This window comes from Mustelus asterias, chromosome 13 (assembly GCF_964213995.1).
Source record: "Mustelus asterias chromosome 13, sMusAst1.hap1.1, whole genome shotgun sequence".
Classification (NCBI taxonomy): Eukaryota; Metazoa; Chordata; class Chondrichthyes; order Carcharhiniformes; family Triakidae; genus Mustelus; species Mustelus asterias.
Window position 1 is genome coordinate 108688104 of NC_135813.1, and position 144179 is coordinate 108832282.

The following is a 144179-nucleotide window of genomic DNA, read 5'->3' on the forward strand; positions in this document are numbered from 1 at the left end:
TTACTTTGAATTTCTTCATGGGATCTGGGCGTCACTGGCTTTGCCAACATTTATTGCCCATCCCTATCTGCCCTTGAGAAGGTGGTGGTAAGCTGTCTTCTTAAACCATTGTGATCCAAGTGGGCTAGGTGGGGAGGTTGAGGACAGTGACAGTGAAGGAATGCATTATAGTTCCAAGGCAGGATGGTGTGCAAATGGAGACAAACTTTATTTATTTACTAATTAGAGTCACAAGTAGGCTTACATTAACACTGCAATGAAGTTACTGAGAAAATCCCCTAGTCGCCACACTCCAACACCTTTTCGGGTACACTGAGGGAGAATTTAGCATGGCCAATGCACCTAACCAGAACATCTTTCAGACTGGGAGGAAACCGGAGCACCCGGAGGAAACCCATGCAGACACAGGGAGGACATGCAAACTCCACACAGACAGTGACCCAAGCCAGGAATTGAAAGTCTCTGGCGCTGTGAGGCAACACTGCTAACCTCTGTGCCACCATGCTGCCCTGTACTTGTAGGTGGTTGTATTAGTTCTTCTAAGTGGTAGTGTGTGTGGGTTTGGCGGGTTCTGTTGAAGAAACCTTGGAAATTTGCTGCAGTGCATCTTGAAGATGATACACACTGATGCCACTGTGCACCAAGAGGGAGGGAAGGTTTGAGATGGTGGTTCGGGTGCCAATCAAGCAGGCAGCTTTGTTCTTGATGGCATTGACCTTCATTAGTGTTGTTGGAGCTGAACCCAGGCAACTGGATAGTATTCCGTCACACTCCCAAGTTAAGCCTTGTAAATGGTGTAACTTTGTTGGGTCAGGAGGTGGGTTATTCAGAACAGAATTCCCAGGCTGACCTGTTCGTGTAGCCACAGTATTTATTTGGCTATTCCAGTCATGTTTCTAATCAACGGTAACCCCCCGGATGTTGTTGATGGTGAATTCACTGATGGCAACACTGTTGAATGTCAAGGGGAAGTGATTAGACATTCTTTGGAGATGGTCATTGGCTCACACTTACATTGTGTGTACGTTACTTGACGCTTATCAACCCAAACCTGAATGATTTATTAAAATCTATTCTTTCAAGAGTTATAGATGTCAAGGCCAGCATTTGTGTCCATCCCTAATTGCTCTTGCTCTTGAGTGACTTGCCACACCATTTCAATGATTTGCAGGTCTTGTTGCCTGCGGACACAGACTGCTCGGAGTGAAGGGAAGTAAGTTTTACTCCGACTGGAAAATGATTGGAAGCAGAATATCCCAGATCTTTGTGCTGGGCAGATAGAAGATTTGGAGACGGAGGGAATACAATCCCAACATTTGTCAATGACACAAAAGCAGGTGATTTGACAATTAATGAGGATGTGATCTGGATTAGCGGAACGGGCTGATTGGTGGCAGATATAACTTAATGTGGATAAGTGTGAGGCAATCACTTTGGGTGAGGAATTGGAGTATACCCTCAATAGAATCAGACTCTGAATGAAAAAAAAATACAAGCGTTCAAATATATAATTGACTAAAAGCATGTGTGCCAGTAGGTAAAGTCATAAATTAAACAAATAGAATTTTGAGTTTTAAGTAGAAGTACAAAGATAAAGCAGTAATGATAAATTTACACAAAGCATTGATTAGGCCACAGTTAGAGCCTTGTGTGCAGTTTTAGATAACTCACTATGGAAGAACATTAAAGCCATCAAGAATTAATTGATTGGATTCACCACAAGGATGCTACAAGTGAGAAATTAGAGAGTAATATTGAGGCATTGGCACTACATGGAGCTTTCCCCACTGGAATGGAGAAAGTCAAGAGAAGATTTTACAAACGTACTTTCACTGAGTGAATAAGGAAAATCTATTTCTTGAGAGTCACTTATGAGGGGCCATCAATTAAAATTGTCAGTCTGATTGGAAAGACTAGGTGAAAAGTTCAAAGGAAAATTGAATAAATATTTGATGCCAGGGAGAAGCAAGATTAACTTTAGCTGCCTGAGCATTGGCATTGATAAGATAGATTCAATGGTCACCTCTGAGCTGTGTAAACTTCTGCAGTTACTAAAGTTCCTGTACAGAGGGAGCAAAGTGAGATCCTATTTCAAATATTGTTCAATGTTGCTCGAAAAATGATGCAAAGTGGTTACTTGTTGGTGTGGCTTGATTTAATTGCGGACTATTTACTTTGCTATAGTAACTGAAGGTGTTCAATCTGAATTAGCATTTAATTGTGGACTGAATGTCTTTTTGATTTGATTTGATTTGATTTATTATTGTCACGTGTATTAGTATGCAGTGAAAAGTATTGTTTCTTGCACGCTGTACAGACAAAGCATACTGTTCATAGAGAAGGAAAGGAGAGAGTGCAGAATGTAGTGTTACAGGCATAGTCTTCACAGGCATAGTTCTTAAATACCCGGGCTTGTTTATTTGCACATCAAGTCCAGATCATTACAATGCTTAAACTGACTTGGATATTTCATGAAAAATTAATCCTCCTCGGTAATATATCCAAAAGTTTATTTTGTTTAACTACGGCTATTCACATTCATGCACAAAAGATTGAACATGTCCTTGTAGTGCTGGGACACAGAAAAAGGAGCATTGCCCCTTTAAATGACAATGCTTCTATCTTAGAACTACAGCTTTTGTCGTTGCTGGGCAACTGGGAAGTCTACCCCCTAGCAACTGCCATGCCAAACTAAGTCAGCGATTTGTCACCCAACACCACTTCTAAACAATGTGGCTTCAGGGTATATTCGGGAAATCAAAATATTAAGTTAAAAATTTGTTCTCTCTGAATGATATATATCCACATGCATCTATCATATCTGGAGCCATTTTACATGAAGCCAAGCATGACATCAGCACCTGGGGGATCAAATGTTGTTAGACTTCTTGATTGAATGGAAATGGCCACTGTTACTGCATTCAAAGCTTTCCAACAACAGATTAAAGAACTGTGCCTGAATGACTTTCCTTGTGGAGCTGGCAGTTGGGTAAGGATTGAACAATCTATCCAGTCAAAGGGTTCATTCTGAAAATCAAACCTAAAGATTGTCATATTCTCTGACAAAAAAACCCGATGAGGAACCTGAGAGCTGGATATCTGAAAGGAGTAGCCTGAAACTAAACTGTAGAAATGGATTTTCTTACAGCCAGTTCTTTCCACACAAGTTTTTCTTACGGCCAAAGTACGATTGGATTATTCTCATCACGTTGTTAATATGCCATTAACTAGTTTTATCTTTATCGCGATTAATGAAAATAAAGCATGTATATTTAAAATTGCGATACAAAATAATTTGTGATAATGACCGGTGTGAGTGTCACAAATAGGCTTACATTAACACTGCAATGAAGTTACTGTGAAAATCCCCTAGTTGCCACACTCCGGCGCCTGTTCGGGTACACTGAGGGAGAATTTAGCATGGCCAATGCACCTAACCAGCACGTCTTTCGGACTGTGGGAGGAAACCCACACAGACACAGGGAGAACATGCAAACTCCACACAGACAATGACTCAAACCGGGAGTCAAACCCGGGTCCCCGGCGCTGTGAGGCAGCAGCGGTCACCACTGTGCCACCGGATAGATGTACGAGATGCAGGGTTCGGACTCATGTTTCCGTGTGTGAATGGCCATGCCTAGATATTTTTGGAGGAAATCCGATTTTCCTCTGTATTCCTGACCAAGCCCCATTTTCCCAGGTCGGGAATGTCTAAACGCGCACCCCCCCTGCTGAAATCAGGTTTCTCCCACACATCATTTTCATCTTGATTTTGGAAGCCCATTAAAAGCCTGCCAGCTTTGTGAAGAAAATGGAAAGTCTGTTGAAGAGTCTGGAATATTCTGAATGTTGAATATAAAGTGTTTTCATACCTTTAAATGTCACTAATAGGTGCTGTATTTTAATGTGGATATGTTTATAATGAAGTAGTTCATCGTGGCAATCTGTCCTTTAAAGGTAAGTAAACCCTTTCATTGACCAGCCCTGTGTATTTGTTCACATACATTACAGTGCTTTTCCAATGGAGAAAGCACCAAAAATGTATCAACATGTCCTGGCAGCCTCTGCTCTCACATTTACTGCTGTGATTTAAATGGTTCTGGCTGATAAAAAAAAATCTGGTTTTGGCACTTAAAGAATCTAACCATCTGCTTCCCTACATTGATTGATAGTCACTCTGCTTTGAAATTGAGACAAGCACCTGTTCTTTCATCCCCAGAGAGTAATCTATGGCTTGGACAGCTATGGCCATTATGAATGCTTCACTGAGGTTCAAGTGCTAATTGGTTACGACACAGGAGGTTGTTCCATTCATCTGAGAATGAATGACAGTTTCAAGAAGTTGTAATAACAGATTGTGCCTTTGATATGGTTTCAGGTTTGTTGACACGAGCTAACACAATGACAAGTATTACAAAGATTATTTACATGTGGCAGAATGTACTTTTCCTCTCAATATCAATCATATGAAGGCTTTTATTAGATTGTGGAATGTTCTTTTGTTCCCCAAGAATTGTGAAATATTTTCCATTGCTATTACATGGAATCTGAGTGCATATACAGAGAATTGAGGTGGCATGTGGGAAGCTGAGGTGTTATAGAGGATAGGTGGGGGTATAGGGGTAACATGGGAAATCTGGTGAGGCATGTGCCACGGGAGCTGGGTAGAGGGTGATGGAGATGAGGGGTGAGGTTTCAGGGACCTTTAAATATGATTGGGTGTAGGGTAACCAAAGTGGGCCTTCTAACTGGCCCGAATCACTGCCTACACTACTAACACACTGGTTCACCGCTCTCACAAACCCAACCCCAGTGAAAAGGCACAGATGGCACATGAAGCCGTACATGGGTCGGGTATAGAGTTTGTGAGCTGCAAAAGTGGGCATGCTGGGTTTTCCTGAGGGAGATTTGGCTCCAAATCGACATTGGGATCACTGTTATAGCAGAAAAGGGAAAGCTACAAGAGAATTTAATCATACTGCTCGAGAAAATTATCTTTATTAATTCATTGTCTGAAAGATCAATCTAATTTTTAATACACGTAACTCAGTTCCAGATATTGCATCCTAAACATTCTTTGTAACAAAGGCCCAAAAGTCAACACAGAAAAGACCAAGTTACAAATGTTTGCTTGTTTTTAATTTATAGAACAGTTCAAGGCATCCAATAAAAGAGGCTAAAAGTTTCAAATTATCGAAATACCATGGCAAGGAACAAAAGGTAAAGGGGAAAGATGTAAATGAGGAAGAGCCTGAAATGTTGAAAGAATATCTCACGTGTGAGCAATCTCCATGGAAAACAGACAATAAAAGTCCTGAGATCCAGCACCTGAAGGAACTGGCAATCACTTCACCATCTCTCGTGAAAGAACATTTCCTCTGTTCCTCTTTAAAATCTCTAAGAATTGTTGATAAACAGGTAAGTTATCTTATTCAGTTACTCGATATTGTCATGGCCAAGTCCAGAGGATTAATATCCTGTCTTTTCCATCCTTGGGGTTGTCTATAACAGAGTTTTCATTTTAAAAATGTTGAGATTTTTCACTCCCATTTGTAAAGCTTTATGAAGAGATAAGCCAGCCAGATCTCGAATTAGTGAGTAAGGAGTCAGTTTTATTATTAAAAACTCACTCAGGCAGAAGTATAAGACTTACTAAAAAGGTAGCAGATCCCAAATCCCATCTCACACATGCTCCGTTTTGATCTTTTCAATTTCTCACCAATGATCTCTGACCAAGTTACAATATTAAATATCCCTTACCATAATTCCAGAATCTAGAACTGAGGGTACTCTGGGCGCTTCGAAACTGCCCACTCAGGAAAGGCTGCCAGGTAGTGGATAGGCAGCAGTTTCCTTTTCTCTCTCTTGGGAGCGCTACTCTAGTGAAATAGACGCAAGGTGGCCGTTGTTCCATCGGCGAGAGAGAGAATCACTCGGGCATTGGTGGGGTTTGGGTAACGGAGAACCAAACCTGAGATAAGCCCAGTGGAGTTAAAAAGGGGATCCCGCTACAATGGGCGGCACAGTAGCACAGTGGTTAGCACTGCTGCTTCACAGCTCCAGGGACCTGGGTTCGATTCCTGGCTCGGGTCACTGTCTGTGTGGAGTTTGCACATTCTCCTCGTGTCTGCGTGGGTTTCCTCCGGGTGCTCTGGTTTCCTCCCACAGTCCAAAGATGTGCAGGTTAGGTTGATTGGTCAGGTTAAAAATTGCCCCTTAGAGTCCTGAGATGCGTAGGTTAGAGGGATTAGCGGGTAAAATATGTGGGGATAGGGCCTGGGTGGGATTGTGGTCGGTGCAGACTCGATGGGCCGAATGGCCTCCTTCTGCACTGTAGGGTTTCTATGTTTCTATGTTAAATATGTAGGGATATGGGGGTAGGGTTTGGGTGGGATTGTGGTCGGCGCAGACTCGATGGGCCGAATGGCCTCTTTCTGTACTGTAGGGTTTCTATGATTTCTATGATTTCTATGATAATTTCATACACCTCTATCAAATCTCGCCTCATTCTTCTACGCTCCAGGGAATAAAGTCCTAACCTATTCAACCTTTCTCTGTAACTCAGTTTCTCAAGTCCCGGCAACATCCTTGTAAACCTTCTCTGCACTCTTTCAACCTTATTAATATCCTTCCTGTAATTAGGTGACCAAAACTGCACACAATACTCTAAATTCGGCCTCACCAATGTCTTATACAACCTCACCATAACATTCCAACTCTTATACTCAATACTTTGATTTATAAAGGCCAATGTACCAAAAGCACTCTTTACGGCCTTAACTACCTGTGACGCCACTTTTAGGGAATTATGTATCTGTATTCCCAGATCCCTCTGTTCTACTGCACTCTTCAGTGTCCTACCATTTACCTTGTATGTTCTACCTTCCAAAGTGCAATACCTCACACTTGTCTGCATTAAACTCCATCTGCCATTTTTCAGCCTATTTTTCTAGCTGGTCCAAATCCCTCTGCAAGCTTTGAAAACCTTCCTCACTGTCCACTACACCTCCAATCTTTGTTCATCAGCAAATTTGCTAATCCAATTTACCACATTATCATCCAGATCATTGATATAGATGACAAACAACAATGGACCCAGCACTGATCCCTGTGGCACACCACTAGTCATGATGTGGAGATGCCGGCGTTGGACTGGGGTAAACACAGTAAGAAGTTTAACAACACCATGTTAAAGTCCAACAGGTTTATTTGGTAGCAAAAGCCACACAAGCTTTCGGAGCTCGAAGCCCCTTCTTCAGGTGAGTGGGAATTCTGTTCACAAACAGAGCTTATAAAGACACAGACTCAATTTACATGAATAATGGTTGGAATGCGAATACTTACAACTAATCAAGTCTTTAAGAAACAAAACAATGTGAATGGAGAGAGCACCAAGACAGGCTAAAAAGATGTGTATTGTCTCCAGACAAGACAGCCAGTGAAACTCTGCAGGTCCACGCAACTGTGGGAGTTACAAATAGTGTGACATAAACCCAATATCCCGGTTGACCTCAACCGGGATATTGGGTTCATGTCACACTATTTGTAACCCCCACAGTTGCGTGGACCTGCAGAGTTTCACTGGCTGTCTTGTCTGGAGACAATACACATCTTTTTAGCCTGTCTTGGTGCTCTCTCCATTCACATTGTTTTGTTTCTTAAAGACTTGATTAGTTGTAAGTATTCGCATTCCAACCATTATTCATGTAAATTGAGTCTGTGTCTTTATAAGCTCTGTTTGTGAACAGAATTCCCACTCACCTGAAGAAGGGGCTTAGAGCTCCGAAAGCTTGTGTGGCTTTTGCTACCAAATAAACCTGTTGGACTTTAACCTGGTGTTGTTAAACTTCTTACTGTGCACACCACTAGTCACAGGCCTCCACTCAGAGAAGCAATCCTCCACTACCACTCTCTGGCTTCTTCCATTGAGCCAATGTCTAATCCAATTTACTACCTCTCCATGTATACCTAGCGACTGAACCTTCCTAACTAACCTCCCATGCGGGACCTTGTCAAAGGCCTTACTGAAGTCCATGTAGACAACATCCACTGCCTTCCTTTCATCCATTTTCCTGGTAACCTCCTCGAAAAACTCTAATAGATTGATTAAACATGACCTACCACGCACAAAGCCATGTTGACTCTCACTAATAAGTCCCTGTCTATCCAAATATTTGTGGATCCTATCTCTTAGTACACCTTCCAATAATTTACCTACTACTGACGTCAAACTTACCGGCCTATAATTTCCCGCATTACTTTTTAAGCCTTTTTTAAACAACGGAACAACATGAGCTATCCTCCAATCATCCGGCACCTCACCCGTGGATACCGACATTTTAAATATATCTGCCAGGGCCCCTGCAATTTCAACACTAGTCTCCTTCAAGGTCTGAGGGAATACCCTGTCCGGTCCTGGGGATTTATCTACTCTGATTTGCCTCAAGACAGCAAGCACCTCCTCCCCTTCAATCTGTATAGGTTCCATGACCTCCCTACTTGTTTGCCTTATTTCCATAGACTCCATGCCAGTTTCCTTAGTAAATACGGATGCAAAAAACCCATTTAATATCTCCCCCATTTCTTTTGGTTCCATACATAGCCGACCACTCTGATCTTCAAGAGGACCAATTTTATCCCTTACTATCCTTTTGCTCTTAATATACCTGTAGAAGCTCTTAGGATTATCCTTCACCTTGTCTGCCAAAGCAACCTCATGTCTTCTTTTAGCCCTCCTGATTTCTTTCTTAAGTAGTTTCTTGCACTTTTTATAGTCCCCAAGCATCTTATTTGCTCCCTGTTGCCTATACATGTCATACATCTCTCTCTTCTTTATCAGAGTTCCAATATCCCTTGAGAACCAAAGTTCCTTATTCTTATTCACTTTGTCTTTAATCCTGACAGGAACATACAAACTCTGCACTCTCAAAATTTCTCCTTTGAAGGCCTCCCACTTACCATTCACATCCTTGCCAGAGAACAGCCTGTCCCAATCCACGCTTTGTAGATCCTTTCTCATTTCTTCAAATTTGGCCTTTTTCCAGTTTAGAACCTCAACCCGAGGACCAGATCTATCTTTATCCATGATCAAGTTGAAACTAATGGCGTTATGATCACTGGAACCAAAGTGTTCCCCTACACACACTTCCGTCACTTGTCCTAACTCGTTTCCCAATAGGAGATCTAATATTGCATCCTCTCTAGTTGGTACCTCTATATATTGATTTTAGAAAATTTTCTTGAACGCATTTTACAAACTCGAACCCGTCTCGACCTTTAACAGTATGGGAGTCCCAATCTATATGTGGAAAATTAAAATCCCCTACTATCACAACTTTATGTTTTCTGCAGTTGTCTGCTATCTCTGCAGATTTGCTCCTCCAATTCTCGCTGACTATTGGGTGAACATATAGAACATAGAACATTACAGCGCAGAACAGGCCCTTCGGCCCACGATGTTGCACCGACCAGTTTAAAAAAAAAACTGTGACCCTCCAACCTAAACCAATTTCTTTTCGTCCATGAACCTATCTACGGATCTCTTAAACGCCCCCAAACTAGGCGCATTTACTACTGATGCTGGCAGGGCATTCCAATCCCTCACCACCCTCTGGGTAAAGAACCTACCCCTGACATCGGTTCTATAACTACCCCCCCTCAATTTAAAGCCATGCCCCCTCGTGCTGGATTTCTCCATCAGAGGAAAAAGGCTATCACTATCCACCCTATCTAAACCTCTAATCATCTTATATGTTTCAATAAGATCCCCTCTTAGCCGCCGCCTTTCCAGCGAAAACAATCCCAAATCCCTCAGCCTCTCCTCATAGGATCTCCCCTCCATACCAGGCAACATCCTGGTAAACCTCCTCTGCACCCTCTCCAAAGCCTCCACATCCTTCCTGTAATGTGGGGACCAGAACTGCACACAGTACTCCAAGTGCGGCCGCACCAGAGTTGTGTACAGTTGCAACATAACGCTACGACTCCTAAATTCAATCCCCCTACCAATAAACGCCAAGACACCATATGCCTTCTTAACAACCTTATCTACTTGATTCCCAACTTTCAGGGATCTATGCACACATACACCTAGATCCCTCTGCTCCTCCACACTATTCAAAGTCCTCCCGTTAGCCCTATACTCAACACATCTGTTATTCCTACCAAAGTGAATTACCTCACACTTCTCCGCATTAAACTCCATCCGCCACCTCTCGGCCCAACTTTGCAACCTGTCTAAGTCTTCCTGCAAACTACGACACCCTTCCTCACTGTCTACCACACCACCGACTTTGGTGTCATCAGCAAATTTGCTAATCCACCCAACTATACCCTCATCCAGATCATTAATAAATATTACAAACAGCAGTGGCCCCAAAACAGATCCCTGAGGTACACCACTTGTAACCGCACTCCATGATGAATATTTACTATCAACCACCACCCTCTGTTTCCTATCCGCTAGCCAATTCCTGATCCAATTTCCTAGATCACCCCCAATCCCATACATCTGCATTTTCTGCAGAAGCCTACCATGGTGAACCTTATCAAACGCCTTACTAAAATCCATATATACCACGTCCACTGCCTTGCCCCCATCCACCTCCTTGGTCACTTTCTCAAAAAACTCAATAAGGTTAGTAAGGCACGACCTACCTGCCACAAAACCATGCTGACTATCACCTATCAATTCATTACTCTCCAAATAACTATAAATCCTATCCCTTATAATTTTTTCCAACATCTTGCCGACAACAGAAGTGAGACTCACCGGTCTATAATTCCCGGGGAAGTCTCTGTTCCCCTTCTTAAACAATGGGACAACATTCGCTAACCTCCAATCTTCTGGTACTATACCAGAGGCCAACGACGACCTGAAGATCAGAGCCAGAGGCTCTGCAATCACTTCTCTTGCCTCCCAGAGAATCCTTGGATAAATCCCATCCGGACCAGGGGATTTATCTATTTTCAGACCCTCCAGAATATCCTGCACATCCTCCTTATCAACTGTAATACTGTCTATTCTACTCCCTTGCAACCCAGTGTCCTCCTCAGCTATATTCATGTCCCCTTGCGTGAACACCGAAGAGAAATATTGGTTCAATGCTTCACCAATCTCCTCCGGTTCCACACATAACTTCCCTCTGCCATCTATAACTGGCCCTAAACTTGCCCTAACCAACCTTCTGTTCTTGACATACCTATAGAACGCCTTAGGATTCTCTTTAACCCTATCCGCCAAAGTCTTCTCATGTCCCCTTTTAGCCCTTCTAAGCTCGCTCTTCAACTCCCTCTTAGCCAATCTAAAGCTTTCTAGTGCACTACCCGAGTGCTCACGTCTCATCCGAACATAAGCCTCCTTTTTCTTTTTAACCAACAAAGAAACTTTTTTGGTGCACCACGGTTCCCTAGCCCTACCAATTCCTCCTTGCCTGACAGGGACATACCTATCACAGACTCGCAGTAGCTGCTCCTTGAAAAAACTCCACATGTCGGACGTTCCCAGTCCCTGTAATCTCCTAGTCCAACCTATGTTTCCTAATTCTCTCCTAATAGCCTCATAATTACCCTTCCCCCAGCTAAAACCACTGGCCCGAGGTTCATGCCTATCCCTTTCCATCACTAAGGTGAACGTAACCGAATTGTGGTCACTATCACCAAAATGCACACCAACTTCCAAGTCTAGCACCTGGTCTGGCTCATTTCCCAGCACCAGATCCAATATAGCCTCACCTCTAGTTGGCCTGTCTACATACTGAGTCAAAAAACCTTCCTGCACGCTTTGAACAAAAACTGACCCCTCTAACGAGCTAGAGCTATAACAATTCCAGTCAATATTAGTCAAGTTAAAATCCCCCATAACAATTGCCCTATTACTTTCACTCCTAAGCAGGATTGACTCCGCAATCCTTTCCTCAACCTCTCTAGAACTTTTAGGAGGTCTATAAAAGACTCCCAACAGGGTGACCTCTCCTCTCCTATTTCTAATCTCCGCCCATACTACCTCAACAGATAAGTCCTCATCAAACCTCCTCTCTGACACTGTGATACAATCTCTGACCAATAATGCTACCCCTCCCCCTCTTCTACCTCCTTCCCTACTTCGACTAAAACATTTGAACCCCGGGACCTGCAGCATCCATTCCTGCCCCTGCTCTATCCATGTCTCTGAAATAGCCACAACATCGAAGTCCCAGGTACTGATCCACGCTGCAAGTTCACCCACTTTATTGCGAATACTCCTGGCATTGAAGTATACACATTTCAAACCCTGCTCCACCCCACCTCTGCAATGCCGTGCATTGCAGTCCCCATCCATGCATCCCTCACTTTCAGCCCCACTACTCAGGATCCCTCCCCCCCCCCGAATCAGTTTAAACCTCCCTGGTGGTTTGGGTGGTCTATAATACAACCCCATTAATGTGGTCATACCTTTCCTGTTTCTCAGCTCCACCCATATGGCCTCGGTAGACAAGCCCTCGAATCTGTCCTGCCTGAGCACTGCTGTAACATTTTCCCTGACTAGCAATGCCACCCCCTCCCGCCCACCCTTCATCCCTCTGCCTCTATCACGTCTGAAACATCGGAACCCTGGAACATTGAGCTGCCAGTCCTGTAGCCAAGTTTCACTAATGGCTATAATGTCATAATTCTATGTGTCAATCCACCCCTCAGCTCGTCTGCCTTCCCCACAGTATCCTGGCATTGAAATAGACACACCTCAGAAGATTATTGCCACCACGCACAACCCTTCTATTTGTGATTTTGCATGAACTATTAACATCATTTATTTTCACCCCCGCTGCACTATCTGCTCTGGCACTCTGGTTCCCATCCCCCTGCAAATCTAGTTTAAACCCTCCCCAATAACACTAGCAAACCTCCCTGCAAGTATATTGGTCCCCTTGTAGTTCAGGTGTAACCCGTCTCTCTTGTACAGGTCCCACCTGCCCCAGAAGAGGTCCCAATGATCTAGAAATCTGAAACCCTGCCCCCTACACCAGTTCCTCAGCCACGTGTTCATCCGCCCGAGCATCCTACTCTTGCCCTCACTGGCATGTGGCACAGGTAGCAATCCTGAGATTACTACCGTCGGGGTCCTGCTTTTTAACTTCCTACCAAGCTCTCTATACTCACTCTTCAGGACCTCCTCACTCTTCCTTCCTACGTCATTGGTACCAATGTGTACCATGACATCTGGCTGATTACCCTCCCACTTCAGAATGCTGTGCACGCGATCAGAGACATCCCTGACCCTGGCACCCGGGAGGCAACAAACCATCCGGGAGTCTCTGTCACGACCACAGAACCTCCTGTCTGTACCTCTGACTATCGAGTCCCCTATCACTACCGCTCTCCTCTTCTTCCACCCTCCCTTCTGTGCTGCAGAACCAGACTCAGTGCCAGAGATCCGGCTGCCGCAGCTTGCCCCAGGTAAGGCATCCCCCATAACAGTATCCAAATCGGTACACCTGTTGTGGAGGTGAATGGCTGCAGGGGAACCCTGCTGTGCCTGCCCTTTCCCTTTCCCTCGCTTGACGGTAACCCAATTACCTGTGCTCTGTGCCTTTGGCGTAACTGCCTCCCTGAAGCGATGATCTATAAACTCCTCATTCTCCCGACTAGCTTTCAAACTGCATGGTCATTATGCCCCCTGGCAGAGGAATTCTCTCACCTGTTGCTATCTCTATGGATCAATATTGGCTTTCAACAGGTCAGACCCTTTGTGGTGTCTGGTCCCTTTAAGTGGGTGATCTTCCAATCGAATCAGTTGACCTGGGAGTCCAATTGTGAACTAGGTGCAGATCACCCTCGTAAAGCATGCGGACTTTTGCCTGTTCGATCCAGGAGGCTAACTGGCAGCATCGAATCTTAATCACTCTGTAAAGAGTATGTTGTGTGAATAAACGTTTGTTGTTTGCACCTAACTGGCGGAGTCAAGTTATTACATTGGCGACGAGGGAAAAAAGCAGCAAGTGTGGTCCCGAGATTGTGAGTACAGAACTCTGTCGAGTTCAAAGTCAGCTTGCAAAGTTGAAGTGAGCTTTGGTGATGCCTTTATCGGTCAAATGGATCCTTTTGATGCCTCTGTTGAAGGCTGGGTACAGTACATTGAGCGGTTGAGATATTATTTCAAGGCAAATGGAATAGGAGGGGAAGAAGGAAATCTTATTCAGCAAGCGTGGGAGCCAGATCCTTAATCTATTCCTCCATCAAATTTCCAACCAATCTTCTCTTCTCCAAGGAAAACAAACCCAACTTACATATCGAACATAGAATCAGTGAATCATAGATTCATAAAAACAGTGCAAGAGGAGTCCATAAGGTCCATTGAGTACGCACCGATTTTCCAACAGAGCATCATACCAAGTCCCACTCCTGCAACCCCCTAACCTACACATCTTGGGACACTAAGGGGCAATTTAGCATGGCCAATCCATCTAACCTGCACATCTTTGGACTGTGAGAGGAAACCGGAGCACCCGGAGGAAACCCACGCAGACACGGGTGCAAACTCCACACAGACAGTCACTCAAGGCCGGAATTGAACCCAGGTCCTGGCACTGTGAGGCAGGAATGCTAACCATTGTGCCATCGTGCTGCCCATATCTCCAATGTTTCTCTATAACAGATGTTCCCCACGCCTGGAACAATTCTCATGAATCTTTTCGGCACCCTCCCTAATGTCTTCGCATCTTTCCTAAAGTGTGATTCCAGAACTGAATGCAATATTCCTGTTTGCATGTCTGACATGAGGATATCAGGTATTGGTGATGATACTGGTACAGTAGGTGTTGAGTAGACGCCACTTAACCAATAGCTGAAAGGTTAATTCAACACTAAATGACAGATGTTATTGCAAATATTAAAACTAAATCGAGATTCAAAAGCTCAGCATAGGAAACTGCCTCAAAGTTATTCCATTTAAAGGAAGCCAGCGGATTCCGACTGTTGTTGTGCAGTATTTTAAATAATTATATTGAGATGAAGAGACTTACTGCAGAATCCTTGATCTCATACAACAGAAACTTTTGATTTATTGTTATATCAGTATACAGTGAAAAGTATTGTTTCTTGTGCACTATCCAGACAAAACATACTGTTCATAGAGAAGGAAATGAGAGAGTGCAGAATGTAGTGTTACAGTCATAGCTAGAGAAAGATCAACTCAGGTAGGTAGGTCCATTCAAAAGCCTGATGGCAGCAGGGAAAAAGCTGTTTTTTGAGTTGGTTGGTCTGTGACCTCAGACTTTTGTATCTTTTTCCCGACGGATGAAGGTGGAAGAGAGAATGTCCAGGGTCCGTGGAGTCCTTGATTATGCTGGCTGCTTTGCTGAGGCAGTGGGAAGTGTGGCAGAGTCAATGGATGGGAAGCTGGTGTGCATGATGGATTGGGCTGCATTCACGACCTTTTGTAGGGACACTTTTGTAGGGACCCTTTCTTAACAAAATTATATTGAGATGAAGAGACTTACTGCAGAATCTTTGATCACATATAACAGAAACGTTTGCTTTATTATTGTCACATGTATTAGTATACAGTGAAAAGTATTGTTTCTTGCACGCGATACAGACAAAGCATACTGTTCACAGAGAAGGAAAGTAGAGGGTGCAGAATGTAATGTTACAGTCATCGCTAGGGTGTAGAGAAAGATCAACTTAATGCGAGATAGATCCATTCAAAAGTCTAACTGCAGCAGGGAAGAAGTTGTTCTTGAGTCGGTTGGTACGTGACCTCAGACTTTTGTATCTTTTTCCCAACGGAAGAAGGTGGAAGAGAGAATGTCCGGAGTGCGTGGAGTCCTTAATTATGCTGGCTGCTTTGCTGAGGCAGTGCGAAGTGTAGACAGAGTCAATGGATGGGAGGCTGGTTTATGTGATGGATTTGGCTACATTCACGACCTTTTTAGTTTCTTACGGTGTTGGGCAGAGCAGAAGCCACGCCAAGCTGTGATACAACCAGAAAGAATGCTTTCTATGGTGCATCTGTAAAAGTTGGTGAGAGTCGGAGCTGACATGCCAAATTTCTTAGTCTTCTTAGAAAATAGAGGCGTTGGTGGGTTTTCTTAATGAGAGTATCGGCATGGGGGACCAGGACAGGTTGTTGGTGATCTGGACACCTAAAAACGTGAAGTTTTTGACAATTTCTGCTTTGTCCCCATTGATGTAGACAGGGGCATGTTCTTCTCTGCACTTCCTGAAGTTGATGACTTTCTCCTTTGTTTTGCTGACATTGAGGGAGAGATTATAGTCGCCGCACCAGTTCACCAGATTCTCTATCTCATTCCTGTACTCTGTCTCATCATTGTTTGAGATCCGACCCACTATGGTGGTATCGTGCTGGAATTAAACTTGAATTGTTGTAGAATTCTTGCCTCTTGGTAATTATTGGATTTGTTATCTGGGAGTAGATCTCAGATCCCACCCGAGTTTGAGAATTTGAATTCAGGTCTAAAAATCTGGAAAGAAAATTTGGCACCAGTAAAAGTGACTGTGGAGGTGTTAGATTGTCATAAATGTCAAACCGCTTCAGTAACATCTTTCAGGGAAGGAAAATTGCTCTCCTGACTCAATCTGAGTCATGTATAACTACGACCCACATCAACATAGCTGACTCTTTACCTGCCCCCTGGTATAGTCTAGGAAGCCACTTGGATGTAACCAGGGATGGACAATAAATTAAAAACAAAATATTATAAATGCCAACAGTATGAAATAAAAACATAAAATACTGCAAATACTCGGCAGGTGAGGTAGTGTGGTTGGACAATGAACTACAGCTTTGGCGGTAGTGCCCATTCCTTGAGAATGAATTATAAATAATTAACTGGACCAGGCATATCGTAAAATCTCAGACTCCCTGAGCCATGTTTAATCATAGAAACATAGAAACTAGAAGCAGGAGGAGGCCATTCGGCCCTTCGAGCCTGCTCCGCCATTCATTTCGATCATGGCTGATCATCGAATTCAATATCCTGAACTCCCTTCCTCCCATATCCCTTGATCCCTTTAGCCCCAAGAGCTAATTCTACTTTATTCTTAAAATCAGACGTTTTGGCCTCAACTACATTTTGTGGGAGTGAATTCCACACATTCACCAGCCTCTGGGTGAAGAAATTTCTCCTCACCTCAGTTCTAAAAGCTTTACCCCTTATCCTCAAACTATGACCCCTAGTTCTGGACTCCCCCACCATCGGGAACATTCTTTCTGAATCTACCCTGTCTAACCCTTTTAGAATTGAGTATCCCAGCCAACCTTGTGAAGCTCCCGAGGATCGGATCGGGGTTGAGGGGAGGGGTGGTGTAATTTTAAAGTTCAGTAATCTTGTTCTGAACTGTGTAAAGTAAGATTTTACCTTGTGCCCGTTATACTTTATACTATCACTATGGGAGAAATGCTAAGTTGTATTCATGTGTGGTGTGGTATTGGAGAGGTTGATTCTATTGTTAAATAAATCAAGAGTTTTGAAACTTGAAAAAAAAAACCCTGTCAGAATTTTATAAGTTTCTATGAGATCCCCTCTCACTCTTCTAAACTCCATTGAATAGAATCCTAACTGACTCTCCTCATATGACAGACAAATCAATGGGGAATAATGGCTAAGATGGAGAATGTGATGCTTTCTGATCAATCAGATCATCAGAAGGTGGCACAAACAGAAATCAAGTGGCCCAAAGGGGAAACAAATTCACCATTTTCAAGAATAACAACATTGACTACACTGCAAAAGTAATTAATTGATTGGGAAACACTTTGGCGACAACCTGAAGACATGAAGGTCATGATATAAATTCAAGATCCTCTTGATTCTCCACAGCTTCTTTCAATCTGGTGGTGGGTGTTCGAATGTAACCAGTGATAACATTGGATCTGTTGTCGTGTGACCAATGGTAACATGTTATAAGGGTCAGCTGACCCAGTAAACTATGTAACCAATGATGTGGTGGTCAGCTGACCGGCTGACTCAGTATAAATAAGAAGCTGCTGGGGTTTGTGGGAGTTTGGAATGGCCCAGGGTGAGGCCTCAACTGTTGGAGTATTGAAGTTTCTTTATTAAACCTGTTTCTTTGATTTATAAGTTGGCATAAGTTTTATTTATTTTATTGCCTACAACTGAAGAGTTCCTTCTGGTGGATCAACAGTGGGTGGCAAGTTATTGCATCATATTGTGCTGAGTGTTGGATTGGATGTAATGGGTGCATGTCCCAAATGCATTGGGCCCAAGTAGAACCCGTCTTATTTAATCTACCTCCCATGGAACTCTTTCAATTTAGGTTGAATAGTCAAAGCAAGCTGACTTATAGCTTGGCAGATGCAGAAGTTGTTAGACTCTTAGATACAAGAATGCAAATAATTAAAGACATGACTACAAACATATGAACAAGGAGCAGGCCATTCAGCCCCTTAACCCTGTACACTGTTCTGTCATTTAATAAGATCATGGCTGATCTGATCATAACCTCAAATCTGCAATCTGCCACCCCCCCATTAACCTATCACCCCCATGGTTAGCAAAAACCTGTCCACCTCTGCCTTAAAAATATGCAAAGACTCTGCTTCCATGGCCTTTTCAGGAAGAAAGTTCCAAAGATTCACGACCCTCTGAGAAATAAACTTTTGCCTCATGTCTGTTTTAAATGGACGACCCCTTATTTTCAAACAGTGACTCCGAGATCTCAATTCTCCCACAAGAGGAAACTTCCTCCCGCACCCACAAGACCCCAGGCTGTCCAACCTTTCCTTATAAGACAACCCACCCATTCCATTAATATAGTGAACCTTCCCTGAATAGCTTCCAATGCGTTTACTTCCTCCCTTAAATAAGGTGATCAACACTTTATACAATTAATCCAGATGTGGTCTCACTAGAGCGCTGTAGAACTGAAACATAACCTCCCTACTTTTGTATTCAATTTTCCTCGCAATAAATGATAACGTTCTATTACATTTCCTAATCACTGGCTGTCCCTGCATGCTAGCCTTTTGCAAGCCATGCGCTAAGATAGACAGATCCCGTAAGCCTCCCCAATCTGGGACTGATAATCACAAATCGACATTTAATTATATCTTCTGTTTTTATTTCTCTCCCGTAGGTGTGTGAGGTTGATAAGGACATGTTGAAATTTCAGAACCTGGAGGAACTTATTCTAAGTGTCAATAGAATTCCCACATTAAACTCGGCCAACCTTCCCAGGAAGCTAAAGGTAAAAGAGAAGGAGGAGATTCTCAAATCTCCAGCAATGATGTGATCATGATTTTGTGTGATTGTTGTTTTCTTTTTCTATTATCAGCAATAGATTTTGGAACGATTGTGTTGCATCCTCTGTGGATGGAGACGTTTAACCGGCAGTAAGAGCCAAGTTTGAAATACAATTTTGTTTGCCCTGTTACAGGTTCTGGAGCTGTGTTCCAATGAGATTTCCTCTGTGAAAGAACTGTGTTGTAGGCCACCGCCAATGCTGCAGTACCTTGGGCTCTCACACAACAAGCTCTCGCACGACTCTGAGTACAACTATTTCTCAGAAGTGTTCTGGTAAATATCTTAACTCTGGCATTGCTCAATAGATCATAAAGGTATATTGGATATTACCATTAAAGGTAAAGTCACCCTAGTCCCGGGTGGCCAGAGGCTGCTTTCCCCTCGAGGGGGAGAGCTGACTGCTGGTGATTTAATCTGAGGATCGCCACAGCCCAGGCGAGAATGAGAAGGCGGGGCCTTCATGAATAACCTCTGCCGGTAACAGGAGTTGAACCCACGCTGCTGGTGCTACTCTGCATCACTAACCAGCTGTCCAGCTAACTGAGCTAAACCGAGTCTATTACCATCAGCATCATACACATGACAGGAAAAGCTGATAAGGGGACATCGAGTTCAGCTATCCATTCGATGGCCTCACCAGATGCTGGAGAACTGAAGTAGCTGCCACAACAGGTCTTGGTACGCAGGTTGATGTGAGGTGTTCTATGGTCTGAGATTCTGGGAGTTGATGAAAGTTTTAAAGTTTATTTATTAGTGTCACAAGTAGGTTCACATTAACATTGCAATGAAGGTACAGTGAAAATCCTCTGGTCGCCACACTCTGGCGCCTGTTTGGGTACACTGAGGGAGAATTTAGCATGGCCAATGCACCTAACCACGTCTTTCGAACTGTGGGAGGAAACCGGAGCACCCGGAGGAAACGCACGCAGACACGGGGAGAACGTGCAAACTCCACACAGACGGTGACCTCCAAGCCGGGAATCGAACCCAGGACTCTGGGGCAGCAGTGAGGCAGCAGTGCTAACCACTGTGCCATCGTGCCTCTACATGTGGGTTGAAATCTTCTGCACTTCAGTGATTTCTGGGCCCCAACCCTAATCATGTCAGCAACCTGTCCTCCAGAGCTATCTTACAGGAGGCATCCAATTAACAGGCCGCTTGTCCCAACTGGGGGCAGGAGGTGGCTTGAAAGGGTAGGGTGGCCAATCAGGTGCTGGCGTATGAGGGAGACTGGCAACGTTCTCTGTGGCGCAGCTACAGCACGCAGGGTATTATTGGTGTGGGGTGGATTTGAGCAGATCTCGGGGGTAAACTACACCACCTAGTTTGCTGGGTGTTTGATTCCTGTGCATGGTAGCACAGTGGTTAGCACTGCTGCCTCACAGCGCCAGAGTCCTGGGTTCGATTCCCGGCTTGGGTCACTGTCTGTGTGGAGTCTGCCCATTCTCTCCGTGTCTGCCTGGGTTTCTTCTGGGTGCTCTGGTTTCTTCCACACTCCAAAGATGCGCAGGTTAGGTGGATTGACCATGTTAAATTGTCCCTTAGTATCCACAGCTGTGTGGGTTGGGGTGGATTTGCAGAGTGAATGCATGGGGTTATGGGGATAAGGCAGGGGGCGGACCTGGGTAGGATGTTCTGTCCAAGAGTCAGTGCAGACCTGATGGGCCTGTAGAGATTCTATAGATTGCAGTAATAATCTGCTTTCAGTCTAGAGAAATGTGAGCCAAACAGCCTTGATTCATACAGTAACTTCCGTCTTACGCTGGATTTGTACATTTTTAGGGGGATAAAGTCAGAAAGTTTTAAAAAATTCATTCTTGGGATGTGGCCACTGCTATGATGGAGTGCCTGTGTTTTTTTTGAATGGGATGCGGGCATTGTTGGCTGAGCCAGCATTTATTGCCCATCCTTAGTTTCTTTTGAGAAGGTGGTGTGAGCTGATTCCTTGAACAGCTGCAGTACATGTGGTGTAGGTACAACCATAGTGCTAATAACTCTGAACCCTCGGCCTTCTTTCTCAAAGGTTTCCAATAAACCTTTTTATATAAGGTGTCAACCTGGAAACAACGACTGAGTGAGATTGACTCTAGACAGATATATATATATATTACTAGAGTTAATGATAACTGTCAAACCAGAAACCTTTATGTTAACACTAACTGCAGATTGCAATTGGCTATAAAACTTACATTCCTGATAGTTTCTGAATGGCGCAATTAGTATTGTAGAGAAGCTTCTAGAATTTCCTGTTGTCAGAGTGCAACCAGGCCAAGATCTATCTGAATCTGAACTGTGGGAAATAATTAATGAAAATAATTTGAAAACTCGCCTGTTAGAGTTTGTGGCAGATTGTTTAGTGTGTCCCCCTGGCCTACATGAACTTGCAACAACAAATTAAATTCAGAGGCTTTCTTGATGTTTCAGTAATGCTACTGTTTTGATCTTCTTTGTCTTTTGTAACATAGGCCCAATTTAATATCTCTGGATTTGAGTTTCAATGACTTTGTGAATCTGCGGGACATTGTCACCCGTCTTCATTTCCTGCCAAATCTGAAGAACCTTATTCTCCTGGGCAACCCACTGGCTCTCCTCCCCAATTACCGCGGTTTTATACTCGATAGTCTGCCAAAGCTTATTTCCCTGGATGATGTGTTGATATCTCCAGATGAAAGACATCATTTCAAGGGCATTTCTAAACACCACGGTAAGCATTTTAAGTACTTATCACCTGTTAATATTGAGAACTCCTTTGGCAGCTGACAGCCTGACTTACAGGGCCGCAGCGCAGGGCCCCGGCCAATGGAGGGAGCCCATACTGAGAGGTGGCTGGGGGAGCACCAATCAGAGCCTGGTAACCATAGAACCATAGAAAATTACAGCTCAGAAACTCTGAATTTGCCTGGTTTTTGGGAAGCAACACGACCAGAGGCCAGGGCTGGGAGTGAGAGGGCTGGCTGGCAACCAGACTGGCGAGGCAAGGCCACTGACTGAGGGCGAGGGCAGAGGCCAGGGCTGGCCAGATAAAGCAGCCAAGCAGCCGAGCCACTGGAGTGAGAGGTGAACACTGAGCAGTTTGGAGGTGCGAGGGCAAGGCAGGGCCTGGCGTGGTTTTCGGAGAGAAGTGGGGCAAATTGACCAGAGCAGGGCTGGGTGGAGAGGGCTGGGCGACTGGACCGGGGGGGATGGGGGGTGAGAGCAGAGGCAACAGAGCCAGCAGCAGCAGCCTGGCAGCCACCAGCAGACCCGTCAGCTTGAGTCGTCGAGGGGAGCGGCTGCAGGGCTCGGCACCCAGGCTGGGGCTGAAGAGGGCTGGGCAGTCAAGGGCGAAGCCCTCACTGGTGGGCAGGCTGACACATCACCAAGGGGTGGGGCGTCATGGGGGGGCCTCACAGAGGGGGAGCGTGAGGCCCCCAAATGTGAGAGTCTGTCTCTGCCTCGTAATATTTCACCAGCTGACCTGATGCCAATGTTTGTGCTGGGTCTGGGTCTTTGCTACGATGGACAGCCTCTCCTGCACGGCTTCTGGCAATTCAGACACTTCCCATTGCTGCACTTCAACTTTCCCTTTTCCCCCTGAGGATGACCCCCTAGGCTCAGGGTCCATGTCAGCTGAGATCTTTACGTGTTCCTGTCTTTAGTACCCACTCATACCTACTTATGGTGTGTTCCTCACCATGTACCACCCTGTGTAACTGAGGCACTGAACCAGCGGAGATGTGTGTATCTGCACTGATGGAGGGTTTGCAGGAGTTATGTGATGCTGCATTCTCAGAGTGCTCACCTTCCTCTGAAGAACACCTCGGTGGTATATTTGAAGCAGATAAATGAGTATGCACAATAATTCAAAGACAGAAACTCATCATTCATTGGAAAATGGTGATCTGATTGCAAACTTGCAGCGTAATGTCACCAGGTCTCTCTGACCTACCCCGTCTCTCCTTCACCAATGTCCAACACTAGTGTCACCCTGTCTGTCCCTGCTGACCTGTCGGGCTCCCTCCTCCAAAGTGGCCAGGATGGGAATGGTCACAGGTCCAACCCTGATCATTTGCCTCCCACTGAAGTTCTGGACCCTCCTTTCTGGTGAAAAATATGCAACAAATTACGTGTGTGAGGTGGAATAAGTGTTGAGGATGAATGGGAAACATTTCAGAAGGATGACTGTGAGGAACAGGTGCAAGTGGATATCACGCACCCTTAACTGCGAGGGTGTCCCAGTTGGATCACCGATTCATGGTGGTGTATAGTTTTGTCTACAGCAATGGTGTGAGGGGCCACGTGTGATACCCAATGAGAACAGTAACCAGTCCAGTCATAACACAGAATCATAGAATCCCTACAGTGCAGAAGGAGGCCATTTGACCCATCAAGCTGAAGACTATTTATTACAATAAAGAAAAGACACATAGACATGAACAGGACTATAATAATTTAAGACAGTTACGTACAAGACTACTAAACACACCCACACAGTTTAAGTAGGAATTACCCTTCTGATCCAAAGTAATTTACAAGATCTAAACTCTTTCATGACTTCCCTCTTCCCAAATAATGACCAATCCAATAGATCTATAAGTAAAGGTCAGCTTATAGTTATCACATTGTATACAATTGAGGAGCTATTTTGGGGAATGTCTCTTCTTGGTTCAGCAAAGATATGGGTTTTAACTACCTTCACAAAGGTTTTCTGCACTTTTGCTTCTGGTTTGCTAACAGCACTGGCTTACAGGCTGCTAGCTGGACTCTGCGCCTCAGGCCACTAGATGGACACTGTCTCCTGCAGGACAATGTAATTGTTTTGGGCTGGCTACAACTGCTAATCTCGTTACTGGGGTTCACATCCTTTGAAATCCTAGTGTGTTTTAACCTGTTGGCACATTCATGACAGCGGGCAATAGGTTGCAGATGAGTGTGAGTTTTTTAAAATTCATTCGTGGGACATGATTGTTGCGAGCTGGCCAGCCCTAGTTGCCCAAGGACAGTTAAGAGTCAACCACATTACTGTGGCTCTGGGGTCACATGTAGACCAGACTGGGTAAGGATGGCAGATTTCCTTCCCTAAAGGACAATAGTGAACCAAATGGGTTTTTCCAACAATTGACAATGGCTTTATGGTCATCAGTCGATTCCAGATTTTTTTTTAGATTCAAATTCCTCTATCTGCCGTGGTGGGATTCGAGCCCGGGTCCCCAGATCATAAGCTGAGTTTTTGGATCAGTAGTTGTGCGATATGACCACTCGGCCATCGCCGCCCCTGAGTGTGAAATGTTGGAATGAAATTTGAGGAGGATGCTGCAGAGAAAGGATAACGTGTGACAGAAGGTGTATCGGAAGGAGACTGCTAAGGGGATCACTCACTTTGCTGGGAATAATGAGGCTGTTAAACCTCATGGGTTTATGTGGTTGGGGTGTGGAATGGACTGCCTGCAGTGATAGTGGAGTCAGACACTTTAGGAACATTTAAGCGGTTATTGGATAGGCACATGGAGCACACCAGGATGATAGGGAGTGGGATAGCTTGATCTTGGTTTCAGATAAAGCTCGGCACAACATCGTGGGCCGAAGGGCCTGTTCTGTGCTGTACTGTTCTATGTTCTATGTTCTAAACCTTTCTGGCAATGAAACCAGGTCATGGAGACCTCCTACTCCTACTGCTCACAACCAGTGCTACTTCCAGGGAAACCTGATCCATAAGGCTGGCTAGCCTCGGGAAAGAGGACTTCTCTCCTGGTCCTGACTGCATCCATCATTCCCTCCAGGCACAAGTCTGGGAGCCCAGGGTATGGGTGGTGGCAGCTTTCTCATGTCTCACTTCCATTGTCTGTGTTTGCTGGTCCCCACAGCAAGAATTCCTGCAGCATTCATTGACACCTGTCAGAGTTCCTTTAAACAATGACAGATCCCGGGTGTGATCCAGCCCACATCCTCCTCCCCAATTGTTCAGGAGGGTAGCTGGAAGAGGGATGCTAATGCCATGGCTCAGTTAAAACCTGATGGAGAGGAAAACAGGTTCCAGCAGGAATTAAGTTGAGGGAATTCTACCAAATGTATCCGTATAGACGAGATCAGGCTCACATTAGCTCCACAACAGCAGGAGGTCATGTGATGCAGCGAGCAGAGTCTCCCTATTTCTGAGCCACCAGCTTTGGGTTCAAGTCTCACCCCAGGACTTGTTGGCCACGCAAGGTGTGTTTGTGGTGTGGCCAAGTTGTTTTATTGTCAGCCTGTAAGTCCTCCCGATGGCAGGTGGTAAGAACAGGAAGGATATCATAGTTGTGCGACATAGGTAGGAAAAGGGATGGGGATGTAAGGCAGAAATTCAGGGAGTTAGGGTGGAAGCTTAGGGTTAGAACAAACAAAGTTGCTATCTCTGGTTTGTTACCCGTGCCACGTGATAGTGAGGAGAGGAATAGGGAGAGAGAGCAGTTGAACACGTGGTTACAGGGATGGTGCAGGAGGGAGGGATTCAGATACCTGGACAATTGGGGCTCTTTCTGGGGTAGGTGGGACCTCTACAAACAGGATGGTCTGCACTTGAACCATAGGGGTACCAATATCTTGGGGGGGAAATTTGCTAATGCTCTTCGGGAGGGTTTAAACTAATTCAGCAGGGGGGTGGGTACCTGAATTGTAGCTCCGGTGTATTGGAGGTTGAGAGTAGTGAGGTCATGGATGAGGGTTCAGAGTCGCAGGAGTGTACTGGCAGGCAGGAAGGCGGGTTTGAAGTGTGTATACTTCAACGCCAGGAGCATCCGGAATAAGGTGGGTGAGCTTGCAGCGTGGGTTGGTACCTGGGATTTCGATGTTGTGGCCATCTCGGAGACATGGATAGAGCAGGGACAGGAATGGTTGTTGCAGGTTCCAGGGTTTAGATGTTTCAGTAAGTGCAGGGAAGGTGGTAAAAGAGGGGGAGGTGTGGCATTGTTAGTCACGGACAGTATTACGGTGGCAGACATTTGATGAGGACTCGTCTACTGAGGTAGTTTGGGCTGAGGTTAGAAACAGGAAAGGAGAGGTCACCCTGTTGGGAGTTTTTTATAGACCTCCGAAAAGTTCCAGAGATGTAGAGGAAAAGATTGCAAAGATGATTCTGGATAGGAGCGAAAGTAACGGGGTAGTTGTACTGGGGGACTTTAACTTTACAAATATTGACTGGAAAAGCTATAGTTCGAGTACTTTAGAGGGGTCGGTTTTTGTCCAATGTGTGCAGGAAGGCTTCCTGACGCAGTATGTAGATAGACCAACAAGAGGCGAGGCCATATTGGATTTGGTACTGGGTAATGAACCAGGCCAGGTGTTAGATTTGGAGGTAGGTGAGCACTTTGGTGACAGTGACCACAATTCGATTACGTTTACCTTAGCAATGGAAAAGGATAGGTATATACCAAAGGGCAAGAGTTATAGCTGGGGGAAAGGAAATTATGATGCGATTAGGCGAGATTTAGCTGGCATAGGTTGGGGAAGGAAACTGCAGGGGATGGGCACAATTGTAATGTGGAACTTGTTCAAGGAACAGCTACTACGCGTCCTTGATAAATATGTACCTGTCAGGCAGGGAGGAAGCAGTCGTGTGAGGGAACCGTGGTTTAGTAAGGAGGTTGAATCTCTTGTGAAGAGGAAGAAGGAGACTTATGTTAAGATGAGATGTGAAGGCTCAGTTAGGGCACTTGAGAGTTACAAGTTAGCCAGGAAGGACCTAAAGAAAGAGTTAAGAAGAGCCAGGAGGGGACATGAGAAGTCTTTGGCAGGTAGGATCAAGGAAAACCCTAAAGCTTTCGATAGGTATGTCAGCAGTAAAAGAATGACGAGGGTAAGATTAGGGCCAGTCAAGGACAGTAGTGGGAAGTTGTGCGTGGAGTCTGAAGAGATAGGAGAGGCACTAAATGAATATTTTTTGTCGGTATTCACACAGGGGAGGGACAGTGTTGTCGAGGGGAGTACAGAGAGGCAAGCTGTTGGACTGGATGGGATTGATGTTCATAAGGAGGAGGTGTTAGCAATTCTGGAATGGGTAAAAATAGATAAGTCCCCTGGGCCGGATGGGATTTATCCTAGGATTCTCTGGGAGGCTAGAGAGGAGATTGCAGAGCCTTTGGCTTTGATCTTTCTGTCGTCATTGTCTACAAGAACAGTGCCAGAAGACTGGAGGATAGCAAATGTTGTCTCCTTGTTCAAGAAGGGGAGTAGGGACAACCCTGGTAATTATAGACCGGTGAGCCTTACTTCTGTTGTGGGCAAAGTATTGGAAAGGATTATAAGAGATAGGATTTATAATCACCTGGAAAGGAATAATTTGATTAGGGATAGTCAGCACGGTTTTGTGAAGGGTAGGTCGTGCCTCACAAACCTTATTGAATTCTTTGGGAAGGTGACCAAAGAGGTGGATGAGGGTAAAGCGGTTGATGTGGTGTATATGGATTTCAGCAAAGCATTTGATAAGGTTCCCCATGGTAAACTTTTGCAGAAAATACGGACACATGGGATTGAGGGCGATTAAGTGGTTTGGATCAGGAATTGGCTAGCTGTAAGAAAACAGAGGGTGGTGGTTGATGGGAAATATTCATCCTGGAGTTCAGTTACTAGTGGTGTACCGCAAGGATCTGTTTTGGGGCCACTGCTGTTTGTCATTTTTATTAATGACCTGGATGAGGGCGTGGAAGAATGGATTAGTAAATTTGCAGATGACACTAAAGTCGGTGGAGTTGTAGACAGTGCGGAGGGAAGTGGCAGGTTACAGAGGGACATAGATAAGCTGCAGAGCTGGGCTGAGAGGTAGCAAATGGAGTTTAATGCGGAAAAGTGTGAGGTGATTCACTTTGGAAGGAGTAACAGGAATACAGAGTACTGGGCTAATGGTAAGATACTTGGTAGTGTGGATGAACAGAGGGATCTGGGTGTCCATGTGCATTGATCCCTGAAAGTTGCCACCCAGGTTGATACGGTAGTTAAGAAGGTGTACGGTGTATTAACATAAGAACATAAGAAATAGGAGCAGGAGTAGGCCATCTAGCCCCTCGAGCCTGCCCCGCCATTCAATAAGATCATGGCTGATCTGAAGTGGATCAGTTCCACTTACCCGCCTGATCCCCATAACCCCTAATTTCCTTACCGATCAGGAATCCATCTATCCGTGATTTAAACATATTCAACGAGGTAGCCTCCACCACTTCAGTGGGCAGAGAATTCCAGAGATTCACCACCCTCTGAGAGAAGAAGTTCCTCCTCAACTCTGTCCTAAACTGACCCCCCTTTATTTTGAGGCTGTGTCCTCTAGTTCTAGTTTCCTTTCTAAGTGGAAAGAATCTCTCCACCTCTGCCCTATCCAGCCCCTTCATTATCTTATAGGTCTCTATAAGATCCCCCCTCAGCCTTCTAAATTCCAACGAGTACAAACCCAATCTGCTCAGTCTCTCCTCATAATCAACACCCCTCATCTCTGGTATCAACCTGGTGAACCTTCTCTGCACTCGCTCCAAGGCCAATATATCCTTCCGCAAATAAGGGGACCAATACTGCACACAGTATTCCAGCTGCGGCCTCACCAATGCCCTGTACAGATGCAGCAAGACATCTCTGCTTTTATATTCTATCCCCCTTGCGATATAGGCCAACATCCCATTTGCCTTCATAGAACATAGAAGAACACAGAACAGTACGGCACAGAACAGGCCCTTCGGCCCGTGATGTTGTGCCGAGCTTTGTCTGAAACCCAGATCAAGCTATTTCCTCCCTATCATCCTGAAGTACTCCATGTGCCTATCCAATAGCTTCTTAAATGTTCCTAAAGTTTCTGACTCCACTATCCCTGCAGGCAGTCCATTCCACACCCCAACCACTCTCTGAGTAAAAAACCTACCTCGGACATCCTTCCTATATCTCCCACCATGAACCCTATAGTTATGCCCCCTAGTTACCGCTCCATTCACCCGAGGAAATAGTCTTTGAACGTTCACTCTATCTATCCCCCTCATCATCTTATAAACCTCTATCAAGTCTCCTCTCAACCTCCTCCGCTCCAAAGAGAAAAGCCCAAGTTCCCTCAACCTTTCCTCATAAGACCTACCCTCCAAACCAGGCAGCATCCTGGTAAATCTCCTTTGCACTCTTTCCAGTGTCTCCACATCCGTCTTGTAGTGAGGTCACCAGAACTGCACACAATATTCCAAATGTGGTCTCACCAAGGTCCTGTACAGTTGCAGCATAACCCCACGGCTCTTAAATTCAAACCCCCTGTTAATGAACGCCAACACACTATAGGCCTTCTTCACGGCTCTATCCACTTGAGTGGCAACCTTCAGAGATCTATGGATATGAACCCCAAGATCTCTCTGTTCCTCCACATTCTTCAGAACCCTACCTTTGATCCTGTAATCCACATTTAAATTTGTCCTACCAAAATGAATCACCTCGCCTTTGTCAGGGTTAAACTCCATTTGCCATTTTTCAGCCCAGCTCTGCATCCTATCTATATCTCTTTGCAGCCTACAACAGCCCTCCACCTCATCCACTACTCCACCAATCTTGGTGTCATCAGCAAATTTACTGATCCACCCTTCAGTCCCCTCCTCCAAGTCATTTATAAAAATTACAAATAGCAGAGGACCAAGCACTGATCCCTGTGGCACTCCGCTGGTAACTGGTTTCCAGTCCGAAAATTTTCCATCCACCACCACCCTCTGTCTTCTGTTAGATAGCCAGTTACCTATCTAATCGGCCAAACTTCCCTCTATCCCACACATCCTTACTTTCTTCATAGGCCGACCATGGGGGACTTTATCAAACGCCTTACTAAAATCCATGTATATGACATCAACTGCACTACCTTCATCTACACACTTAGTTACCTCCTCAAAAAATTCTATCAAATTTGTGAGGCAAGACTTGCCCTTCACAAATCCGTGCTGACTATCCCGGATTAAGCTGCATCTTTCTAAATGGTCGTAAATCCTATCTCTAAGGACCTTTTCCATCAACTTACCGACCACCAAAGTAAGACTAACTGGCCTATAATTACCAGGGTCATTTCTATTCCCTTTCTTAAACAGAGGAACCACATTCGCCACTCTCCAGTCCTCTGGCACCACCCCCGTGGACAGTGAGGACGCAAAGATCAATGCCAAAGGCTCTGCTATCTCATCCCTTGCCTCCCAAAGAATCCTAGGATATATTTCATCAGGCCCAGGGGACTTATCAACTTTCAGTTTACTCAGAATTGCTAGTACATCTTCCCTCCAAACATCTACTTCCTCCGGCCTATCAACCTGTGACACCATCTCTTCCTCAAAAACATGGCCCCTCTCCTTGGTGAACACCGAAGAAAAGTATTCGTTCATCACCTCTCCTATCTCTTCTGACTCCATGCACAAATTCCCACTGCCGTCCTTGACCGGCCCCAGCCTCACCCTGGTCATTCTTTTATTCCTCACATAAGAGTAAAAAGCCTTGGGGTTTTCCTTGATCCGACCCGCCAAGGACTTCTCATGCCCCCTCCTAGCTCTCCTAAGCCCCTTTTTCAGCTCATTTCTTGCTAACTTGTAACCCTCCATCGAGCCAACTGAACCTTGTTTTCTCAACCTAATTCTTGATTCTTGATCACCTGTTGCACCTGCAGACTGGGTTTTTGCGTCTCATGCACAAGGACCCCCAGGTCCCTTTGCACAGTAGCATGTTGCAATTTCTTTCCATTTAGATAATAATCCAATTTGCTATTATTTCTTCCAAAGTGAATATCCTCGCATTTGTTAACGTTATACTCCATCTGCCAGATCCTCGCCCACTCACTCAGCCTGTCCAAATCTCTCTGCAGACCTTCTACACCCTCCACACGATTCACTTTCCCACTTATCTTTGTGTCGTCTGCAAACTTTGTTACCTTACACTCAGTCCCCTCCTCCAGATCGTCTATATAAATGGTAAATAGTCGAGGCCCCAGTACCAATCCCTGCGGCACACCACTAGTTACCATCTGCCAACCAGAAAAGCACCCATTTATTCCGACTCTCTGCTTCCTGTCGGATAGCCAATCCCCAATCCACGCTAACACCCTACCCCTAGCTCCGTGTGACCCAATCTTCTTCAGTAACCTTTTGTGAGGCACCTTATCAAACGCCTTTTGGAAATCCAAAAACACCGCATCCACCGGTTCCCCTCTGTCAACCGCACCAGTCACATCTTCATAAAAATCCAACAAGTTCGTCAAGCACGACGTTCTCCTCATGAATCCATGCTGCGTCTGCTTAATCAAACCATTCTTATCCAGATGGCCTGCTATTTCTTCTTTAATGATGGATTCCAGCATTTTCCCAACTACAGACGTTAAGCTAACCGGCCTGTAGTTACCCGCCTTTTGTCTATTTCCTTTTTTAAACAGCGGCGTAACATTAGCCGTTTTCCAATCCGCCGGCACTACCCCAGAATCCAACGAATTTTGATAAATAACCACCAACGCATCTGCTATTACCTCTGACATTTCTTTCAGTTCCCTGGGATGCATTCCATCTGGGCCCGGGGACTTGTCCACCTTCAGTCCCGTTAGTCTACCAAGCACTGCCTCCCTGGTAACATTAATTGTATTGAGTACCTCTCCTCCTACCAACCCTCTATTGTTAATATTCGGTAAACTATTTGTGTCTTCCACCGTGAAGACCGACACAAAAAACTTATTTAAAGTTTCAGCCATTTCCTCATTTCCCACTATTAAATCCCCCCTCTCGTCCTCCAAGGGTCCAACATTCACTCTTGCCACTCTATTCCTTTTTATATATTTGTAAAAGCTTTTACTATCATTTGTTATTGGTAGCTTTTATTGGTAGAGGGATTGAGTTTCAGAGCCAGGAGGTCATGCTGCAACTGTACAAAACTCTGGTGCGGCCGCATTTGGAGTATTACGTACAGTTCTGGTCGCCGTATTATAGGAAAGATGTGAAAGTGTTGGAAAGGGTGCAGAGGAGATTTACCAGGATGTTGCCTGGTATGGTGGGAAAATCGTATGAGGAAAGGCTGAGGGGCTTGAGGTTGTTTTTGTTAGAGAGAAGAAGGTTAAGAGGTGACTTAATAGAGGCATACAAGATGATCAGAGCATTAGATAGGGTGGATAGTGAGAGCCTTTTTCCTCGGGTGGTGATGGCTAGCACGAGGGGACATAGCTTTAAATTGAGGGGTGAGAGATATAGGACAGATGTTAGAGGTAGGTTCTTTACTCAGAGAATAGTAAGGGCGTGGAATGCCTGCCTGCAGCAGTAGTGGACTCGTCAACATTAAGAGCATTCAAATGGTTATTGGATAAACATATGGATGATATTGGAATAGTGTAGATTAGAGGAGCTTTAGATTGGTTCCACTGGTCGGCGCAACATCGAGGGCCGAAGGGCCTGTACTGCGCTGTAATGTTCTATGTTCTATGTTCTATCCAGGTTGGCCAGAACTGCATCCCCATGTTAAAAGACTCAATGCAAAAGCACTCATTGTGGGCTCTGTGGCAAGCATCTTCCTCACTTTGCGGGACAGCTAGAGAGAGACTTGCAGAACCCTTTCCAGCATCTTCCCAGAGAGAGACTGAGAAAGGAGAAACACACTGTGCAACAAATCTGTGAAATCCTGTATAGCAGAGTTGGCCACATGAATATCAGGATGGTATACAACTTCAACAAATGTAAAGGCCGAAAGAAAAATATGAAAAAACAAAAACTGCTGGAAAGCATCTCGAAACATTTACTATTTTAAAGGCATTGAATAAGTGGAAGTTATTGTTCTTCCCATGTTCAATTAGCATATAAAAAAACAAAGACAAATTAACATTTTCAGCATAACATTTGAATCAATACAATTCAGGGGATGCAATGGCCTCGTGGTATTATCACTGGACTATTAGTCCAGAAGTTCAGCTAATGTAATGGGAGCCCCAGTTCAAATCGCGCCATGGCTGATGGTGGAATTTGAATTCAATTTTTTAAAAATCTGGAATTAAGAATCTACTGATGACCATGAAACCATTGTCGGAAAAACCCTATCTGGTTCACTAATGTCCTTTAGGGAAGGAAATCTGCCGTCCTTACCTGGTCTGGCCTACATGTGACTCCAGAGCCGCAGCAATGTGGTTGACTCTCAACTGCCCTCCAAGGGCAACTAGGGATGGGCAATAAATGCTGGCCAGCCAGCGATGCCCGTGTCGCACGAATGAATAAAAAAAAAATTGCATTCAAAATGTCAATTTACAGTTTTTTCCTGCAGATACTACAATTTGTAGCAATTACTGTTTTGATTTTAAGTAAACATTTGGGTTTTTTCACCCGAGTTTGTTTCAGTTTATTGTTCATGTAATAATGGCAAAATGAGTTCAATCTCTAAACTGAGGCAATACTTTCATCCCTTTATCCTCTTCACCTATTACATGTCTTGCTCCAGATTTCATTGTTCATGCCACCCAGGTAACAATAAAAATAGGAAAAGTTACTGGTATTCCCAACCCCATTGATCCTCTGGAGGAGATGCCGGAATTTCCGATCATCAAGTGCAGTTACTTTGTGACCTATGAGTTCCTTGAAAATCAAGAATTCCCCAGTGCATTGAATGAATCACCAGGAAAAGATAAACTGGTGAGTCAAACAATCTCTTTCAATTTTTCATCTGTTATTGGTGAATTCTGGATGAGGTGCATTGTGGAACAACTTGGTTACCAGCCGTTGTCAATATTAACAGCGAATGCAAGGATCTCACATAAAAGAGTGAGAACATGAAACTATGTTGAATACATTGCAGGAAGAACTGTTCACTTGGTCAGCTTCAGGATGCATTCAATTGTGTTTGGCAAAGTTCAACTAGTTGCAAGTACACTCCCATTAATTACTTGTTCTATGAATGCAACCATAGATAGATAGAAAGACTGTGCAATTGTATAGTGCCTTTTATAATCTTAGGATCAGGCAATGCATTTTACAGCCACTTCAGTGCTTTCCAAGTGTCATCACTTTTGAAGCAAGAGGTGGTAATGCTCCTATACATCTCTTGCCCTTGTTCTTCTAGATGGGAGAGGTTGCAGCTTTGGAAGGTACTGTCAAAGCAACCATGGGAAGTTTCTGCAGTGCATCTGATGGTGCACATTGCTGCCACCGAGCGCCAGTGGGGGAGGGAGTTAACGTTTAAAGTGGTGGATGGGGTGTCGGTCAATTGGGCTGCTTTGTCCTGAGTAGTGTTTAGCTTCTTGTGTGTTGTTGGAGTCCTGACTTACAACTTGTAGTTGAAGAAAGACTTTGGGGGAAATGTTACTTCAATCAAGTGTTGGGAAGACTGAAGCCATTGTCTTCAGTTCCCATCACAAATCCTTGCCACCAGTTCCCTTGCCATCAACTTCATCCCGCTCCCTGGCAATGTTCTGAAGTGGAATCAGGCTTTTTGCACCCTTGCTATCATCTTTAACCCCGAGATCGGTGTCCAAACAAACATCTGCACTATTACTAAGACTGCCTATTTCCAGCTTGTAGCACCTCCCAACATGGGTGGCACAGTGGTTAGCACTGTTGTCTCACAGAGCCAGGGACCTGGGTTCGATCCCCGGCTTGGGTCACTGTCTGTGTGGAATCTGCACGTTCTCCCCGTGTCTGCGTGGGTTTCCTCTGGGGGCTCCGGTTTCCTCCCACAGCCCGAAAGATGTGTGGGTTAGGATGATTGGCCATGCTGAATTGCCCTGCGTGTCAGGGAGATTAGCAGGGTAAATATGAGGGGTTACGGGAATAGAGCCTGGATGGGATTGTGGTCGGTGCAGACTCGATGGGCCGAATGGCCTCCTTCTGTATGATAGGGATTCTATGAACTTTTCATCTGCTGCTTTTGTTTCTTCTAAACTTGCTTATTTTAATGCACTCCTGACCCGTCTCCCCATCTTTACTTGCTATAAACTTGAGGCCATTCAAAATTCCACTGCCCAACTCACACCATGTCCCATCACCCATCTTTCCTGTGTTTGTTGATTTGCATAGTTCCCAGTTAATAAATACCTCAATTCTTATCCTATTATTCATTATCACTCTTCACCATCTTTATAATCTCCTGCAGCCCTACAATGCTCGAGATCTCTGCACTCGGCCAAGACTAGCCTCTTAACCCAATCCAGTGCTTCAACTTTGCTGGCTGTGCCTTCGGATCCTGAGTTGCTGAGCTCTGGAATTCCCTCCATGTCTCTCTTACCCTCTCTCCTCCATTCTCGCTGGCAGCGGCGCAGGGCGTGAATGGTTGGACAATTCCGGCTGAGATGTTAGTTTCAGTCACTGTTTAGAGCCAATCTCCTTGATCCAAGCTTTGGCTGGTCTAATATCTCCAATGTGGCTCAGTGTCAAACTCCATTCCATAATACATTTGTAAAGCACTTTGGGGCTTTTTATTATGTCAGCAATGTTGTTTAAATCAAAGTTGTTTTTGTCATGGAACACTTTTATGTCCAGTGAAGCAGGTGAAAGGTGCTTTGATTCTTTTTTTGGGAAGGACATTACTCTTATAGCCACTAAAATCTGTAGTGGGGCTTGTAAAAAGGGGAGAAGTTCGCATACGCATAAACGGAAAGGGGTGCCTCCTTCATTAAAATGTGTTTGTCAAATCTTTCTACATTTGTTTACAGCATATGACAAAATTTGGCTAATATTATCAAAGAACAAGAAACAAAAAACAGTACAGCACAGGAACAAACCCTTCGGCCCTCCAAGTCTGCACCGATCATTTTACCAAATAAACCAACCGCTTATATCCCTCTATTCCCCATTTGTTCATATACCTATCAAGATAAGACTTAAATGTGGCTAATGTAACTGTCCCAATCACCTGGCAATGCATTCCAAGCCCCCACTCCCTATGTAAAAAAAAATTCCCCCGCACATCTCCACTGAACCTTTCCCTCCTTATCAGGAACTTGTATCCATTCACATAATTTACGTGTAATACAATTGTATTAGATATTAGGTAGTTCCTCTTCAAGATTTGCAAACCACATGTTGATGGAGGCAGGAGCTTTTTAGACTCCAGCGTATGAAAAACCTCTGAGAATCCCAAGCGACCTCTGGAAGTCATTTACCTGCAATTTTAAAACATCTTGATTGAGGTTGCGGAAACAAAGTTAAACTCTCTTTAAAACTGTTACTAAATCATGGTTTAAAATTCTTTAATGAAGAATAGCTTTTGTTTTGTAATGCTAAAGGATTGAGATGTGTTTACTTTAATGCCAGGAGTATAGTGAATAAAGGGGATGAGCTCAGAGCGTGGATCGATGCCTGGAAGTGTGATGTGGTGGCCATTACGGAGACTTGGATGTCTCAGGGACAGGACTGGATACTACAGGTGCTGGGATTCAGATGTTTCAGGAAGGACAGGGAGGGAGACAAGAGAGGGGGTGGAGTGGCACTGCTGATCAGGGATAGTGTCACAGCTGTAGAGAAGGTGTATGCTGTGGAGGGATTGTCTACAGAGTCTCTATGGGTGGAAGTTCGGAGTGGGAAGGAGTCGATCACTTTGCTGGGAGTTTTCTATAGGCCGCCCAATAGTAACAGGGAGGTGGAGGAGCAGATAGGGAAACAGATCCTGGAGAGTTGCAATAATAGCAGAGTTGTTGTGATGGGAGACTTTAATTTCCCAAACATAGATTGGAATATCCCTAGGGTAAGGGGATTGGATGGGGAGGAGTTCGTTAGGTGTTTTCAGGCGCGTTCCTGACACAGCATGTGGACAAGCCTACAAGAGGAGAGGCTGTACTTGATCTGATACTGACCAATGAACCTGGACAGGTGTCAGATCTCTCAGTGGGAGAGCATCTTGGGGATAGCGATCATAACTCTATCTCCTTTATGCTTGCATTGGAAAAAGAGAGGATCAGGCAAGCTAGGAAAGCGTTTATATGGAGTAAGGGGAAATATGAAGACATAAGGCAGCAAATTAGAGGAGTAAATTGGAAGGAGGTATTCTCGGGGAAATGTACTGAAGAGAGGTGGCAGTTTTTCAAGGAATGTCTATCTAGGGTTCTACAGGACAACGTTCCGAGCAGACAGGGAGGTGTTGGTAGGTTAAAGGAACCGTGGTGCACGAAAGCTGTGTGGGACCGAGTCGAGAAGAAAAGGAAAGCGTACAAAAGGTTCAGAGAGGTTGGCGAAGATAGGGATCTAGAAGAGTATACGGCTTGTGGGAAGGGACTAAAGAAGGAAATTAGGAGAGCCAGAAGGAGTCACAAGAAGGCGTTGGCAGGTAGGATTAAGGAAAACCCTAAGACGTTCTATAAATATGTGAAGAGTAAAAGGATGAGACGTGAAGGAATAGGGCCCATAAAAGGTGAAGGTGGGAAAATCTGTACGGAACCAGTAGAAATGGCAGAGGTGCTTAATGAGTATTTTGCCTCGGTTTTCACAGAGGAGAAGGACCTGGGTGGATGTACTGCGGACTTGCAGTGGACTGAAAAGATTGAGTATGTGGACTTTAACAAAGAGGTTGTACTGGAATCTTTGAATGGCAGCAAGATAGATAAGTTGCCGGGTCCAGATGGGATGTACCCCAGGTTGCTGTGGGAGGCGAGGGAAGAGATTGCAGAGCCTCTGGCGATGATCTTTGCTTCATCGATGGAGACGGGAGAGGTGCCGGAGGATTGGAGGATTGCGGATGTGGTTCCTATTTTCAAGAAGGGGAATAGGGATAGCCCAGGAAATTACCGACCGGTGAGTCTAACCTCAGTGGTTGGTAAGCTGATGGAGAAGATCCTGAGGGACAAGATTTATGAGCATTTAGAGAGGTATGCTCAAGAATACTCAGCATGGCTTTGTCAAAGGCAGATCGTGCCTTACGAGCCTGGTGGAGTTCTTCGAAAATGTGACTAAACACATTGACGAAGGGAAGGCGGTAGATGTGGTTTGTATGGATTTTAGCAAGGCATTCGATAAGATCCCCCATGCAAGGCTTCTCGAAAAAGTGAGAGGGCATGGGATCCAAGGGGCTGCTGCCCTGTGGATCCAGAACTGGCTTGCCCAAAGGAGGCAGAGAGTGTGTATAGACGGGTCTTTTTCTAATTGGAGGTCGGTCACCAGTGGTGTGCTCCAGGGATCTGTTCTGGGACCCTTGCTGTTTGTCATTTTCATAAATGACCTGGATGAGGAAGTGGAGGGATGGGTTGGTAAGTTTGCTGATGACACGAAGGTTGGTGGGGTTGTGGATAGTCTGGAGGGATGTCAGAAGTTACAGAGGGACATAGATAGGATGCAAGACTGGGCGGACAAGTGGCAGATGAACTTCAACCCAGATAAATGCGTAGTGGTCCATTTTGGCAGGTCAAATGGGACGAAGGAGTACAATATAAAGGGAAAGACTCTTAGTACTGTAGAGAATCAGAGGGACCTTGGGGTCCGGGTCCATAGGACTCTGAAATCGGCCCCGCAGGTGGAGGAGGTGGTTAAGAAGGCGTATGGTGTGCTGGCCTTTATCAATCGAGGGATTGAGTTTAGGAGTCCGGGGATAATGATGCAGCTATATAAGACCCTCGTCAGACCCCACTTGGAGTACTGTGCTCAGTTCTGGTCGCCTCATTACAGGAAGGATGTGGAAAAGATTGAAATGGTGCAGAGGAGATTTACAAGGATGTTGCCTGGATTGAGTGGCATGCCTTATGAGGATAGGCTGAGGGAGCTCGGTCTTTTCTCCTTGGAGAGACGTAGAATGAGAGGAGACCTGATAGAGGTATATAAGATGTTGAGAGGCATAGATCGGGTGGACTCTCGGAGGCTTTTTCCCAGGGTGGAAATGGCTGCTATGAGAGGACACAGGTTTAAGGTGCTGGGGGGTAGGTACAGGGGAAATGTTCGGGGGAGGTTTTTCACTCAGAGGGTGGTGGGCGAGTGGAATCGGCTGCTGTCTGTGGTGGTGTTGGCAAACTCAATAGGGTCTTTTAAGAGACTCCTGGATGAGTACATGGGACTTAATAGGGTGGAGGGTTATAGCTAGGCCTAAAAGGTAGGGATATGTTTGGCACAACTTATGGGGCCGAAGGGCCTGTTTTGTGCTGTAGGTTTTCTATGTTTCTATGTTTCTAAATTGTTGAGTAATTTTAAAGAGAGTGTCTTAGTAAGTGTTACGACCTTTCCATAGGCGAGGTTCCCCCAAACTAGTTAACCTGGGTGAGAACATTCAAATTGCTGTGCCCAGGTGAGGACAGATGAACCGGCTCCTTTCCTGTAGTCAATCCCCTCTGCTGGACGCAACAAAATTCATCTAAAAAGGATCCCTTTCTTCGCAAATACCTTTTGCCAATCGCAATATTTATGTTTTAAAAGGAGCCACTTTAATCAGGGTTTCTTGATTCAAAGAAAGAGTGAGCTCATTAACTACTGGGCGGCACAGTGGTTAGCACTGCTGCCTCACGCTCCAGGGACACAGGCTTGATTCCCGGCTTGGGTCACTGTCTGTGTGGAGTCTGCACGTTCTCCCCATGTCTGCGAGGGTTTCCTCCGGGTGCTCCAGTTTCCTCCCACAGTCCAAATGATGTGCTGGTTAGGTGCATCGGCCATGCTAAATTCTTGCTCAATGTATCCAAACAGACGCCAGAGTGTGGCGACTCGGTGATTTTCACAGTAGCTTTGTTACAGTGTGAGTGTAAACCTACTTGTGACACGAATAAATAAACTTAAACTTAATAAATGCAAGAAAATGATAAAACACCAACACACATTTAAAATGAGAATTCAGTCCAAAGTAGGTAGTCAGAGGGGTAGATGGGTGAGCGTCGCGGCTGTTGTGATTTGTGATTCCAGCAGTGCTGACTTCAGCAGGCGAATAGTTAGTTTCCAGATTCCAGTGTTTATCCTCGTCATTGTATATTCCAGAGATGGTGGAATCCACAAATCCATCTGGGTCATTATGCACAAAATATTTCTTGTTGAGATGATACCCACCTTCCACTACCTCTCAGTGTCTCTACCAGAGGTGGCAATTAGTTTGTGTATTAATGAGAAGTACCCTTGTCTGCAAACAGAGGCCGCGATTCTCCCATCGCGACCTGCAATGTTTCTGGCAGGTTGCGGTGGCAGATACGCGTCGCCGGCCTTGTTCCGGGATTTGCGCATGCGCCGGGAATGCATGCGCATCTCCCAGAGCCGGCAAACAGTCGCCAGTCAGATCACGCTGGAAACCGGCGGGAAGACAGGTTAGTCATTTGAATCTTTTAAAATATGTTTTATATGTATTTTAAACTTAATTATCGGAAACGTTCAGGTCCCAATTGAATCTCCCACCCCGCCAGGAGGGTGGGGTTCAGACTAGCTCCCCATGTTCGGGGAACTAGCGCGAGACCCTGCCGGAACGAAGGGGGGGCAATCAGACTCCCCAGGGGGTCGGGTGGCGGGGGTGTGGTGCCCCCTGGGCATGGGCATCCTGGCAGTGCAGGCCTGTGCCCCTGGCAGTGCCCAAGGGGCAAAGTGCCCATGCCCAGGGGGCACCTTGGCACTGCCCACCGGGCATTGGGCAGTGCCAAGGGGGTGGGGTCTATTGTGGGTGGGGCTTAGGGGTGATCAGTAGGGGTGAGGGGTCCCGCTGCCACTCCGCAGACAGGATTGGTCTGGGATGGAAGGAGGGCAATGATTGGGGCGGGCTGGGTGGGGGGAGGTGGTGGTCTGCCGGGGGGGGCATCTGCCGGGCTGAGGGGGGCGGGGGGACCACCACTGCTGGGGGTGGTGGGCTGTACATTGGGGCGCTCCGGGGTGGGGGGTCAGGGCTTGGCCCGGGAATTGCTGTGGGACGATGATAGGGCCATGGGGGTGCTGGAGAGGCTGCACTGTGGGGGTCCTGGGCTGGCCAGTGATCAGGCTGACCAGCAAACAGGGAGACTGCCAGACTGGGGCCACTGCACATGCGCAGAGTTCCAGAACTGTCAGACTCTGGTGCGAATAGACTCCGCCCCCCTGGGTTTTTAATGAGATTCACGACTGGGACCTCTGCAGTTCTGCAGCTGTGCAGTGGGCCTTCGCGACACACGACAGCGCAGAGTCGCTGAGCAGAAACTGATAGCCAAGTTCCGCACACACGAGGACGGCCTCAACCGGGATGTTGGGTTCATGTCACACTATCTGCAATCCCCACAGCTTGCCTGGACCTGCAGAGTCTCACTAGCTGTCCTGTCTGGAGACAATACGCATCTCTTTAACCTGTCTTGATGCTCTCTCCACTCACATTGTTTGTATCTTAAAGACTTGATTCGCTGTAAGTATTCGCATTCCAAACATTATTCTGTAAATTGAGTTTGTGTCTTTATATGCCCTGTTTGTGAACAGAATTCCCACTCACCTGAAGAACATAGAACATAGAACATTACAGCGCAGTACAGGCCCTTCGGCCCTCGATGTTGCGCCGACCAGTGAAACCAATCTAAAGCCCCTCTAACCTACACTATTCCAATATCATCCATATGTTTATCCAATAACCATTTGAATGCTCTTAATGTTGACGAGTCCACTACTGCTGCAGGCAGGGCATTCCACGCCCTTACTACTCTCTGAGTAAAGAACCTACCTCTAACATCTGTCCTATATCTCTCACCCCTCAATTTAAAGCTATGTCCCCTCGTGCTAGCCATCACCATCCGAGGAAAAAGGCTCTCACTATCCACCCTATCTAATCCTCTGATCATCTTGTATGCCTCTATTAAGTCACCTCTTAACCTTCTTCTCTCTAACAAAAACAGCCTCAAGTCCCTCAGCCTTTCCTCATACGATTTTCCCACCATACCAGGCAACATCCTGGTAAATTTCCTCTGCACCCTTTCCAACACTTCCACATCTTTCCTACAATGCGGCGACCAGAACTGTACGCAATACTCCAAATGCGGCCGCACCAGAGTTTTGTACAGTTGCAGCATGACCTCCTGGCTCCGAAACTGAATCCCTCTACCAATAAAAGCTAATACACTGTACGCCTTCTTAACAACCCTATCAATCTGGGTGCCAACTTTCAGGGATCTATGCACATGGACACCCAGATCCCTCTGTTCATCCACACTACCAAGTATCTTACCATTAGCCCAGTACTCTGTATTCCTGTTACTCCTTCCAAAGTGAATCGCCTCACACTTTTCCGCATTAAACTCCATTTGCCACTTCTCAGCCCAGCTCTGCAGCTTATCTATGTCCCTCTGTAACCTGCCACTTCCCTCCGCACTGTCTACAACTCCACCGACTTTAGTGTCATCCGCAAATTTACTAATCCATCCTTCTACGCCCTCATCCAGGTCATTGATAAAAATGACAAACAGCAGTGGCCCCAAAACAGATCCTTGCGGTACACCACTAGTAACTGAACTCCAGGATGAATATTTCCCATCAACCACCACCCTCTGCTTTCTTACAGCTAGCCAATTCCTGATCCAAGAAGGGGCTTAAGGCTCCGAAAGCTTGTGGCTTTTGCTACCAAATATACCTCTGCAGTGCACAGAGTGGGGAGGTTCAGGTGAGAAGCTGAACTGAGAAAACAGTCGGGATCTAGAAATTTTCCCGCCAATTCAGCGCTTTTGGGAGAATCGTGGCCAGAGTGTGATTCCTTTGTCTCTTTCTCTCAGAGTATCACTCACCAGCAATTTAACCAGTGACTGAATTCATCCTTCGCCATCTTTGGCTGTATGTCCATAGGTCTTATTTAAAGTTCAATATTTCCGGACATAACTTGATGTTTTTCCTCAATTAGTATGATGTTAATATGTATCATTTTTAAAAAGCAGTCCTAAAGAATTATGACCCAGACTAAAAGAGTGTGAATAATAATTATATTATTGTGTAATTGATTTTTAAAATGGGTCTTGATGGTTAGTCTCTCCCTTTATTTTTTTATAAAATGTTTTCCACAGGTGGACACACAAAGTGAAAAATCCCTCAGTAGCATGCTATCGTCACCACAACCAACCTCTCCTGCTTCAGCCTTGGACATTCCACTCAGTGAAAATGATCAATGCTCGTATGGTAAAATTCATTCCGTTAAATTGCCATGTTTAAGTTCCTGAAATATTGAAATATAGGTTTTGTGGCCATCCTATTTTAACATTCTGCCTTGATGTTATTTGGGGATTACTATATATGAAAAGCCAAAAGAGTTGTGCATCACTTGTGTCCCTGTTGACACGTCGCTGTCACTTTCTCTGCTCGAAGGCTGCACAATGTGTTTACATTGAACTATTACATGAAACATTCAGCTCAGAAACAGGCCTTTGAGCCCAGCCAGCCCTATAGAACCTCCCACAGCTTTCCTTATCTAACTCTGTCAACCTAGCCCTATACTCCCTTTCCACTCACATACTTATCCTGCTTCACATTAAATGCAGCAATTTTGGGATGGTTATTGTAATGGCCTTATTATTCATAGCCCAGATATTAAACAATTTTTATGTGTATAAAAATAAAATTAATAATTCCACATGTCCCATCCACCAACCAGGGTCCAGCTTTGTATTTAAGAGAATACTCAAATATTCGATTCAATATGGTATAAATATCTGAAACTTTCGCAACTGCCATTCAATCTGTACTTATCTCATTGTTATCTCTTATCTCTTTGCTCATTGTTCCACTGGAGCAAGCAGAGAGGGAGTGATTTGTGGCAGGAGTGCTGGTGAGAGATTTATTTATTTATTTCGTCAGTTAGTGTGGTTTTATTGCCTTTATTTTTGGATTAGTATTTTTCTTAATTTTAAACTGAAAACCGGAAGTGGGCTGCTAAGGAGTCTGGGAAGGGTTTTTTAAGCGCGTGAAGTATAAAAGGAAGGCCACAGTATACAGCGAGCAGCGTCGGGAGCAGGCAGTCGAGTGAGTGGGAAGCAGAGTGAGAGCTATAAGGGCTTTGGCTCACAGGGCTTCGGGGGACAGGGCGAACAGGGGTGAGTTTTTTTCATTCTTATTTACTTTTCTCTGTGTACCTTGGTATAAAGGGGCAAATATGAGTGTGAAGCCAATGTGTTGTTCCCAGTGTCGGATGTGGGAGGTCCTGGAGGCACGTGGCCTCCCGGATATCCACATCTGTGAGGGGTGTGTCGAGCTGCGGTTCCTGAGGGACTGTGTTAAGGAGCTGGAACTGCAGCTCGAGGATCTTAGGCTGTTAAGGGAGAATGAGGAGGTGATAGACAAGAGCTATCATCAGGTGGTCACACCAGGGCCACGGGTGGAGGCCAAGTGGGTGACGGCCAGGAAGGGTAAAGCTCAGGTGGTTGAGAGCACCCCGGTGGGTGTGCCCCTACACAACAAGTACTCCTGCCTGAGTACTGCTGGGGGGGGGAACAGCCCGCCTGGGGGAAGCAGCAGTGGCCGTGTCTCCGGAGTGGAGTCCGGCCCTGTCACTCAGAGGGCTAAGGAAAAGAGGAGGAAGGCAGTGTTAATCAGGGACTCGACAGTAAGGGGGTCGGACAGGTGTTTTTGCGGTGGCAGGCGGGAGTCTCGGATGGTGGTCTGCTTCCCTGGGGCCGGGATCCAGGATGTCGCTGGTCGACTCCTGGAAATCGTGAGGGGGGAGGGAGAGGAGCCAGAGGTAGCGGTACATATTGGTACCGCTGATGTGGGAAGGAAGGGGGAAGGGGCCATGAAAAGAGAGTATAGGGAATTAGGGAGACAGCTGAGAAGGAGGAAAGCAAAGGTAGTAATCTCAGGATTGCTGCCTGTGCCACGGGAAGGTGGGGACAGGAATGGAGTGAGATGGAGGGTGAATGTGTGGCTGAGGGACTGGTGCAGGGGGCAGGGATTCAGGTTCCTGGACCATTGGGACCTCTTCAGGGGCAGGTGTGACCTGTACACACAAAATGGGTGGCACTTGAATCCCAGGGGGACCAATATCCTGGCGGGAAGGTTGGCTAAGGCTACTGGGGAGAGTTTAAACCAGATAGGTTGGGGGGAGGGGATCGAGACGAGGTGACTGGGAGCGAGGAAGTTAGCTCGCAAACAGAGAAGGGTTATAGACAGTGCAAGAGGGAGGATAGACGGAGGATACAGAAGGGGAGAGCTCAGACCAAAGGATTGAGATGTGTTTACTTTAATGCCAGGAGTATAGTGAATAAAGGGGATGAGCTCAGAGCGTGGATCGATGCCTGGAAGTGTGATGTGGTGGCCATTATGGAGACTTGGATGTCTCAGGGACAGGACTGGATACTACAGGTGCCGGGATTCAGATGTTTCAGGAAGGACAGGGAGGGAGGCAAGAGAGGGGGTGGAGTGGCACTGCTGATCAGGAATAGTGTCACAGCTGTAGAGAAGGTGGAAGCTGTGGAGGGATTGTCTACAGAGTCTCTGTGGGTGGAAGTTCGGAGTGGGGAGGGGTCGATCACTTTGCTGGGAGTTTTCTATAGGCCGCCCAATAGTAACAGGGAGTTGGAGGAGCAGATAGGGAAACAGATCCTGGAGAGTTGCAATAATAGCAGAGTTGTTGTGATGGGAGACTTTAATTTCCCAAACATAGATTGGAATATCCCTAGGGTAAGGGGATTGGATGGGGAGGAGTTCGTTAGGTGTGTTCAGGAGGGTTTCCTGACACAGCATGTGGACAAGCCTACAAGAGGAGAGGCTGTAAGAACATAGAACATAGAACAGTACAGCACAGAACAGGCCCTTCGGCCCACGATGTTGTGCCGAGCTTTATCTGAAACCAAGATCAAGCTATCCCACTCCCTATCATCCTGCTGTGCTCCATGTGCCTATCCAATAACCGCTTAAATGTTTCTAAAGTGTCTGACTCCACTATCACTGCAGGCAGTCCATTCCACACCCCAACCACTCTCTGCGTAAAGAACCTACCTCTGATATCCGTCCTGTATCTCCCACCACGAACCCTATAGTTATGCCCCCTTGTAATAGCTCCATCCACCCGAGGAAATAGTCTTTGAACGTTCACTCTATCTATCCCCTTCATCATTTTATACACCTCTATTAAGTCTCCCCTCAGCCTCCTCCGCTCCAGAGAGAATAGCCCTAGCTCCCTCAACCTTTCCTCATATGACCTACCCTCCAAACCAGGCAGCATCCTGGTAAATCTCCTCTGCACTCCTTCCAGCGCTTCCACATCCTTCCTATAGTGAGGTGACCAGAACTGCACACAATATTCCAAATGTGGTCTCACCAAGGTCCTGTACAGTTGCAGCATAACCCCACGGCTCTTAAACTCCAACCCCCTGTTAATAAAAGCTAACACGCTACAGGCCTTCTTCACAGCTCTATCCACTTGAGTGGCAACCTTTAGAGATCTGTGGATATGGACCCCAAGATCTCTCTGTTCCTCCACAGTCTTCAGAACCCTACCTTTGACCCTGTAATCCACATTTAAATTTGTCCTACCAAAATGAATCACCTCACATTTATCAGGGTTAAACTCCATTTGCCATTTTTCAGCCCAGCTTTGCATCCTATCTATGTCTCTTTGCAGCCTACAACAGCCCTCCACCTCATCCACTACTCCACCAATCTTGGTGTCATCAGCAAATTTACTGATCCACCCTTCAGCCCCCTCCTCTAAGTCATTAATAAAAATCACAAAGAGCAGAGGACCAAGCACTGATCCCTGCGGCACACCGCTAGCAACCTGCCTCCAATCCGAACATTTTCCATCGACCACCACCCTCTGTCTTCGGTCAGACAGCCAGTTGCCTATCCAATCGGCCAACTTTCCCTCTATCCCACACCTCCTCACTTTCATCATAAGCCGACCATGGGGGACCTTATCAAACGCCTTACTAAAATCCATGTATATGACATCAACTGCCCTACCTTCATCAACACACTTAGTTACCTCCTCAAAAAATTCTATCAAATTTGTGAGGCACGACTTGCCCTTCACGAATCCGTGCTGACTATCTCGGATTAATCCGCATCTTTCTAAATGGTCGTAAATCCCATCCCTAAGGACCCTTTCCATCAATTTACCAACCACCGAAGTAAGACTAACCGGTCTATAATTACCAGGGTCATTTCTATTCCCTTTCTTAAACAGAGGAACAACATTCGCCATTCTCCAGTCCTCTGGCACCATCCCCGTGGACAGCGAGGACCCAAAGATCAACGCCAAAGGCTCTGCAATCTCATCCCTTACCTCCCAAAGAATCCTAGGATACATTTCATCAGGCCCAGGGGACTTATCGACCTTCAGTTTATTCAAAACTGCCAGGACATCCTCCCTCCGAACATCTATTTCCTCCAGCCTATTAGCCTGTAACACCTTCTCTTCCTCAAAAACATGGCCCCTCTCCTTGGTGAACACTGAAGAAAAGTATTCATTCATCACCTCGCCTATCTCTACTGACTCCATACACAAGTTCCCACTACTGTCCTTGACCGGCCCTAACCTCACCCTGGTCATTCTTTTATTCCTCACATAAGAGTAAAAAGCCTTGGGGTTTTCCTTGATCCGACCCGCCAAGGACTTCTCATGTCCCCTCCTAGCTCTCCTAAGCCCCTTTTTCAGCTCATTCCTTGCTAACTTGTAACCCTCAATCGAGCCATCTGAATCTTGTTTCCTCATCCCGACATAAGCTTCCCTCTTCCTTTTCACAAGACATTCCACCTCTTTTGTGAACCATGGTTCCCTCACTCGGCCATTTCCTCCCTGCCTGACAGGAACATACCTATCAAGGACATCCAGTATTTGTTCCTTGAAAAAATTCCACTTTTCATTAGTTCCTTTCTCTGACAGTTTCTGTTCCCAACTTATGCCCCCTAATTCTTGCCTAATCGCATCATAATTACCCCTCCCCCAATTGTAAACCTTGCCCTGCCGTACGGCCCTATCCCTCTCCATTGCAATAACAAAAGACACCGAATTGTGGTCACTATCTCCAAATTGCTCTCCCACAACCAAATCTAACACTTGGCCCGGTTCATTTCCCAGTACCAAATCCAATGTGGCCTCACCTCTAGTCGGCCCATCCACATATTGTGTCAGGAAACCCTCCCGCACACACTGCACAAAAACTGCCCCATCCAAACTATTTGACCTACAAAGGTTCCAATCAATATTTGGAAAGTTAAAGTCCCCCATGCCAACTACCCTGTGACCCCCACACATATCCATAATCTGCTTAGCAATTTCTTCCTCCACATCTCTATTACTATTTGGGGGCCTATAGTAAACTCCTAGCAACGTGACCGCTCCTTTCCTATTTCTAACTTCAGCCCATATTACCTCAGTGTGCAGATCCCCCACGAAGTGCCTTTCCGCAGCCGTTAAACTATCCTTGATTAACAATGCCACTCCTCCACCTCTTTTACCAGCTTCCCTACACTTAGTGAAACATCTATACCCCGGAACGTCCAACAACCATTCCTGTCCTTGTTCTACCCACGTCTCCGTAATGGCCACAACATCGTAGTCCCAAGTACCAATCCACGCCCCAAGTTCATCTACCTTGTTCCGGATGCTCCTTGCATTGAAGTAGACACACTTCAACCCACCTTCCTGTCTACCAGTACCCACCCTTGACCCTGATACCTTCCCCAATACCTCACCACCCTCACTGACTTCTGGACTACAACTCCCTTTCCCACTCCCCTGACAAATTAGTTTAAACCCCCCTGAAGAGCCGTAACAAATTTCCCTCCGAGGATATTGGTGCCCCTCTGGTTCAGGTGCACCCCGTCCTGTTTGTACAGGTCCCACCTTCCCCAGAACGTGTTCCAATTATCCACGTATCTGAAACCCTCCCTCCTACACCATCCCTGCAACCACATATTTAACTGCACTCTCTCCCTGTTCCTCAACTCGCTATCACGTGGTACCGGCAACGTACCAGAGATGACCACATGTTTCGTCTTGGCTCTCAGCTTCCAGCCCAGCTCCAGAAATTCCTGCTTTAAATCCCCGTCCCTTCTCTTACCTATGTCATTGGTACCAATGTGCACCACGACTTGTGACTGTTTCCCCTCCCCCTTCAGAATCTGGAAAACACGGTCTGAGACATCACGGACCAATGAACCTGGACAGGTGTCAGATCTCTCAGTGGGAGAGCATCTTGGGGATAGCGATCATAGCTCTATCTCCTTTAGACTTGCATTGGAAAAAGAGAGGATCAGGCAAGCTAGGAAAGTGTTTATATGGAGTAAGGGGAAATATAGAAACATAGAAACATAGAAAAACTACAGCACAAACAGGCCCTTCGGCCCACAAATTGTGCAGAACACATCCCTACCTTCTAGACCTACCTATAACCCTCCATCCTATTAAGCTCCATGTACTCATCCAGGAGTCTCTTAAAAGACCCTATTGAGTTTGCCTCCACCACCCCTGACGGCAGCCGATTCCACTCGCCCACCACCCTCTGTGTGAAAAACTTCCCCCTAACATCTCCCCTGTACCTACCCCCCAGCACCTTAAACCTGTGTCCTCTCGTAGCAGACATTTCCACCCTGGGAAAAAGCCTCTGAGAGTCCACCCGTTCTATGCCTCTCAACATCTTATATACCTCTATTAGGTCTCCTCTCATCCTTCATCTCTCCAAGGAGAAAAGACGGAGCTCCCTCAGCCAATCCTCATAGGGCATGCCACTCAATCCAGGCAACATCCTTATAAATCTCCTCTGCACCCTTTCAATCTTTTCCACATCCTTCCTATAGTTCCTATAGAACTGAGCACAGTACTCTAAGTGGGGTCTGACGAGGGTCTTATATAGCTGCAACATTATCCCCGGACTCCTAAACTCAATCCCTCGATTGATAAAGGCCAGCACACCATACGCCTTCTTAACCACCTCCTCCACCTGTGGGGCTGATTTTAGAGTCCTATGGACCCGGACCGCAAGGTCCTTCTGATCCTCTACAATACTAAGAGTCTTTCCCTTTATATTGTACTCCTTCATCCCATTTGACCGACCAAAATGGACCACTATGCATTTATCTGGGTTGAAGTCCATCTGCCACTTGTCCGCCCAGTCTTGTATCCTATCTATGTCCCTCTGTAACTTCTGACATCCCTCCAGACTATCCACAACCCCACCAACCTTCATGTCGTCGGCAAACGTACCAACCCATCCCTCCGCTTCCTCATCCAGGTCATTTATGAAAATGACAAACAGCAAGGGTCCCAGAACAGATCCCTGGGGCACACCACTGGTGACCGATCTCCATTTAGAAAAAGTCCCATCTATACCCACTCTCTGCCTCCTTTGGGCAAGCCAGTTCTGGATCCACCGGGCAGCAGCCCCTTGGATCCCATGCCCTCTCACTTTTTCTAGAAGCCTTGCATGGGGGACCTTATCGAACGCCTTGCTAAAATCCATATAAACCACATCTACCTCCTTCCCTTCGTCAATGTGTTTAGTCACATTTTCGAAGAACTCCACCCGGCTCGTAAGGCACGATCTGCCCTTGACAAAGCCATGCTGAGTATTCTTGAGCATACTAAACCTCTCTAAATGCTCATATATCCTGTCCCTCAGGATCTTCTCCATCGGTTTACCAACCACTGAGGTTAGACTCACCGGTCGGTAATTACCTGGGCTATCCCTATTCCCCTTCTTGAAAATAGGAACCACATCCGCAATCCTCCAATCCTCCGGCACCTCTCCCATCTCCATCAACGACGCAAAGATCATCGCCTGAGGCTCTGCAATCAATATGAAAACATAAGGCAGCAAATTAGAGGAGTAAATTGGAAGGAGGTATTCTCGGGGAAATCTACTGAAGAGAGGTGGCAGTTTTTCAAGGAATGTCTTTCTCGGGTTCTACAGGACAATGTTCCGAGCAGACAGGGAGCAGTTGGTAGGTTAAAGGAACCGTGGTGTACGAAAGCTGTGCGGGACCGAGTCAAGAAGAAAAGGAAAGCGTACAAAAGGTTCAGAGAGCTTGGCAAAGATAGGGATCTAGATGAGTATACGGCTTGTAGGAAGGGGCTAAAGAAGGAAATTAGGAGAGCCAGAAGGGGTCACGAGAAGGCCTTGGCAGGTAAGATTAAGGAAAACCCTAAGGCGTTCTATAAATATGTGAAAAGTAAAAGGATGAGACGTGAAGGAATAGGGCCTATAAAAGGTGAAGGCAGGAAAATCAGTACGGAACCAGTAGAAATGGCAGAGGTGCTTAATGAGTATTTATGACCCGGACCCGCATATGGACCCGGACCGCAAGGTCCTTCTGATCCTCTACCGTACTAAGAGTCTTTCCCTTTATATTGTACTCCTTCATCCCATTCGACCTGCCAAAATGGACCACTATGCATTTATCTGGGTTGACGTCCATCTGCCACTTCCCCGCCCAGTCTATGTCCCTCTGTAGCTTCTGACATCCCTCCAGACTATCCACAACCCCACCAACCTTCGTGTCGTCGGCAAACTTACCAACCCATCCCTCCACTTCCTCATCCAGGTCATTTATGAAAATGACAAACAGTAAGGGTCCCAGAACAGATCCCTGGGGCACACCACTGGTGACCGACCTCCATTTAGAAAAAGACCCATCTATATCCACTCTCTGCCTCCTTTCGGCAAGCCAGTTCTGGATCCACAGGGCAGCAGCCCCTTGGATCCCATGCTCTCTCACTTTTCCGAGAAGCCTTGCATGGGGGACCTTATCGTACGCCTTGCTAAAATCCATATAAACCACATCTACCGCCTTCCCTTCGTCAATGTGTTTAGTCATATTTTCGAAGAACTCCACCAGGCTCGTAAGGCACGATCTGCCTTTGGCAAAGCCATGCTGCGTATTCTTGAGCATACTAAACCTCTCTAAATGTTCATTTATGTCGTGCTTTTCATAACTTTGGGCTGTTTGAAAGTGCTTCACAGTCAATGAAATGCTTTTGAGTTGTTTTGAGGTTAGGAAACACAGTTGCCATTTTCCACATCGCAGAAGCCACTCAATCAGCATTGAGAGCCAGAATTTTCCGACCTCACTGGTGGCTGGGATTCTCCAGTCCTGCTGCAGTAAACGGTGATTTGGCAGATCGCCAAATTCTCACTGGCAGCGGCTTGGGCGTGAATGGCTGGAGAATTCTTAGCCAAGATGTTGGTTTCTCTCTGGTTATGATGATGATGGTTGAGGAATAAATGTAGTCCAGGACACAAGGCGAGTGGGGGAGATACCCCGTTCATCTTCAAATGTTTTATTTTACACCAATCCAAGAGGGTTTAACTTCTCATCAAAAAGGCTCTACCTGTGACAGTGCAACTCTTCCACACTTCCTATCACTGCACTGAAAGTGTCACCTAGATTATCTGGTCAAGACTTTGGAGTGTTTTAAAGTTTATTTATTAGTGTCACAAGTAGACTTACATTAACACTGCAATGAAATCCCGGTGAAAAATCCCGAGTCGCCACACTCCGGCACCTGTTCGGGTACACTGAGGGAGAATTTAGCATGGCCGATGCACCTAACCAGCATGTCTTTTGGACTGTGGGGGAAACCAGAGCACCCAGAGGAAACCCACACTGACATGTGGAGAATGTGCAGACAGTGACCCAAACCAGAAATCGAACCCGGTCCCTGTTGCTGTGAGGCAGCAGTGTTAACCACTGTGCCACCAAGTGCAACTTCACCTTTTGCCTCAGAAGCAAGAATATTTTCACCGAACACATTGCTGGCCTCTGGGTAAGTGTGTCACTGTGTTTGAATTCAATCCAGAAGAGCTGACAGTAATCTTCTTTCATTCAAATACAAACAGATGAAAATAATGAACAACACCAGCTGGTCCACTGAATTGGTTCCATATTGTGGCTCTAGGTGCCTGCGAGTAGGAACACCAGCTCCTGGGAGAACAAAGAACAAAGAACAGTACAGCACAGGAAACAGGCCCTTTGGCCTTCCAAGCCTGTGCCGCTCATTGGTCCAACTAGACCATTCGTTTGTATCCCTCCATTCCCAGACTGCTCATGTGACTATCCAGGTAAGTCTTAAACGATGCCAGCGTGTCTGCCTCCACCACCCTACTTGGCAGCGCATTCCAGGCCCCCACCACTCTCTGTGTAAAAAACGTCCCTCTGATATCTGAGTTATACCTCGCCCCTCTCACCTTGAGCCCGTGACCCCTCGTGATCGTCACCTCCGACCTGGGAAAAAGCTTCCCACTGTTCACCCTATCTAAACCCTTCATAATTTTGTACACCTCTATTAGGTCTCCCCTCATTCTCCCTCTTTCCAGAGAGAACAAGCTCAGTTTACCCAATCTCTCCTCATAGCTAAGACCCTCTAAACCAGGCAACATCCTGGTAAACCTTCTCTGCACTCTCTCTAAAACCTCCACGTCCTTCTGGTAGTGCGGCGACCAGAACTGGACGCAGTACTTCACATGTGGCCTAACCAGCGTTCTGTACAGCTGCAACATCAGACTCCCTCCACTTAGAGGGATTAGCGGGTAAAATATGTAGGGATATGGGGGTAGGGCCTGGGTGGGATTGTGGTCGGTGCAGACTTGATGGGCCGAATGGCCTCTTTCTGTACTGTAGGGTTTCTATGGTTTCTATGGTTTCCAGCTTTTATACTCTATACCCCGTCCTATAAAGGCAAGCATACCATGTGCCTTCTTCACCACCTTCTCCACCTGTGCTGCCACCTTGAAGGATTTGTGGACTTGCACGCCTAGGTCCCTCTGTGTTTCTATACTCTTGATGGTTCTGCCATTGATTGTATAACTCCCCCTTACATTAGTTCTTCCAAAATGGCAGATGGAATTTAATCCAGATAAATGCGCATTTATCTGGATTAAATTCCATCTGCCATTTCTCCGCCCAATTTTCCAGCCTATCTATATCCTGCTGTATTGTCCGACAATGTTCATCGCTATCCGCAAGTCCAGCTATCTTCGTGTCATCCGCAAACTTGCTGATAACACCAGTTACATCTTCTTCCAAATCATTTATATATATCACAAATAGCAGAGGTCCCAGTACAGAGCCCTGCGGAACACCACTGGTCACAGACCTCCAGCCGGAAAAAGACCCTTCGACCACTACCCTCTGTCTCCTGTGGCCAAGCCAGTTTTCTACCCATCCAGCCACCTCTCCTTGTATCCCATGAGCCTTAACCTTCTTAACCAACCTGCCGGAAGCAAAAATTAACACACTGATAGGAAAATGAAATTTTGAAAAATCCTCTCTGAACCTTAGGCACAATTAAAATGATTTCTAGAAGAGCAGAGTGTCCATGAGGTCCCTCAATAAACATCCCACCTACATGTTATACGCAGCGATATCCACCTCAGCCAAGAACTCGACATGGTGGCACAGTGGTTAGCACTGCTGCCTCACAGCGCCAGGGACCTGGGTTCGATTCCCGGCTTGGGTCACTGTCTGCGTGGGTTTCCTCTGGATGCTTCGGTTTCCTCCTGCAGTCTAAAGATGTATGGGTTAGGTGGATTGGCCATGCTAAATTGCCCCTTAGTGTCAGGGGAATGAGCTCGGGTAAATGCATGGGGTTATGGGGATTGGGCCTGGTTGGTGCAGTCTTGATGGGTCGAATGGCCTCCTTCTGCACTGTAGGATTCTGACTCTCGTTTGAAATAATTCCACAACACCTACCCGAGCCTTCAACTTGTTACAGGGGACAGTGACGCGCTGTGAAAACAACACAACTTTTACAGATGCCTCCTTGTCTTCCTAATCTATCCAGCTGAAACAATCTATCCAGATAGATGCAGCCTGGGCTCATCAAATCAAATCATCTCATAGTCTGTGCTTTATCCGGGTAAAAAGACACACCTCTGCAAAGCTATTATGGTAAATAAAATAAAGACACTTTTACTGCAGGACAACCACAGATGACAGAATATCAATTTTTGGGATTGGAGGGTGAATATAGTGATGAATAAGAGGAACAGGCTAAAAATAAGTATTACTGCTGCAGATTCTGTGACGTGGATAAGATCCCAAACTTGCAACAACTCAAAAGACAATCACTCAAAGTTTAATAAAAGATATAATAAATACAGGTTAAGTGTGAAAGATAGATAAATGTTTGAGCTGTTTAATATATTTTTAGGAGTATGCTGAAATGTAAGTTAAGAGCTTTGTGTCTGTCGAAGACACAATTGGTGACAAGTGGCAGAGAAAATACAGATAGATTCAGATTTATCACTGACAAAAATTTCTATATTATTGTTTACCCCACTGCAGCTCTTGTTTTTAACGGAGGTGAATAAATGCCAAACTAAGACAAACTAAACATTCCTGCAAAATTGGGCATACTTAATGAAAATATGGTACAGTTCAGACCATGTCACCCATGTTTCTTTCCATCCCATCTCTTCAATCTCTTCCTACTTACATTTTCTCCATTTTGAATTCTCCGTTATTTTTTGTCCGTAAGCTTTAATATTTCAGCTGGAAAATATTCCTTCCTCGTTCACTTTATGTTGTTGTGCTGCCTATTACTGATGCTGTGGTGATTCTTCTCTTTGAGGGCAACACAACAGAGTAAGGGTCACCTGGCCTGCTTGACCAGTCGGGACTCAGAGTGGGGAATTCTCCCCAGGGAGAGGAGCTCTCCTCGGCAGAGGTATTTTAGAGCAAACATGTTGCTGCTCTTGAAGATCACTAAATAAATCCCTTTTCATTCACTAATAAAGTTTCTGACAGTGCGTCAATACAGATGCCCAACACAATTTCCTACACTTCTCTTATGTAAGGTGATGGGAAACAAGTTTCTGTGAAAAGAAAAGTAAGCTACAAAAAATATATATATGTATTTTTAATATCATTTTCCCTTCAGTGTTTAATCACAAGTTACCTCAAAAACCGTGGGGAGATCCTGTCATATATAACTATTCCAAGATTCACCTGGTGAAAGAATTGTATGCACTCAAGCAATTGCTGCAGCATGGGCTGACAGTAACTGTCATCGAAGAAAAGGTAGGCCTTGTTTGTAGTTATCAGCTGCCAATTCTGTTTTGTCACGAATCTGCCATTTTCTGAAACATGCTTTCACATTTCTGCCACATGAAATCATGGGGTTTCCTTGAGTTTTAATCGCTGATTGAAGTTGATGTGGATGTTATGAATCTTTTCATGTGCCACAATGAAAAAAACTCTGTAATCTTGGACAGCGACTCTGTTCTGATGAATGCCTGATGATCTGGATCTAGAATTTTGTAGTCAAAATCTATCTGTGGGTTTGAGACAGTTTAATCCATTATAAAAAACTGTGGGTAGAAACCCCAGTCGGAGTGAGTGTAGAATTTCTCATTTCCACTCACAGCGAAATTCATTTAAGACTCCTATTTTTCTTTTTATAGTGAATGGGGCTGAGAGGCCCCATAGATCAGGCATCATCATGGATAGCATGGTGGCACAGTGGTTAGCACTGCTGCCTCACAGCTCCAGGGACCCGGGTTCGATTCCCGGCTTGGGTTGCTGTCTGTGTGGATTTTGCACGTTCTCCCCATGTCTGCGTGGGTTTCCCCTGTGTGCTCTGGTTTCCTCCCACAGTCCAAAGATGTGTGGGTTAGGTTGATTGGCCATGCTAAATTGTTCCTTAGTGTCCTGGGATGTGTATGTTAGAGGGATTAGCACAGTAAATATGTGGGGTTTCAGGGATAGGGCCTGGGTAGGATTGTTATTGGTGCAGACTCAATGGGCCGAATGGCCTCCTTCTGCACTGTAGGGATTGTACCATCTTATGAACTCAGAGTACTTTTGTGGAACACTGAAATCTTGATGGATTTTGTAACTTTTTACTTTGCTTCGTGATGTGATCTAATTCTCAGATTGAACATTTATCAGGTGAATGTTTTATTTTGAGATTAAAGTTTTGTTTGTTTCAATAGATCCTTTCCTGGCCAATCGAGACAGAGGAGGACAAGATTCCAGAAACTCCTGTGAAAGGGAAAGCTCATGATTCTGCAAAGGTTGTAGCAATAATGCATATGCAAATCTATATCAGGAAAGCAAAGGAAAGGGTTCTGTCATATCTCAGAGCACGCCATCCATCCCTTCAACCAGATGAAATAATTTCCTATACTGCACATTGAAAATATCTTTTCTCACTTAGAAATCCTCAAAACGTTGAGGAAGTATTGCTCTTTAATATCATAATCGCAGGGATTTAGTGTTTCAATTTGGGTGAAGACCCTTGGATGTGACTAGTGATGTTAGTCATAGAATCTCGACAGTGCAGAACGAGGCCATTTGGCCCATCAGTCCTGCACCGACATCAATCCCATCCAGGCTCTATCCCCGTAACCCCACATATTTACTCTGCTAATCCCCTTGACACCAAGGGTTAATTTTAGCATGGCCAATAAACCTAATCCACACATTTTTGGAATGTGTGCGGAAACTGGAGCACCCAGAGGAAACCCACACAGAGACGAGGAGAACATGCAAACTCCATGCAGACAGTCACCCGAGGCCGGAATTGAACCTGGGTCCCTCGCGCTCTGAGGCAGCAGTGCTAACCACGGTGCCAACGTGCCACCTCATCTAGTCATAGACTCAACACTACCAGTTTGTCGGGTTTTGTGCCAAGCTAAGGGTGCCAGACATTAAACAGTAGTATAAAAATGCTTGTTTTGTTTTGGTGTTTGCAAGTGTTGATTTGGCTATAATGTATATTTTTTGAGGAGGAACTAGGGAGGCAAAGACAGCAGCAAGAATACAAAGGGAATAGACAATGACAAGGAGAAAAAAAAGACACCTTCTTTGCTTCAGAGTGATCCACCCATTCAGAAAATACTTGGCGATTATCATATCAATCTGCACTCCATTGTGACAGGAAATCACTACATTGAGATGGTTTGTGATTTAGGCGTTCCTAAAATTGAGGAAAAAGTGAATTTGCCGACACCAGACATCAAGGTACTGTACAAATATCTACATCTAAAATAAGAGCTAAATGGCATGTTACTATGTAACCATATCGACACAGTTAAGATGGTGAGCTAATATTAAATTCATCCGAAAGCATGAATCTTTTAACAGAAAAGAATGCAAACACAAGAGAATAAGATTATTTTGTCAAATGTACTGGTGATAGTTTATTGTACATTGTGTTTTAATTGTGATCAGTTGCCTAACTGTCAAGGCAGAGATGACGTTTTCGTAACTAAAATGTGCTAAACCCAATAGATAACTGCTGTGGCCTGGATAAGTAGATATTTGATGTCTCGTAGATCTCAGAATCATGACAAGATATTGCTTCCTCACTCTGTCCGTTGTACCAAAGGTATTAGATATACAGCACGTAGAGTAGAATAGCATGATAGCTGTCTACAGGCTAATTAAGGTTTAAGGAGCATAATATTAATATTATAATTAATTTACATGATTCCTTATCCTGGAGGTTTGCTAATTCATTTGTAGTTTGGGAAGACGTTGGCCTAGTGGTATTATCGCTAGAAGATTAACCCAGAAACTCAGCTAATATTCTGGGGACCTGCGTTCGAATCCCGCCATGGCAGATGGTGGAATTTGCATTCAATAAAAACTATCTGGAATTCAGAGTCTACTGATGACCGTGAAACCATTGTCGATTGTTGGGAAAAACCCATCCAGTTCACTAATGTTTTTTAGGGAAGGAAATCTGCCATCCTTACCTGGTCTGGCCTACATGTGACTCCAGAGCCACAGCAATATGGCTGACTCTCAACTGTCTTTTGAAGAAGGGCCACTAGGGATGGGCAATAAATGCTGGCCAGCCAGCGACGCCCATGTCCCACAAATGAATTTAAAAAAAGTTAGGGCTGGCTTCCCTATGATATTCCAATAAGACAAACCTGCCCACATCTCTGAACCCACCTTGACCCATTTCCCTGTGCCAGGAGCATCTGGTGTGAGTTGTGGGCTCCTGACAGGACTCCAATATATGAGAAGGCATCCACCATTGTATCCTCGGAATATATAATCTCCTCCTCATACCTTACCTGATGAAATCATTAAACCTCTTGCAGAACTGAGTTGCTGTGCAGGGTAATTGGAGGTGGCACTTGCTGCCTTGTTTGCTTACTTCCACACTGACTGTGGAATTATCTCAGATAACACCTGCTCTCCATTCCAAAGAGGGCTCCCTGTAAACAACAATGTGCTGCCGCCTCTGTAAGCGTGTGAGATCTGTATTCTGAAACAGCCCACTGAGAAATTGTGCCACGATTATCCATCCTGTAGATCAACAGATAAATAGTTCCTGTTGATACCTGGTTCTTTAAGCTGCAAATAAATCCTGTAGCTGCGCATCATTTCCTGTCTTAGTGGCAAGTTCCTAATTGTAGGAGGAAATATTACTGGCGGCATACTTTGTAAGTATGCCAGGACCAACACTAGTTTAGCTAGATGGGCAAAAGTCATAGAATCATAGAATCGCTACAGTACAGAAGGAGGCCATTCAGCCCTTCTAGTCTGCATCGTCTTCTTGCTCACACTTCCAACAGCAATCAAACTGGAAGATCTAAAATAGACTTATGCTGTGGATAAGGACCTAATGTTTCAATCATAGGAACACAGAAAGCACAAGTAAACCATTCAGCCTGTTCAACCTGTCCCACCATTCTTGTTTTTGATTTGTTCACGGGATGTGGGCATCACTGACTAGGCCAGCATTTATTGCCCATCCTTAATTGTCCTTGAGAAGGGTCATCCGATCACAGTTGATCTGTACCTCAGCTCCATTTCCCCTCACAGGAACATTAGGAGTAGGCCATTTAGCTCCTTCAGCCTATTTCAATTGATCATGATTTATCTGTACTGGCCTTTGCCATTTATCCCTCAATACCTTTGGCTAATAAATGTCGACCTTCAATTTTAAGTTAACAACTAATCTAACATCCACAGCCATTTGCTTCTAAAGAACCACTGAACTTCAACGACCCTTTTTGGGTAAAATTCTTTTCTAACTTCACTCCCAAGACGTCTGACTTTAACTTTTAGCCAATGCCCCCTAGTCCTTAACTCCCCAACTAATGTAGATAATTTTTCACCATCTATTATTCTATGGACTCTTTTATTTCTTACCCTCAATATCTTCAAAACTTTGGTAACCTTCTAAATTCTAGGGATCAAAACCCGAATTTGAGTAACCTATCTTTTTACTTTAACTCTTGAAGTTCATGTCACAGTTTAATAAATCTACCCACACTCCTTCCAATTCCAATTTAAGGTGTGGTGCCCAGAATTGCATACAATATCTTGGGTGTGGTCTAGCTGAAGGAGAATATGTCACTCCTTGTATTAAAGTTCTCTAGATAGAAAGCTGAACATTTCATTAGTTTTCTTGATTCTTTTCTGTAACTGTCTATGACATTTTAACTATCTACATGGGCTCCTAGGTCACTCTGAACTTCCATTGTTTCTAGCCTTTCACTATTTAGAAAGTGCTCCAACCTACCCTTTTTAAGTTCTACATAAGAACTAGGAGCAGGAGTAGGCCATCTGGCCCCTCGAGCCTGCTCCGCCATTCAATAAGATCATGGCTGATCTTTTCGTGGACTCAGCTCCACTTACCCGCCTGCTCACCATAACCCTTAATTCCTTTACTATCAAAAATTTATCTATCCTTGCCTTCAAAACATTCAATGAGGTAGCCTCAACTGCTTCACTGGGCAGGGAATTCCATAGATTCACAACCCTTTGTGTGAAGAAGTTCCTCCTCAACTCAGTCCTAAATCTGCTTCCCCTTATTTTGAGGCCATGCCTCCTAGTTCTGGTTTCACCCGCCAATGGAAACAACTTCCCTGCTTCGATATTATCTATTCCCTTTATAACCTTATATGTTTCTATAAGATCTCCCCTCATTCTTCTAAATTCCAATGAGTATAGCCCCAGTCTACTCAGTCTCTCCTCATAAGCTAACCCTCTCAACTCCGGAATCAACCTAATGAATCTCCTCTGCATCCCCTCCAGTGTCAGTATATCCTTTCTCAAGTAAGGAGACCAAAACTGTACACAGTACTCCAGGTGTGGCCTCACCAGCACCTTCTACAGTTGCAACATAACCTCGCTGTTTTTAAACTCCATCCCTCTAGCAATGAAGGTCAAAATTCCATTTGCCTTCTTAATTACCTGCTGCACCTGCAAACCAACTCCTTGTGATTCTTGCACAAGGACACCCAGGTCCCTCTGCACAGCAGCATGCTGCAATTTTTTACCATTTAAATAATAATCCATTTTGCTGTTATTCCTACCAAAATGGATGACCTCACATTTACCAACATTGTACTCCATCTGCCAGACCCTCACCCACTCACTTAGACTATCTATATCCCCTTGCAGACTTTCAGCGTCCTCTGCACACTTTTCTCTGCCACTCATCTTAATGTCATCTGCAAATTTTGACACACTACACTTGGTCCCCAACTCCAAATCATCTATGCTATGTTCTGAGTGGACAATCTCCTGTTTGCCTATGTTAAAAACCATTTGCCCCAGATTCTTTTTTTATTATTCATTCGTGGGACATGGGCATGGCTGACTGGCCAGCATTTATTGCCCATCCCTAGTTGCCCTTGGAGGGCAGTTGAGAGTCAACCACATTGCTGTGGCCTGGAGTCACGTGTTGGCCAGACCAGGTAAGGACGGCAGATTTCCTTCCCTAAAGGACATTAGTGAACCAGATGGGTTTTTCCAACAATGGATAATGGCTTCATGGTCATCAGTAGATTATTAATTCCAGATATTTTTTATTGAATTCAAATTCCACTATCTGCCATGGCAGGATTCAAACCTGGGCTCCCAGAACATTAGCTGAGTTTCTGGATTAATAGTCTAGCAATAATACCATTAATCCATTGCCTCCTCAAGATTCACTTAGGATAGGACTTTCTAGCCCTTCCTGCTGCTGGGATCTTCCAGTGCCTCCGAAGGCGACTCCCACCCCCCTCCACCCTACGGCAGGATCCCTGGTAGCGGGATGAGCAAGCCACTCAAAATGCCGTAAACATTGGTGGGACTGGAACATCCCACTGGTCGCCAATTACAAGGCGCCTCCGCCACCAGAAAACACGCTGCGGGGGATCTGGAAAATCTCGCCCTTAATCTATTCATAATGGTTTGTAATTTTATGCTTCTATCTAAACTGCCTTTAATATTACTTATCTTCATATCATCAGCAAACTTGGATATGTGATTCTCTACTCTAACTCTGCCGTCGAAATTATTGATAAAAATCATGAATAGCTGAGAACCCAATACAGATTCCTGTGAGATGCCACAATTCATATCCTCCCAATTCGAGTACCTTCCCATTAACCCTAACTCTCTGGCTTCTGTTGCTGAACCAATCTCCCAGCCAGGTCAATAATTCAACTTCAATTCCATAAGCTGCACCTTTTGGTCACATTCTCTTATGAGCGACTTTACTGAATGCTTTCTGGGGATCGATATAAATAACATCCATAGACATTCCCTTGTTCTGCTGGTCTATAACTCATTGGTTTCCCACTCCCAGCATTCTTATCCAGCTGAGTGATGTGCAATTTTCCAATCTTTTAAGGAATAATTTTAGAAAACTTTGGAAGATGATAATGAGGGCATCTGTGATGTTCTCACCCCTTCCTTTAAAATCCTGGGGTGGAAACCATCTGATTCTTGGGTAAGAACAGAAAATGCTGGAAATACTCAACAGATCAGGTTATATTGTGAATATTTGAAGAAAGATCTTGGGGATTTTTCACTCTTTCAAATCTACTATGTTCTTCATTCCAATTATTTTGGTTCTCATCCTTGATTCAATGCTGCTGTTCTCATAGAATCCTACAGTGCAGAAGGAGGCTATTCAGCCCATCAAGTCTGCACCAACCACAATCCCACCCAGACCCTAGCCCCATAACCCCATGCATTTACCCTGACGCTAAGGGACAATTTAGCATGGCCAATCCATCTAACCTGTACATCTTTGGACTGCGGGAGGAAACCGTAGCACCCGGAGGAAACCCATGCAGACACGGGAGAACGTGCAAACTCCACAAAGACAGTGACCCAAGCCGGGAATCAAACCTGGGTCCCTGGCGCTGTGAGGCAGTAGTGCTAACCATGTGCCACCGTGCCACCCTTCTCTTCCTTTGCTGTTAATACTGACGCAAAGTAGTTATTCAACATACCCTTATTTCCATTTACAGTCTCACTATTATCAGTTTTCAATGGCCTACGTTGCTCCTGTTCACCCTTTTCCAAATATAATTGCGTCCTCCTTTAATGTGTACCTTTTTGATACTCTTACCTTATAACAATCTGCTCCTCTCAGCCTGGAACATTTCCATTGAGCTGGGATCTACTGCCTTTGGCAGCAAGAAATTCCTGATTTCCATTATTCTTTCTGTGGGAAGGTGCTTCCTGATTTCACTCCTGAATGGCTTAGCACTAATTTTAATTTTCCTCAGGGAATCCCGGCACTGTGGATTATCCTACCAATGCAAACAGTTCCTCTGTATCTACCCTTTGTGATTTTAAACACGTCAGTTGCATAATTTCTCAACCTTCTAAACTCAGGGGAGTACCAGCCAAGCTTATACAAACTGTTCAGCTAATTTAACTCTTCAAGCCCTGGTATAACACTGGTAAATCTGTGCTATAATTCTTCCACAACCAATATTTTGAAGTTTGGGACCCAAAACAGAATGCAGTACTCCAGATAGGGTCTGTACAACTGAAGAGTAATTCTTCCCTTAGTACTGCAGCCACCATGAACTAAAGGTCAATGTTCCATTAGCTTTTTAAATTACTTTTTGTAACTGTGCACTAGCTTTGACTGATCATGTACCTGGACACCCAAATACCTTTGCTCCTCCGCAGTCCCTGATCTCTGGTCATGAAGAGAATATTTCAATTTGTCTTTATTGGATCCAAAGGGAATAACTTATGTTTCATTCATTTGTGCGATGCGGGTGTCGCTGGCTCGCCATCATTTATTGCCCATCCCTATTTGCCCGAGGGCTGTTGAGAGTCAACCACATTGCTGTGGCTCTGGAGTCACATGTAGGCCAGACAATGTAAGGATGACAGATTTCCTTTCCTAAAGGACATTAGTGATCCAGATGGGTTTTTCCAGCAATCGAAAGCAGTTTCATGGTCGTCGGTAGGTTCTTAATTCCAGATATTATTTGTTGAATTCAAATTCCACCATCTGCCATGGCAGGATTCGAACCTGGGTCCCTAGTTTCTGGATTAATAGTCCAGCGATAATACCACTCGGACATTATCTCCACCTTACAATGTTCCACACTGAACTCCAATTGTCACAGACTTGTTCACTTACTGAATCTATCTATGTCCAGTTGTAGCTTCATACTCACATCTGTACAAGGGCCAGATTTTTATCAGTCAAGTATATCAAAAGATACAGAGCAAAGGGAAATGGCTTTTGAGGGGGCAGATCAACCATGATCTAACTTACTGTACATCCTAACCTAATGTCACCTGCAAGTGTCCATTCCTTCACCTGTCAGTCATGCAGATGAGGCTCCGTGGTACAGACCCCTGGGGAAAGCCATTTGTCGCAGCCTGTCTGTCAATCACTGAACATTCTCTTTATCCCTTGCCTCTGTCCCCTGCCTTCACACCAATTACCAACCCATGTCACAAGGTTACCTTTAATTCCTCGTGCTTTACCTTTTTCCAACCTAATTACAGAAAGGTGTTAAGAGGAGGTCAGAGTTCACCCTCGGAAGACCCATAACTTTGGAGGAAAGAGCCAATATTGCTTCCAAGTATCTTCATTTATTGTTGCAGGCAGCAAGCAGCCAATCACTGTGGCAGTTATAATAGTTCGATATTAATCTTTTCATTTGGTTTTATGAAGCTGTTCATGTCCATAATTCCTCCTTAGGAGACTAAAAAGGGCAAAGGTGCAAAGAAAAAAGGCGACGATTCAAAATTGGGGAAAGACTCGGGGGCAAGCGGAAAAAGTAAATCGAAAGACACACCAGATAACAGTAAGTGCAGTAATTGTCTCTGATACCGATGTGCCAACCTATTGCCCTTCACTTGGTCAGATGATTTGTACCTCGTGTTTAATCAGTTACAGTGAATTCTGATTATATTACTTCCTAGACATATTGCCTGTTATTTAATAACTTTGCAATAATCACTTTAAAATAATGAATAATTGAAAATACTGATGCTAATGTACACTGAAATCACAATGGGCATTAGCCTTTGACACCCGATACAACATTCGGCACTGACTTTGATAAGGAAACAAAATGAATGAAGCAATTTGCCAGGTAAAGGAAGGGAAGCGACCAGGGTGGTGGCTGCACGGAGCAGAGATGGAAATCAGTCAGCCATAGAGTCATAGAGGTTTACAGCATGGAAACAGGCCCTTCGGCCCAACTTGTCCATGCCGCCCTTTTTTTTTAAAACCCCTAAGCTAATCCCAATTGCCCGCATTTGGCCCATATCCCTCTATACCCATCGTACCCATGTAACTATCTAAATGCTTTTTAAAAGACAAGATTGTACCCGCCTTTACTACTACCTCTGGCAGCTTGTTCCAGACACTCACCACCCTCTGTGTGAAAATATTGCCCCTCTGGACACTTTTGTATCTCTCCCCTCTCACATTAAACCTATGTCCTTTAGTTTTAGACTCCCCTACCTTTGGGAAAAGATATTGACTATCTAGCTGATCTGTGCCCCTCATTATTTAATAGACCACTGTAAGGTCACCCCTCAGCCTCCTAGGCTCCAGAGAAAAAAATCCCAGTCTATCCAGCCTCTCCTTATAACTCAATCCATCAAGACCTGTTAGCATCCTAGTAAAGCTTTTCTGCACTCTTTCTAGTTTAATAATATCCTTTCTATAATAGGGTGACCAGAATTGCACACTGTATTCCAAGTGTGGCCTTACCAATGTCTTGTACAACTTCAACAAGACATTCCAACTCCTGTATTCAATGTTCTGATCGATGAAACCAAGCATGCCGAATGCCTTCTTCACCACTCTCTCCACCTGTGACTCCACTTTCAAGGCCCTTGAATATAAAATCTGGCCCTTGAATGTAAAACAAATCCAAAGCTGTTTATTCTCAAATAGAAGTTGAAAAGACACCAATAATGGTCAGAAGTCGTCTGTAAATAGTATATTAAATATGCAGGAGGTGCACAAATCTGTCTTCAGCAAAACGAAGGATCAGTTGCCATATTTTTGTGTTTGATTCAAATTAGGAAATTAACTGTTCTGACTTGATAAAATGTGGATCAGGAAAAATCCTACAAAAAAATAAACCGTATTACGAATTGAACTAATCACACCGCACCATTACATTTTTCATAGTGATTCGAGTTTCATTTTGGATTGCTGACCCAGCTAACTTTGTAGTTATATTTATAACATAAAAAACACAAGCACATCAATATAAAAAAAAAGTCATTCAGCAATAACATATAAAATATATAATTTAACATGAGAAATATTTTTTTGTTAAATTTTTGTAGGATCCTTCCTGATCACCATTTCACCAAGTCAGAATGATTAACTTCCTAATTCAATTACAAGGGGGCACAGGTTTAAGGTGAGAGGGGGGAAAGTTTAAGGGAGATGTGCCGGGGAAGAAATGGGCAGCACGGTGGCACAGTGGTTAGCATAAGACCATAAGACCATAAGACATAGGAGCGGAAGTAAGGCCATTCGGCCCATCGAGTCCACTCCACCATTCAATCATGGTTGATTTCAACTCCATTTACCCGCTCTCTCCCCATAGCCCTTAATTCCTCGAGAAATCAAGAATTTATCAATTTCTGTCTTGAAGACGCTCAACGTCTCGGCCTCCACAGCCCTCTGTGGCAATGAATTCCACAGACCCACCACTCTCTGGCTGAAGAAATTTCTCCTCATCTCTGTTCTAAAGTGACTCCCTTTTATTGTAAGGCTGTGCCCCCGCGTCCTAGTCTCCCCTGTTAATGGAAACAACTTCCCTACGTCCATCCTATCTAAGCCGTTCATTATCTTGTAAGTTTCTATCAGATCTCCCCTCAACCTCCTAAACTCCAATGAATATAATCCCACGATCCTCAGACGTTCATCGTATGTCAGGCCTACCATTCCTGGGATCATCCGTGTGAATCTCCGCTGGACCCGCTCCAGTGCCAGTATGTCCTTCCTGAGGTGTGGGGCCCAAAATTGCTCACAGTACTCCAAATGGGGCCTAACCAGTGCTTTATAAAGCCTCAGAAGTACATCCCTGCTTTTGTATTCCAAGCCTCTTGAGATAAATGACAACATTACATTTGCTTTCTTAATTACGGACTCAACCTGCAAGTTTACCTTTAGAGAATCCTGGACTAGGACTCCCAAGTCCCTTTGCACTTTAGCATTATGAATTTTGTCACCGTTTAGAAAATAGTCCATGCCTCTATTCTTTTTTCCAAAGTGTACGACCTCGCACTTGCCCACGTTGAATTTCATCAGCCACTTCTTGGACCACTCTCCTAAACTGTCTAAATCTTTCTGCAGCCTCCCCACCTCCTCAATACTACCTGCCCCTCCACCTATCTTTGTATCATCGGCAAACTTGGCCAGAATGCTCCCAGTCCCGTCATCTAGATCGTTAATATATAAAGAGAACAGCTGTGGCCCCAACACTGAACCCTGCGGGACACCACTTGTCACCGGTTGCCATTCTGAGAAAGAACCTTTTATCCCAACTCTCTGCCTTCTGTCTGACAGCCAATCGTCAATCCATGTTAGTACCTTGCCTCGAATACCATGGGCCCTTATTTTACTCAGCAGTCTCCCGTGAGGCACCTTGTCAAAGGCCTTTTGGAAGTCAAGATAGATAACATCCATTGGCTCTCCTTGGTCTAACCTATTTGTTATCTCTTCAAAGAACTCTAACAGGTTTGTCAGGCACGACCTCCCCTTACTAAATCCATGCTGACTTGTCTTAATCCGACCCTGCACTTCCAAGAATTTAGAAATCTCATCCTTAACGATGGATTCTAGAATTTTGCCAACAACTGAGGTTAGGCTAATTGGCCTATAATTTTCCATCTTTTTTCTTGCACTGCTGCCTCACAGCGCCAGGGACCTGGGTTCGATTCCCGGCTCGGAACACTGTCTGTGTGGAGTTTGCACATTCTCGCCTTGTCTGCGTGGGTTTCTTCCGGGTGCTCTGGTTTCATCCCACATTCCAAAGATGTGCAGGTTAGGTGAATTGGCCATGCTACATTCTCCCTCAGTGTACCCGAACAGGCGCCGGAATGTGGCGACTGGGGGATTTTTACAGTAATTTGCAGAACCATAAAGGGTGTAGATACGCAGAGGGACCTGGGTGTGCAAGTCCACAGATCCTTGAAGGTGACGTCACAGGTGGAGAAGGTAGTGAATAAGGCATATGGCATGCTTGCCTTTATAGGACGGGGCATAGAGTATAAAAGTTGGGGTCTGATGTTGCAGTTGTATAGAACGTTGGTTCGGCCGCATTTGGAATACTGCGCCCAGTTCTGGTCGCCACACTACCAGAAGGACGTGGAGGCTTTAGAGAGAGTACAGAGGAAGTTTACCAGGATGCTGCCTGGTATGGAGGGGCTTAGTTATGAGGAGAGATTGGGTAAACTGGGGTTGTTCTCACTGGAAAGATGGAGGATGAGGGGTGATCTAATAGAGGTGTATAAAATTATGAAAGGCATAGATAGGGTGAATGGTGGGAAGCTTTTTCCCAGGTCGGTGGTGACGTTCACGAGGGGTCATAGGTTCAAGGTGAGGCGGGGGAGGTTTAACACGGATATCAGAAGGACGTATTTTACACAGAGGGTGGTGGGGGCCTGGAATGCGCTGCCGGGCAAGGTAGTGGAGGCGGACACACTGGGAACGTTTAAGACTTATCTAGATAGCCACATGAACGGAGTGGGAATGCAGGGATACAAACGAATGGTCTAGTTTGGACCAGGGAGCGGCGCGGGCTTGGAGGGCCGAAGGGCCTGTTCCTGTGCTATATTGCTCTTTGTTATTTGTTCTATGAAGAGCTTGTCGGAGGAACGGCTGAGGACTCTGTGTCTGTACTCGTTGGAGTTTAGAAGAATGAGGGGGGATCTTATTGAAACAGGATACTGCGAGGCCTGGATAGGGTGGACGTGGAGAGAATGTTTCCACTAGTAGGAAAAACTAGAACCAGAGGCACAACCCCAGGCTGAAGGGATGATCCTTTAAAACAGAGATGAGGAGGAATTTCTTTAGCCAGAGAGAGGTGAATCTGTGCAACTCTGCCGCAGAAGGCTGTGGAGGCCGGGTCATTGAGTGTCTTTAAGATAGAGATAGATAGGTTCTTGATTGATAATGGGATCAGGGGGGTTATGGGGAAAAGGCAGGAGAATGGGAATGAGAAAAAAATCAGCCATGATTGAATGGAGGAGCAGACTCGATGGGCCGAGTGGCCTAATTCTGCTCCTATGTCTCATGGTCTAATATATATGGTGCAGCATTACACAAATCTTAAAGAGTTTTTCTGAAGTTGCAGATAAATATTACAAATATTCTACCATGAAGCCCATTATATATGTAAACTTTGTGCCTTGTGCTCATCACATGCTTTCCAACTTAAGTAAATTTGCCGTTCCATAGAGATGGGTTAAGCACTGGGCTAATTGGACCACAGAAAACATCATCAACTGTGCTGCAATGAGCAATCACAAGGGAGGTTAACCAATGTGCTGTAAAAGTATTAATATTATTGTAGAGGTGTTTATTTAAAGTTCCAGGCCATTTAAAAGGCTTACGGCAGGAAAATCATAGCTTCATAGAACATGAGAGGCCATTCGGGCCATAATATCTGCCAGTTTGCTGATAAATCCACATGATTACTCCCAGTCCCTTGCTCTTTATTTCTAGTTCTAATTAATTAATTCAAATTAATTATTCAGTTTATTTTTAAGGGTTACTATTAAATCAACTTGCCAATGTTTCAGGCATTCCAGATCCTAAAGAACTGTCTGCAAAAAAAAAATTCTCTCCAACTCCCACCTGGTTCTTTTACCATTTATCTTAAATCAGTGTCCTTTCCTTGTTGGCTGGCCTGCCACTGAAAACAAGTCTCCGTAAATACCAAAAGTCTCCATGATTTTGAACACCTCTACCAAAACTCAACTTTAATCTGTTCTTAGAATGTTCTCAGCTTTATTAGTCTCTCCGTGTGATTTTTTGATTTGATTCATTCATAAAACATGAGTGTCACAGGCAAGGCCAGCATCTATTACCTATTCCTCATTGCCCTTAGCAAGCCATCTTCTGGGTCTGCTGCAGTTAACGTGGTGTAGTTACTCCCACAGTGCACTTTACTGTAATGGTTGAAAGGACTGAGTGGCTTATTAAACTATTCCAGTCGGCTGTTAAGAGTCAACCCCGTTGCTGTGGATCTGGGATCACACGTAGGCCAGACTGAGTAAGGATGGCAGACTTCTCCAACACCTACTGAAGGACAGTAGTGAATTAGATGGGTGTTCATGACAATGTGATAGTTTTATGATCATCATTACAGATGATCCAGATTTATTAATGAACTGAATTTAAATAACTCCAAGCAGCCAAGATGGGATTTGAACTCACATTTGTCCAAGGTAGATCATGCCTTACGAGGCTAATTGAATTTTTTGAAGATGTAACTAATCATAGAAATCATAGAAACTCGACAGTACAGAAAGAGGCCATTCGGCCCATCGAGTCTGCACCGACCACAATCCCACCCAGGCCCTACTCTCATATCCCTACATATTTTACCCACTAATCCCTCTAACCTACACATCTCAGGACACTAAGGGCAATTTTTAGCATGGCCAATCAACCTAACCCGCACATCATTGGACTGTGGGAGCAAACCGGAGCACCCGGAGGAAACCCATGCAGACATGAGGAGAATGTACAAACTCCACAAAGACAGTGACCCACGCCAGGAATCGAACCCAGGTCCCTGGAGCTGTGAAGCAGCAGTGCTAACCACTGTGCTACCATGCTGCCCCGGTACGGTACGGTAAGAACTAGACACATAGACGAGGGAAGAGCAGTAGATGTAGTTTATATGGATTTCAGCAAGGCGTTTGATAAGGTGCCCCAATAAGCAATAAACAAGGCTTATTGAGAAAGTGAAGGGGCATGGGATACAAGGGGACATTGCCTTGTGGATTCAGAACTGGCTTGCCCACAGAAGGCAAAGAGTGGTTGTAGATGGGTCTTTTTCAGCATGGAAGTCGGTCACCAGTGGAGTGCCCCAGGGATCTGTTCTGGGACCCTTGCTCTTTGTGACTTTTATAAATGACCTGGATGAGGAAGTGGAAGGATGGGTTGGCAAGTTTGCTGATGACACAAAGGTTGGTGGTGTTGTGGATAGTGCAGAGGGATGTCAGCAGTTGCAACGAGACATAGATAAGATGCAAGACTGGGCGGAGAAGTGGCAGATGGACTTCAACCCAGATAAGTGTGTGGTGGTTCATTTTGGCAGGTCGAATAGGATGAAAGAATATAATATTAAGGGTAAGATGCTTGGCAGTGTGGAAGATCAGAAGGATCATGGGGTCCGGGTTCATAGGACGCTCAAAGCAGCGTCGCAGGTAGAGGCTGTGGTTAGGGAGGCGTATGGAATACTGGCCTTCATCAATAGAGGAATTGAGTTTAGAAATCGGGAGATAATGCTGCAGCTGTATACGACCCTGGTCAGACCCCACCTGGAGTACTGTGCCCAGTTCTGGTCACCTCATTACAGAAAGGATGTGGAAGCCATAGAAAGGGTGCAGAGGAGATTTACAAGGATGTTGCCTGGATTAGGTGGCATGCCTTATGAGGATAGGTTGAGAGAGCTAGGTCTTTTCTCCTTGGAGAAGCGAGGGATGAGAGGTGACCTGATAGAGGTGTATAAGATGTTGAGAGGTATTGATAGAGTGGATTCTCAGAGGCTCTTACCCAGGGCTGAAATGGTTGCCACAAGAGGTCACAGGTTAGGGTGCTGGGGAGTAGGTACAGAGGAGATGTTAGGGGTAAGTTTTTCACTCAGAGGGTGGTGGGTGCGTGGAATCGGCTGCCGGTAGTGGTGGTGGAGGTGGATTCGATAGGGTCTTTTAAGAGACTTTTGGATAAGTTCATGGAAGTTAGTAAGATAGAGGGTTATAGGTAAGCCTCGTAGGTAGGGACATGTTTGGCGCAACTTGTGGGCCGAAGGGCCTGTTTGTGCTGTAGCTTTTCTATGTTCTATGTTCTATGGTCTATCTCCAGAGCATTAGCCCAGCCCTATTACCAAGCCACTGCTATTACCACTATGCTACTATCCCCCTAATCGCTTATCCCTGCTATCATTCCAGTAAACCTAGTGACTCTCCTCTGCATCCTCTCCTTGACAACCATCTTACAATGTGATGCCCAGAATCGGACACAACAGTCTAACTGAGGCCTATAACCAATGCTTTATAACTGTTTACCATAATTTCCTTGCTTTTGTTCTCTGTGCTGCTTTTATTTACAAAGATGAGGATCATGTAAGCAATTTTTTTAACAGCCTTTTTAAGTTGTCCTCCCACTTTCAAAGGTTGGTGTCCATGAACCCTTATGTCTCTTGGCTCGTGTTCCTCCTTTAGAATCGCACCATTTCACTTATGTTGCTTCCCCTCGTTCTTCCTTTCAGCTGCTGAAATTTGCTGGCCCCTTCCCGCCGGCGGGGTTTTCCAGTCCCACCAATGGTGACTCCCGCTGACACGGCTGCCCTAGTGGGGAGGGTGTGAACAATGGGAAAATCCATTGACAGTAGCAGATCAGAACATCCCGCCTTGCGCTAATGAAGGTATAATTCAGACAATAGCATGATTAGCTCTTAAAAAGAGGGCAAGAAGATAAAGGAAGTGTCACAACTTCCAACAAATAAGAATGATGAGAACACCCTTACACAAATAAACTGCACTAATTCATACATAACAATATCAAGGTCGAATGTGATAATGCAAAAGAAATCCACTCAAGTGGATAGAGCTGTGAAGAAGGCCTATAGTGTGTTAGCTTTTATTAACAGGGGGTTGGCGTTTAAGAGCCGTGGGGTTATGCTGCAACTGTACAGGACCTTGGTGAGATCACATTTGGAATATTGTGTGCAGTTCTGGTCACCTCACTATAAGAAGGCTGTGGAAGCGCTGGAGAGAGTGCAGAGGAGATTTACCAGGATGCTGCCTGGTTTGGAGGGTAGGTCTTATGAGGAAAGGTTGAGGGAGCTAGGGCTGTTCTCTCTGGAGTGGAGGAGGCTGAGGGGAGACTTAATAGAGGTTTATAAAATGATGAAGGGGATAGATAGAGTGAACGTTCAAAGACTATTTCCTCGGGTGGATGGAGCTATTACAAGGGGGCATAACTATAGGGTTCGTGGTGGGAGATACAGGACGGATATCAGAGGTAGGTTCTTTACGCAGAGAGTGGTTGGGGTGTGGAATGGACTGCCTGCAGTGATAGTGGAGTCAGACACTTTAGAAACATTTAAGCGGTTATTGGATAGGCACATGGAGCACAGCAGGATGATAGGGAGTGGGATAGCTTGATCTTGGTTTCAGATAAAGCTCGGCACAACATCGTGGGCTGAAGGGCCTGTTCTGTGCTGTACTGTTCTATGTTCTATGTTCTAAATGTGTAAATTTGCATTACTTACCATGAGAAGCTAATCCATTGCAACAGGAAATGTATAGTTATTAATTTGTTGACAGCTTTTCTTTTGCAAAAAACATATCCTCATACAGTGCAGAAAAGACCTTTCGGCCCATCGAGTCTGCACCGACTCTCTGACAGAGCATTTTCCCCCTGGCCCTGTTCCCGTAACCCTACATATTTTCCATGGCAGATCCATCTAACCAACACATCTTTGGACTGTGGGAGGAAACCCACACAGGGGAGAACGTGTAGACTCTGCACAGACAGTCACACAAGGTCGGAATTGAACCCGAGTCCCACAGAGCTATGAAGCAGCAGTGCTAACCACTGTGCCACCGGCATTCATGGAATATCTGAAAGAACATTACAAAACATTTCATAATGATGATCACAGAAAGTGCAACATTATTCAAGTTTTCTACATAGATTATGTTGCACTCTGAGCTGCTTCAATGCAATCAAAGGAACACTACAGACATTCCATAATGGTCACCACAGGGCAATAATATTTAAATTATCTACATAGATCAAGTTATGCTCTGGGATGCTTCAATACAATTGTGAATCATGTAATATTTACAGTATCCCTTCAATGTGAGTCATACAGCCCAAGGCAATTTCCAATTCCAAGCCTCTCAGTACATTATGGCTGAAAGGTCTTACAGTAAGTAGTCTCACAACACCAGGTTAAAGTCCAACAGGTTTATTTGGTAGCAAATACCATAAGCTTACCAAATAAACCTGTTGGACTTTAACCTGGTGTTGTGAGACTTCTTACTGTGCTTACCCCAGTCCAACGCCGGCATCTCCACATCATGAAAGGTCTTAGACAGCAACCGTTCCCTGTGTGAGTATCAAAGTGTTACAGTTTTCCAATCAAGTCGATAATTGCCAGTGTCACAGTTCACATTATTTTCCAATGTGTTTAATTTGTACAGACAACAATGGTTAGCGCTGCTGCCTCACAGCGCCAGGGACCCGGGTTCGATTCCCAGTTTGGGTCACTGTCTGTGCGGAGTCTGCACGTTCTCCCCATGTCTGCGTGGGTTTCCTCCGGATGCTCCAGTTTCCTCCCACAGTCTGAAAGACGTGCTGGTTAGGATGTATTGGCCAAACCAAATTCTCCCTCAGTGTACCCGAACAGGCGCCGGAGGGTGGCGACTAGGGGATTTTCACTGCAGTGGGGTTAATATAAGGCTACTTGTGGCACTAATTAATTAAAAGATTGGCAGTTCCCATGGACTGACCAAGGTTCTCTTGAATTGGACATTGTAACCACACATTGTAAGGTACAATTATTCCCTTAATAGTGGAATATAATAGGGGAAACCAGAGGGATTCACATGATTCCAGACAAAAACTAATTACTCCTGATTCACTGTTGGCACACTGCTGAATTGAACTGGTGGCACCATGCTCTGTGAATCTATGATGAACTGTTTGTGTCTTTTGATTTTTTTTTCAGAGAAGGCGATAGGAAAAAGAGAAGTTGATTCAGGAGTTTTGGAGGTAATCAAGCCCAAGCATCTCTTTGTCAACTTTAAGTTACAGCTACAGAAGTGGTCAACAACAGCAGATGCAGAGAATGAGTTATATGGAACTCGTTCTCCATTCTCTTGGTTTCCTCGTACATAAAGAGCCAGCGCTGCAATTCTTTTACATTTTGAAATTCAACAATAAAATAATTGCCACTATGTTGAATCTGCTTAATGCCTTTCTTGATTCTTTTGAGGATCATGATTATTCACACCAATCATGAATTGTGATGTGGTGGCCATTACGGAGACTTGGATGTCTCAGGGACAGGACTGGGTGCTTCAGGTGCCGGGTTTTAGATGTTTCAGGAAGGACAGGGAGGGAGGCAAGAGAGGGGGGGGAGTGGCACTGTTGATCAGGGATAGTGTCACGGCTGTAGAGAAGGTGGACGCCGTGGAGGGACTGACTACGGAATCTCTGTGGGTGGAGGTTAGGAACAGGAAGGGGTCGGTAACTTTGCTGGGTGTTTTCTATAGGCCGCCCAATAGTAACAGAGATGTTGAGGAGCAGATGGGGAAACAGATCCTGGAGAGATGTAGGAATAACAGAGTTGTCGTGATGGGAGATTTTAATTTCCCAAACATAGATTGGAATATCCCTAGGGCTAGGGGTTTGGATGGAGAGGAGTTTGTTAGGTGTGTCCAGGAGAGTTTCCTGACACAGTATGTGGATAAGCCTACTAGAGGAGAGGCTGTTCTTGATCTGGTGCTGGCTAATGAACCTGGACAGGTGGAGGATCTCTCGGTGGGTGAGCATCTTGGGGATAGCGATCATAATTCTATCTCCTTCACGATAGCATTGGAAAGAGATAGGGTCAGGCAGGCTAGGAAAGTGTTTCTCTGGAGTAAAGGGAAATACAGTGTCATCAGGGAGGAAATTAGACGGGTAAATTGGAAGGAGGCATTCTTGGGGAAAAGTACCGAAGGAAAGTGGAGGATTTTCAAGGAATGTTTGTCTGGAGTTCCGATGAGACAGGGGGGTGTTGGTAGGGTACGGGAACCGTGGTGCACGAAGGTTGTGATGAACCTGGTAAATAAGAAAAGAGAGGCGTACAGAAGGTTCAGAGAGCTAGGAGGTGTTAAGGATTTAGAGGAGTATACGCGATGTAGGAAGGAGCTTAAGAAGGAAATTAGGAGAGCGAGAAGGGGTCATGAGAAGACCTTGGCGGGTAAGATTAAGGAGAATCCCAAGGCTTTCTACAAATATGTCAAGAGTAAAAGGATGAGATGTGAAGGCATAGGACCCTTAAAAGGTGAAGGGGGAAAAGTTTGTGCGGAACCGTTAGAAATGGCGGAGGTGCTTAATGAATACTTTACCTCGGTATTCACGGTGGAAAGGGATCTGGGTGGTTGTACTGCTGGATTGCGGAGGACAGAAAGGATCGAGCATGTGGACATAAAGAAAGAGGATGTGTTGGAACTATTGAATGGCATCAAGGTTGGTAAGTCGCCGGGACCGGATGGGATGTACCCCAGGTTACTGTGGGAGGCGAGGGAGGAGATTGCGGAGCCTTTGGCGATGATCTTTGCATCGTCGATGGAGACGGGAGAGGTTCCGGAGGATTGGAGGATTGCGGATGTGGTCCCTATATTCAAGAAAGGGAACAGGGACAGCCCGGGAAATTACCGACCGGTGAGTCTAACCTCAGTGGTTGGTAAGTTGATGGAGAGGATCCTGAGAGACAGGATTTATGATCATCTAGAGAAGTTTAGTATGATCAAAAGTAGTCAGCACGGCTTTGTCAGGGGCAGGTCGTGCCTTACGAGCCTGGTTGAGTTCTTTGAAAATGTGACCAAGCACATTGACGAAGGAAGAGCGGTGGATGTGGTCTATATGGACTTCAGCAAAGCGTTCGATAAGGTCCCCCATGCAAGACTTCTTGAGAAAGTGAGAGGGCATGGGATCCAAGGGGCTGTTGCCTTGTGGATCCAGAACTGGCTTGCCTGCAGAAGGCAGAGAGTGGCTGTGGAGGGGTCTTTCTCTGCATGGAGGTCAGTGACCAGTGGAGTGCCCCAGGGATCTGTTCTGGGACCCTTGCTGTTTGTCATTTTCATAAATGACCTGGATGAGGAAGTGGAGGGATGGGTTGGTAAGTTTGCTGACGACACCAAGGTAGGTGGTGTTGTGGATAGTTTGGAGGGATGTCAGAAGTTGCAGCGAGACATAGATAGAATGCAAGACTGGGCGGAGAAGTGGCAGATGGACTTCAACCCGGATAAGTGTGTAGTGATCCATTTTGGCAGATCCAATGGGATGAAGCAGCAGTATAAAATGAAGGGTACCATTCTTAGCAGTGTAGAGGATCAGAAGGACCTTGGGGTCCGGGTCCATAGGACTCTTAAATCGGCCTCGCAGGTGGAGGATGCGGTCAAGAAGGCGTATGGCGTACTAGCCTTCATTAATCGAGGGATTGAGTTTAGGAGTCGGGAGATAATGCTGCAGCTTTATAGGACCCTGGTTAGACCCCACTTGGAGTACTGCGCGCAGTTCTGGTCACCTCATTACAGGAAAGATGTTGAAGCCATTGAAAGGGTGCAGAGGAGATTTACAAGGATGTTGCCTGGATTGGGGGGCATGCCTTATGAGGATAGGTTGAGGGAGCTTGGTCTCTTCTCCCTGGAGAGACGAAGGATGAGAGGTGACCTGATAGAGGTTTACAAGATGTTGAGGGGTCTGGATAGGGTGGACTCTCAGAGGCTATTTCCAAGGGCTGAAATGGTTGCTACGAGAGGACACAGGTTTAAGGTGCTGGGGGGTAGGTACAGGGGGGATGTCAGGGGTAAGTTTTTCACTCAGAGGGTGGTGGGTGAGTGGAATCGGCTGACGTCGGTGGTGGTGGAGGCAAACTCGTTGGGGTCTTTTAAGAGACTTCTGGATGAGTACATGGGATTTAATGGGATTGAGGGCTATAGATAGGCCTAGAGGTGGGGATGTGATCGGCGCAACTTGTGGGCCGAAGGGCCTGTTTGTGCTGTGGCTTTCTATGTTCTATGTTCTATGTTCTATTCTACAAGGTTCAAGGTAAAGTTTATTTATTTATTAGTCACAAATAAGGCTTGCATTAACACTGCAGTGAAGTTACTGTGAAGTTCCCCTAGTCGCCACAGTCCGGCGCCTGTTCAGGTCAACGCATCTAACCAGCGTGTCTTTCAGACTGAGAGGAAACTGGAACACCCGGAGGAAACCCACACAGACATGGGGAGAATGTGCAAACTCTACACAGACAGTCACCCGAGGCTGGAATCAAACCCGCCTCCCTGGCGCTGTGCGGCAGCAGTGCTAACTACTGTGCCACCGCGCCGCATTTATTTTCTGGCTTCCGTTATGATCAATAGCAGATCAGCATTATCTTCAGAGAGGTAGCCCTTGGTGTGTGCCAAGGTGAGTGTGATGATGCACAAAGTCAAGTGGACAATGACATTACAAGTCTGTACAACTCTACTCCAATTGTGTAACTGAGGTAAATATTATAATATTCAGCACATGACAAATGAGGAACCCATGAAATACATCGGTCAGGATTTTAGCCACAAGTTGGTAATTCAGAATCAGGAGAATTGTTGGCTACCAGAATCTGACTTTTAATAATGGCAGACCAGTCATCAGAATTTTGGGTGAGGTGTGAATGGGGGCGGGTGCGGATCACTGTATTAGATGTTGGGGCGGGTGCCCCTGCTGGTAGTGAGGAAGGTGCTGGGCGTGGGCGCAGGCTGGGCTGCCTTGGGGCTCTGGCACTGTTTTCAATATTCTTTTTGAAGAATAAAACATAAAGCTTTCCTCCAGCCCTCAGCCCTCCCCTCCCCTCACTGTCCACATGTCCCAGTCATGCAATCCCATGGCTCACACTCACCCCGGCCCCTCGTACCCTCCATGCCAAGGTGTGCCCTTGCACCCAAACCTGTGCTCCTTTATTGCTCCTATGGAAATTTAATTCCAATTCCTGCCAACCCTTGCCTCAGTACCCTTTGCCCTTCCACCTATTATGCCAACTCACTCAATGTCCACCATGGCCAGACCTCAGGACTTATGCAGAGATGGGATAAAATAAAGTCCTGTTGTGGAATAGAGTTCTAAGTATCTATCACAGACTTCATTATATTGAAAAAAAATTCTCATTCATAAAAACCCATTTACTACATCTACATTCCTTCAACTACATAAACCCTTATAACAACAAACATCTAATTCAAGTACATAATCCCCAAGGACACCTGTTCTGCGCCAAAGGGCATCAGTCCTCCAACAAAGGGCCTATCCAAAGGGGAGCCCTCGCTATTTGAATAAATTCATGAAGTTCAGACCTGCTTGTGCCTGGTTTACTCTGCACAGTAACACTTCAGGTTCATACGCCTGGGTTGTCAAAATCTGACTTGACTTGCAGCAGTTGATGGTTTAAATGGCCAGCTTCCTCCCTGAAATGTGTATGTTCCCAACACAAACTGGCCTCATTCCTGCCCCTGTAAAAATGGGGGAAGTGGGGGGCCGTGTTCTGGGGCAGCACCTGTGATTTCCAGGCTCATCTGCCACTCTCACCATGAGAGAGATACTCTTGTGAAGAGGTAAGTATAGACTTTGCCACCACAACAGCTTCTCTTGTTGTTTCACGGGCTGTGAGCTTTGCCGGCTCGGCCAGGGTGTGTTCCTCATCATTAATTGCTCTTGAGAAGGTGATGGTGAGCGGTTCATGAACCACTGCAGTCCCGAGAATGCAGTAGAAGGTCCAAAAATCAGTTTCACCTTGGCATTAAATGAAGGCGGGACCTTCTGTTCCTACCTACCATGGCGGGCCACAATCCCTGGCACAGGCTGGTGTGAAACCGCTTTGCATCCTGATAATGGGCTGAAGATGTAGGCCTGACCAGAATCCACTCCCCCCACCATGCCAAATTATCCAAGAATCCAGTGAGAAATCGCACCAACCAGAACATGTCTGGACCATCGTAATGTGTAAAAGTCAGACCTTATCTTAATAAAGCCTGGGGCTGCCTCCAGAGTTCTGGATGAAGGTCTCCAGTGATTGTGGACCCTGGAACATGCAGCAGTGAGTGGGGGGGAGCACCCACCAGGTGGATCTCACAGTTTCAGAGTCTTCAAGAAGTTCCATCTTCTTTCTTCAGAGTGTTCCTGGAAGTCCATCTTCCACCTTTAACAGTAAGTCAGTTACAGCCGAACACCTTTTAAAAATGGGGCCCGAATATGATGGCGATGGGCAAGTCATCCAGCCCACCCCCACCATGCGAAACATCATAAAACCCCTCCAATGAGGGCAGGGTTGCGTAATACGGCGTGAATTCCTGGTGGCGTGTGTGGCAGGAAACGCACCCCATCCCTGTCCTCACCATGGGATTTAGTTCCAGATGGGAAAATCCTGTCACCAGTGCTTTGTGGTCAATGATTTCACAGAGCTGGGCTCCCAATTTGAACGTGGAACTTTTGGCAGACTTCAGCACTCTACCAGGGGTACAAACCAGAGTGAATCTGGTTGTTCACATGAAGGACGCAAGGCCCTGCCTCTGCCAGGAATCAGGTGCCATTTTTAAGCCCAACCAAAATCCAGAAAATGAACAAAAATTGGAAACTATTTTCACCCAAAAAGGGTTCAAGGTCAGTTGGGTGTCAGCCTGGCAGCAATAAAATGTTCCCGATGCTCTCATAAGGTGAAACATGTCCAGTGAAAAGCTCGATATTTTTCAGGACGGATATAAAGGCTGGAGGTGGCTCTATGACTGACTTTAGCAGGTGAGGTTACTGGCAGCTTTTTCTTTTGGAGATTGTTACTGTTCACAATCAGGCTAATCCCTCAGGGGGAGGGTCCAACAACTGGAGCTTCAGTCACTGTGTGGATACTGTGCCATTTGTAGAGAGAAATTGGAGATTATCTTCTCCATGGGAGGTACCTCCTCCATTGAGTAGGAGAGGAGGGCAGCTGTCCAGGGGCAGGAGCCACATGAGGTGCAGGAAAGTGGGCAATAGCGCTGAGGAATGAGGGCCTGTGGAGAGGAGGCTGTAGCAGGCAGACAAAGGCCATACCTTGCTAACCACCTTTACACAGAGGAATCAAGTCAGATGCTGCTTTAAGTTGTTAGAGAGCAGGGCCTCTCTTTTGCCCTCTCTGAACTTGGAGACTGGAATCTGCCAGGAGAAAGTCTCTTTCTCTGAGAAGTTGTTGTTTTAGAAGCTGCAGAGAGAGACATGCCTTTCTGTCTCTGAAGTCGAGAGACTGGGAGCTGCCAGAGATGAGGTTTATCTCTCTGAAGTTCTGCTGTTTGAGGATATATTCTTCTCTGGAAACTGCTGTCTGGATCTCTGCACAGAGGTGGTAAAAGGCTGGAAATCTGATACCCACGGAACCACCTTTGGTTTATGTGCTAACTGGTTCTAAAGAAGGGATTTATGTCGATGGGGGATAATGATAAATTGCGACAATAGAGATAGTTAGCTGTTAAAAATTAAACTTTGTCATGTTTAAGTATTTTGAAGAGTAAAAGTTATCCTCATTGTTCGACCGGAGCAAGGAGGAGAGGAGCGATTGTGTTTAAAGTAAAAAGGGTAAGGGAATCACTGTATTTACTTACTTTTTCGCGGGGTTTCTTTTTTCAGAGTGCAAGGGAAAAAGGGAAGTAGGTCGGGCGCGGGGTGACCTGGGAAGGGATTGTGTAGTTTTTTTCAATAAGTGGGCGGGAGGTTTAAAAGCAGGCTGTACTATTCAGCGGGCAACGTTGTAGCGGGCAGCGGAGTGAGCAGGGAGCAGAGTGAGAGCTGAAGGGCTTAGGAGGAAACGGGCAGAGGGGGTAGGTTCTGTTCTTCGTTCTTCCAGTAATTTAAAGAAAGGGGTAATTATGAGTGGGAGGCCAGTTTGTTGCTGTCGGTGTCGGATGTGGGAGTTCATGGAGTCGCCTAGCCTCCCGGAAGTCCATATCTGCGCCAGGTGCGTCAATCTGCAGCTCCTGAGAGACCGCGTTAGGGAACTGGAGCTGCGGCTCAATGACCTTAGTCTAGTCAGGGAAAATGAAAAGTTAATAGATAGAAGTTACAGGCAAGTCGTCACACCAGGGCCACGGGAGGAAGGCACGTGGGTCACAGTTAGGAAGGGTAAAGGTCACGTACCAGAGAGTACCCCGGTGGGTGTCCCCCTTAACAGTAAGGGATGGGTGACAGACGGGAGAGAGGAGGGGAGAGAGCAGTCAGTGATGGGATCCCCTGTGGTTGTTCCCCCTCCAAAATAAGGATACCATTTTGGATACTGTGGGGGGGGGGGGGGGGGGGGGGGGGGGGTGGGGGGGGGGGTGGGGGGGTGGGAGATGACCCTCCAGGGGTAAGCCACGATGACCGGGTCACTGGCATGGAGTCGGGCTCTGTGGCTCAGAAAGGAAAGAGGGGGACTAGGAGAGCAATAGTAGTGGGGGATGCAACAGTTAGAGGCACAGACAGGCGGTTCTGTGGGCGCGAACAAGACTCCAGGATGGTAGTCTGCCTCCCTGGTGCTGGGGCCCTGGATGTCTCTGAGCGGGTAGGAAGCATCCTAAAAGGGGCGGGTAACCAGACAGACGTCATTGTCCACATTGGTGCAAATGACGTCGGCAGAAAGAGCAGGGAGGTCCTGCGAGAGCAATTCAGGGAGTTGGGTAGTAGGCTGAAAAGCAGGGCCTCTAGGGTAGCGATCTCTGGACTACTCCCAGTGCCACAAGCTGGTGAGGCTAGGAACAGGGAGACTGCACAGCTGAACGCGTGGCTAAAGGACTGGTGCAGGAGGGAGTGTTTCAAATTCGTGGATCACTGGGAAGTCTTCAAGAGAGGATGGCACCTGTACAAGAAGGACGGGTTACACCTAAACTGGAGGGGCACGAATATCCCAGCTGGGAGTTTTGCTAGTGTGGTTCGGGTGGGTTTAAACTAATGTGGCAGGGGGGTAGGGAACAGAACAATAGGTCAATAAGCATAGAGGCTGGGGACGAGGTTGGGGCCAAGACAAGGCTATCTAAGAGGAAGAGCATTCTGGGGGAGGATGACCTCAGTGGGCCTGGAGGTCTGGAGTGCATCTGCTTCAATGCAAGGAGCGTCACGGGCAAGACAGACGAGCTTAGAGCCTTAATGCTTGCGTGGAACTTGGATGTGGTTGCAGTGACGGAGACTTGGTTAAAAGAAGGACAGGACTGGCAGCTGAATATTCCGGGGTACAAGTGTTTTAGGCGAGACAGAGGAGGGGCTAGGAGAGGTGGGGGAGTAGCAATGCTGGTTAGGGAGCATATTACAGCGGTACAGAGGGTGGACAATATGGAAGGGTCAGGTAACGAGTCACTGTGGGTGGAGCTCAGAAACAGGAAGGGCGCAGTCACTATGCTGGGGGTATACTACAGGCCTCCCAACAGCCCATGGGAAGTTGAGGAACGGATATGTAAGGAGATTCTGGACAGGTGCAGAAAAAATAGGGTTGTTGTAGTGGGAGACTTTAATTTCCCTCACATAGACTGGAAATCCCTTAGGGCTGGGGGCCTGGACGGGGAAGAATTTATAAAATGCGTACAGGAAGGTTCTTTGGAACAACATGTTGACAGTCCAACTAGAGAGGGGGCTATACTGGATCTAGTACTGGGGAATGAGCCCGGTCAGGTCATCAAAGAGGCAGGTTGCTAGCGGTGTGCCGCAGGGATCAGTGCTTGGTCCTCTGCTCTTTGTGATTTTTATTAATGACTTAGAGGAGGGGGCTGAAGGGTGGATCAGTAAATTTGCTGATGACACCAAGATTGGTGGAGTAGTGGATGAGGTGGAGGGCTGTTGTAGGCTGCAAAGAGACATAGATAGGATGCAAAGCTGGGCTGAAAAATGGCAAATGGAGTTTAACCCTGATAAATGTGAGGTGATTCATTTTGGTAGGACAAATTTAAGTGTGGATTACAGGGTCAAAGGTAGGGTTCTGAAGACTGTGGAGGAACAGAGAGATCTTGGGGTCCATATCCACAGATCTCTAAAGGTTGCCAGTCAAGTGGATAGAGCTGTGAAGAAGGCCTATAGTGTGTTAGCTTTTATTAACAGGGGGTTGGAGTTTAAGAGCCGTGGGGTTATGCTGCAACTGTACAGGACCTTGGTGAGACCACATTTGGAATATTGTGTGCAGTTCTGGTCACCTCACTATAGGAAGGATGTGGAAGCGCTGGAAGGAGTGCAGAGGAGATTTACCAGGATGCTGCCTGGTTTGGAGGGTAGGTCATATGAGGAAAGGTTGAGGGAGCTAGGGCTGTTCTCTCTGGAGCGGAGGAGGCTGAGGGGAGACTTAATAGAGGTGTATAAAATGATGAAGGGGATAGATAGAGTGAACGTTCAAAGACTATTTCCTCGGGTGGATGGAGCTATTACAAGGGGGCATAACTATAGGGTTCGTGGTGGGAGATACAGGACGGATATCAGAGGTAGGTTCTTTACGCAGAGAGTGGTTGGGGTGTGGAATGGACTGCCTGCAGTGATAGTGGAGTCAGACACTTTAGAAACATTTAAGCGGTTATTGGATAGGCACATGGAGCACACCAGGATGATAGGGAGTGGGATAGCTTGATCTTGGTTTCAGATAAAGCTCGGCACAACATCGTGGGCCGAAGGGCCTGTTCTGTGCTGTACTGTTCTATGTTCTATGTTCTAAAGTATCAGTGGGGAAAAAGTGGCAAATAATGACCACAATTTTGTAAACTTTAGGATCGTAATGGAAAAAGATGAGTGTTGTCCTATGGGTAAGGTGCTGAATTGGGGGAAGGCTAACTACAGCCGGATTAGGCAGGATTTGGTGGCTGTTGATTGGGAGAGGCTGTTCGAGGGTAAATCCACATCTGGCATGTGGGAGTCTTTTAAGGAACAGTTGATAAGGCTGCAGGACAGGCATGTGCCTGTAAAAAGGAAGGATAGAAAAGGTAGGATTCGAGAGCCGTGGATAACCAGTGAAATTGTGGATCTAATCAAAAAGAAAAAAGAGGCATACATGAGGTCCAGGCAGCTAAAAACAGATGGAGCACTGGAGGAATACAGAGAAAGTAGAAAATAACTCAAACAGGGACTTAGAAGGGCAAAAAGGGGTCACGAAATGTCCTTGGCAGACAGGATTAAGGAGAATCCTAAGGCATTTTATACATACGTTAGGAACAAGAGGGTTGTTAGGGAAAGAATCGGATCTCTCAGGGACAAAGGAGGGGAATTATGCTTAGAACCAAAGGAAGTAGGTGAGATCCTAAACGAATACTTTGCATCAGTATTCACAAAGGAGAGGGACATGTTGACTGGTATTGTCTCAAATACAAGGGAGGAAGTGTTAGGTTTTTTAGGAAACATTAAGACAGACAAATCCCCAGGGCCGGATGGCATCTATCCTAGACTCCTCAGGGAGGCAAGAGATGAAATTGCTGGCCCTCTAACAGAAATCTTTGTCTCTTCACTGCACACAGGTGAGGTCCCAGAGGATTGGAGGATAGCAAAGGTGGTCCCGTTATTTAAGAAGGGTAGCAAGGATAACTCGGGTAATTATAGGCCGGTGAGCTTGACGTCCGTGGTAGGGAAGTTGTTGGAGAAGATTCTTAGAGGTGGGATATATGCACATTTAGAACTGAATAATCTCATTAGCGATAGACAGCATGGTTTTGTACGAGGGAAGTCATGCCTCACAAATTTGTTGAGTTTTTTGAGGAGGTGACAAAAACGATTGACGAGGGAAGGGCCGTGGATGTCGTCTATATGGATTTTAGTAAAGCGTTTGACAAGGTCCCTCATGGCAGGCTGGTGCAAAAGATTAAATCTCACGGGATTAAAGGTGAGCTAGCTAGATGGGTGAGAACTGGCTTAGCCATAGAAAGAAGTTTAACAACACCAGGTTAAAGTCCAACAGGTTTATTTGGTAGCAAAAGCCACACAAGCTTTCGAGGCTCTGAGCCCCTTCTTCAGGTGAGTGGGAATTCTGTTCACAAACAGAACTTATAAGACACAGACTCAATTTACATGAATAATGGTTGGAATGCGAATACTTACAACTAATCCAGTCTTTAAGAAACAAAACAATGGGAGTGGAGAGAGCATCAAGACAGGCTAAAAAGATGTGTATTGTCTCCAGACAAGACAGCCAGTGAAACTCTGCAGGTCTTAAAGACTGGATTAGTTGTAAGTATTCGCATTCCAACCATTATTCATGTAAATTGAGTCTGTGTCTTATAAGTTCTGTTTGTGAACAGAATTCCCACTCACCTGAAGAAGGGGCTCAGAGCCTCGAAAGCTTGTGTGGCTTTTGCTACCAAATAAACCTGTTGGACTTTAACCTGGTGTTGTTAAACTTCTTACTGTGTTTACCCCAGTCCAACGCCGGCATCTCCACATCATGATTAGCCATAGAAGACAGAGGGGAGCAGTGGAGGGGTCTTTTTCCGGTTGGAGGTCTGTGACTAGTGGAGTTCCGCAGGGCTCTGTATTGGGACCTCTGCTGTTTGTGATATATATAAATGATTTGGAGGAAGATGTAACTGGTGTGATCAGTAAGTTTGCGGACGACACGAAGATTGCTGGAGTTGTGGACAGTGATGAAGATTGTCAGAGAATACAGCAGGATATAGATAGGCTGGAACATTGGGCGGAGAAATGGCAGATGGAATTTAATCCAGATGGGTAGGTACAGAGGAGAAATGGCAGATGGAATTTAATCCAGATGGGTAGGTACAGAGGAGATGTCAGGGGTAAGTTTTTCACTCAGAGGGTGGTGGGTGAGTGGAATCGGCTGACGTCGGTGGTGGTGGAGGCAAACTCGTTGGGGTCTTTTAAGAGACTTCTGGATGAGTACATGGGATTTAATGGGATTGAGGGCTATAGATAGGCCTAGAGGTGGGGATGTGATCGGCGCAACTTGTGGGCCGAAGGGCCTGTTTGTGCTGTGGCTTTCTATGTTCTATGTTCTATGTTCTAAATGCGAAGTGATGCATTTCGGTAGATTTAATGTAAGGGGGAGCTATACAATAAATGGCAGGACCATCAGGAGTCTAGACACACAGAGGGACCTGGGTGTACAAGTCCACAGGTGGCAGCACAGGTGGAGAGGGTAGTGAAGAAGGCATATGGCATGCTTGCCTTTATTGGATGGGGCATAGAATATAAAAGTTGGCATATGATGTTGCGGCTGTATAGAACGTTGGTTAGGCCACATTTGGAATACTGCGTCCAGTTCTGGTCGCCACAGTACCAGAAGGATGTAGAGGCTTTGGAGAGAGTACAGAAACGGTTTACCAGGATGTTGCCTGGTATGGAGGGTCTTAGCTATGAGGAGAGATTGAGTAAACTGGGGATGTTCTCCCTGGAAAGACGGAGGATGAGGGGCGACCTAATAGAGGTGTATAAAATTATGAAGGGCATGGATAGGGTGAACAGTGGGAAGCTTTTTCCCAGGTCGGAGGTGACGAACACAAGGGGTCACAGGTTCAAGGTGAGGGAGGCAAGGTTCAACACAGATGTCAGGGGGACGTATTTTACACAGAGGGTGGTTGGGGCCTGGAATGCACTGCCAAGCAAGGTGATTGAGGCAGACACGCTGGGATCGTTTAAGACTTATCTAGATAACCACATGAACAGACTGGGAATAGAGGGGTACAAACGAATAGTCTAGTGGGCACATGAGCGGCGCAGGCTTGGAGGGCCGAAGGGCCTGTTCCTGTGCTGTTTTGTTCTTTGTTCTTAATTCTTTTTGTTATATTCTAACTGTGTTCTTATATAAAGTTTGTTTTAATAAAAGCTCCCTGGTGGATCACTTAAATCATACCTGGAGTGAAACATCTTATGCTCACCCTAATGCTAACATCAAATGGAAAAGTTGGGTTCTCGGCTAACTGCATAAAATACCTTCGAATTTCTGGTTGGGTATCCAACAGTATTCACAGATGCCATGTGTAGGCTTGCCCATCGATATATTTCCTATACAGCAGTTGATTGGAAATCACCATAGGATGGTAATTGATTGTAGCTAGCAGGCCAGCCAGAGATTTTAATGAAGCACAAGGGAAGTCACTCTGTGTGTGTGAATCATGTAGGTGTGTGCAGCTTCCCTAGGAGGCAGCCACAATTCATATATCCCTCTCCCAGGAGGGGGATGTTTGCAAACCCCGACACTTTGGATAGATGGATACTCAAAAACAACAGATACCCCCATTGGTCTGCTCAAAGTGAGGTTCAGACGCCAGGACTGGTCAGGTGGGATGCTCCATTATGCAGCAGCCAGGGTCCTTCCTGCTGTGCGCTGCATAACCTGGCTCACCAGAAGAATTTTTTAAAGTTTATTTATTATTGTCACAAGTAGGCTTACATTAACGCTGCAATGAAGTTACTGTGAAAATCCCCTAGTCGCCACACTCTGGCGCCTGTTCGGGTACACTGAGGGAGAATTTAGCATAGCCAATGCAGCTAACCAGCACGTCTTTCAGACTGTGGGAGGAAACTGGAGCACCCGGAGGAAACCCACACAGACACGGGGAGAACATGCAAACTCCACACAGATGGTGACCCAAGCCAGGAATCGAACCTAGGTCCCTGGCGCTGTGAGGCAGCAGTGCTAACCACTGTGCCACCGTGCTGTGGAGGAATTGAAAGAGACAGTGGGTCCTAAGGAGGCCAGACGTCCGGCTTTTGAGCACTCTGTCCTCCGTCCGGCGCCACCTCGAGCCGAACGTTAATTTGTCCTCCTTTTTTGGGCCTGACTAAAAAACTTATATAAATTACCTCAGATATACTTAAAACAGTGGGAACTGAAAGCTATAACAACCGTTAGCGTATTTTTATTATATGTAATTGCCGTTGTCAACACTGCTGGTCAGCCACAGTGTACGAGTCACGTCAACACGTCCAAGAGGGTCAGTCTGCCCAAGGCTGCAGTGGAGAGTGGTTGACTTTTTTGTTCTTGTTTCAAGCCCCGAAAGAAATGCCAAAAAGAAAGACTATATTTAACCATGAATGGACCAAAGAATTTGGATTTATTGCTAAAAGCAGAAAAGATGACTTTCATGTTTTTTGTACACTATGCCATTGTGATGTGGAGATTGGCAGTAAGGGAAAAAGTGCGGTTGAACGACACGCTACCACAGATAAACATAAAGTTAACACTCGTATTGCTGGTACATCATCATTGTTATCATTTTTCTCCCCAGCTCGATCAACTCAAGATGACAAAATCTTGGCTGCAGAACTGTGTAAAGTGTATCATGCTGTGAAGCATTATCAGTCATACAGAAGTGTTGATTGTGGAGTAAAAGTTGACAAAGAAATATACAGTGACTCATTGATAGTGAAAGGTGTAACATGTGGGAAAACTAAAGCAAAAGCTCTGTGTGAAAATATTCCAGCACCGTATTCTGTACAAAAGCATGTGGAGTATATCAAAGGACATGACTTGCCCTTTTCAGTAGCAACTGATGCTTCAAACAAAGGTGCAACAAAGTGTTTCCCAATAGTGCTGTCCTAAGGGTAGGGTGTTAACTTGGGGGAAGGATAGGAAAGGTAGGATTCGAGAGCCGTGGATAACCAGGGAAATTGAGGATCTGATCAAAAAGAAAAGAGAGGCGTACGTTAGGCCCAGGCAACTGAAAACAGATGCAGCTCTGCAGGAATACAGAGAGAGTAGGAAAGAACTCAAACAGGGAGTTAGAAGGGCAAAAAGAGGTCACGAAATGTTCTTGGCAGACAGGATTAAGGAGAACCCTAAGGCATTTTATTCATATGTTAGGAACAAAAGAATTGTCAGGGAAAAAGTCGGACCTCTCAGGAACAAAGGAAAGGAATTATGCTTGGAACCCAAGATAATAGGGGAGTTCCTAAATGAATACTTTGCATCGGTATTCACAAAGGAGAGGGACTTGTTGACTGGGAGTGTCTCAGAGGGAGGTGTTGACCCGTTAGAGAGAATCTCCATTTCAAGGTTGAAAGAGGTTGTGCTGGAATCTTTGAATGGCATCAAGATAGATAAGTCGCCGGGTCCGGATGGGATGTACCCCAGGTTTCTGTGGGAGGCGAGGGAAGAGATTGCTGAGCCTCTGGCAATGATCTTTGCGTCGTCGATGGAGACGGGAGAGGTGCCGGAGGATTGGAGGATTGCGGATGTGGTTCCTATTTTCAAGAAGGGGAATAGGGATAGCCCAGGTAATTACCGACCGGTGAGTCTAACCTCAGTGGTTGGTAAACTGATGGAGAAGATCCTGAGGGACAGGATATTATGAGCATTTAGAGAGGTTTAGTATGCTCAAGAATACTCAGCATGGCTTTGTCAAGGGCAGATCGTGCCTTACGAGCCTGGTGGAGTTCTTCGAAAATGTGACTAAACACATTGACGAAGGGAAAGCGGTAGATGTGGTTTATATGGATTTTAGCAAGGCGTTCGATAAGGTCCCCCATGCAAGGCTTCTAGAAAAAGTGAGAGGGCATGGGATCCAAGGGGTTGCTGCCCGGTGGATCCAGAACTGGCTTGCCCAAAGGAGGCAGAGAGTGGGTATAGATGGGTCTTTTTCTAATTGGAGGTCGGTCACCAGTGGTGTGCTCCAGGGATCTGTTCTGGGACCCTTGCTGTTTGTCATTTTCATAAATGACCTGGATGAGGAAGTGGAGGGATGGGTTGGTATGTTTGCTGACGACACGAAGGTTGGTGGGGTTGTGGATAGTCTGGAGGGATGTCAGAAGTTACAGAGGGACATAGATAGGATGCAAGACTGGGCGGACAAGTGGCAGATGGACTTCAACCCAGATAAATGTGTAGTGGTCCATTTTGGCAGGTCAAATGGGATGGAGGAGTACAATATAAAGGGAAAGACTCTTAGTACTGTCGAGGATCAGAAGGACCTTGGGGTCCGGGTCCATAGGACTCTGAAATCGGCCCCGCAGGTGGAGGAGGTGGTTAAGAAGGCGTATGGTGTGCTGGCCTTTATCAATCGAGGGATTGAGTTTAGGAGTCCGGGGTTAAGGATACAGCTATATAAGACCCTCGTCAGACCCCATTTGGAGTACTGTGCTCAGTTCTGGTCGCCTCACTATAGGAAGTATGTGGAAAAGATTGAAAGGGTGCAGAGGAGATTTACAAGGATGTTGCCTGGATTGAGTGGCATGCCTTATGAGGATAGGCTGAGGGAGCTCGGTCTTTTCTCCTTGGAGAGACGAAGGATGAGAGGAGACCTAATAGAGGTGTATAAGATGTTGAGAGGCATTGATCGGGTGGACTCTCAGAGGCTTTTTCCCAGGGTGGAAATGTCTGCTACGAGAGGACACAGGTTTAAGGTGCTGGGGGGTAGGTACAGGGGAAATGTTAGGGGGACGTTTTTCACACAGAGGGTGGTGGGCGAGTGGAATCGGCTGCCGTCAGTGGTGGTGGAGGCAAACTCAATAGGGTCTTTTAAGAGACTCCTGGATGGGTACATGGAGCGTAATAGGATGGAGGGTTATAGGTAGGTCTAGAAGGTAGGGATGTGTTCGGCACAACTTGTGGGGCTGAAGGGCCTGTTTGTGCTGTAGTTTTTCTATGTTTCTAAGGGAGGAAGTGTTAGGTTTTTTAGGTAACATTAAAACTGACAAATCCCCAGGGCCTGATAGCATCTATCCTAGACTGCTCAGGGAGACAAGAGATGTAATTGCTGGGCCTCTGACGGAAATCTTTGTCTCTTCATTGGACACAGGTGAGGTCCCTGAGGATTGGAGGATAGCGAATGTGGTCCCGTTATTTAAGAAGGGTAGCAGGGATATTTCGGGTAATTATCGGCCAGTGAGCTTGACGTCCGTGGTAGGGAAGTTGTTGGAGAGGATTCTTAGAGACAGGATGTATGCGCATTTAGAACGGAACAATCTCATTAGTGACCGACAGCATGGCTTTGTAAGAGGGAGGTCGTGCCTTACAAATTTGGTGGAGGTTTTTGAGGAAGTGACAAAGACGGTTGATGAACGAAGGGCCGTGGATGTCGTCTATATGGTTTTCAGTAAGGCATTTGACAAAGTCCCTCATGGCAGGTTGGTTAAGAAGGTTAAGGTTCATGGGATACAAGGAGAGGTGGCTGGATGGGTAGAAAACTGGCTTGGCCACAGGAGACAGAGGGTAGCAGTCGAAGGGTCTTTTTCTGGCTGGAGGTCTGTGACCAGTGGTGTTCCGCAGGGCTCTGTACTGGGACCTCTGATATTTGTGATATATATAAATGATTTGGAAGAAGGTGTAACTGGTGTTATCAGCAAGTTTGCGGATGACACGAAGATGGCTGGACTTGCGGATAGCGATGAACATTGTCGGACAATACAGCAGGATATAGATAGGTTGGAAAATTGGGCGGAGAAATGGCAGATGGAATTTAATCCAGATAAATGCGAAGTGATGCATTTTGGAAGAACTAATGTAGGAGGGAGTTATACAATAAATGGCAGAGCCATCAAGAGTATAGAAACACAGAGGGACCTAGTTGTGCAAGTCCACAAATCCTTGAAGGTGGCAGCACAGGTGGAGAAGGTGGTGAAGAAGGCATATGGTATGCTTGCCTTTATAGGTCGGGGTATAGAGTATAAAAGCTGGAGTCTGATGTTGCAGCTGTATAGAACGCTGGTTCGGCCACATTTGGAGTACTGCGTTCAGTTCTGGTCGCCGCACTACCAGAAGGACGTGGAGGCTTTAGAGAGGGTGCAGAGAAGGTTGACCAGGATGTTGCCTGGTATGGAGGGTCTTAGCTATGAGGAGAGATTGGGTAAACTGGGCTTGTTCTCCCTGGAAAGACGGAGAATGAGGGGAGACCTAATAGAGGTGTACAAAATTATGAAGGGTATAGATAGGGTGAATAGTGGGAAGCTTTTTCCCAGGGCGGAGATGACGATCACGAGGGGTCACGGGCTCAAGGTAAGAGAACATAAGAACATAAGAAATAGGAGCAGGAGTAGGCCATCTAGCCCCTCGAGCCTGCCCTGCCATTCAATAAGATCATGGCTGATCTGAAGTGTATCAGTTCCACTTACCCGCCTGATCCCCATAACCCCTAATTCCCTTACCGATCAGGAATCCATCTATCCGTGATTTAAACATATTCAGCGAGGTAGTCTCCACCATTTCAGTGGGCAGAGAATTCCAGAGATTCACCACCCTCTGAGAGAAGAAGTTCCTCCTCAACTCTGTCCTAAACTGACCCCCCTTTATTTTGAGGCTGTGCCCTCTAGTTCTAGCTTCCTTTCTAAGTGGAAAGAATCTCTCCATCTCTACCCTATCCAGCCCCTTCATTATCTTCTAGGTCTCTATAAGATCCCCCCTCAGCCTTCTAAATTCCAACGAATACAAACCCAATCTGCTCAGTCTCTCCTCATAATCAACACCCCTCATCTCTGGTATCAACCTGGTGAACCTTCTCTGCACTCCCTCCAAGGCCAATATATCCTTCCGCAAATAAGGGGACCAATACTGCACACAGTATTCCAGCTGCGGCCTCACCAATGCCCTGTACAGATGCAGCAAGACATCTCTGCTTTTATATTCTATCCCCCTTGCGATATAGGCCAACATCCCATTTGCCTTCTTGATCACCTGTTGCACCTGCAGACTGCGTTTTTGCGTCTCATGCACAAGGACCCCCAGGTCCCTTTGCACAGTAGCATGTTGTAATTTCTTTCCATTTAGATAATAATCCAATTTGCTATTATTTCTTCCAAAGTGAATATCCTCGCATTTGTTAACGTTATACTCCATCTGCCAGATCCTCGCCCACTCACTCAGCCTGTCCAAATCTCTCTGCAGACCTTCTACGTCCTCCACACGATTCACTTTTCCACTTATCTTTGTGTCGTCTGCAAACTTTGTTACCCTACACTCAGTCCCCTCCTCCAGATCGTCTATATAAATGGTAAATAGTTGAGGCCCAAGTACCGATCCCTGCGGTACGCCACTAGTTACCATCTGCCAACCAGAAAAGCACCCATTTATTCCGACTCTCTGCTTCCTGTCGGATAGCCAATCCCCAATCCATCCTAACACCCTACCCCCAACTCCGTGTGATCCAATCTTCTTCAGCAACCTTTTGTGAGGCACCTTATCAAACGCCTTTTGGAAATCCCAAAACACCGCATCCACCGGTTCCCCTCTGTCAACCGCACCAGTCACATCTTCATAAAAATCCAACAAGTTCGTCAAGCACGACGTTCTCCTCATGAATCCATGCTGCGTCTGCTTAATCGAACCATTCTTATCCAGATGGCCTGCTATTTCTTCTTTAATGATGGATTCCAGCATTTTCCCAACTACAGACGTTAAGCTAACCGGCCTGTAGTTACCCGCCTTTTGTCTATTTCCTTTTTTAAACAGCGGCGTAACATTAGCCGTTTTCCAATCCGCCGGCACTACCCCAGAATCCAACGAATTTTGATAAATATCCACTAACGCATCCGCTATTACCTCTGACATTTCTTTCAGTTCCCTGGGATGCATTCCATCCGGGCCCGGGGACTTGTCCACCTTCAGTCCCGTTAGTCTACCAAGCACTGCCTCCCTGGTAACATTAATTGTATTGAGTACCTCTCCTCCTACCAATCCTCTATCGTTAATATTCGGTAAACTATTTGTGTCTTCCACCGTGAAGACCGACACAAAAAACTCATTTAAAGTTTCAGCCATTTCCTCATTTCCCACTATTAAATCCCCCCTCTCGTCCTCCAAGGGTCCAACATTCACTCTTGCCACTCTATTCCTTTTTATATGTTTAGAACCATAGAAAATTACAGCTCAGAAACAGGCCTTTTGGCCCTTCTTGTCTGTGCCGAACCATTTTATGCCTAGTCCCACTGACCTGCACTTGGACCATATCCCTCCACACCCCTCTCATTCATGAACCCGTCCAAGTTTTTCTTAAATGTTAAAAGTGACCCCGCATTTACCACTTTATCCGGCAGCTCATTCCACACTCCCACCACTCTCTGCGTGAAGAAGCCCCCCCTAATATTCCCTTTAAACTTTTCTCCTTTCACCCTTAACCCATGCCCTCTGGTTTTTTTCTCCCCTAGCCTCAGCGGAAAAAGCCTGCTTGCATTCACTCTATCTATACCCATCAAAATCTTATACACCTCTATCAAATCTCCCCTCAATCTTCTACGCTCCAGGGAATAAAGTCCCAACCTATTCAATCTCTCTGTAACTCAGCTTCTCAAGTCCCGGCAACATCCTTGTGAACCTTCTCTGCACTCTTTCAATCTTATTTACATCCTTCCTGTAACTAGGTGACCAAAACTGTACACAATACTCCAAACTCGGCCTCACCAATGCCTTATATAACCTTACCATAACACTCCAACTTTTATACTCGATACTCCGATTTATAAAGGCCAATGTACCAAAGGCACTCTTTACGACCCTATCCACCTGTGACGTCACTTTTAGGGAATTCTGTACCTGTATTCCCAGATCCCTCTGTTCAACTGCACTCTTCAGAGTCCTACCATTTACCCTGTACGTTCTTCTTTGGTTTGTTCTTCCAAAGTGCAATATCTCACACTTGTCTGCGTTAAATTCCATTTGCCATTTTTCAGCCCATTTTTCTAGTTGGTCCAAATCCCTCTGCAAGCTTTGAAAACCTTCCTCACTGTCCACTACACCTCCAATCTTTGTATCATCAGCAAACTTGCTGATCCAATTTACCACATTATCATCCAGATCATTGATATAGATGACAACAACAATGGACCCAACACCGATCCCTGCGGCACACCACTAGTCACAGGCCTCCACTCAGAGAAGCAATCCTCCACAACCACTCTCTGGCTTCTTCCATTGAGCCGGTGTCTTATCCAATTTACTACCTCCCCATGTATACCTAGCGACTGAACCTTCCTAACTAACCTCCCATGAGGGACCTTGTCAAAGGCCTTGCTGAAATCCAGGTAGACAACATCCACCGCCTTCCCTTCATCCACTTTCCTGGTAACCTCCTCGAAAAACTCTAATAGATTGGTCAAACATGACCTACCACGCACAAAGCCATGTTGACTCTCCCTAATAAGTCCCTGCCTATCCAAATATTTGTAGATCCTATCCCTTATCACACCTTCCAATAACTTGCCCACCACCGACGTCAAACTTACTGGCCAATAATTTCCCGGATTTCTTTTGGAACCTTTTTTAAACAACGGAACAACATGAGCCACCCTCCAATCATCCGGCACCTCCCCCGTGAATACTAACATTTTAAATATGTCTGCCAGGGCCCCTGCAAGTTCAACACTAGCTTCCCTCAAGGTCCGTGGGAATACCCTGTCCGGTCCTGGGGATTTATCCACTCTGATTTGCCTCAAGACAGCGAGCACCTCCTCCCCTTTAATCTGTAACGGTTCCATGACCTCCCTACCTGTTTGCCCTATTTCCGTAGACTCCATGCCCGTTTCCTCAGTAAATACGGATGCAAAAAAACCATTTAGTATCTCCCCCATCTCTTTTGGTTCCATACACAGTCTACCACTCTGGTCTTCAAGAGGACCAATTTTATCCCTCACTATCCTTTTGCTCCTAACATACCTATAGAAGCTCTTTGGATTTTCCTTCACTCTGTCTGCCAAAGCAACCTCATGTCTTCTTTTAGCCCTCCTGATCTCCCTCTTAAGTAGCTTCTTGCACTTTTTATACTCCTCGAGCATCTGATGTGTTCCTTGCTGCCTGTACATTTCATACAACTCTCTCTTCCTCTTAATCAGTGTTACAATCTCCCTCGAGAACCAAGGTTCCTTATTCCTATTTACTTTGCCTTTAATCCTGACAGGAACATACAAACTCTGCACTCTCAAAATTTCTCCTTTGAAGGCCTCCCACTTTCCATTTACATCCTTACCAGAGAACAGCCTGTGCCAATCCACACTTCCCAGATCCCTTCTCATTTCATCAAATTTGGCCTTTTTCCAGTTCAGAACTTCAACCCGAGGACCAGATCTATCCTTATCCACGATCAGGTTGAAACTAATGGCATTATGATCACTGGATACGAAGTGTTCCCTCACAGTCACATCCATCACCTGCCCTAACTCATTTCCCAATAGGAGATCCAATATCGCATCCTCTCTAGTTGGCACCTCTATATACTGATGTAGAAAATTCTCCTGAACACATTTTACAAACTCTACCCCGTCTAAACCTTTAACAGTATGCGAGTCCCAATCTATATGTGGAAAATTAAAATCCCCTACTATCACAACTTTGTGTTTCTTGCAGTTGTCAGCTATCTCTCCGCTGATTTGCTCCTCCAATTCTCGCTGACGATTGGGTGGTCTATAATACAAGCCCATTAATGTGGTCATACCTTTCCTGTTTCTCAGCTCCACCCATAGGGCCTCTGTAGGCAAGCTCCCTAATCTATCCTGCCTGAGTACCGCTGTAACATTTTCCCTGACCAACAATGCCACCCCCCCACCTTTTATCCCTCTGCCTCTATCCCGCCTGAAACATTGGAACCCTGGAACATTGAGCTGCCAGTCCTGCCCCTCCTGTAGCCAAGTTTCACTAATGGCTATAATGTCATATTTCCATGTGTCTATCCACGCCTTCAGCTCATCTGCCTTCCCCACAATACTCCTGGCATTGAAATAGACACACCTCAAAAAATTATTTCCACCACACTCTACCCTTCCATTTGTGATTTTGCTTGAACTAACCTGTCTTTTTACCCCCGCTCCACTATCTGCTCTGGCACTCTGGTTCCCACCCCCCTGCAAATCTAGTTTAAACACTCCCCAATAACACTAGCAAATCTCCCTGCAAGTATATTGGTCCCCTTGTAGTTTAGGTGTAACCCGTCTCTCTTGTACAGCTTGTACAGCTTGTAAAAGCTTTTACTATCATTTTTTATATTTAGAGCTAGCCTAGCTTCATAACCTATCTTTCCTTTCTTTATCGCTTTCTTAGTCGTTCTTTGTTGTCTCTTAAAGTTTTCCCAATCTTCCGATTCTCCACTATGTTTGGCCACTCTGTACGAATCGGTCTTTAATTTAATACTCTCCTTAATTTCCTTCATTATCCACGGCTGGCTATCCCTTTTCTTACAACCCTTCTTTATCACCGGAATATATTGTTGCTGAGTACTGAAAAGGATCTCCTTAAAAATCCTCCACTGTTCCTCAGCTGTCCTACCTACCAGTCTGCTCTCCCAGTCCACCTTAGCCAATTCAGCCCTCATCCTATCGTACCTCCCTCTGTTCAAACAGAGGACAGTGGTATGGGACCCTACTTTCTCCTCTTCCATTTGTATCAGAAATTCGACCATATTGTGATCACTTGACCCAAGAGGGTCCTTCACAAGAACATCCTTAATTCTACCTACCTCGTTCCACATTACCAGATCTAAGATAACTCGTTCCCTCGTCGGATCTGTAACATACTGTTCAAGGTAACTATCCCGACAGCATTCTAAGAACTCTTCCTCCATCCCACCCCTTCCAACTTGAGTCAGCCAATCAATATGCAGGTTGAAGTCCCCCATGATTATTGCCGTTCCGTTTTTGCACGCATCCATTATTTGCTTGTTTATAGCCCTCCCCACCTCAACATTATTATTTGGGGGCCTGTAGACCACGCCTACCAGTGTCTTTCTCCCCCTGCTATTCCTTATCTCTACCCATAACGATTCCACGTTTTGTTCCTTAGAGCCTATGTCATCCCTCACTATTATCCTGATATTATCTTTTATTAACAGAGCTACCCCACCACCTTTTCCTTCCTGTCTATTCTTCCTAAATGCCTGATACCCCTGGATATTCATCTCCCTGTCCTGGTCTCCCTGCAGCCACGTTTCTGTAATGGCCACTAGATCATACCCATTAGTGCTGATTTTCACCATCAACTCATTAACTTTGTTCCGAATGCTTCCTGCATTCAGGCAAAGTATCTTTATTCCAGCTTTTATCTGGACCCGATTTGATGAAACGCTATCAACCTCTCCCTCGCCCTCTACTCCTTTAACTACTTGAATGCCCTCATTCACTTGCACTCGCTCCCTCTCCTCTACCATTGATTTCGTAATTCCTCTTACCTCTGTACCCTCCCCCCCATAAATTAGTTTAAAGCCCTACCTACAGCCCTAGTGATACGATTCGCTAGGACTCTGGTCCCAGCACGGTTCAAACGGAGACCATCCCCTCTATACAGGTCCCATCTGCCCAAATACTGGTGCCAATGCCCCATGAATTTGAACCCATTCCTCCCACACCAATCCTTGAGCCACGCATTCATCTCCTTAATCCTATTAACCCTGTGCCAATTTGCGCATGGCTCAGGTAGTAATCCAGAGATTACCACCTTGTTGGTTCTGCTTTTTAATTTGTTCCCTAGCTCTTCGTACTCCCTCTGTAGATCCTTAGTTCCTGTTTTGTCTATGTCATTGGCACCTACATGGACCACAACAACTGGATTTTCACCCTCCCACTCCAGATTCCTCTGCAGCCCAGATGATACATCCTGGACCCGAGCACCAGGCAGGCAACACAACCTACGGTATTGCTTCTCCTGGTCACAGAGAACAGTGTCTGTGCCCTTAACTACACTATGCCCAATTACTACTACATTTCTCTTTGATTTCTCCGTTGCAACAGCATCCTGCACCCCGGTACTGCCGACAGTTTGCTCGTCCTTCTCGCAGTCATTTTTCCCATCTACACTGGTGGCAAGAACCTCAAATCTGTTACAAAGATTTAAGGGCTGAGGTTCTTGGGACTTTACCTCCCGCAAACTACTTCCCTTCTTCCCTCCACTGCCCGCCGCCTTCCCCCCACTGCCCGCCTCACCTGCAGCCACTCCCTGTTGTCCCTGACCCCCAGCTAAGTTAGTCAGTCTAAGGGGCGTGACTTTCTCTTTATACACATTATCCAGATAGCTCTCCCCTTCCCTGATAAGCCTCAGTGTCTGTAGTTCAGAGTCCAGTTCATCTATCTTGAGCTGGAGATCCTCCAGCAACCAGCACTTACTGCAGACGTGGTCCCTGGGGTCCACCTTGGGGTCCACCTGCTCCCACATCATGCAGAAACAGCACATTACATATCCCTCCATACCAATTTACCTTGTATAAGTTGGTGTAATTTAAAAGTGAAACCCTACCCTGCCTCTGCCTGTCCTCGCCGAAGCCCTGTGAGCCAAAGCCCTTACAGTTCACACTCTACTCCCCACTCACTCCGCTGCCCGCTCCTGACGCTGCCCGCTGTATAGAGTGACTTTTATACTTAAAAAACACAATCTCCCAGAATCCCCTGCGGCCTACTCCCACTTCCCTTAGTTTAAACCCTTTTGGGGCGAAGTATAACTCAGATATCAGAAGGACGTTTTTTACACAGAGGGTGGTGGGGGCCTGGAATGCGCTGCCAAGTAGGGTGGTGGAGGCAGACACGCTGGCATCGTTTAAGACTTACCTGGATAGTCACATGAGCAGCCTGGGAATGGAGGGATACAAACGAATGGTCTAGTTGGACCAAGGAGCGGCACAGGCTTGGAGGGCCGAAGGGCCTGTTTCCTGTGCTGTACTGTTCTTTGTTCTTTGTTTAATACTTCTGAGATACTTTCATTTTGAGAAGGGAGTGCAACATGTGTTACTTGACTTTTACAGCGATAACAATGAATCATCAGAGAACATAAATCAGCTACTGGTTAAACTCGAGACGTCAGGTCTGGACTGAATGAAGTGTCTGCAAACACTGCTGACAATACAAGTGTGAACTATGGAAAACACAGCAGTGTTTATCAAAAACTGAAAATGGCTCAAAAGAACATTATTGCTGCAAATTGTCTGGCCCATATTTTGTAGAATGCAACAAGATTTGCTACAGGAAAACTGGAAATTGATATTGAAAATATTGTGCTCAAAATGTACAATCATTTCAGCATCTTAGCTAAAAGAACAGCACAGTTAAAGGAATTCTGTGAATTCGTAGATGTTGATAATTATAATCTGTTACGGCATGTTGTGACTAGATGACTCTGTCTTTTGCCATCTATTGACAGAATACTTAAGTGCTGGGAAGTCCTAAAAAGTTATTTTCAGAGTCTAGGTGAGGAGGAGTGCCCCAAGGTACTGTGGAAGTGCTTTGGAGATGAAGGAAATGCCTGTGAATTGTCAGACATCTATTTCTTCTTCCTCAGTCACACTCTTAAATTGTTCTCAGACACTAGTGAAGCACTAGAAGCCAAGTCATTCAGCATAATTTCAGTATTTAAGCTAATGGCTGAACTGAAAAGCAAACCTGAGAGTAGAGTGAAGGAGTTTTTTTGGCTTTGCAGTGAACACCAAGCTTAGCCAGCTTACCCCTGATGTGTGAAGCAGACTTCATTGTTTTCTATGAAAGAGTCATAAAGTACTTAAGTGACAGGTATGACTTCTCTGGAAACAGCTTTCATAACAAAGTGTCAAAATTGAGCCTAACAAGTGCCATACCTTTTGGAGAATTCTGTGGTGCAGTCAAGGCCTGTAACCTTCAAGATATTGATCTGGATGAATTATATGAAGAGTATGGGATTGTGGAGGCAATTATCAATACTCCTGAGATGGTAGATAGCCATAGTGAAGAACGTTATCTCAAGCTGCTCAGTAAATCTGAGGTCTCTTTTACAAACCTGAAGAAGGTGAGTGCTTATATCTTCTCTATTCCATGCAGCAATGCTCACACAGAACGAGTTTTTTCAATGATGACCTCAGCTTGGAGAAACGAGAGAAACCGTCTGCAAGTGGACTCAGTCAAAGCAGAGCTCCAGATATGTAACAACTTCTCAGAAGAGAGCCCAGCCATGTACAAAAAACTCCTGGCCAACAGAAAACTCCTGGAGATGGCAAGTAAAGGCAGAAATACAAAAAATAGACATACATACACATGGTAAGCCTAAGTAGGCTACTTCCTTTACTTTATGAAGTAAGTTAATTTGGTTAGCATATCTGCTTCAGCAGGAGTAAAAATGAATATTCATTTCTTTCAGTTCTTTATTTATACTGTATGAATGCATGTATGTACTGTGCAGAATGATGAATCATTGAATAGGGAAAAGGGCTCTGGCAGAAAATCACTGATTAATGATGAAATAGCTAGGTTTTTGCTGGATTTATATAGGCAAAAAAAAGTATCATGTTAGAATTTTTATTTAATAAAATAACTAAAGTGATCATCTGTTTGCATTTGTTGTTTTTGCAATACGGTTTAAATTTTATAAAAAAAATAAATTTTTTTGAAACGCACTGTATATATGTGGTAACCTATGACCATATATATATGGTCCTCCTTATGCAATGTCCTCCTTTTTGGAAATTTGGAAGTGGCCACCCTAGTGGGTCCACTGATGAGGAGTCAAAGGAAGAGGAGGCTAAGCCACATCAGGCAGATGTTCAAGCTGGTTCCAGAGAAGGTCTGGTGCCCTTGAGGCACAGGAAGCTCTGATAATCAGAAAAGTCCAGTAACGGAGTCTCTCCGAGTCAATCAGCTTCATGGCCAGTGACACCTTCTCAGTGCAGCTCTGTGACATGAACATCAGCACATGGACAATGTTACTCAGCCCAACACTGTCAGTCAGAATGAAGTTTAACAACACCAGGTTAAAGTCCAACAGGTTTATTTGGTAGCAAAAGCCACACAAGCTTTCGAAGCTTGTGTGGCTTTTGCTACCAAATAAACCTGTTGGACTTTAACCTGGTGTTGTTAAACTTCTTACTGTGTTTACCCCAGTCCAACGCCGGCATCTCCACATCATGAGTCAGAATGATACAGAGAATCAACTCAGAGCATCATTTGAACACATATCCATACGTCCACACACAGTTAATGAACAAATGCTGCTATATAAGCTTTGGAAAGCGGTAATTATTTCTGTACACAATAACTCGTGAAAATGTGAAGTTTGTATAAATAAGAAAGGCACTTGTGAACCTAAGGGTGACTAATCTGTGCTTTTCTTCACTCTATGTGTGTGGGGCTGTGTTGGAGATGAGCTGCTGACCCTTACACCCCCTTGCTTGGGATGTTTTAAACACCTCAGAGTGCAACTTGATTGATGTTAGCAACATTTAAATACCTTTGTACCATTTATAAGGGCCATTTAAAAATGTCTGTAACATTTCCTTGACTGTATTGAAGCATCTCAGAGTGTAACATGATCTATGTAAAGAGCCTGAACATTATCGCACTCTGTGTGATGGCCATTTTGGAATGTTTGCAATGTTCTTGCAGATATTTTGTGAACAGGAAAAGGCCCTTCGGCCCTCCAAGCCCGTGCCGCTCCCTGGTCCAAACTAGACCATTCTTTTGTATCCCTCCATTCCCACTCCGTTCATATGGCTATCTAGATAAGTCTTAAACGTTCCCAGTGTGTCCGCCTCCACCACCTTGCCTGGCAGCGCATTCCAGGCCCCCACCACCCTCTGTGTAAAATATGTTCTTCTGATATCTGTGTTAAACCTCCCCCCCTTCACCTTGAACCTATGACCCCTCGTGAACGTCACCACCGACCTGGGGAAAAGCTTCCCACCGTTCACCCTATCTGTGCCTTTCATAATTTTATACACCTCTATTAAGTCTCCCCTCATTCTCCGTCTTTCCAGTGAGAACAACCCCCAGTTTACCCAATCTCTCCTCATAACTAAGCCCCTCCATACCAGGCAACATCCTGGTAAACCTCCTCTGTACTCTCTCCAAAGCCTCCACGTCCTTCTGGTAGTGTGGCGACCAGAACTGGACGCAGTATTCCAAATGCGGCCGAACCAACGTTCTATACAACTGCAACATCAGACCCCAACTTTTATACTCTATGCCCCGTCCTATAAAGGCAAGCATGCCATATGCCTTCTTCACCACCTTCTCTACCTGTGACGTCGCCTTCAAGGATCTGTGGACTTGCACACCCAGGTCCCTCTGCGTATCTACACCCTTTATGGTTCTGCCATTTATCGTATAGCTGAACCATGAAGTATATTTTTGCAAAAAAAAATGACTTTGGCAGCCGACCTGTGGTCACCTGAGTATTTGAGGGCCCTGGATTGATTGGTGCCCCCTGCACAGTGGCAGGAACTCCTGTCACGGCGCACTCAGTGGAATCTGTATCAATGGCAGAGGGGAGAGGAAAGGCTGTCCAATTCAGGAGCACTCTAAGAGGTATCTGATGAAGGAGCAGTGCTCCGAAAGCTTGTGATTCCAAATAAACCTGTTGGACTTTAACCTGATGTTGTGAGACTTCTTACTGTGCCCACGCCAGTCCAACGCCGGCATCTCCACATCTTGTCCTTCTAGACGGTAGCAGTCATGGGTTTGGAAGGTTCTGTCTAAGGAGTTACTGCAGTGCATTCCTCTGTTGCCAGATGTACCACCTTTAAATTCCAATTGGGTGGGCCACCCATCATCTCCCAAAGCTATTGGCTTGTGAATGTTGTCCACGTCAGTGGCCTTCCTTGGAAAACTCACTCATCCATGTTGGCAGCTGTTTGCTGGCCACCGCATGCACTATTTGCTATCTTTCAAAGACGGGGTACGTGAGTTGGCGACTCGCTGACTTCCCCTCCACCGCTGAGGTACCTAAGATTCAGACCCAAATCTAGATTTGCCACCTCCCACTTTCCTGCAGATTCCCCGCCAACCCACAAGTAGCTAAATGGCAGCTATCCAATCAGTGGGGGGAATCTGACCCTCGTGTCCAACCTTCTGAACATTATTTCAGTGCCAATGTGTTCAGATGTTTTGGATTTACCCCCCTTCACTTCGATTAATCATTTCTCACTTTGCGACTTGTCTCTGAACATGATTTTCGAACTTTGAGTTAACTATTATTTAATTAGTTAATGATTTAACATTTCAGACTTAGGGGAGAATTTTACTGACAGCTGGGCTGGTTTTGGACAGGCTGCGTGCAAAAACCGCAGGTGAGAAGCATATTTAAATGTTAAGGGCTACTTTCAGCAGACAGCACTCTGACTCCCTGGGAAAATTCCACCCATTAACTCTGTTTCTCTCCCCTCAGGTACTACCTGAGTATTCCATCATTTTTTGTTTTTATCCTGGAATCTTATCCGCAATTTCATCTCTCCAGAAATTCTCTTGTGAATATTGCCCACCTCAGTGGCCTTCCTTCGAAAACTCACTCATCAATTCTCTTAATGTTTTGCTGCAAACATTCTGTTTTATGCTCCTTCATACACCTAACGTCTTCATTTTAAATTTGCCCTTCCTATACCTGGGCCTTTGAACACAGATAAACTATCTGTTTAGATTCATAGTGTCCCTACAGTGCAGAAGGAGGCCATTCAGCCCGTTTAATCTGCAGTGACTCTCCAAAAGAGCATCTTACCCAGGCCCTATCCCTATCAGCCCTAACCTAGGGCAGCATGGTGACACAGTGGTTAGCACTTGCACCTCACAGCACCAGGATCCCAGGTTCAATTTTGGCCTCGGATCACTGTCTGTGTGGAGTTTGCATGTTTTCCCCATGTCTGCGTGGGTTTCCTCCGTGTGCTCTGATTTCTTCCCACAGTGTGGGACGTTGTGCGGGTTAGGTTGATTAGTCATGCTAAATTGCCCCTTAGTGTCAGGGGGATTAGCAGGGGGTAAATAGAAACATAGAAACATAGGAAAACTACAGCACAAAAAGGCCTTTTGGCCCCACAAGTTGTGCCGAACATATCCCTACCTTCTCGGCCTACCTATAACCCTCCATCCTATTAAGTCCCATGTACTCATCCAGGAGTCTCTTAAAAGTCCCTATTGAGTTTGCCTCCACCACCACTGACGGCAGCCGATTCCACTTGCCCACCACCCTCTGTGTGAAAAACTTCCCCCTAACATTTCCCCTGTACCTACCCCCCAGCACCTTAAACCTGTGTCCTCTCGTAGCAGCCATTTCCACCCTGGGAAAAAGCCTCTGAGAGTCCATCCGACCTATGCCTCTCAACATCTTATATACCTCTATTAGGTCTCCTCTCATCCTACGTCTCTCCAAGGAGAAAAGACCGAGCTCCCTCAGCCTATCCTCATAAGGAATGCCACTCAATCCAGGGAACATCCTTGTAAATCTCCTCTGCACCCTTTCAATCTTTTCCACATCCTTCCTGTAATGAAGCGACCAGAACTGAGCACAGTACTCTAAGTGGGGTCTGACGAGGGTCTTATATAGCTGCATCATTATCCCCGGACTCCTAAACTCAATCCCTCGATTGATAAAGGCCAGCACACCATACGCCTTCTGAACCACCTCCTCCACCTGCGGGGCCAATTTTAGAGTCCTATGGACCCGGACCCCAAGGTCCTTCTGATCCTCTACAGTACTAAGAGTCTTTCCCTTAATACTGTACTCCTTCACCCCATTTGACCTGCCAAAATGGACCACTACGCATTTATCTGGGTTGAAATCCATCTGCCACTTCTCCGCCCAGTCTTAATAAGAACATAAGAACATAAGAAATAGGAGCAGGAGTAGGCCATCTAGCCCCTCGAGCCTGCCCCGCCATTCAATAAGATCATGGCTGATCTGACGTGGATCAGTACCACTTACCCGCCTGATCCCCATAACCCTTAATTCCCTTACCGATCAGGAATCCATCCATCCGCGCTTTAAACATATTCAGCGAGGTAGCCTCCACCACCTCAGTGGGCAGAGAATTCCAGAGATTCACCACCCTCTGGGAGAAGAAGTTCCTCCTCAACTCTGTCTTAAACCGACCCCCCTTTATTTTGAGGCTGTGTCCTCTAGTTTTAACTTCCTTACTAAGTGGAAAGAATCTCTCCGCCTCCACCCTATCCAGCCCCCGCATTATCTTATAAGTCTCCATAAGATCCCCCCTCATCCTTCTAAACTCCAACGAGTACAAACCCAATCTCCTCAGCCTCTCCTCATAATCCAAACCCCTCATCTCCGGTATCAACCTGGTGAACCTTCTCTGCACTCCCTCCAATGCCAATATATCCTTCCTCATATAAGGGGACCAATACTGCACACAGTATTCCAGCTGCGGCCTCACCAATGCCCTGTACAGGTGCATCAAGACATCCCTGCTTTTATATTCTATCCCCTTCGCAATATAGGCCAACATCCCATTTGCCTTCTTGATCACCTGTTGTACCTGCAGTCTTGCATCCTATCTATGTCCCTCTGTAACTTCTGACATCCCTCCAGACTATCCACAACCCCACCAACCTTCGTGTTGTCGGCAGATTTACCAACCCATCCCTCCACTTCCTCATCCAGGTCATTTATGAAAATGACAAACAACATGGGTCCCAGAACAGATCCCTGGGGCACACCACTGGTGAGCGACCTCCATTTAGAAAAAGACCCATCTATACACACTCTCTGCTTCCTTTGGGCAAGCCAGTTCTGGATCCACAGGGCAGCAGCACCTTGGATCCCATGCCTTCTCACTTGCCTTGCATGGGGGATCTTATCGAATGCCTTGCTAAAATCCATATAAACCACATCTACCGCTTTCCCTTCGCCAATGTGTTTAGTCACATTTTCAAAGAACTCCACCAGGCTCGTAAGGCACGATCTGCCTTTGACAAAGCCGTGCTGAGTATTCTTGAGCATACTAAACCTCTCTAAATGCTCATAAATCTTGTCCCTCAGGATCTTCTCCATCAGCTTACCAACCACTGAGATTAGAAACACCGGTCGGTAATTTCCTGGGCTATCCCTATTCCCCTTCTTGAAAATAGGAACCACATCCGCAATCCTCCAATCCTCCGGCACCTCTCCCATCTCCATCGACGACGCAAAGATCATCGCCAGAGGCTCTGCAATCTCTTCCCTCGCCTCCCACAGTAACCTGGGGTACATCCCATCCGGACCTGGCAACTTATCTATCTTGATGCCATTCAAAGATTCCAGCACAACCTCTTTCTTAAAGTCCACATACTCAATCCTTTCAGTCCACCGCAAGCCCGCAATACATCCACCCAGGTCCTTTTCCTCTGTGAAAACCGAGGCAAAATACTCATTAAGCACCTCTGCCATTTCTACTGGTTCCGTGCAGACTTTCCCGCCTTCACCTTTTACAGGCCCTATTCCTTCACGTCTCATCCTTTTACTTTTCACATATTTATAGAACGCCTTAGGGTTTTCCTTAATCCTACCTGTGAAGGCCTTCTCGTGACTCCTTCTGGCTCTCCTAATTTCTTTCTTTAGTCCCTTCCTACAAGCCGTATGCTCATCTAGATCCCTATCTTCGCCAAGCTCTCTGAACCTTTTGTACCCTTTCCTTTTCTTCTTGACTAGGTCCCGCACAGCTTTCGTGCACCACAGTTCCTTTAACCTACCAACACCTCCCTGTCTGCTCGGAACGTTGTCCTGTAGAACTCTAGACAGACATTCCTTGAAAAGCTGCCACCTCTCCTCAGTACATTTCCCCGAAAATACCTCCTTCCAATTTACTCCTCTAATTTGCTGCCTTATGTCTTCATATTTCCCCTTACTCCATATAAACACTTTCCTAGCTTGCCTGATCCTCTCTTTTTCCAATGCAAGCATAAAGGAGATAGAGTTATGATCGCTATCCCCAAGATGCTCTCCCACTGAGAGATCTGACACCTGTCCAGGTTCATTGGTCAGTATCAGATCAAGTACAGCCTCTCCTCTTGTAGGCTTGTCCACATGCTGTGTCAGGAAACCCTCCTGAACACACCTAACGAACTCCTCCCCATCCAATCCCCTTACCCTAGGGATATTCCAATCTATGTTTGGGAAATTAAAGTCTCCCATCACAACTCTGCTATTACTGCATCTCTCCAGGATCTGTTTCCCTATCCGCTCCTCCACGTCCCTGTTACTATTGGGCGGCCTATAGAAAACTCCCAGCAAAGTGATCGACCCCTCCCCACTCCGAACTTCCACCCACAGAGACTCTGTAGACAATCCCTCCACAGCATACACCTTCTCTACAGCTGTGACACTGTCCCTGATCAGCAGTGCCACTCCACCCCCTCTCTTGCCTCCCTCCCTGTCCTTCCTGAAGCATCCAAGGGGCTGCTGCCCTGTGGATCCAGAACTGGCTTGCCCAAAGGAGGCAGAGAGTGGGTATAGACGGGTCTTTTTCTAAATGGAGGTCGGTCACCAGTGGAGTGCCCCAGGGATCTGTTCTGGGACCCTTGCTGTTTGTTATTTTCATAAATGACCTGGATGAGGAAATGGAGGGGTGGGTTGGTAAGTTTGCCGACGACACGAAGGTTGGTGGGGTTGTGGATAGTCTGGAGGGATGTCAGAAGTTACAGAGGGACATAGATAGGATGCAAGACTGGGCGGACAAGTGGCAGATGAACTTCAACCCAGATAAATGCGTAGTGGTCCATTTTGGTAGGTCAAATGGGATGAAGGAGTACAATATAAAGGGAAAGACTCTTAGTACTGTAGAGAATCAGAAGGACCTTGGAGTCCGGGTCCATAGGGCTCTAAAATCGGCCCCGCAGGTGGAGGAGGTGGTTAAGCAGGCGTATGGTGTGCTGGCCTTTATCAATCGAGGGATTGAGTTTAGGAGTCCGGGGATAATGATGCAGCTATATAAGACCCTCGTCAGACCCCACTTGGAGTACTGTGCTCAGTTCTGGTCGCCTCATTACAGGAAGGATGTGGAAAAGCTTGAAAGGGTGCAGAGGAGATTTACAAGGATGTTGCCAGGATTGAGTGGCATGACTTATGAGGATAGGCTGAGGGGGCTCGGTCTTTTCTCCTTGGAGAGACGTAGGATGAGAGGAGACCTAATAGAGGTATAGAACATAGAACAGTACAGCACAGAACAGGCCCTTCGGCCCACATTGTTGTGCCTTGCTTTATCTGAAACCAAGATCAAACTATCCCACTCCCTATCATCCTGGTGTGCTCCATGTGCCTATCCAATAACCGCTTAAATGTTCCTAAAGTGTCTGACTCCACTATCACTGCAGGCAGTCCATTCCACACCCCAACCACTCTCTGCGTAAAGAACCTACCTCTGATGTCCTTCCTATATCTCCCACCATGAACCCTATAGTTATGCCCCCTTGTAATAGCTCCATCCACCTGAGGAAATAGTCTTTGAACGTTCACTCTATCTATCCCCTTCATCATTTTATAAACCTCTATTAAGTCTCCCCTCAGCCTCCTCCGCTCCAGAGAGAACAGCCCTAGCTCCCTCAACCTTTCCTCATAAGACTATGTCTTAAGGAATGGTTGTTGGACGTTCCGGGGTATAGATGTTTCACTAAGTGTAGGGAAGCTGGCAAAAGAGGTGGAGGAGTGGCATTGTTAATCAAGGATAGTTTAACGGCTGCGGAAAGGCACTTCGTGGGGGATCTGCACACTGAACTAATATGGGCTGAGGTTAGAAATAGGAAAGGAGCTTACTATAGGAGTTTACTATAGGCCCCCAAATAGTAATAGAGATGTGGAGGAAGAAATTGCTAAGCAGATTATGGATATGTGTGGGGGTCACAGGGTAGTTGTCATGGGGGACTTTAACTTTCCAAATATTGATTGGAACCTTTGTAGGTCAAATAGTTCGGATGGGGCAGTTTTTGTGCAGTGTGTGCAGGAGGGTTTCCTGACACAATATGTGGATAGGCCGACAAGAGGTGAGGCCACATTGGATTTGGTACTGGGAAATGAACCGGGCCAAGTGTTAGATTTGGTTGTGGGAGAGCACTTTGGAGATAGTGACCACAATTCGGTGTCTTTTGTTATTGCAATGGAGAGGGATAGGGCCGTACGGCAGGGCAAGGTTGACAATTGGGGGAGAGGTAATTATGATGCGATTAGGCAAGAATTAGGGGGCATAAGTTGGGAACAGAAACTGTCAGAGAAAGGAACTAATGAAAAGTGGAACTTTTTCAAGGAACAAATACTGGATGTCCTTGATAGGTATGTCCCTGTCAGGCAGGGAGGAAATGGCCGAGTGAGGGAACCATGGTTCACGAAAGAGGTGGAATGTCTTGTGAAAAGGAAGAGGGAAGCTTATGTAGGGATGAGGAAACAAGGTTCAGATGGCTCGATTGAGGGTTACAAGTTAGCAAGGAATGAGCTGAAAAAGGGGCTTAGGAGAGCTAGGAGGGGACACGAGAAGTCCTTGGCGGGTCGGATCAAGGAAAACCCCAAGACTTTTTACTCTTATGTGAGGAATAAAAGAATGACCAGGGTGAGGTTAGGGCTGGTCAAGGACAGTAGTGGGAACTTGTGTATGGAGTCAGTAGAGATAGGCGTGGTGATGAATGAATACTTTTCTTCAGTGTTCACCAAGGAGAGGGGCCATGTTTTTGAGGAAGAGAAGGTGTTACAGGCTAATAGGTTGGAGGAAATAGATGTTCGGAGGGAGGATGTCCTGGCAGTTTTGAATAAACTGAAGGTCGATAAGTCCCCTGGGCCTGATGAAATGTATCCTAGGATTCTTTGGGAGGCAAGGGATGAGATTGCAGAGCCTTTGGCTTTGATCTTTGGGTCCTCGCTGTCCACGGGGATGGTGCCAGAGGACTGGAGAATGACGAATGTTGTTCCTCTGTTTAAGAAAGGGAATAGAAATGACCCTGGTAATTATAGACCGGTTAGTCTTACTTCGGTGGTTGGTAAATTGATGGAAAAGGTCCTTAGAGATGGGATTTACGACCATTTAGAAAGATGCGGATTAATCTGGGATAGTCAGCACGGGTTCGTGAAGGGCAAGTCGTGCCTCACAAATTTGATAGAATTTTTTGAGGAGGTAACTAAGTGTGTTGATGAAGGTAGGGCAGTTGATGTCATATACATGGATATTAGTAAGGCATTTGATAAGGTCCCCCATGGTCGGCTTATGATGAAAGTGAGGAGGTGTGGGATAGAGGGAAAGTTGGCCGATTGGATAGATAACTGGCTGTCTGATCGAAGACAGAGGGTGGTGGTCGATGGAAAATTTTCGGATTGGAGGCAGGTTGCTAGCGGAGTGCCGCAGGGATCAGTGCTTGGTCCTCTGCTCTTTGTGATTTTTATTAATGACTTAGGGGAGGGGGCTGAAGGGTGGATCAGTAAATTTGCTGATGACACCAAGATTGGTGGAGTAGTGGATGAGGTGGAGGGCTGTTGTAGGCTGCAAAGAGACATAGATAGGATGCAAAGCTGGGCTGAAAAATGGCAAATGGAGTTTAACCCTGATAAATGTGAGGTGATTCATTTTGGTAGGACTAATTTAAATGTGGATTACAGGGTCAAAGGTAGGGTTCTGAAGACTGTGGAGGAACAGAGAGATCTTGGGGTCCATATCCACAGATCTCTAAAGGTTGCCACTCAAGTGGATAGAGCTGTGAAGAAGGCCTATAGTGTGTTAGCTTTTATTAACAGGGGGTTGGAGTTTAAGAGCCGTGGGGTTATGCTGCAACTGTACAGGACCTTGGTGAGACCACAGTTGGAATATTGTGTGCAGTTCTGGTCACCTCACTATAAGAAGGATGTGGAAGCGCTGGAAAGAGTGCAGAGGAGATTTACCAGGATGCTGCCTGGTTTGGAGGGTAGGTCTTATGAGGAAAGGTTGAGGGAGCTAGGGTTGTTCTCTCTGGAGCGGAGGAGGCTGAGGGGAGACTTAATAGAGGTTTATAAAATGATGAAGGGGATAGATAGAGTGAACGTTCAAAGACTATTTCCTCGGGTGGATGGAGCTATTACGAGGGCGCATAACTATAGGGTTCGTGGTGGGAGATACAGGAAGGATATCAGAGGTAGGTTCTTTACGCAGAGAGTGGTTGGGATGTGGAATGGACTGCCTGCAGTGATAGTGGAGTCAGACACTTTAGGAACATTTAAGCGGTTATTGGATAGGCACATGGAGCACACCAGGATGATAGGGAGTGGGATAGCTTGATCTTGGTTTCAGATAAAGCTTGGCACAACATTGTGGGCCGAAGGGCCTGTTCTGTGCTGTACTGTTCTATGTTCTATGTTCTAAGACCTACCCTCCAAACCAGGCAGCATCCTGGTAAATCTCCTCTGCACTATTTCCAGCGCTTCCACATCCTTCTTATAGTGAGGTGACCAGAACTGCACACAATATTCCAAATGTGGTCTCACCAAGGTCCTGTACAGTTGCAGCATAAGGTATACAAGATGTTGAGAAGCATAGATCGGATGGACTCTCAGAGGCTTTTTCCCAGGGTGGAAATGGCTGCTATGAGGGGACACAGGTTTAAGGTGCTGGGGGAGTAGGTACAGGGGAAATGTTAGGGGGAAGTTTTTCACACAGAGGGTGGTGGGCGAGTGGAATCGGCTGCCGTCAGTAGTGGTGGAGGCGAACTCAATAGGGACTTTTAAGAGACTCCTGGATGAGTACATGGGACTTAATAGGATGGAGGGTTATAGGTAGGCCTAGAAGGTTGGGATATGTTCGGCACAACTTGTGGGGCCGAAGGGCCTGTTTTGTGCTGTAGTTTTTCTATGTTTCTATCTGAATCCCGGCACCTGGAGTATCCAGTCCTGACCCTGAGACATTCAAGTCTCCGTAATGGCCACCACATCACACTTCCAGGCATCGATCCACGCTCTGAGCTCATCCCCTTTATTCACTACACTCCTGGCATTAAAGTAAACACATCTCAATCCTTTGGTCTGAGCTCTCCCCTTCTCTATCCCCCGTCCATCCTCCCTCTTGCACTGTCTATAACCCTTTTCTGTTTGGGTTCATGGGAATAGGGCCTGAGTGGGATTGTGTTTGGTACAGACTCGATGGGCTGAATGGCATCCTTCTGTACTGTCGGGATTCTATGACATTCTATGACATCCTGAGACACTAAGGGATAATATATAGAACATAGAACATAGAAAAACTACAGCACAAACAGGCCCTTCGGCCCACAAGTTGTGCCGAACACGTCCCTACCTTCTAGACCTACCTATAACCCTCCATCTTTTTACGCTCCATGTACTCATCCAGGAGTCTCTTAAGAGACCCTATTGAGTTCGCTTCCACCACCACTGACGGCAGCCGATTCCACTCGCCCACCACCCTCTGTGTGAAAAACGTACCCCTAACATCTCCCCTGTACCTACCCCCCAGCACCCTAAACCTGTGTCCTCTCGTAGCAGACATTTCCATCCTGGGAAAAAGCCTCTGAGAGTCCACCCGATCTATGCCTCTCAACATCTTATATACCTCTATTAGGTCTCCTCTCATCCTTCGTCTCTCCAAGGAGAAAAGACCGAGCTCCCTCAGCCTATCCTCATAAGGCATGCCACTCAATCCAGGCATGGCCAATCCACCTAACTTGCACATCTTTGGACTGTGGAAGACCGGAACACCCAGAGCAGACTTGGGGAGAACTTGCAAACTCCACACAGACAGTCATCCAAGGCCAGAATTGTACCCGGGTCCCTGAAAGATACCTTGGCATTGTTCTGTCTCACTCCGTGGACATTCTTGAACTGGCCAAATGGAATGTGTGCCTCTTCCAGGCAGCACATCACCAATTTGAACATTGGGGCTACCAATTAAACTAGTTGCCGCCTTCCTTGGCAACCCTCCCACTGCACAAACTATCTCCTGTGCTCAAATCATTCCAACAATAATCGGTGTGGATCATCAATGGATAAGGAAACTTCCAGGGTCTTATATAAGCAAACTGTTTCGATGCTTTAGCTTCATTCTAATCCACACTATCCAGCATTGTCACTCAATGCATTTAACCCTTTGAAAACAAATTCTGATTTAATCATCAGTATCTTTATATAAATTACTGTAAAGCCCTTCCATGATCTAATGGCCACAACTTTTGAAACAGCACAGTGCTTTATAAAAAGGGAGAAAAAAGGGGGTAAGAGGGAGGGGACGGGGAGGGAATAGAAAGAGGACAAAGTCTTTTGATGATGAGCCTTCTATACAGATTTGTATGTAAGACTCTGAAAACAAACAGCACCGGAGAATGTCCTCACATCAGCAAAAATATATGGGGGCAACTTTAATCTGCAGCACTAATTTGTCAATGTAACCCACATTGACCCTAAACCCTTGTCCTACCATCTGTTACTATACTACCTAACACAGATTAATAATTTCACATTGCATTATTGTAGATGGCAGCATTTAAGTTGATCTTTGAAGCCTCCAAAAAAATCATTGCAAAAACAGGGGTCGGCCATTTGACAAGATCACGGCTAATCTGGTCATTGCCTCAACTCCACATACCCTCTGTTTCTGACCCCATAACCCCCTGGTCAATCAAACATCTGTCTAACTCAGCCTTGAATAGATTCAATGACCCAGCCTGCACCACTCGCTGGGGCAGATAATTCCACAGACTAATGACTTTCTGAGAAAAAATAAATTCTTCTCGCTTCCATTTTAAATGGGAACCCTCTAATTTTTAAACTGTGTCTCCTAGTTCTAGTCTCTCCCACAAGGAGTCCGCATGTTTTTGCTACATTTTTGGGGCTGGATGAATGGGATCATCTAATCAGCCAGGTTGACTTTAACGATGTGATCCATGGTGTATATAAGATGTATTTCCACCGAATAGGAATGCTTTATTATTATAAATATTATGTTATATATTGCACAGGGGGAGAAATTAATTCACAAGACGGCACTGTGCGGCTGCATCAATTCTCCAGAGTTAAGTAACTCCATGGGCTGTTATCTGAACAACCTGCACTGTTTCCTCATGGTTATCATTGACAAACGCTTCATCAGCTGTACAGGTATCAGCACGTGCTGCTGTCAGCCTCCATGAAACCAACATTGTCGGTTCAGCACTCCTTGAAGCAGCATTACTTTAGGGTAGCCAGGGAGAGGGTTGGCCCACTCAAGGACAAGGGAGGGAATCTATGTGTGGAGCCAGAGGAAATGGGCGAGGTATTAAATGAGTACTTTGCGTCAGTATTCACCAAAGAGAAGGACTTGGTGGATGACGAGTCTGAGAAAGGATGTGTAGATAGTTTGAGTCATGTTGAGATCAAAAAGGAGGAGGTATTAGGGTTCTTGAGAAACATTAAGGTAGACAAATCCCCAGGGCCTGATGGGATTCAAAGGGTTAAATACTGAGAGAGGAAAGGGAGGAAATTGCTGGGGCCTCGAGAGAAATCTTTGTATCCTCATTGGCTACAGGGGAAGTCACAGTAAGAAGTCTCACAACACCAGGTTAAAGTCCAACAGGTTTATTTGGTAGCAAATACCATAAGCTTTCGGAGCGCTGCTCCTTCGTCAGATGGAGATGAAATCTGCTCTCAAACAGGGCACACAGAGACACAAAATCAAGTTGCAGAATACTGATTAGAATGCAAATCCCTACAGCCAGCCAGGTCTTAAAAGTACAGACAATGTGGGTGGAGGGAGCATTAAACACAGGTTAAAGAGATGTGTATTGTCTCCAGACGGAACAGCTAGTGAGATTCTGCAAGCCCAGGAGGCAAGCTGTGGGGGTTACTGATAATGTGACATAAATCCAACATCTCGGTTTAGGCCGTCCTCATGTGTGCAGAACTTGGCTATCAGTTTCTGCTCAGCGACTCTGCGCTGTCGTGTGTCGTGAAGGCTGCCTTGGAGAACGCTTACCTGAAGATCCAAGGCTGAATGCCCGTGACTGCTGAAGTGCTCCCCCACAGAACCCCCTGTGTTCACCTCAGTCCAACGCCGGCATCTCCACATCATGACTACCATCGACACCGCAAACTGCCGGCTCCAAGTGGAGAGGATCTCCAAGAAGATCACGCATATCGACACAGACATCAAGTTTCTACAAACATGCCAGAAAGCAGACAAGATACCGAAAGGACTACCGATCACGAACCCACTCAGGTCAACCTATAACACAGACTACGCTGAGAGACTTTGCCGTTGTACCTCTCTCACACTCCTCAAACACCTCATACACCAGCTCTACAGCAAACGCCGCAGCCTGGAAACCAAGATCGAATCCATATTCTCAACTTGCGCTCAGGATGCAGACCAGCAGCGAAACTCTGCCAAGCAGACGAGACAAAGGAACTACACCATCTACATGCACACCAAGAACAGGAAACTTGAGAAACTCGGCATCACCACCAGCAGCAACCAAGCCTCCTCCGGTACCACAGTAGAAAACAGTACCACTGCAGGGAAATCCATTGTCAACTTATCGGACTACACACTTCAGCCAGATGAAATGGAAGTTCTCAGCCGAGGGCTCAACTTTTGCCCCACTACCAAAATAGACCCCATCAGTCTCGCAGCAGACACAGAGGAATTCATCAGGCGAATGAGGCTGCGGGTGTTCTTCCACAAACCCCAAGAGGCCAACAGCGAACACAATGAGACAGCCAATGAACCGGAACAGCAGACAGAGAGATCCGCAGTGCAACGGAAGAGGAAAGAGTCGAATTGGACTCCTCCGGAAGGCCGCTGCCCTCGACTTGACATGTATGCCCAAGCCATCAGGAGGTGCGTCAACACCAAATTCATCAGCCGCACTCACAAGACAGCCCCGAACATCACCCAAGCACAACGCAACGCCATCCACGCTCTCAAGACCAACCGCAACATTGTCATCAAACCAGCAGACAAAGGAGGGGCCATCTTCATACTAAACAGAACAGATTACTGCAAAGAAGTGTACCGACAACTGAACAACGAGGAACACTACAGACAGTTACCCACAGATCCGACCAAAGAACACACCCGTCAACTCAACACTCTGATCAAAACCTTTGATCCGGACCTTCAAAACACCCTCCGTGCTCTCATCCCACGTACTCCACGCATTGGAGATCTCTACTGCATCCCAAAGATACACAAGGCAAACACACCCGGCCGTCACATCGTTTCAGGCAATGAAACCCTGTGCGAGAACCTCTCCGGCTATGTCAAGGGCATCTTGAAACCCATTGTACGAAGAACCCCCGGCTTTTGTCGCGGCACGACGGACTTCCTCCAGAAACTCAGCACACATGGAGCACTTGAACCAGGAGCACTCCTCGTCACAATGGATGTCTCGGCACTCTACACCACCATCCCCCACGATGATGGCATTGCTGCAACGGCCTCAGTACTCAACGCCGACAACTGCCAGTTTCCAGATGCAATTTTACAACTCATCCGCTTCATCCTGGACCACAATGTCTTCACCTTCAACAATCAGTTCTTCATCCAGACACACGGAACAGCCATGGGGTCCAAATTCGCACCTCAATATGCCAACATCTTCATGCACAGGTTCGAACAAGACTTCTTCACCGCACAGGACCTTCAACCGATGCTATACACTAGATACATCGATGATATTTTCTTCCTTTGGAGTCATGGTGAGCAATCACTGAAACAACTATATGATGACATCAACAAGTTCCATCCCACCATCAGACTCACCATGGACTACTCTCCGGAATCGGTTGCATTCTTGGACACACGCATCTCCATTAAGGATGGTCACCTCAGCATCTCACTGTACCGCAAGCCCACGGATAACCTCACGATGCTCCACTTCTCCAGCTTCCACCCTAAACACGTAAAAGAAGCCATCCCCTACGGACAAGCCCTCCGAATACACAGGATCTGCTCGGATGAGGAGGATCGCAACAGACACCTCCAGACGCTGAAAGATGCCCTCATAAGAACAGGATATGGCGCTCGACTCATCGATCAACAGTTCCGACGCGTCACAGCGAAAAACCACACCGACCTCCTCAGAAAACAAACACGGGACACGGTGGACAGAGTACCCTTCGTCGTCCAGTACTTCCCTGGAGCGGAGAAGCTACGGCATCTCCTCCGGAGCCTTCAACATGTCATTGATGAAGACGAACATCTCGCCAAGGCCATCTCCACACCCCCACTTCTTGCCTTCAAACAACCACGCAAGCTCAAACAGACCATTGTCCGCAGCAAACTACCCAGCCTTCAGGAGAACAGTGACCACGACACCACACAACCCTGCAACAGCAACCTCTGCAAGACATGCCGGATCATCGACACGAATGCCATCATCTCACGTGAGAACACCATCTACCAGGTACACGGTACCTACTCTTGCAACTCGGCCAACATTGTCTACCTGATACGCTGCAGGAAAGTATGTCCCGAGGCATGGTACATTGGGGAAACCATGCAGACGCTACGACAACGGATGAATGAACACCGCTCGACAATCACCAGGCAAGACTGTTCTCTTCCTGTGGGGGAGCACTTCAGCAGTCACGGGCATTCAGCCTTGGATCTTCAGGTAAGCGTTCTCCAAGGCGGCCTTCATGACACACGACAGCGCAGAGTCGCTGAGCAGAAACTGATAGCCAAGTTCCGCAAACATGAGGACGGCCTAAACCGGGATGTTGGATTTATGTCACATTATCAGTAACCCCCACAGCTTGCCTCCTGGGCTTGCAGAATCTCACTAGCTGTTCTGTCTGGAGACAATACACATCTCTTAAACTGTATTTAATGCTCCCTTCACCCACATTGTCTGTACCTTTACGACCTGGCTGGTTGTAGGGATTTGCATTCTAATCAGTATTCTGCAACTTGATTTTGTGTCTGTGCACTGTTTGAGAGTACATTTCCACTCCATCTGACGAAGGAGCAGCGCTCCGAAAGCTTATGTTATTTGCTACCAAATAAACCTGTTGGACTTTAACCTGATGTTGTGAGACTTCTTACTGTGTTCACCCCAGTCCAACGCCGGCATCTCCACATCATGACTACAGGGGAGGTCCCAGAGAATTGGAGAATAGCCAATGTTGTTCCTTTGTTTAAGAAGGGTAGCAAGAATAATCCAGGTAATTACAGGCCGGTGAGCCTTACATCAGTAGTAGGGAAATTATTGGGAGGATTCTTCAAGACAGGATTTATTCCCATTTGGAAATAAGTGGACGGATTAGTGAGAGGCAACATGGTTTTGTGAAGGGGAGGTCGTGTCTCCCGAACGTGATCGAGTTTTTCGAGGAAGTGACGAAGATGATTGATGAGGGTAGAACATAGAACATAGAACATTACAGCGCAGTACAGGCCCTTCGGCCCTTGATGTTGCGCCGACCAGTGGAACCAATCTAAAGCCCCTCTAATCTACACTATTCCAATATCATCCATATGTTTATCCAATAACCATTTGAATGCTCTTAATGTTGACGAGTCCACTACTGCTGCAGGCAGGGCATTCCACGCCCTTACTACTCTCTGAGTAAAGAACCTACCTCTAACATCTGTCCTATATCTCTCACCCCTCAATTTAAAGCTATGTCCCCTCATGCTAGCCATCACCATCCGAGGAAAAAGACTCTCACTATCCACCCTATCTAATCCTCTGATCATCTTGTATGCCTCTATTAAGTCACCTCTTAACCTTCTTCTCTCTAACGAAAACAACCACAAGCCCCTCAGCCTTTCCTCATACGATTTTCCCACCATACCAGGCAACATCCTCGTAAATCTCCTCTGCACCCTTTCCAACACTTCCACATCTTTCCTATAATACGGCGACCAGAACTGTACGCAATACTCCAAATGCGGCCGCACCAGTTTTGTACAGTTGCAGCATGACCTCCTGGCTCCGAAACTCAATCCCTCTACCAATAAAAGCTAACACACTGTAGGCCTTCTTAACAACCCTATCAACCTGGGTGCCAACTTTCAGGCATCTATGCACATGGACACCCAGATCCCTCTGTTCATCCACACTACTAAGTATCTTACCATTAGCCCAGTACTCTGTATTCCTGTTACTCCTTCCAAAGTGAATCACCTCACACTTTTCCGCATTAAACTCCATTTGCTACCTCTCAGCCCAGCTCTGCAGCCTATCTATGTCCCTCTGTAACCTGCCACTTCCCTCCGCACTGTCTACAACTCCACCGACTTTAGTGTCATCCGCAAATTTACTAATCCATCCTTTCACGCCCTCATCCAGGTCATTAATAAAAATGACAAACAGCAGTGGCCCCAAAACAGATCCTTGCGGTACACCACTAGTAACTGAACTCCAGGATGAATATTTCCCATCAACCACCACCCTCTGTTTTCTTACAGCTAGCCAATTCCTGTTCCAAACCACTAAATCACCCTCAATCCCTTGTGTCCGTATTTTCTGCAAAAGCTCACCATGGGGAACCTTATCAAACGCTTTGCTGAAATCCATATACACCACATCAACCGCTTTACCCTCATCCACCTCTTTGGTCACCTTCTCAAAGAACTCAATAAGGTTTGTGAGGCACGACCTACCCTTCACAAAACCGTGCTGACTATCCCTAATCAAATTATTCCTTTCTAGGTGATTATAAATCCTTTCCAATACTTTGCCCACAACAGAAGTAAGGCTCACCGGTCTATAATTACCAGGGTTGTCCCTACTCCCCTTCTTGAACAAGGGGACAACATTTGCTATCCTCCAGTCTTCTGGCACTGTTCCTGTAGACACTGACGACACAAAGATCAAAGCCAAAGGCTCTGCCATCTCCTCTCTAGCCTCCCAGAGAATCCTAGGATAAATCCCATCCGGCCCAGGGGACTTATCTATTTTTACCCATTCCAGAATTACTAACACCTCCTCCTTATGAACATCAATCCCATCCAGTCCAACAGCCTGCATCTCAGTACTCCCCTCGGCAACACTGTCCCTCTCCAGTGTGAATACCGATGAAAAATATTAATTTAGTGCCTCTCCTATCTCTTCAGACTCCACGCACAACTTCCCACTACTGTCCTTGACTGGCCCTAATCTTACCCTAGTCATTCTTTTACTGCTGACATACCTATCGAAAGCTTTAGGGTTTTCCTTGATCCTACCTGCCAAAGACTTCTCATGTCCCCTCCTGGCTCTTCTTAACTCTTTCTTTAGGTCCTTCCTGGCTAACTTGTAACTCTCAAGTGCCCTAACTGAGCCTTCACATCTCATCTTAACATAAGTCTCCTTCTTCCTCTTCACAAGAGATTCAACCTCCTTAGTAAATCACGGTTCCCTCACACGTCTGCTTCCTCCCTGCCTGACAGGTACATATTTATCAAGGACGCTGATGCGCTATCAATAAGGCGAAAGACTACCGGTGTGCCAATACAAGTGTAGGCTTTTATTCACAACAGAATCAGGAGCAGATCCCAACAAGTAACCGACCTGGACTGAACAAGGGGGAGGAGACAGTCACCTTTATACTACGTGCCGAGGGGAGGAACCAAACTGGAAGGGGATGTGTCCAGGTATGACAAGCACACACAACGGTGGTCCATGTAGGACAAGGGCACAACTGAGGTCCACCACAGACGCGTAGTAGCTCTTCCTTCAACAAGTTCCACATTACAATTGTGCCCATCCCCTGCAGTTTCCTTCCCCAACCTATGCCAACTAAATCTCGCCTAATCGCATCATAATTTCCTTTCCCCCAGCTATAACGCTTGCCCTTTGGTGTATACCTATCCTTTTCCATTGCTGAGGTAAACGTAATCGAATTGTGGTCACTGTCACCAAAGTGCTCACCTACCTCCAAATCTAACACCTGGCCTGGTTCATTACCCAGTACCAAATCCAATGTGGCCTCGCCTCTTGTTGGTCTATCTACATACTGCGTCAGGAAGCCTTCCTGCACACATCGGGCAAAAACTGACCCCTCTAAAGTACTCGAACTATAGCTTTTCCAGTCAATATTTGTAAAGTTAAAGTCCCCCAGTACAACTACCCTGTTATTTTTGCTCTTATCCAGAATCATTTTTGCAATCTTTTCCTCTACATTTCTGGAACTTTTCGGAGGTCTATAAAAAACTCCCAACAGGGTGACCTCTCCTTTCCTGTTTCTAACCTCAGCCCAAACTACCTCAGTAGACGAGTCCTCATCAAAAGTCCTTTCTGCCACCGTAATACTGTCCTTGACTAACAATGCCACACCTCCCCCTCTTTTACCACCTTCCCTGCACTTACTGAAACATCTAAACCCTGGAACCTGCAACAACCATTCCTGTCCCTGCTCTATCCATGTCTCCGAGATGGCCACAACATCGAAATCCCAGGTACCAACCCATGCTGCAAGCTCACCCACCTTATTCCGGATGCTCCTGGCGTTGAAGTATACACACTTCAAACCGCCTTCCTGCCTGCCAGTACACTCCTGCGACCCTGAAACCTCATCCATGACCTCACTACTCTCAACCTCCTGTACACCGGAGCTACAATTCAGGTACCCACCCCCCTGCTGAATTAGTTTAAACCCTCCCGAAGAGCATTAGCAAATTTCCCCCCCAAGATATTGGAACCCCTCTGATTCAAGTGCAGACCATCCTGTCTGTAGAAGTCCCACCTACCCCAGAAAGAGCCCCAATTGTCCAGGTATCTGAATCCCTCCCTCCTGCACCATCCCTGTAAGCACGTGTTCAACTGCTCTCTCTCCCTATTCCTCTCCTCACTATCATGTGGCAGTGGTAGGGCAGTGGATGTTGTCTACATGGACTTCAGTAAGGTCTTTGACAAGGTTCCTCATGGCAGACTGGTGCAGAAGGTGAAGTCGCATGGGATCAGAGGTGAGCTGGCAAGGTGGATACAAAACTGGCTCGGTCAAAGAAGACCGAGGGTAGCAGTGGAATGGTACGTTTCTGAATGGAGGGCTGTGACAAGTGGCGTTCCTCAGGGATCAGTGCTGGGACCTTTGCTGTTTGTAATATATATATAAATGATTTGGAGGAAAATGTAACTGGTTTGGTTAGTAAGTTTGCGGACGACACAAAGATTGGTGGATTTGCGGATAGTGATGAGGAACATCAGAGGATACAGCAGGATATAGATCAGTTGGAGACTTGGGCGGAGAGATGGCAGATGGAGTTTAATCAGGACAAATGTGAGGTAATGCATTTTGGAAGGTCTAATACAGATAGGAAATATACAGTAAATGGCAGAATCCTTAAGAGTATTGATAGGCAAAGGGATCTGGGTGTACAGGTACACAGGTCACTGAAAGTGGCAATGCAGGTGGAGAAGGTAGTCAAGAAGGCATATGGCATGCTTGCCTTCATCGGCTGGGGCATTGAGTTTAAAAATTGGCAAGTCATGTTGCAGCTTTATAGAACCTTAGTTAGGCCGCACTTGGAATATAGTGTTCAACTCTGGTCGCCACACTTTGGCTTTGGAGAGGGTACAGAAAAGATTTACCAGGATGTTGCCTGGTATGGAGGGCATTAGCTATGAGGAGAGGTTGGAGAAACTTGGTTTGTTCTCACTGGAACAACGGAGGTTGAGGGGCGACCTGATAGAAGTCTACAAGATTATGAGAGGCATGGACAGAGTGGATAGTCAGAAGCTTTTTCCCAGGGTGGAAGAGTCAATTACTAGGGCGCACAGGTTTAAGGTGCAAGGGGAAAGGTTTAAAGGAGATGTACGAGGCAGATTTTTTACTCAGAGAGTAGTGGGTGCCTGGAACTCGTTGCCGGGGGAGGTAGTGGAAGCGGATACGGTAGTGACTTTTAAGGGGAGTCTTGACAAATACATGAATAGGACGGGAATAGAGGGATTTGGTCCCCAGAAGTGTAGGGGGTTTTAGTTCAGTCGGGCAGCATGGTCGGTGCAGGCTTGGAGGGCTGAAGGGCCTGTTCCTGTGCTGTCATTTTCTTTGTTCTTTGTTCACAAACAAATCACTCCCCCATACCACAGAAACAGGCCATTCAATCCAACTGGTCTATACTGGCATTTATGTTCTACACAACCTCCCTTTCTTCTTTATCTAATACCACCAGCATAGCCTTCTAATCCTTTCTCCCTCATGCATCTATCTGGCTTCTTCTCAACGCATCAATGTCATTTGCCTGAACTACTCTTTGTGGTAGAGTTCACATTCTCCCTCCTGAATTTATCATATACTTAGGAACCACACAAGTGAAAAAAATCTTCACATCCACCCTCTCAAACTTCATCTTCATATCAATGACCTCTATTAAAGTGCCCCTCAACATTTTTTATCCTGGAGAAAAGGGACTCCACCTGTTCATTCTTTCCTGCCTGCTACAGGTTCCCAGTCTGGTTCACTAATGTCCTTTCGGGAAGGAAATCTGCCGTCCTTACCCGGTCTGGCCTACATGTGACTCCAGAGCCACAGCAATGTGGTTGACTCTCAACTGCCCTCCAAGGGCAACTGGGGATGGGCAATAAATACTGGCCAGCCAGCGACGCCCATGTCCCACAAATGAATTTTAAAAAACCCTTTCGTAAATCGTTCTTTCAACTTTGCCAGTGCCTCAGTATACATTTGTAATGTGGAGACCAGGACTGTGCGCATGAGGCCAGCACAATTTCTTTCCTTTTTAATTCTAGTCCTCTATAGAAATGAATCCCAGTGCTTTGCCTGCTGTTGAATAACCTGCGCTACAACTTCCAACGAGACCTCACTGCCTCTCTTATTTTCCAAGGAATATGAGGCCTCCTTATTATGTTCAGAAAATTATTGCTGGAAATAAGTATCAACAAATGGAGCAATTGCAAAACAAGGAGCTAATGTTCAACCAGTCCATTGAAATCAGTATATAATTGCTGTGGGGAAATGGGAAAGCAGATGGCGTATTAATCTCTCAATTACTTCTGTGCATTATTAGCCAGATGAAAATATTCCATTCCCTAGTGTTTGTTTCTCCCCATTATTTCATCAGCACATTTTCAGCGTACGTATCTTTATCTCAGATCTCCATAGTTACAAACCCTCTTAATCCCTGAGGAATGGCCACTTGGTGCATATCTTTGTAGTGCACTGGCGTTAAAGCTCCTTTGACAAGCACTAAGCGAATAAACAGCACTGAAACCTATCAGTACCTCCTTCCTTGTGCATTTTCACTTACGACAACCAGGTTCCAGCAAGAGTCCTGAAAACCTAACCAAGTTAAATCATTAACCAGGTAAAGGCCTAAATGCATCTTTGGTACTGTTTGACTCAGTTCGCTAACTGCTAAATGAAACACCTCATTGTAAATATACGCGTGGGAGGATGCTTAGGTGCAGCCTTTGTTCTGTTTTATTAACTGGCTGTTAAAATGCGAAAATAATTTTCCAGTCCAAAATGCCTATTGCGTTGATTAATTCTAACAATTTGTTGATATTTCATTAGAAGAATGCTGTGGCAGACCAGGATGTATTGTTAACCTTCAAGGTAAGAGATCCATATTAACCTTTGGAAATAAGTTCATTCCATTCACCTGTATTTAAAGAACAAATATGTTTCTCTTCCGGATGGTATCTAATCTTCATGCTGAAGAGAGGATACACCAGTTACGATACATACACGTATAAGGAAGCGTAATGTAAAGTGGAGATGTGCTAACACTAGCAGTGATCCACTGTTTTCTCTCACAATATAGAAGAAAGGGAGGTTTTATCACAGGAATCTTTTACACGTCAGCAAAGTGTCAAAGGCTTTTGAATCTGGTTTCCTATCTACGTTGCCAATAAAAAAGCATCTCTGTGACCTACCCTCTACCTTTGTGCACAAGGCGATTAATTTGTGTCTCTATGGGACTAACAGTGTATGCTTGCTTGGGAGAGGATGATAGGAATTGCCTCCGAGCTGAGTAATACCGATTCCTCAGAGCTACATTCGGTTCAGATCGGACTGCACTGAAGTCAGGAAGGAGCGTTGCCATTTAATGACCACAGTATCAGACAATTGGAACAGAATCCCAGGTATGGTGGATTAATGAGGGATGTGGCAGCATTCTCAAGATGCTTTAGTGTCATGGTTACGGTCATGGATCAGTAATCCAATACACAGTAACTCAGAAACAATAAGTGGAGGAATTAATCACACAATGGCATAGTGGTTAGCACTGCTATCTCACAGGGCCAGGAACCTGGGTTCAATTCTCGGCTTGGATCACTGTCTGTGCCGAGCCTGCATGTTCTCCCCGTATCTGCGTGGGTTTCCTCCGGATGCTCCGATTTCCTCCCACAGTCTGAAAGATGTGCTGGCCAGGTGCATTGGCCATGCTAAATTCTCCCTCACTGTATCTGAACAGGCAGTGGAGTGTGGCGACTAGGGGATTTTCACAGTAACTTCATTGCGGTGTTGACGTAAGCCTACGTGTGACACTAATAAACTTTTAATCTCATTCATGGGATGTGGATTTTAACCATGCATTAGGGAGGGCTAAAAAAGGTGGGGGAGTAGCGGTGTTAGTTAGGGAGCATATTACAGCGGTGCAGAGGGTGGACAATTTAGAGGGGTCATGTAATGAGTCCCTGTGGGTGGAGCTCAGAAATAGGAAGGGCGCAATCACTATGCTGGGGGTACACTACAGACCACCCAACAGCCCACGGGAAGTGGAGGAACGGATATGTCTGGATATGTGCAGAAAAAATAAGGTTGTTGTAGTGGGAGACTTCAATTTCCCTGGTATAGACTGGAAAGTGCTTAGGGCTGGGGGTCTGGACGGGGAGGAATTTGTAAAATGCGTACTGGAAGGTTCTTTGGAACAGTATGTAGATAGCCCAACTAGAGAGGGGGCTATACCGGATCTAGTTCTGGGAAATGAGCCTGGTCAGGTCGTCAAAGTTTCGGTAGGGGAACATATGGCAAATAGTGACCACAACTCTGTTAACTTTAGGATAGTAATGGACAAGGACGAGTGTTGCCCTAAGGGTAGGGTGCTAAATTGGGGGAAGGCTAACTATAGCCGGATTAGGCAGGAATTGGTGGCCGTTGATTGGGAGAGGCTGTTCGGGGGTAAGTCCACATCTGGCATGTGGGAGTCTTTTAAGGAACAGTTGATAAGGCTGCAGGACAGGCATGTGCCTGTAAAAAGGAAGGATAGGAAAGGTAGGATTCGAGAGCCGTGGATAACCAGTGAAATTGAGGATCTGATCAAAAAGAAAAGAGAGGCGTACGTTAGGTCCAGGCAACTGAAAACAGATGCAGCTCTGGAGGAATACAGAGAGAGTAGGAAAGAACTCAAAAGGGGAGTTAGAAGGGCAAAAAGAGGTCACGAAATGTCCTTGGCAGACAGGATTAAGGAGAATCCTAAGGCATTTTATTCATATGTTAGGAACAAAAGAGTTGTCAGGGAAAAAGTCGGACCTCTCAGGGACAAAGGAGGGGAATTATGCTTAGAACCCAAGGGAATAGGGGAGATCCTAAATGAATACTTTGCATCGGTATTCACAAAGGAGAGGGACTTGTTGACTGGGAGTGTCTCAGAGTGAGGTGTTGACCCATTAGAGAGAATCTCCATTACAAGGGAGGAAGTGTTAGGTTTTTATAGGCAACATTAAAACTGACAAATCCCCAGGGCCTGATGGCATCTATCCTAGACTGCTCAGGGAGACGAGAGATGTAATTGCTGGGCCTCTGACGGAAATCTTTGTCTCTTCATTGGACACAGGTGAGGTCCCTGAGGATTGGAGGATAGCGAATGTGCTACCGTTATTTAAGAAGGGTAGCAGGGATAACCCGGGTTATTATAGGCCAGTGAGCTTGACGTCCGTGGTAGGGAAGTTGTTGGAGAGGATTCTTAGAGACAGGATGTATGTGCATTTAGAACGGAACAATCTCATTAGTGACAGACAGCGTGGTTTTGTAAGAGGGAGGTCGTGCCTTACAAATTTGGTGGTGTTTTTTGAGGAAGTGACAAAAACGGTTGACGAAGGAAGGGCCGTGGATGTCGTCTATATGGATTTCAGTAAGGCATTTGACAAAGTCCCACATGGCAGGTTGGTTAAGAAGGTTAAGGTTCATGGGATACAAGGAGAGGTGGCGAGATGGGTAGAAAACTGGCTTGGCCACAGGAAGAAGTTTAACAACACCAGGTGTTGTTAAACTTCTTACTGTGTTTACCCCAGTCCAACGCCGGCATCTCCACATCTTGGCCACAGGAGACAGAGGGTAGCAATCGAAGGGTCTTTTTCCGGCTGGAGGTCTGTGACCAGTGGTGTTCCGCAGGGCTCTGTACTGGGACCTCTGCTATTTGTGATGTATATAAATGATTTGGAAGAAGGTGTAACTGGTGTTATCAGCAAGTTTGTGGATGACACGAAGATGGCTGGACTTGCGGATAGCGATGAACATTGTCGGACAATACAGCAGGATATAGATAGGCTGGAAAATTGGGCGGAGAAATGGCAGATGGAATTTAATCCAGATAAATGTGAAGTGATGCATTTTGGAAGAACTAATGTAGGGGTGAGTTATACAATCAATGGCAGAGCCATCAAGAGTATAGAAACACAGAGGGACCTAGGTGTGCAAGTCCACAAATCCTTGAAGATGGCGGCACAGGTGGAGAAGGTGGTGAAGAAGGCATATAGTATGCTTGCCTTTATTGGACGGGGTATAGAGTATAAAAGCTGGAGTCTGATGTTGCAGCTCTATAGAACGCTGGTTAGGCCACATTTGGAGAACTGCGTCCAGTTCTGGTCGCCGCACTACCAGAAGGACGTGGAGGTTTTAGAGAGAGTGCAGAGAAGGTTGACCAGGATGTTGCCTGGTATGGAGGGTCTTAGCTATGAGGAGAGATTGGGTAAACTGGGCTTGTTCTTCCTGGAAAGACGGAGAATGAGGGGAGACCTAACAGAGGTGTACAAAATTATGAAGGGCTTCGATAAGGTGAACAGTGGGAAGCTTTTTCACAGGTCGGAGGTGACGATCACGAGAGATCACGGGCTCAAGGTGAGAGGGGCGCGGTATAACTCAGATATCAGAGGGACGTTTTTTGCACAGAGAGTGGTGGGGGCCTGGAATGCGCTGCCAAGTAGGATGGTGGAGGCAGACACGCTGGCATCGTTTAAGACTTACCTGGATAGTCACATGAGCAGTCTGGGAATGGAGGGATACAAACGAATGGTCTAGTTGGACCAAGGAGCGGCACAGGCTTGGAGGGCCGAAGGGCCTGTTTCCTGTGCTGTACTGTTCTTTGTTCTTTGTTCTATTAATAACTTCCTTCTCAACACCAATAAATGCTGCATTCTATGTTTTGGGAGAAATTTTTCACTGATGCTGCAATGAGGTTGTTGTGTGGTTGGTGAGCCTTACAGACCAATTAGTGATATCCTCTGGAAAGCAAGGAAGTCTCATTCGGAGTTCCTTGAAGAAGCCTATATAAAATATATGCCTTGGTTTGTATTGCTAAGAACCAATGCGGGTAATTAGAGGATCTCACATTCAAAATAACAACTTAAATCACCTTTAGTGTAGCTAAATGTCCCAATGCTCTTCACAGAGTTGTTATCAAACATAACAAGGTTGCAAAGTATTAAGCAGCCTTAGTGATGGATTAGATGTGGACTTTGAAATGCAGTTCATGATTGAAATTCCACTGAAATTGTGCATTGTCTAATCCTTTGGAACTCCCAGGTTCAATCTGAGAAAGCAAGTCGACCACATTGCTGTGGCTCTGGAGTCACATGTAGACCAGGTAAGGACGGCAGATTTCCTTTCCGAAAGGACATGAGTGAACCAGATTGGTTTTTCTGACAATCAGCAACGGTTTCATGGCCATCAGCAGATTCTTAATTCCAGATATTTTTTATTGAATTCAAATTCGACCATCTGCCGTGGCGGGATTCGAACCCAGGTCCTCAGAACATTAGCTGAGTTTCTGGATTAATAGTCTAGCGATAATACCACTAGGCCATTGCCTCCCCTTAATATATTAATATATCAAGATATTATTAAGATACTTTTCCTTCTCTCTCTATACACAAAGATAAGTGGAAAAGTGAATTGTGTGGAGGGCGTAGAAGGTCTGCAGAGAGATTTGGACAGGCTGAGTGAGTGGGCGAGGATCTGGCAGATGGAGTATAACGTTAACAAATGGGAGGTTATTCACTTTGGAAGAAATAATAGCAAATTGGATTATTATCTAAATGGAATGAAATTGCAACATGCTACTGTGCAAAGGGACCTGGGGGTCCTTGTGCATGAGACGCAAAAACGCAGTCTGCAGGTGCAACAGGTGATCAAGAAGGCAAATGGGATGTTGACCTATATCGCAAGGGGGATAGAATATAAAAGCAAAGATGTCTTGCTGCATCTGTACAGGGCATTGGTGAGGCCGCAGCTGGAATACTGTGTGCAGTATTGGTCCCCTTATTTGCGGAAGGATATATTGGCCTTGGAGGGAGTGCAGAGAAGGTTCACCAGGTTGATACCAGAGATGAGGGGTGTTGATTATGAGGAGAGACTGAGCAGATTGGGTTTGTACTCGTTGGAATTTAGAAGGCTGAGGGGGGATCTTATAGAGACCTATAAGATAATGAAGGGGCTGGATAGGGTAGAGGTGGAGAGATTCTTTCCACTTAGAAAGGAAACTAGAACTAGAGGGCACAGCCTCAAAATAAAGGGGGGTCAGTTTAGGACAGAGTTGAGGAGGAACTTCTTCTCTCAGAGGGTGGTGAATCTCTGGAATTCTCTGCCCACTGAAATGGTGGAGGCTACCTCGTTGAATATGTTTAAATCACGGATAGATGAATTCCTGATCGGTAAGGGAATTAGGGGTTATAGGGATCAGGCGGGTAAGTGGAACTGATCCACTTCAGATCAGCCATGATCTTATTGAATGGCGGGGCAGGCTCGAGGGGCTAGGTGGCCTACTCCTGCTCCTATTTCTTATGTTCTTATGTTCTTATGTTCTAGGAAACACTTCTGCTCATTTCTACTTGACGCGGCTCACACCCCCTTTGAGATCAATGTGGGGCAATCTGGGGCCTCCTCGCAAAGACTTGATTCCACTTTCCCACGATCCTGCTGCTGTAGATTCCAGGAGATCCTCAAAATCCTCAACAATGAGTGAAAAACGCTTTTATTAAGACTGGTTTTGAATCAGGACCACACTTTGAACTTAGTTAAATCAGCAAACGCAGAAAGGAAATGTCCTCAGAAGTCAGTCTCCAACATGCACTCTGCTGGCCAATATTTCCTTGCTGAATAATGAAGTGTTTCCAGGGATGAATATTGTGATGCTGTGATAAGCACGGTGAGTATTTTCATACATCGTGAGAAATGGCATTAGGTTTATTCAGCTTGAACGATGAAAGGCGTTGACAGAATTCAAACTCAGAAACTTCTGAACTGGAGTCAAGTGCTCATCCAGCTCAATTAGTCAAGAATATTAGTGCATGTGCTTAAATCTGATGAAAGGGAGAAGTAATTGTTTCTTTAAAGTAAAATGGGCAGCACGGTGGCACAATCGTTAGCACTGCTGCCTCATAACGCCAGGGACCTGGGTTCGGTTCCTAGCTTGGGTCACTGTGTGAAGTTTGCACATTCTCCCCGTGTCTGCGTGAGTTTGTTCCGCGTTCGATAAGGTCCCCCATGCAAGACTTCTTGAGAAAGTGAGAGGGCAGGGAATCCAAGGGGCTGTTGCCTTGTGGATCCAAAACTGGCTTGCCTGCAGAAGGCAGAGAGTGGCTGTGGAGGGGTCTTTCTCTGCATGGAGGTCAGTGACCAGTGGAGTGCCCCAGGGATCTGTTCTGGGACCCTTGCTGTTTGTCATTTTCATAAATGACCTGGATGAGGAAGTGGAGGGATGGGTTGGTAAGTTTGCTGACGACACCAAGGTAGGTGGTGTTGTGGATAGTTTGGAGGGATGTCAGAAGTTGCAGCGAGACATAGATAGAATGCAAGACTGGGCGGAGAAGTGGCAGATGGACTTCAACCCGGATAAGTGTGTAGTGATCCATTTTGGCAGATCCAATGGGATGAAGCAGCAGTATAATATGAAGGGTACCATTCTTAGCAGTGTAGAGGATCAGAAGGACCTTGGGGTCCGGGTCCATAGGACTCTTAAATCGGCCTCGCAGGTGGAGGATGCAGTCAAGAAGGCGTACGGCGTACTAGCCTTCATTAATCGAGGGATTGAGTTTAGGAGTCGGGAGATAATGCTGCAGCTTTATAGGACCCTGGTTAGACCCCACTTGGAGTACTGCGCGCAGTTCTGGTCACCTCATTACAGGAAAGATGTTGAAGCCATTGAAAGGGTGCAGAGGAGATTTACAAGGATGTTGCCTGGATTGGGGGGCATGCCTTATGAGGATAGGTTGAGGGAGCTTGGTCTCTTCTCCCTGGAGAGACGAAGGATGAGAGGTGACCTGATAGAGGTTTACAAGATGTTGAGAGGTCTGGATAGGGTAGACTCTCAGAGGCTATTTCCAAGGGCTGAAATGGTTGCTACGAGAGGACACAGGTTTAAGGTGCTGGGGGGTAGGTACAGAGAAGATGTCAGGGGTAAGTTTTTCACTCAGAGGGTGGTGGGTGAGTGGAATTGGCTGACGTCGGTGGTGGTGGAGGCAAACTCGTTGGGGTCTTTTAAGAGACTTCTGGATGAGTACATGGGATTTAATGGGATTGAGGGCTATAGATAGGCCTAGAGGTAGGGATATGATCAGCGCAACTTGTGGGCCGAAGGGCCTGTTTGTGCTGTGGCTTTCTATGTTCTATGTTCTATGTTCTCCGGTTTCCTCCCACAGTCCAAAGATCTGTGGATTAGGTGGATTGGCCATGCTAAATTGCCTTTAGTGTCAAGGGGACTAGCTGGGGTAAGTGCACAGGGTTGTGGTTTAAAGATGGGGCCTAGGTGGGATTGTGGTTGGTGCAGACTTGATGGGCCAAGTGGCCTCCCTCTGCACTGTTGGATTCTATGATAAGGAAGGCACAATTACAGCTTCAAATTATTTGTGTGGGGAGTTGTCTATGTTCACTGTTCTATCAAAAGTTACAAACTTTCTGGCACAAAAGGAAGACTATTTGAACCACTGTGTCTGTGCTGGCTGTAAAACAACTACCCATCCTCATCCCACTTCCCAGCTCTCGATCCACAGCCCTCTCGGTATTTTTTTAATGGGGTGAGGATTTCTGCCTCTACTGTCTTTCCAGGTTCCCGATCCCCACCACCTTCTGTGTGAAAAATATTCCTCTCAACTCTCCTTTAATCCTTCGACAATTCCTCTAAATCCATAATCCCTTGTTATTGATCTCTGTGCTAAGGGAAGAAGGCCCATCCTAGCCACTCTATTTAGGCCCCTCTTAACCTTGCCACCTCAGTTAAATCTCCCCTCCTCTGTCCCAAAGGGAACAACCGCAGCCTACCCAATCTTTCCTCACATCTGGAATTCTCCATTCCTGACAACATCCTCTGTAAATCTCCTTTGTAACTGCTCTAGCTCGATCACATCCTTCTTGTGATGTGACAAAACACCTGGAGGCCAGGCCATTGAGTGTCTTTAAGACAGAGATAGATAGGTTCTTGATTAATAAGGGGATCAGGGATTATGGGGAAAAGGCAGGAGAATGGGGATGAGAAAAATATCAGCCATGATTGAATGGCAGAGCAGACTCGATGGGCCGAGTGGCCTAATTCTGCTCCTATGTCTTATGGTCTTATGGTTTAAAATTGCATGCAGTACTATGGCTTAACTAGTGTTTTATTTAGTTTATACAAAACCATCCTGCTCTTATACTCTATGCCTTGGTTGATAAAGAAATGCATCATATATATATAGAAACAGATATATAGAAATACAGAAACTAGGAGCAGGAGTAGGCCCTTTGAGCATGTTCTGCCATTCAATATGATCATAGCTGATTCTCCACCTCAACACCATATTCACTCTTCCTCTCCATACCCCTTGATGCTATTAAAATGTATAGAATCTATATAAAAATCAATTACCTTCTCAACAACCTTATCTAGATAGCCACATAAACGGAGTGGGAATGGAGGGATACAAAAGAATGGTCTTGTTTGGACCAGTGAGCGGCGTGAGCTTGGAGGGCCGAAGGGCCTGTTCCTGTGCTGTATTGTTCTTTGTTCTTGTTCTTATCTACCTCTCATGTTTCTTTCAGGGATTTGTGCACATGCTTCTCCTTCTCCTACACTTTCCAGTTTCCTACCTTGTGTTGTGTCTCCCCTTGCTCCGTTTTCCTGCCTCATTTGCATGACCTCATACTTTTTCAGATTGAATTCCATTTGCCAATTTTCTGCCCACCTGACCAGCCCAATTGATATCATCCTGCAGCTTACAGCTTTCCTCCTCACTATCAATAACACAACCAATTTCTGTATCATCTGCAAACTTCTTAATCACAACAAACTCCAGCCGTGGAAATAATCTTCAATTCAGAAAAATGCCCATCAACCATCAGCCTCTGTTTTCCTGCTTCTAAGCCAATCTTGGATTCAACTCTCAAAGCTCCAAAAGCTTTTAAGACCATAAAATATAGGAGCGGAATTAGGCCATTCAGCCCGTTCAGTCTGCTCCGCCATTCAATCATGGCTGTTAAGTTTCTTAACCCCATTCTCCCACCTTTTCCCCGTAACCTTTGATCCCCTTACCAATCAAGAACCTATTTATCTCTGTCTTAAATACACACAATAACCTGGCCTCCACAGCCTTCTGTGGCAATGAATTCCATAGATTCACCTCTCCCTGGCGAAAGAAATTCCTCCTCATCTCAGTTCTAAAGAGTCATCCCTTTATTCGGAGGCTGTGCCCTCGGATCTGAGTCTCTCCTACTAATGGAAACATCTTTCCCACATCCACTCTATCCAGGCCTTTCAGTATTGTGTAGGTTTCAATGAGATCCCCCTTCATCCCTCTAAACTCCATCGAGTATAGATCCAGAATCCTCAAACACTCCTCATACATCAAGCTTTTCATTTCCGGGATCATTCTCGTGAATCTCCAAGGCCAGCACATCCTTCCTTAGAAACGGGGCCCAAAGTTGCTCACAATATTTCAGATATGGTCTTACCAGCCTCAGCAGTATATCCCTGCTTTTGTATTCTAGTCCTCTCGAAATGAATGCTAACATTGCATTTGGCTTCCTAACTACCAACTCAACCTGCAAATTAACTTTAAGAGAATCCTGAACTAGGACTTAAGTCCCTTTCTGCTTCCGATTTCTGAATTCTCTCATTTAGAAAATAGTCTATATCTCTATTCTTCCTACCTAAATGTATAACCTCACACTTTCCCACATTGTATTCTATCTGCCACTTCTTTGCCACTCTACTAACCTGTCCAAGTTCTTCTGCAGCCTCCCCACTTCCTCAACATTACCTGTCCCTCCACCTTTATCTGCAAAGTTAGCCACAATGCCCTTAGTTCCTTCATCTAGATCATTGATGTATAAAGTGAAAAGTTGTGGTCCCAACACTGATCCCTGCAGAACTCCACTCGTCACCGGCTGCATCCTGAAAAGGACCCTTTCATCCCCACTCTCTGCCTTCTGCCAGTCAGTCAATCTTCTATCTATGCTAGTACCTTGCCTCTAACACCATGGACTCTTATCATATTCAGCAGCCTCCTGTGCAGCACCTTGTCAAAGGCCTTCTGGAAATCCAAGTAGATAAAATTCATGGGCTCTCCTTTGTCTAACCTGCTCATTACCTCCTCAAAGAATTCTAACAGATTTGTCAGGCATGACCTCCCCTTGATGAAACCATGCTGACTTCGCCCTATTTTACCATGCACTTCCAAGTATTCCAAAATCTCATCCTTCATAATGAACTCTAAAATCTTACCAATGACCGAACTCGGACTAACCAGCCTGTAATTTCCTGTCTTTTTAATAAGTCCACCACATGGAATGTTGTCAAAGGCCTTTTTAAAATTCACGTAGACCACAGCAAACACAGCATGCTCATCAAACCTCCTTGTTACCTCCTCAAATGTTCACTTGCCTCAAAATATATTGAAGAGTAATGTCATTGTGCAAACACAGGCAGACAAATAGGTGCATCAAAGTAACTTCTCCTTGAAAAAGATCTCATGTTTTTGACTTGCATGTGCTGGATACTAAGCTGTGTATATCGTTTATACACAATGAAACTAGAAGATGAGTTCAACTATGGCTTTACTGAGGAAAACTTGCCTTCAGTACCAGTGAGTTCAGAAACATTGAGATAGACCATTAAACAAATACAACATACCTCATTGTTTGCATGGACTACTTAAACATAACTAATCCTTTCAGCTTTGAAATGAACTAACTAACGGCTAACAAATTCTTAACATTCCTGTAATTATTAATTGCAGAGCAAGTGCTTTTGGTTAATCAGTACAGGCAACTCTTTACCTGACATTGCATATCCCAGGAGCACATGTAGCCTGGAGTGCTCAAAGTAGGAAGATACTATGTAGAGACTATTCTTAAAACAAACCCAGTTAGTTAATCCAGTAGAGCTTTATAGAATCACATTGCCAAAACAACCTGCATGCCATAGTAATTATTTGTTTCTTTAAAATGCTGTAACATCACTTTTACCTAATAAAATATGAAGAAACTTGCATTTTTTGAGACATTACAGTTTTACACATAAATTAGGCAGGATCTTCAGAGGGAACACACTTTAGATGTTTTCATTGAAACATAGAATTTACAGTGCAGAAGGAGGCCATTTGGCAAATCGAGCCTGCACTGACCACAATCCCACCCAGGCCCTATCCCTGTAACCCCACTTATGTACCCTGCTAATAAGAACATAAGAACATAAGAAATAGGAGCAGGAGTAGGCCACCTAGCCCCTCGAGCCTGCCCCGCCATTCAATAAGATCATGGCTGATCTGAAGTGGATCAGTTCCACTTACCCGCCTGATCCCTATAACCCCTAATTCCCTTACCGATCAGGAATTCATCCATCCGTGATTTAAACATATTCAACGAGGTAGCCTCCACCATTTCAGTGGGCAGAGAATTCCAGAGATTCACCACCCTCTGAGAGAAGAAGTTCCTCCTCAACTCTGTCCTAAACTGACCCCCCTTTATTTTGAGGCTGTGCCCTCTAGTTCTAGTTTCCTTTCTAAGTGGAAAGAATCTCTCCACCTCTACCCTATCCAGCCCCTTCATTATCTTATAGGTCTCTATAAGATCCTCCCTCTGCCTTCTAAATTCCAACGAGTACAAACCCAATCTGCTCAGTCTCTCCTCATAATCAACACCCCTCATCTCTGGTATCAACCTGGTGAACCTTCTCTGCACTCCCTCCAAGGCCAATATATCCTTCCGCAAATAAGCCTGACACTGACGGACAATTTAGCATGGCCAATCAACCTGACCTGCACATCTTTGGACATCTTTTAAAGTTTTGTGACTTTAAACTCTTTTAATTCAATGTATTAACTTGTTTACAAGAAATAATTTAAACCACTAAGGGTGGCTAGCTAGCTCATAGAATCATAGAAACCCTACAGTGCAGAAAGAGGCCATTTGGCCCATCGAGTCTGCACCGACCACAATCCCACCCAGGCCCTACCCCCATATCCCTACATATTTTACCCGCTAATCCCTCTAATCTACGCATCCCAGGACACTAAGGGGCAATTTTAGCATGGCCAATCAACCTAACCCACGCATCTTTGGACCGTGGGAGGAAACAGGAGCACTTGGAGGAAACCCACGCAGACATGAGGAGAATGTGCAAACTCCACACAGACAGTGACCCAAGCTGGGAATCGAACCCAGGTCCCTGAAGCTGTGAAGCAGCAGTGCTAACCACTGTGCTACCGTGCCGCCCTCAAAACAGTGGCGCCCAACATGGAAGGGTTGTAATGTAGAAGGGTTTAAAGTAATATTTTACTTTTGAAGTAATATTTTAAAATTTTTAAATATTTTAAAGTAATATTTTAAAATCACTATATCCATTTATGTATCTTGTGTCCTCACAGAGTCGGAGCTGTATTACCTCTGGTTCATAATGTTTTCAAAGGGGAAAAGAAAAACACTGTGGCTTTCTTTGATATCCTCAGTCTGTGTGTTAGTTTTCAAATGGCACACTGGAATAAGAGCAATTGAGAAGGATAATGAAAAGAAACATCCAGTTTTGGTCCCCCAAGTAAGCAAAAATGCAACCGAAACAATTCAGTGCTTACCAAATAGAGGATACATCAACCAATCTTCAAACCTACCTAAGATCTACCAGAAGTTCTTGGCATATAAGCACTGCAGGGCTTTCCAAACTGTGCTGAAACCAAAGGAATGTACTGAAGAACTGTTTTTGTTATTAGTTATCAAGTCTACGGCTCCCAACATAGACAGACGGGTCACAATTCGAAATACGTGGGGGAAGGGAGGAGTTATTCAGGGAGTTGAGGTCAAACTAGTGTTTCTTTTGGGAATAACTGAAAGGTTCCAAGGTCAACCCCTGCATCAGTCATTGGCGGCTGAATATAGACAGTATGGTGACATCCTTCAATGGGACTTCCAAGACACCTTTTTCAATTTGACCTTGAAGGAGATTCACTTCCTCAGATGGTTTGCTATGGATTGTTACTCGGCAAAATTTGTTTTCAAAGGAGATGATGATGTCTTTGTGAACATATTTAATGTCATTGAATATGTCAAAGATTTTCATCCAGATCATGACCACTTTGTTGGGCATATCATTTACAATGCTGTTCCGAAAAGGAATAAGAGACTTAAATACTTCATCCCCAACATCATGTATGAAAATAAACCCTATCCTCCATATGCTGGAGGTGGCGGTTATATAATGTCCAGGAGAACGGTATTGCAGCTACATAAGACTGTGGCAGATGTTGACCTCTTCCCAATAGATGATGTGTTTGTGGGGATGTGCTTGTTACGACTGGAGATAACTCCAATTTCGCACAATGGCTTCAGGACACTTGGTGTACCCGAAGCATTCAAGTTCGATCCGTGCTTGTATAAAGATCTCATAGTAGTGCACAAGCTGAACCCAGCACAGATATGGATTATGTGGAGCCTTGTGACGGACACAAACTTCAGATGTGCTAAGAAAGGGTGAGAAGAGCACCATCAGAAAACTGAATTTAAATTTGATCTCATCACTGAAATCAGTGCTGAACTAGCAGCGTGCTGAGACAGTAAAGGCCAATAAAAAAAGCTTATCATAAAATTTGTTCCATAAAGTACAAATGGTAACATGTATGGAGCAACCAAAGGCCAAGGGTGAGAGTCAAAAAGACGTGGTTAAATATTTCATACTCTGCATTTTGTGATAATAGAATTGCTCCAACTCAGTCTGTCATTCTAAAGTTAACATTGGATTATCAACTGTACTTCTGGTAGCTGTGTCTCTGGTCAAACCTAACTGGAAATCCTATTGGAAACTAAAGGAATGCCTTCAAAATGAATAGCACAAGAACCAAGAGACACCAGACTGTCAATGTTCAAATGCATTTGTCATTTTCTTGGAAGTAATTGTGTCGCTCTTGGTGGATTTGTTTTACTTACGTATTCCCAGGTGAAGGGGCATTGCAGCATTAACAGAAACTGGCTTGTTAGGCTTTCACTATTTTTCTCTCAGAAACTTCCTCCTCAATTTTGTTATAGAGTCATAGAGGTTTACAGCATGGAAACAGGCCCTTCGGCCCAACTTGTTCATGCCGCCCTTTATTTTTGGGCCATATCTATCTATACCCATCGTACCCATGTAACTGTCTAAATGCTTTTTAAAAGACAAAATTATACCGGCCTCTACTACTACCTCTGGCAGCTTGTTCCAGACACTCACCACCCTCCGTGTGAAAAAAGTTGCCCCTCTGGACACTTTTGTATCTCTCCTCTCTCAACTTTAACCTATGTCCCCTAGTTTTAGACTCCCCCACCTTTGGGAAAAGATATTGACCAACTAGCTGATCTGTGCCCCTCATTATTTTATAGACCTCTATAAGATCACCCCCAGCCTTCCACGCCCCAGAGAAAAAAGCCCCAGTTTATCCAACCTCTCCTCATAACTCAAACCATCAAGTCCCAGTAGCATCCTAGTAAACCTTTTCTGCACTCTTTCTGGTTTAATCATGTCCTTTCTATAATAAGGTGACCAGAACTGTACACAGCACTGAACAAAGAACAAAGAACAAAGAACAGTACAGCACAGGAAACAGGCCCTTCGGCCCTCCAAGCCTGTGCCGCTCCTTGGTCCAACTAGACCAATCGTTTGTATCCCTCCATTCCCAGGCTGCTCATGTGACTATCCAGGTAAGTCTTAAATGATGTCAGCGTGCCTGCCTCCACCACCCTACTTGGCAGCGCATTCCAGGCCCCCACCACCCTCTGTGGAAAAAACATCCCTCTAATATCTGAGTTATACTTTGCCCCTCTCACCTTGAGCCCGTGACCCCTCGTGAACGTCACTTCTGATCTGGGAAAAAGCTTCCCACCGTTCACCCTATCTATCCCCTTCATAATCTTGTACACCTCTATTAGATCTCCCCCCATTCTCCGTCTTTCCAGGGAGAACAACCCCAGTCTACCCAATCTCTCCTCATAGCTAAGACCCTCCATACTGCAAGCACGGTCCCACCAATGCCCTGCACAACTTCAACAAGACATTCCAATTCCTGTATTCATTGTTCTGATCAATGAAACCAACCATGCTGAATGCCTTCTTCACCATTCTGACCACCTGTGACTCCACTTTCAAGGAGTTATGAACCTGTATCCCTAGATCTCTTTGTTCTGTAACTCTCCCCAACGCCCTACCATTAACTGAGTAAGTCCTGCCCTGGTTCGATCGACCAAAATGCATCACCTCGCATTTATCTAAATTAAACTCCATCAGCCATTCGTCAGCCCACTGGCCCAATTGATCAAGATCCCGTTGCTATCGGAAGTAACTTTCTTCACTATCCAATCTTGGTGTCATCTGCAAACCGTGCCTCCTATATTCTCATCCAAATCATTAAAACAAATGACAAATAACAGTGGACCCAGCACTGATCCCTGAGGCACACCGCTGGTCACAGGCCTCCAGTTTGAAAAACAACTCTCTATAACCACCAGAAGCCAATTTTGTATCCATTTTAGATACCTCACCCAGGATCCCGAGAGATTTAACCTTATGCAACAACCTACCATGTGGTACCTTGTCAAAGGCCTTGCTAAAGTCCATCTAGACAACATCAACTGCATTGCCCTCATCTACTTTCTTGGTTACCCCTTCAAAAAATTCAATCAAACTTGTGAGACATGATTTTCCACTCACAAAGCCATGCTGACTGTCCCTAATTAGTTCTTGCATCTCTAAATGCCTGTAGATCCTGTCTCTCAAAATGTTCTTCTCAATTTTCTCCTGAAGCTATTGACAACTCACAGGTGTACACCGCCAAGAGCCATTACCATTCTTGATAATGAGTTCTGGCAGACTGCTGTCTACTGCGTCGTTAGTGTCCCTTTAAGAAAGTTTTTGTTAGAAAAAACTGGTTGGCAGGTCAGGTGACAGGAAGGGTTTTTTTCATTTTCAGTTCTGAGATGCAGGTTTGAGTTTTAGTTTAGAAGGGAGTAGAAGCAGCGTCTCTTCTCTCTTTCACTGGTTTTGGGAAATTCTGCTGTTTAGCTGAAAGCCTTCCTAGAGTAGAAAACCTGTTGTTGGGGGGCTGGGCCAAGAGTTTCGCTGGTGCTTTGGAAAGCTGTCTTGTCTTTGGTCTGTTCTGAGTCTCAAGAGCATTGGACTGCAGAATTCAACTAACGGCCTCGATCCCAGTATCAAATGAGCATTGATCCGTGCTGTGTTAAACTTGTGAAAATGGTTCCGTTGTTTAAAAAAGGCTCAAAAAGTAATGCGGGAAATTATAGGTCGGTAAGTTTGACGTCAGTAGTAGGTAAATTATTGGAAGGAGTACTAAGAGATAGGATCCACAAATATTTGGATAGACAGGGACTTATTAGTGAGAGTCAACATGGCTTTGTGCGTGGTAGGTCATGTTTAACCAATCTATTAGAGTTTTTCGAGGAGGTTACCAGGAAAGTGGATGAAGGGAAGGCAGTGGATGTTGTCTACATGGACTTCAGTAAGGCCTTTGACAAGGTCCCGCATGGGAGGTTAGTTAGGAAGGTTCAGTCGCTAGGTATACATGGAGAGGTAGTAAATTGGATTAGACATTGGCTCAATGGAAGAAGCCAGAGAGTGGTTGTGGAGGATTGCTTCTCTGAGTGGAGGCCTGTGACTAGTGGTGTGCCACAGGGATCAGTGCTGGGTCCATTGTTGTTTGTCATCTATATCAATGATCTGGATGATAATGTGGTAAATTGGATCAGCAAATTTGTTGATGATACAAAGATTGGAGGTGTAGTGGACAGTGAGGAAGGTTTTCAAAGCTTGCAGAGGGATTTGGACCAGCTAGAAAAATGGGCTGAAAAATGGCAGATGGAGTTTAATGCAGACAAGTGTGAGGTATTGCACTTTGGAAGGACAAACCAAGGTAGAACATACAAGGTAAATGGTAGGACACTGAAGAGTGCAGTAGAACAGAGGGATCTGGGAATACAGGTACATAATTCCCTAAAAGTGGCGTCACAGGTAGATCGGGTCGTAAAGAGTGCTTTTGGTACATTGGCCTTTATAAATCAAAGTATTGAGTATAAGAGTTGGAATGTTATGGTGAGGTTGTATAAGACATTGGTGAGGCCGAATTTAGAGTATTGTGTGCAGTTTTGATCACCTAATTACAGGAAGGATATTAATGGGGTTGAAAGAGTGCAGAGAAGGTTTACAAGGATATTGCCGGGACTTGAGAAACTGAGTTACAGAGAAAGGTTGAATAGTTTAGGACTTTATTCCCTGGAGCGTAGAAGAATGAGGTGAGATTTGATAGAGGTGTATGAAATTATGATGGGTATAGATAGAGTGAATGCAAGCAGGCTTTTTCCACAGGCGAGGGGAGAAAAAAACGAGAGGACATGGGTTAAGGGTGAAGGGGGAAAAGTTTAAAGGGAATATTAGGAGGGGCTTCTTCACACAGAGAGTGGTGGGAGTGTGGAATGAGCTGCCAGATGAAGTGGTGAATGCGGGCTCACTTTTAACATTTAAGAAAAACTTGGACAGGTACATGGATGAGAGGGGTGTGGAGGGATATGGTCCAGGTGCAGGTCAGTGGGACTAGGCAAAAAAATGGTTCGGCACAGCCAAGAAGGGCCAAAAGGCCTGTTTCTGTGCTGTAATGTTCTATGGTTCTATGGTTTTTGTTGTCTACAGATTTTGGATTTAATTGGAATACATTAAACATATTCATGTAGGGGTTATAGTGATTGTTTTGTTTCTTGTTTGTAACTGATAAAAGTTCTTACTAATTTTCTTACTATACATGTTAACTATATTCTTAAATAAACTTTGTTTGATAAAA

At 45.6% G+C, this 144179-nt stretch overlaps 2 protein-coding genes across 2 annotated transcripts; both read left to right on the plus strand.

Moving 5' to 3' along the window:
- Nucleotides 1-33670: 33670 nt before the first annotated feature.
- Nucleotides 33671-75432, plus strand: LOC144503177 (leucine-rich repeat-containing protein 43-like). The gene is made up of 7 exons (XM_078227684.1): nt 33671-33856; nt 43108-43219; nt 55914-56053; nt 56968-57048; nt 57773-57997; nt 64953-65058; nt 75199-75432. Exons 1-7 carry the CDS (start codon nt 33749-33751, stop codon nt 75366-75368), a joined length of 942 nt encoding a protein of 313 aa, XP_078083810.1. The 5' UTR covers nt 33671-33748; the 3' UTR covers nt 75369-75432.
- Nucleotides 75433-101535: 26103 nt separating this feature from the next.
- LOC144502309 (N-acetyllactosaminide beta-1,3-N-acetylglucosaminyltransferase 4-like) lies at nt 101536-139840 on the plus strand. Its single transcript, XM_078226120.1, has 2 exons — nt 101536-102055; nt 138822-139840. The coding sequence occupies exons 1-2, from the start codon at nt 101536-101538 to the stop codon at nt 139838-139840; spliced, it is 1539 nt and encodes a 512-aa protein (XP_078082246.1).
- The last annotated feature ends 4339 nt before the right edge of the window (nt 139841-144179 follow it).

Coding starts and splice junctions, on each gene's coding strand:
- LOC144503177 (XM_078227684.1), top strand. CDS start 33,749: ATGCCGGAATTTCCGATCATCAAGTGCAGTTACTTTGTGACCTATGAG. Junction 43,220..55,913: donor AAATGATCAATGCTCGTATG/GTAAAATTCATT, acceptor TTTTCCCTTCAG/TGTTTAATCACAAGTTACCT. Junction 56,054..56,967: donor TAACTGTCATCGAAGAAAAG/GTAGGCCTTGTT, acceptor TTGTTTCAATAG/ATCCTTTCCTGGCCAATCGA.
- LOC144502309 (XM_078226120.1), top strand. CDS start 101,536: ATGTGTGAAGCAGACTTCATTGTTTTCTATGAAAGAGTCATAAAGTAC. Junction 102,056..138,821: donor AAAACTCCTGGAGATGGCAA/GTAAAGGCAGAA, acceptor TGATATCCTCAG/TCTGTGTGTTAGTTTTCAAA.